Genomic DNA, 144,179 nt, shown 5'->3' on the forward strand with positions numbered 1-144,179 from the left:
TATGCAAATATGTGCAACAACGCACCAATAGGATCACGCTAGATCGTGCTTGGCTTTGGCTACTTCCTTGCTTTTTCTGCCCACTATGCTTCCTTTGTTCCCACGGTAAACGACACAGATGAACTATATTGGGTTAGTTATATATTTCTTTGTACCGTAGACTGTTAAAAAAAAAACATGTTTTCACCAACATCACATGCGCACTAGCACTAACATTTTTAATGGCCGATTTTAAAGGCGAGACTAACTAATCTACAAATCATCTTGCATCATTAATAACTACTCAATATTGTTTGTTGATCAGTCAGCCGGTCACAATTTACCCATGAAACATCACAGTTTTGATGCACGAGAACACAGCCAATATCTTTGCCTGTGAGTGATAACAAAATGGCGTTCGTGACAATTATTTGAATATTTCAAATGAATGTTTTGTGCACAAAGGTGACAACTAAAGCGTTTTACTAGGAATTTTCTTATCTGACTTTCAATGTGGCCGTCTATGGAAATGGTATTTGTGGGTTGGGCATCAGCAAAATTATAGGAGCAGCTGAAACAGTGCCTCGACAGGAACACTGGCCCCTTGGTTATTTTGGATTAATTCAAACCATTGTGTACTTGTTGCTACAGGTGTCTCATGATAGATATTTCTGCTTTTTTCCCTAGTTTTTTCCAAACGTATGTATGCAGACCACAGGCGGCTGGTGGCACACCTAAAGTGTGGAGGATGTGCGTCTAGTAATGTCTGGAATGGTATCAAGCACATCAAATGCATGGTTCAAATGTGTTTGATACCGTTCCATTCCAGTCATCCTCCCCTTACCAGCCTCCTGTGATCCGGACACCTTTACAATTAGCTCCACCGTTCAGCGAAAATAGCATTAATTTAATAACCTTGTAAGATGCCTTTTCCAGGCAAAAGCAGAGCAGGGTACACATCATTCCTATATCGTATTGTTAAACTAAGTGCATGCTCTTCAACCGATCGCTGCCCACACACTCCCGCCCGACCAGCATCACTACTCTGGACGGTTCTGACTTAGAATATGTGGACAACTACAAATACCTAGGTGTCTGGCTAGACTGTAATCTCTCCTTCCAGACTCACATTAAGCATCTCCAATCCACAATTAAATCGAGAATCGGCTTCCTATTTCACAAACAAAGCCTCCTTCACTCATGGCGTCAAACATACCCTTGTAAAACTGACCATCCTACCGATCACTCTACTACACAAATTGAATGTAGTCTGTCACAGCGTAATCCGTTTTGTCACCAAAGCCCCATATACTACCCACCACTGCGACCTGTATGCTCTCGTTGGCTGGCCCTCACTACATATCCGTCGCCAAACCCACTGGCTCCAGGTCATCTATAAGTCTTTGCTAGGTAAAGCTCCACCTTATCTCAACTCACTGGTCACCCACCCATAGCACGAGCTCCAGCAGGTATATTTCACTGGTCACCATAGCAACACCCACCCATAGCACGAGCTCCAGCAGGTATATTTCACTGGTCACCATAGCAACACCCACCCGTAGCACGAGCTCCAGCAGGTATATTTCACTGGTCACCATAGCAACACCCACCCGTAGCACGAGCTCCAGCAGGTATATTTCACTGGTCACCATAGCAACACCCACCCCGTAGCACGAGCTCCAGCAGGTATATTTCACTGGTCACCATAGCAACACCCACCCCGTAGCATGAGCTCCAGCAGGTATATTTCACTGGTCACCATAGCAACACCCACCCCGTAGCATGAGCTCCAGCAGGTATATTTCACTGGTCAACCCCAAAGCCAACACTTCCAGTTCTCTGCTGCCAATGACTGGAACTAATTGCAAAAATCACTGAAGTTGGAGACTCATATCTCCCTCTCTAACTTTAAGCATCAGCTGTCAGAGCAGCTTACTGATCACTGTACCTGTACATAGCCAATCTGTAAATAGCCCACCCAACTACCACATCCCCATATTGTTATTTATCTTCTTGCTCTTTTGCACCCCAGTATCTCTACTTGCACATCGTCATCTGCACATCCATCACTCCAGTGTTAATGCTAAATTGTAATTATTTTCACATCTAGGGCCAATTTATTGCCTTTACCTCCCTACTCTTCTACATTTGCACACACTGTACATATATTTTTACATATTTTATTTTATGTTGACTGTACGTTTGTGTGTAACTTTGTGTTTGTGTCGAACTGCTTTGTTTTATCTTGTCCAGGTCCCAGTTCCAAATGAGAACTTGTTCTCAACTAGCCTACCTGGTTAAATAAAGGTGTTCTCAACTAGCCTACCTGGTTAAATAAAGGGCTAGGGTTATATATATAAATACCTAGTTAAATAAAGGGTTAGGGTTAAATAAAGGGGAAATAAATAAAGAAATGCAACTCAATGCCTTGTCCAAGTCAGAAATCACACCCTATTCCCTATATAGTGCACTACTATAGCACCCTATTCCCTATATACTATAGGAAACGCTGGTCAAAAGTAGTGCGCTCTATAGGGACTATGGTGCCTTCTGGGACTTCCCCATCGTGTTCACGACCATGAAACGTCACCCATAGCCAATGTTAAATTCCTTTTAAAATATACTATTTAACCATGTGATCAATCCTGTGGGACTTTGAGGAAAAAAATAGCCTATATACATGTTAAGTTACAGACCATTCCCAACGTAGTTCAAGACACACATTGAGGCTCTGGACTTGTAACTTTAAATTATATTTTTAATACAAAAAAAATGTTAAAAAAAGTGCAATATGCAGGAATCACTCCGCCAAAATCACTCCGCCATTTCCCAGTTGCTAAAATTCTAATACTTATTTTCAGTTTGTGACAAAATGAGAAATGTGGAGTGGAGAGAATCGTTGTCTGTTCAATCAACTAAAATATTGTATTTTTCAGCTGTTTGAAGCTGCTGTACAAATCCCAAAGTAAAAGACACAAAAACTAAACTTAAAACGAGGAGCAAAGAAATATCACAAAAACTCGGCAAAAAATAAACATCTTCTCACTGTCAACTGTGCTTATTTTCAGCAAACTTAACATGTGTAAATATTTGTATGAACGTAAGACTCAACAACTGAGACATAAACTGAACAAGTTCCACAGACATGTGACTAACAGACTAACTAACAGGGGGGGGGGGGGTCAAAATCAAAAGTAACAGTCGGTATCTGGTGTGGCCACCAGCTGCATTAAGTACTGCAGTGCATCTCCTCATGGACTGCACCAGATTTGCCAGTTCTTGCTGTGAGATGATACTCCACTCTTCCACCAAGGCACCTGCAAGTTCCCGGACATTTCTGTGGGGAATGGCCCTAGCCCTCACCCTCCGATCCAACGGGTCCCAGACGTGCTCAATGGGATTGAGATCCGGGCTCGTCACTGGCCATGGCAGAACACTGACATTCCTGTCTTGCAGGAAATCCATTACAGAATGAACAGTATGACTGGTGGCATTGTCATGCTGGAGGGTCATGTCAGGATGAGCCTGCAGGAAGGGAACCACATGAGGGAGGAGGATGTCTTCCCTGTAACGCACAGCGTTGAGATTGCCTGCAATGACCATCTCAGTCTGATGTGACCCTCCACCTCCAAATCAATCCCGCTCCAGAGTACAGGCCTCGGTGTAACACTCATTCCTTCAACGATTAACACGAATCCGACTATCACCCTTGGTGAGACAAAACCGCGACTCGTCAGTTAAGAGCACTTTTTGCCAGTCCTGTCTGGTCCAGCGATGGTGGGTTTATGCCCCTAGGTAACGTTGTTGCCGGTGATGTCTGGTGAGGACCTGTCTCACAACAGGCCTAAAAGTCCTCAGTCCAGCCTCTCTCAGCCTATTGCGGACAGTCTGAGCACTGATGGAGGGATTGTGTGTTCCTGGTGTAACTCGGGCAGTTGTTGTTGCCATCCTGTACCTGTCCCGCAGGTGTGATGTTCGGATGTACCGACCCTGTGCAGGTGTTGTTACGTGGTCTGCCACTGCGAGGACGATCAGCTGTCCGTCCTGTAGCGCTGTCTTAGGCGTTGCAATTTATTGCCCTGGCCACATCTACAGTCCTCATGCCTCCTTGCAGCATGCCTAAGGCACATTCACACAGATGGGCCGGGACCCTGGGCATCTTTTCAGAGTCAGTAGAAAGGCCTCTTTGGTGTCCTAAGTTTTCATAACTGTGACCTTAATTGCCTACCACCTGTGAGCTGTTAGTGTCTTAACGACCGTTCCACAGGTGCATGTTCATTCATTGTTTATGGTTCATTGAACAAGCATGGGAAACAGTGTTTAAACCCTTTACAATGAAGATCTGTGAAGTTATTTGGATTTTTATGAATTATCTTTGAAAGACAGGGTCCTGAAAAAGGGACGTTTCTTTTGCTGCCGAGTTTAGGACAGATTTACCGCTTCTTAGACTTGCTTTCAATGAGAATGGCAAATCTATAACACACATTTCTATGTGAATTTGGTCAGGGTCGCCCCAAAAAGTTACATATTGCCGCTTTAAGCAAGAACACAGAAACACGCAGATCCCAAATGGCACCTATTCCCTATAGGGCCCCACAGTGGACCAGGGTTCCCTACAGGTCACTATATAGGGAATAGGGTGCCATTTCAGACAAACACACAGTATCTGAACCATTCAATGTTAGCGTAAACAAGCAGATCCCCACACATAATAAAAACACAGCAAACAAACTATTCATGATCACAGATTTATTTGGTTTTTAATAAACAGGAGAAATATATTTTTTTTGTATAAGACGAGTGATGTCTGGCAGGGCTGGGACCTGTTGACATCCTACAGTAAGACCTACACCAGGACCTGTTGACATCCTACAGTAAGGCCTACACCAGGACCTGTTGACATCCTACAGTAAGGCCTAGACCAGGACCTGTTGACACCCTACAGTAAGGCCTAGACCGGGACCTGTTGACAGCCTACAGTAAGGCCTAAACCGGGACCTGTTGACATCCTACAGTAAGGCCTAGACCGGGACCTGTTGACATCCTACAGTAAGGCCTACACCAGGACCTGTTGACATCCTACAGTAAGGCCTAGACCGGGACCTGTTGACATCCTACAGTAAGGCCTAGACCGGGACCTGTTGACATCCTACAGTAAGGCCTACACCAGGACCTGTTGACATCCTACAGTAAGGCCTAGACCAGGACCTGTTGACATCCTACAGTAAGGCCTAGACCAGGACCTGTTGACAGCCTACAGTAAGGCCTACACCAGGACCTGTTGACATCCTACAGTAAGGCCTAGACCAGGACCCGTTGACATCCTACAGTAAGGCCTAGACCAGGACCCGTTGACATCCTACAGTAAGGCCTACACCAGGACCTGGTGACATCCTACAGTAAGGCCTAGACCTACACCAGGACCTGTTGACATCCTACAGTAAGGCCTAGACCTACACCAGGACCTGTTGACATCCTACAGTAAGGCCTAGACCAGGACCTGTTGACATCCTACAGTAAGGCCTACACCAGGACCTGTTGACATCCTACAGTAAGGCCTACACCAGGACCTGTTGACATCCTACAGTAAGGCCTAGACCAGGACCTGTTGACACCCTACAGTAAGGCCTAGACCAGGACCTGTTGACACCCTACAGTAAGGCCTAGACCTTCATGTCTGATAGATATACTCCCTTTGCTCTAATCAAAACGTAGTGCACTAGACAGGGGATCATTCTGGATGGAGTACTTGGTGCCCTCGTCATTCAGGGAATGTAGACATTAATAGGATCGCCTGTTAAAATACGAGACATGGATTGCTGTGTTACAATTGGTGGTTGGTCGGTAAACTGGCGCCGTACCAAAATGGTCAACTATTCTCAACTACACTGTACACTACTTTTGACTAAAATCCCCGATGGGGCCTGGTTAAAAGTAGTGAAGAGGGAGCCATTTGGGACAACACCAGTTTGATTTGTCTTGAGGCTAAAATACTGGACGATGTTGTTCCTTCAACAGCAGTTGTGCAGAGAGAGAGAGGGGAGGTCTGGGGTGTATTGAGAGAGAGAGAGAGAGGGGAGGTCTGGGGTGTATTGAGAGAGAGAGAGAGAGGGGAGGTCTGGGGTGTATTGAGAGAGAGGGGAGGTCTGGGGTGTATTGAGAGAGAGAGAGAGAGGGGAGGTCTGGGGTGTATTGAGAGAGAGAGAGAGAGGGGAGGTCTGGGGTGTATTGAGAGAGAGAGAGAGAGGGGAGGTCTGGGGTGTATTGAGAGAGAGAGAGAGAGAGGGGAGGTCTGGGGTGTATTGAGAGAGAGAGAGAGAGAGAGGGGAGGTCTGGGGTGTATTGAGAGAGAGAGAGAGAGGGGAGGTCTGGGGTGTATTGAGAGAGAGAGAGAGAGGGGAGGTCTGGGGTGTATTGAGAGAGAGAGAGAGAGGGGAGGTCTGGGGTGTATTGAGAGAGAGAGAGAGAGGGGAGGTCTGGGGTGTATTGAGAGAGAGAGAGAGAGGGGAGGTCTGGGGTGTATTGAGAGAGAGAGAGAGAGGGGAGGTCTGGGGTGTATTGAGAGAGAGAGAGAGAGGGGAGGTCTGGGGTGTATTGAGAGAGAGAGAGAGAGGGGAGGTCTGGGGTGTATTGAGAGAGAGAGAGAGAGGGGAGGTCTGGGGTGTATTGAGAGAGAGAGAGAGGGGAGGTCTGGGGTGTATTGAGAGAGAGAGAGAGGGGAGGTCTGGGGTGTATTGAGAGAGAGAGAGAGGGGAGGTCTGGGGTGTATTGAGAGAGAGAGAGAGGGGAGGTCTGGGGTGTATTGAGAGAGAGGGGAGGTCTGGGGTGTATTGAGAGAGAGGGGAGGTCTGGGGTGTATTGAGAGAGAGGGGAGGTCTGGGGTGTATTGAGAGAGAGGGGAGGTCTGGGGTGTATTGAGAGAGAGAGAGGGGGGAGGTCTGGGGTGTATTGAGAGAGAGAGAGGGGGGAGGTCTGGGGTGTATTGAGAGAGAGAGGGGGAGGTCTGGGGTGTATTGAGAGAGAGAGGGGAGGTCTGGGGTGTATTGAGAGAGAGGGGAGGTCTGGGGTGTATTGAGAGAGAGAGGGGGAGGTCTGGGGTGTATTGAGAGAGAGAGGGGGAGGTCTGGGGTGTATTGAGAGAGAGAGGGGGAGGTCTGGGGTGTATTGAGAGAGAGAGAGGGGGAAGGTCTGGGGTGTATTGAGAGAGAGAGAGAGAGGGGGGAGGTCTGGGGTGTATTGAGGCCATGAGAGAGAGAGGGGAGGTCTGGGGTGTATTGAGGCCATGTGAGAGAGAGGGGAGGTCTGGGGTGTATTGAGGCCATGAGAGAGAGAGAGAGAGAGAGGGGAGGTCTGGGGTGTATTGAGAGAGAGAGAGAGAGAGGGGGGAGGTCTGGGGTGTATTGAGAGAGAGGGGAGGTCTGGGGTGTATTGAGGCCATGTGAGAGAGGGGAGGTCTGGGGTGTATTGAGGCCATGTGAGAGAGAGAGAGGGGAGGTCTGGGGTGTATTGAGGCCATGAGAGAGAGAGAGGAGGTCTGGGGTGTATTGAGGCCATGAGAGAGAGAGGTGGTCTGGGTGTATTGAGGCCATGTGAGAGAATAGGAATGGTGACTGCTCTGACACTCATCTGTTCTCCATGATAGATTCTGTAAGTCATGTTACAGCTTACTGAACAGATCCCACTTTGAGTCCACACGATAGAGATGTGTGTACTGGGTAGAAGATGGGTTATTGGGGGGGGTACCCAGTGGGTTCTGAATAGATGGTACTGAGGAAAGGCAGAGGGTACTGGGTAAAAAGGGCCTGAAGTTGGATTCATTAGTTGGCTTCATTCTTTGACGCTTCATCAAAGTTTTCTACAAGATCTGTGGAGAGGGGAGAGGAGAGGAGAGAGAGAGGGAGAGGGAGAGGGAGGGGAGGAGAGGAGAGGAAAGAGAGAGAAGAGAGGAGAGAGAGAAGAGGAGAGGAAAGAGAGAGATAAATGTAAATCTTCAGGAAAGTATCATTAGGTCATTTAGCAGAAACTCTAATTCAAAGCTACTTCCAACAGGAAGACCAACATTCTGCCCCTCTACCAGCATCATAATCACTCCAGAGAGAGCATGATGCCGTCATTTTAACAACAAAGCCGTGTGTCGTGAGAAACAATACCTGGAACATCGTCCTCCTCTTCAATATCTTCTGGTTTGCTGATCGACATCGCTTTGTTGTCAAGTACTGCAATCGGGAAGGAGAAAAATAAGAGAGGGTAAAATTAGACATTTTATTCTCCCGCGCAACTGCCCGGGGGACGGCGTGAGGCCGCGCAACTACCTGGGGGACGGCGTGAGGCCGCGCAACTGCCCGGGGGACGGCGTGAGGCCGCGCAACTGCCCGGGGGACGGCGTGAGGCCGCGCAACTGCCCGGGGGACGGCGTGAGGCCGCGCAACTGCCCGGGGGACGGCGTGAGGCCGCGCAACTGCCCGGAGGACGGCGTGAGGCCGCGTAACTGCCCGGGGGATAGCCTGAGGCCGCTTAACTGCCCGGGGGACGGCGTGAGGCCGCGCAACTGCCCGGAGGACGGCGTGAGGCCGCGTAACTGCCCGGGGGATAGCCTGAGGCCGCTTAACTGCCCGGGGGACGGCGTGAGGCCGCGCAACTGCCCGGAGGACGGCGTGAGGCCGCGCAACTGCCCGGAGGACGGCCTGAGGCCGCTTAACTGCCCGGGGGACGGCGTGAGGCCGCGCAACTGCAGGGCATTCGGGAAGTATTCAGAGCCCTTGACTTTTCTCACATTTGGTTTCGTTACAGCCCAATTCTAAAATTGATTAAATCATTATTTGTACTCCTCAAACTACAAACAATATCCCAAAATGACATCACAATATCCCATAATGACAAAGCGAAAACAGGTTTAGAAATGTTTGCAAAATAATACTGAAATATCAGCCCCTTTCCAATGAGAATGAGGACCATCTCTGCAGCACTCCAGGGAGGTGACCAATAACCTGATGGTCACTGACAGAGCTCCTCTGTAGATGGGAGAATGTTCCAGAAGGACAACCATCTCTGCAGCACCCCCCCAAAATCAGGCCTTTATGATAGAGTGGCCAGACGGAAACCACTCCTCGGTAAAAAGGCACATGACAGCCCGCTTGGACTTTGCCAAAAGGCACCTAAAGGACTCTGCCCACGAGAAACAAGATTCTCTGGTCTGATGAAACCAAGATTGAACTCTTTGGCCTGAATGCCAAGCATCATGAGCATCATGTCTGGAGGAAACCTAGCACCATCCCTACAGTGAAGCATGGCGGTGGCAGCATCATGCAGTGGGGATGTTTCTCTGGGAGACTAGTCAGGATCGAGGGAAAGATGAACTGAGCGAAGTACAGAGAAATCCTTGATGAAAACCTGCATCGCATCAGTTGGGGGGGGGGGGGTTCACCATCCAACAGGACAACAACTCTAAGGACTAAGCCAAGACAACGCAAGAGTAGCTTCGGGACAAGTCTCTGAAAGTCAGTGAGTGGCCCAGCCAGAGCTGGAACCCGATCGAACATCTCTGGAGAGACCTGAAAATAGCTGTGTATTGATGCATCCCATCCAACCTGACAGAGCTTGAGAAGATCTGCAGAGAAGAATGGGAGAAACTCCCCAAATACAGGTGTACCAAGCTTGTAGCGTCATACCCAAGAAGAATCAAGGCTGTAATCGCTGCCAAAGGTGCTTCAACAAAGTACTGAGTAAAGGGTCTGAATACTTACGTAAAATGTTATATTTCTGCTTTTTTATTTTAACAACTTACCTACAATTTCTAAAAATTATTTTGTGTAAATTCATGAGGGGAAAAGGGGAAAAATAAACGGTCTAAACAAAACGTAGAGAAAACCAAGTGGTCTTGAATACATTCCTAATGCAGTGAGCCCACTACACCCACCTTGGCGTGGGAACTGCTCTGCCAGTTTGCGAAGGCTGGTGAAGCTGTCTGCCCCCAGCTGGCTGAGGATGCCCGGGAGCATCTCTGTCAGCTGTTTGTTCTCTGCGTGGCCTGTGATGGCAAACGTGTTGGCGGACAGAGAGGCCTGCACCTTGGGGTTGTTGAAGTGGATCACCGTGCCATCGTACTTTATCATGTTCACCTGGTGGGGGGGGATAGAGACAGGGGTTTAGCAAAGCTGTATATTCAGCACGACAATGTTTCCGGAACGTTCAGATAGAAATACGCCACGAAGAACAAATCGTGCTTTTCTGACATGAAGAAGAACCATCCACGTCAGCTCTATTAGAGGAATTTCTATGGCAACTGAACAGGGCCCAGATTGGATTGAGAAAAGAGGTGTCAGCGATATTTGACCGTAGATTGTCACAGGACAAGCCGTCTACCTATCTAATCATTTCAGAGAACAAGCCTATTGACCCTATGCCAGAGACTTTCAGATCTACATTTGATGCCGAAGGAAGGGGAGAGGCTAAGAGTTGATTTAGTTGACATGCTCAGTGCTTTTAAAAAATAAATAAATATTGTAATGACTTGCCTCCTCAATCCCAGCGATGTTGTTCACTGCCAGTTTCTTCAAGGAGCTCTGGAGTTTTTTGTCGTCGGCTGTTGCGGTTCTGTGAACCACCTTCTTCTTCCTGCGAGCTGTTCCCTGAGGACAACAGCATCAACAACACGTTTTTTATTCCAGTGGGACGAAGTACAAACATTTACCTGGAGCGAACTGCAGATAACTGGGTGATTTGAAATAGTCAATAATATAATATATTTTTTTAGCAACAAACAAAGAAAAATGTATTTACAATCTGTATAAACGAATAGAAGGGATCAGGACTTTAGAAAACGTCAGTTAGAATATTTGGCAAATAGAACAATACATTTTACAATACTCATGTCCGTAAAAAATATATATAGTATGTATATGCTGGAAGTAGAAGCCTAAGTGTTATTGTTCATTAGTTTATTTATTATTAACTTGAAAGTTTCTTCAAGTGCAGTCGCAAAAACCATCATATGATGAAACTGGCTCTCATGAGGACCGCCACAGGAAAGGAAGATCCAGAGTTACCTCTGCTGCAGATGATAAGTTCATTAGAGTTACCAGCCTCAGAAATTGCAGCCCAAATAAATGCTTCAGAGTTCAAGTAACAGACACATCTCAACATCAACTGTTCAGAGGAGACTGTGTGAATCAGGCCTTCATGGTCCAATTGCTGCAAAGAAACCACTACTAAAGGACACCAAGAAGAAGAAGAGACTTGCTTGGGAACCGTAGTGTGAACCATGAATAGGAATGGAGGTGACCGATGAAACGTCATATCGGAACCTCAATGCAACAGATGGAATCTCCTGCACATTGGTTTGGTCTCAGCACCCAGGGTAACATATCAAGTATTTGGTCTTCATCCAAATACTTATTAACCATCTCAAGCCAGTACAATGGATGTACTAGTCCAACTTAAAGTAATCAACATGTTAGTGATATGCTGAGTGCCAACAGTCGGAACAAAAAAAGTACATTGTAGGCCCTACCAGCGACTGTCGGGCAGATTACAACTTTGTCCCCATTCACTCAGATTGTACCAGCCACAATCTTTCACTCAGCTCTTCAGGTGCCCACAGCCAGGCAGTATTTCAGCGTGAGGTGGTATAGGCTATATCCTAGGCCGTCATTGCAATTAAGAATTTGTTCTTAACTGACTTGCCTTGTTAAATACAAGGTTAAATACGGATTTGTAGTTCTTTGACTTTGTGCAATTAATTTACCAGCTATAGAAGGGGGAAAAAATGGCAGTAATACTTTAAAAACAGCTACTGAAGCATTTATGTTACTATAAAATGTGATGATCATACTTCACTACTTGTATTCACAAATACGAGTGAAATACTCACACCGTGGCGCCCTGACCACCCGCCAACGTGGCTGCTGAAACACACCTAACATGCTGACCACACCGCTCACGTTGCGTCCGCGAGTGTTGCGAAACACATTATTCAATCACTGCATCCACACTGCTCACGAGCGTCTGCGTAGCCAGGCACTAAAACAGAACTTGTTTCTATTTGTGACGGTTCGCGTGCTGCAAGTCCCTCCTTTCCCAACTCCTCATTAGTTTTTAGGAGCAAATTACCCACGCGGGTGATTGAAAAACAAACTGAGGTTCACACGCCAGTCCAGTTGGTAGCGATGCACCTTAAAGTTGGTTGTCGACCCCCACATAAAGACTGAAGTAGAAGCCTGGAAGGAGGAGAGATGACTAGAAAAAGATTAGGTTTCCCCTTTAATTTGTGGATTGATTGTCGGAGAAGAGGACCTTGTGCATTTCAGGTAAAATAACAACCCAATGTTTATATCCCAGGACAAATTAGCTAGCAACAGCAAGCTAGTTAAAAAGGACAAATTAGCTAGAAAGTGCAAGCTAGTTAAAAAGGACAAATTTGCTAGCAACAGCAAGCTAGTTAAAAAGGACAAATTAGCTAGCAACAGCAAGCTAGTTAAAAATGACAAATTAGCTAGCAACAGCAAGCTAGTTAAAAAGGACAAATTAGCTAGCAACTGCAAGCTAGTTAAAAAGGACAAATTAGCTAGCAACAGCAAGCTAGTTAAAAAGGACAAATTAGCTAGAAAGTGCAAGCTAACTAGCTAAATCCCATAGATGTTTAATGCTTTTCTACCTGTCCCCAAATTAATATTGCTGGTTAAGAGTTTGTTTTGATATTTCAACATGTGTGTCCTGATCACGTCTGACGTGGGTGGACAAAAACCAACACGTGCACGATTGCGTACATACGTGCCTGGTCTAGTCAGCGCCTTAGCCGCCAATAACAAAAATCAACACACATTTGGCAGGTGTTAAATTTAGGCCACACCAATAGTGCCATCTAGCTGTGGAGAGGAGACACAACGAGGCCCTTACCAAACAGTAAGAGACAAAGCCATGGGCCCCACAGCCAGACCAAAGCATCTGCTCATAATAGGAGTAATGTGCTCAGGGGGAAACACGACTGCCAGTTGCTTTGATAAGTCTAATGCCTTTCAACCAAACAGACAGGCAGTTAAGCTACTCAACTGCTGCCTTCAACCCTGCGCATTCCCAGATATGGAAGGGACTACAATTTAGTCATGCCTGTGTCATAACAAAAATGTAGATTTTAACAGTAGAGATGATAGTAGTTACCTTTCCACCTATCCGGACTTGGGCCTGAAGTTTGGCTAGTTTCTCTTGGTTCATGGCTTTATCTGGAAAAGAGGAACGTGGATGAGTTGTCGTCACACAATATTCTCACGAATTAACAATTGACAAATAAAATAAAAAAAACACAAGCCCACTGGATGAATGTAATCAGCTTCAGGTTTATCCCGAACCACCGTGGAAGCTGTTAATGGACCTAGCTATAAACTAGACACCAGTTGAGTTCTCTAGTTTACTAGACAACACATTTTTCATTGTCTGGAAAACACTGCAATCATCAGGTGTTACATTCCTAAAGACTGACTATTAAAAAATAAATACTGCCCGTCAGCCAAAACACACACAGATGAATAGTTAGCTAGTTAAATAGCTTTGTTAATGACATGGTCTAACGCTAGCCATAAAAATGTAGCTCACGTTAACTATCTAGCTGTCATTTAGTCAGTTAACCATTTCATATTCCTGACGAGGTAGCTAGTTATCTAAATGTTACTGCATAAAGCCATAGCTAAGTAAGACAACGTGGATACTGTTCTCCAGCTAGCATTGTAAACACAGTAGGCTAGGTTGCTCAAAGCAAACCGAAAACACCGGATACTGTTTTAGGGCTGTGGTCTTTTGTTTGTTCTGTTGTTTATACCGTAGTCCATAGCTCTAGTTGTTAAAAACAAAACAAAATAAAGAATTTACCTGTGTAAAGAGAGAGTCAGTAATTTGATTGATCAGTCCTAAAGTCACAACACCTTCTTCCACACGGGTTCACAGCAGAACAGGAAGTGGCTCACAGCAAGAGAGAGCACGCGGTTGGCGCTGATGGCGAATCTCACCACGTGTCTTTTCTCTCGAGTGTTGGGTGAATTTCAGGCAGTGTCGTTTTGGTTGCGTGTGTTATTTTCAGCAGATGAGAGTTTAATTGATTGATTTATTGTATTAGCTGGATCACTTTAAACACATACAGATGTATAGGCACAACATGAACGCCATTTGTACTACAGTTGCCTGCAATGTGTTTCTGAAGATAAATCGACCGTTTGTGCCAATGTTGTATATGGAGAAATTAGTGCTTTCGTCTTGTTGTGGTTCATATCACATGTGTATTTGTGTTGTTGTTGCATGAATAACCAGGTTTCCACCCAATTGGCGACATTCTAAAATCCGCATAAAGTCATGCATTTTCCCACCAGATATTTGTTTTAATTGGTGATCAAATTGACTTGTTGCTCCAGACTATAGTATGTGTGTGATGACAACCTGCACATTAGAAATAGCTTTTGGCGGTTAAATAACCATGAACCGAATAAAAAAAAAACAAGTTAAATGGGTTTCCATCGCATTTAACTCTACTGATGGTTTTCTCACAAAAAAAAACGTTTGCTTTAAATAGCGAGTGCGCTCACGATGATATCACCAGAATAAGACCCTCGATATTTATTGGAAAGCAGCATCTCGCTCATCACCTTTCACTTTCACCATCCTGTAAAGTTATTTTACAGTTTATTTCACCCGTAGCCTAATAAACTGCATGATTTCCGGAGGTATAGTGGGGTGACATGTCATCGGATGATTCCACGTTTACTTTGATATTATGGCTATTATATCAATATTTGCGCATAAAAGCGTTTCCACCGCCATTTCTCGTATTATCATCCCACCTATTAATTCAATTCAATCCCACCTCGTATTTTGTTTTGTCGACATTTGGTAATATTTGTTAAGTTTACCGACAAATGTGCTGCTTCCATCAAGCCTGTCATGACATTTTTTTTATCCGACATGAACTTTACTGGCATAAAAATGTTGGATGGAAACATGGTCATAAAATACACTCAGTGGTTCCCAACCTTTTCCGGTTACTGTACCAGCAACTGAATTCTGCTCTGCCTGGAGTACCCCTGAAGTACCCCCTCTTGTGCATTTTAATGGAAGGTCTATGGTCTCATGAGTCTTCTCAAGTACTCCCTGATAGGCCTTGTACCCCTGGTTGGGAACCATTGAACTACATGACCAAAAGTATGTGGACACCTACTCGTCAAACATCTCATTCCAAAATCATGAGCATTAATATAGAGTTGGTCCCCCCCCCTTTGCTGCTACAACAGCCTCCACTCTTCTGGGAAGGCTTTCCACTAGATGTTGGAACATTTCTGAGGGGACTTGCTTCCATTCAGCCATAAGAGCATTCGTGAGGTCAGGCACTGATGTTGGGCGATTAGGCCTGGCTCACAGTCAGCGTTCCAATTCATCCCAAAGGTGTTCAATGGGGTTGAGGCCAGAGCTTTGTGCAGGCCAGTCAAGTTCTTCCACGCCGATCTCCGACAAACCATTTCTGTATGGACCTCACTTTGTGCACGGGGGTATTGTCATGCTGAAAGAGGAAAGGGCCTTCCCTCAAACTGTTGCCACAAAGTTGGAAGCACAGAATCGTCTATAATGTCATTCATTGTATGCTGTAGCGTTAAGATTTCCCTTCACTGGAACTAAGAGGACTAGCCCGAACCATGATACACAGGCTGTATCACAACCGGCCGTGATTGGGAGTCCCATAGGGCGGTGCACAATTGGCCCAGCGTCATCTGGGTTTGGTTTGCTGAGTTAAATAAAGTTTGTTTTTTTTTACACGAAAAAAACCCGGCCCAGAACATTATTCCTCCTCCACCAAACTTTATAGTTGGCACTATGCATTGGGACAGGTTGCATCCTCCTGTCACCTGCCAAACCCAGATTTGTCCATCGGACTGACAAATGTTGAAGCGCGATTCAGAGAGTCCAATGGCGGTGAGATTTACACCACTCCAGCAGACACTTAGCATTGCGCATGGTGATCTTAGGCTTGTTTGCGGCTGCTCGGCCATGGAAACCCATTACATGAAGCTCTCGACAAACAGTTCTTGTGCTGACGTTGCTTCCAGAAGCAGTTTGGAACTCTGTAGTGAGTGTTGCCACTGAGAACAGACCATTTTTTACGTGCTACGAACTTCAGCACTCGGTCCCGTTCTGTGAGCTTGTGTGGCCTTCCACTTCGTGGCTGAGCCGTTGTTGCTCCTAGAAATGTCCACTTCACAATAACAATAATAATAATAATAATGCAGTCAATCGGGGCAGCTCGAGCAGGGCAGAAATTTGATATACTGACTTGTTGGAAAGGTGGCATCCTATGATGGTGCCACGTTTAAAGTCTCTGAGCTCTTCAGTAAGATACAGTGCCTTTAGAAATTATTCACACCCCTTGGCTTTTTCCATATTTAAGTTGTGTTACAGCCTGAATTTAAAATGGATTTAATTGAGATTATTTTTGTCACTGGCCTAAACACAATACCGCATAATGTAAAAGTGGAATCAGGTTTTTTTTGTTTTTTTTAAATAAATGATAAAAAAATGAAAAGCTGAAATGTCTTGAGTCAATAAGTATGCCAGCTTAAAATGAGTAAAAATGAGTAAAAATGTGCTTAAAAAACACAGATTCAACCACAAAGACCAAGGTTTTACCAATGCCTCGCAAAAAAGGACACCTATTGGTAGATTAAAAAATATATATTTTTAACCTTTATTTAACTAGACAAGTCAGTTAAGAACAAATTCTTATTCCCAATGACGTCCTACCCCGGCCAAACCCGAACCCGGACGACGCTGGGCCAATTGTGCGCCAGCCTACAGGACTCCCAATCACGGCCGGCTGTGATAAAGCCTGGAATCGAACCAGGGTCTGTATTTTTTTTTAAATTGTATATATATATTTTAATTTAATCTTTATTTAACTAGGCAAGTCATTTAAGAACAAATTATTATTTACAATGACGGCCTACCCTGGCCAAACCCGGACAACGCTGGGCCAATTGTGCGACACCCTATGGGACTCCCAATCATGGCCGGTTGTGATTTTATTTTTTATTTATTTTTTATTTCACCTTTATTTAACCAGGTAGGCTAGTTGAGAACAAGTTCTCATTTGCAACTGCGACCTGGCCAAGATAAGGCATAGCAGTGTGAACAGACAACACAGAGTTACACATGGAGTAAACAATTAACAAGTCAATAACACAGTAGAAAAAAGGGGAGTCTATATATACATTGTGTGCAAAAGGCATGAGTAGGTAGGCAAATAATTACAATTATGCAGATTAACACTGGAGTGATAAATGATCAGATGGTTATGTAAAGGTAGAGATATTGGTGTGCAAAAGAGCAGAAAAATAAATAAATAAAAACAGTATGGGGATGAGGTAGGTGAAAATGGGTGGGCTATTTACCAATAGACTATGTACAGCTGCAGCGATCGGTTAGCTGCTCAGATAGCAGATGTTTGAAGTTGGTGAGGGAGATAAAAGTCTCCAACTTCAGTGATTTTTGCAATTCGTTCCAATCACAGGCAGCAGAGAACTGGAACGAAAGGCGGCCAAATGAGGTGTTGGCTTTAGGGATGATCAGTGAGATACACCTGCTGGAGCGCGTGCTACGGATGGGTGTTGCCATCGTAACCAGTGAACTGAGATAAGGCGGAGCTTTACCTAGCATGGACTTGTAGATGAGCTGGAGCCAGTGGGTCTGGCGACGAATATGTAGCGAGGGCCAGCCGATTAGAGCATACAAGTCGCAGTGGTGGGTGGTATAAGGTGCTTTAGTGACAAAACGGATGGCACTGTGATAAACTGCATCCAGTTTGCTGAGTAGAGTGTTGGAAGCAATTTTGTAGATGACATCGCCGAAGTCGAGGATCGGTAGGATAGTCAGTTTTACTAGGGTAAGTTTGGCGGCGTGAGTGAAGGAGGCTTTGTTGCGGAATAGAAAGCCGACTCTTGATTTGATTTTCGATTGGAGATGTTTGATATGGGTCTGGAAGGAGAGTTTAGAGTCTAGCCAGACACCTAGGTACTTATAGATGTCCACATATTCAAGGTCGGAACCATCCAGGGTGGTGATGCTGGTCAGGCGTGCGGGTGCAGGCAGCGAACGGTTGAAAAGCATGCATTTGGTTTTACTAGCGTTTAAGAGCAGTTGGAGGCCACGGAAGGAGTGCTGTATGGCATTGAAGCTCGTTTGGAGGTTAGATAGCACAGTGTCCAAGGACGGGCCGGAAGTATATAGAATGGTGTCGTCTGCGTAGAGGTGGATCAGGGAATCGCCCGCAGCATGAGAAACATCATTGATATATACAGAGAAAAGAGTCGGCCCGAGAATTGAACCCTGTGGCACCCCCATAGAGACTGCCAGAGGACCGGACAGCATGCCCTCCGATTTGACACACTGAACTCTGTCTGCAAAGTAATTGGTGAACCAGGCAAGGCAGTCATCCGAAAAACCGAGGCTACTGAGTCTGCCGATAAGAATACGGTGATTGACAGAGTCGAAAGCCTTGGCAAGGTCTATGAAGACGGCTGCACAGTACTGTCTTTTATCGATGGCGGTTATGATATCGTTTAGTACCTTGAGCGTGGCTGAGGTACACCCGTGACCAGCTCGGAAACCAGATTGCACAGCGGAGAAGGTACGGTGGGATTCAAGATGGTCAGTGATCTGTTTGTTGACTTGGCTTTCGAAGACCTTAGATAGGCAGGGCAGGATGGATATTGGTCTGTAACAGTTTGGGTCCAGGGTGTCGCCCCCTTTGAAGAGGGGGATGACTGCGGCAGCTTTCCAATCCTTGGGGATCTCAGACGATATGAAAGAGAGGTTGAACAGGCTGGTAATAGGGGTTGCGACAATGGCGGCGGATAGTTTCAGGAATAGAGGGTCCAGATTGTCAAGCCCAGCTGATTTGTACGGGTCCAGGTTTTGCAGCTCTTTCAGAACATCTGCTATCTGGATTTGGGTAAAGGAGAACCTGGAGAGGCTTGGGCGAGTAGCTGCGGGGGGGGGGGAGCTGTTGGACGAGGTTGGAGTAGCCAGGCGGAAGGCATGGCCAGCCGTTGAGAAATGCTTGTTGAAGTTTTCGATAATCATGGATTTATCGGTGGTGACCGTGTTACCTAGCCTCAGTGCAGTGGGCAGCTGGGAGGAGGTGCTCTTGTTCTCCATGGACTTCACAGTGTCCCAGAACTTTTTGGAGTTGGAGCTACAGGATGCAAACTTCTGCCTGAAGAAGTTGGCTTTAGCTTTCCTGACTGACTGTGTGTATTGGTTCCTGACTTCCCTGAACAGTTGCATATCGCGGGGACTGTTCGATGTTAGTGCAGTCCGCCACAGGATGTTTTTGTGCTGGTCGAGGGCAGTCAGGTCTGGAGTGAACCAGGGGCTATATCTGTTCTTAGTTCTGCATTTTTTGAACGGAGCATGCTTATCTAAAATGGTGAGGAAGTTACTTTTAAAGAAAGACCAGGCATCCTCAACTGACGGGATGAGGTCAATGTCCTTCCAGGATACCCGGGCCAGGTCGATTAGAAAGGCCTGCTCACAGAAGTGTTTTAGGGAGCGTTTGACAGTGATGAGGGGTGGTCGTTTGACTGCGGCTCCGTAGCGGATACAGGCAATGAGGCAGTGATCGCTGAGATCCTGGTTGAAGACAGCGGAGGTGTATTTGGAGGGCCAGTTGGTCAGGATGACGTCAATGAGGGTGCCCTTGTTTACAGAGTTAGGGTTGTACCTGGTGGGTTCCTTGATGATTTGAGTGAGATTGAGGGCATCTAGCTTAGATTGTAGGACTGCCGGGGTGTTAAGCATATCCCAGTTTAGGTCACCTAACAGAACAAACTCTGAAGCTAGATGGGGGGCGATCAATTCACAAATGGTGTCCAGGGCACAGCTGGGAGCTGAGGGGGGGTCGGTAGCAGGCGGCAACAGTGAGAGACTTATTTCTGGAGAGAGTAATTTTCAAAATTAGTAGTTTGAACTGTTTGGGTATGGACCTGGAAAGTATGACATTACTTTGCAGGCTCTCTCTGCAGTAGACTGCAACTCCTCCTCCTTTGGCAGTTCTATCTTGACGGAAGATGTTATAGTTGGGTATGGAAATCTCAGAATTTTTGGTGGCCTTCCTGAGCCAGGATTCAGACACGGCAAGGACATCAGGGTTAGCAGAGTGTGCTAGAGCAGTGAGTAAGACAAACTTAGGGAGGAGGCTTCTGATGTTGACATGCATGAAACCAAGGCTTTTTCGATCACAGAAGTCAACAAATGAGGGTGCCTGGGGACATGCAGGGCCTGGGTTTACCTCCACATCACCTGCGGAACAGAGAAGGAGTAGTATGAGGGTGCGGCTGAAGGCTATCAAAACTGGTACAGCCTGGAATCGAACCAGGGTGTCTGTAGTGACGCCTCTACCACTAAGATGCAGTACCTTAGACCGCTGCACCACTCGGGGAGCCCACATTTTTTTTAAAGCTGACATTGAATATCCCTTTTGAGCATGGTGAAGTTATTAATTACACTTTGGATGGTGTATCAATACACCCAGTCACTACAAAGGGGTCCTTCCTAACTCAGTTGCTGTAGAAGGATACACCCAGTCACTACAGGCGTCCTTCCTAACTCAGTTGCTGTAGAAGGATACACCCAGTCACTACAGGCGTCCTTCCTAACTCAGTTGTTGTAGAAGGATACACCCAGTCACTACAAGGAGTCCTTCCTAACTCAGTTGTTGTAGAGGAAGGAAACAGCTCAGGGATTTTTTCCATGAGGCCAATGGTGACTTTAAAACAGCTACAGAGTTTAATGGCTGTGAAAGGAGAAAACTGAGGATGCATCAACAACATTGTAGTTACTCCACAATACTAACCTAAATGACAGAGGGAAAAGAAGGAAGCCTGTACAGAATAAAAATATTCCAAAACATGCATCCTGTTTGCAACAAGGCACAAAAGTAATACTGCAAGTAATGTGGCAAAGAAATTAACCTTTTTGTCCTGAATACATAACACATTACAGAGTACAACTCTCCATATTTTCAAGCATAGTGATGGCTACATCATGTTATGGGTATGCTTGTAATCGTTAAGGACTGGGGAGTTTTTCAGGATAAAAATAAATGGAATGGAGCTAAGCACAGGCAAAATCCTATTGAAAGACCTTGCTCAGTCTGCTTTCCACCTGACACTGGTAGATTAATTCACCTTTCAGCAGGACAATAACCTAAAACAAAAGGTCAAATATACACTGGAGTTGCTTACCAAGAAGACAGTGAATGTTCCTGAGTGGCCTAGTTACAGTTTTGACTTAAATCTACTTGAAAATCTATGGCAAGACTTGAAAATGGTTGTCTAGTAATGATCAACAACCAATTTGATAGATCGTGAAGGATTTTGAAAGAAATAATGGGTAAATGTTGCACAATCCAGGTGTGGACAGCTCTTAGAGACTTACCCAGAAATACAAAGGTTCTTCAACAAAGTATTGACTCAGAGGTGTGAATGCCCCTCCCTACCTTCGGGCAATGTTCAAACCCTACCTGAGCACTCTGTTCTGCCACCTCAGGTCTCTTGACTCTCCCACCCCTGCGGGAGGGCAGCTCCCGCTCAGCCCAGTCCAAACTGTTCTCTGTTCTAGCACTTCAATGGTGGAACCAGCTTCCCCCTGAAGCTAGGACAACAGAGTCCCTGCCCATCTTCTGAAAACATCTTAAACCCTACTTCTTCAAACAGTGTCTTAAATAATCCTCTGTCTCACCCTTAACCAGCACTTGCACTTGACCCTCCCCCCTTTCTAACTCTGACTCTACTGATAGCTACTTTATTGAGGAAAAATGTACTTTCTATGCCTGTGATATGTGGTTGTCCCACCTAGCTACAGTTGTCCCACCAAGCTACAGTTGTCCCACCAAGCTACAGTTGTCCCACCAAGCTACAGTTGTCCCACCAAGCTACAGTTGTCCCACCAAGCTACAGTTGTCCCACCTAACTACAGTTGTCCCACCTAACTACAGTTGTCCCACCTAACTACAGTTGTCCCACCTAACTACAGTTGTCCCACCTAGCTACAGTTGTCCCACCAAACTGTTTTTCACAATTCCTGACATTTAATCCTAGTAAGAATTCCCTGTCTTAGGTCAGTTAGGATCACCACTTTATTTTAAGAATGTGAAATGTCAGAATAACAGTAGAGAGAATGATTTATTTCAGCTTTTTCATTGTCAAACGTTTCAGGTAGCCTTCCACAAGCTTCCCGCAATAAGTCAGGTGAATTTTGGCCCATTCCTCCTGACAGAGCTGGTGTAACTTAGTCAAGTTTGTAAGCCTCCTTGCTCGCACACGGCTTTCAGTTCTGCCCACAAATGTTATATAGGATAGAGGTCAGGGCTTTGTGATGGCCACTCCAATACCTTGACTTTGTTGTCCTTAAGCCATTTTGCCACAACTTTGGAAGTATGCTTGAGGTCATTGTCCATTTGGAAGACCCATTTGCGACCAAGCTTTAACTTCCTGCCTGATGTCTTGAGATGTTGCTTCAATATATCCACATCATTTTTGTTCCTCATGATGCCTTCTATTTTGTGAAGTGCACCAGTCCCTCCTGCAGCAAAGCACCCTCACAACATGATGCTGCCTCCCCCGTGCTTCATGGTTGGGATGGTGTTCTTCGGCTTGCAAGCCTCCACCTTTTTCCTCCAAACACAACGATGGTCATTATGGCCAAACAGTTCTATTTTTGTTTCATCAGACCAGAGGACATTTCTTCAAAAAGTACGATATTTGTCCCCATGTGCAGTAGCAAATCGTAGTCTGGCTTTTTTATGGCCGTTTTGGAGCAGTGGCTTCTTCCTTGCTGAGCGGCCTTTCAGATTATGTCGATATAGGACTCATTTTACTGTGGATATAGATATTTTTGTACCTGTTTCCTCCAGCATCTTCACAAGGTCATTTGCTGTTGTTCTGGGATTGATTTGCACTTTTCGCACCAAAGTACGTTCATCTCTAGGAGACAGAATGCGTCTCCTTCCTGAGCGGTATGACGGCTGCGTGGTCCCATGGTGTTTATACTTGCGTACTATTGTTTGTACAGATGAACGTGGTACCTTCAGGCGTTTGGAAATTGCTCCCAAGGATGAACCAGACTTGTGGAGGTATACCATTTTTTTCTGAGGTCTTGGCTGATTTCTTTTGATTTTCCCATGATGTCAAGCAAAGAGGCACTGAGTTTGAAGGTAGGCCTTGAAATACATCCACAGGTACACCTCCAATTGACTCAAATGATGTCAATTAGCCTATCAGAAGCTTCTAAAGCCATGGAATTTCTGGAATTTTCCAAGCTGTTTAAAGGCACAGTCAACTTAGTGTAGTAAACTTCTGACTCACTGGAATTGTGATACAGTGAAATAATCTGTCTGCAAACAATTGTTGGAAAAATTACTTGTGTCATGCACAAGGTAGATGTCCTAACCTGCTTGCCAAAAGTTAACAAAAAAGTTTTTTAACAAGACATTTGTGGAGTGGTTGAAAAATTAGTTTTCATGACTCCAACCTAAGTGTATGTAAACTTCCGACTTCAACTGTATATCATAACATGAATACACTAACTGTAAATCGCTCTGGACTAGAGTGTCTGCCAAGTGACTAAAATGTAAAAATGTGAATAGTTATTTAAATGATATGTTTGTGTTTTATTTTCAATAAATTAGCTAAAATTTCTAAAAACATGTTTTCACTTTACCAATCGAATCAAATTGTATTTGTCACGTGCGCTGAATACAAGTGTAGCCCTAACCGTGAAAAGCTTACTTACAAGCCCTTAACCAGCAATGCAGTTTTTAGACAATAGTTAAGAAAATATTTCCTAAATAAACTAAAGAAGAATAAAAAATAAAAAAAATAGTAACACAATAGAATAACAATAATGAGGCTATAATATACCGGTACCGAGTCAATGTGCGTACCGGTTAGCCGAGGTAATTTGTACATATAGGAAGGGGTAAGGCATAGATAATTAACAGCGAGAAGCAGCAGTGTAAAAACAAAAGGGAGGAGGGGGGGTCAATGTAAATAGTCCGGGTGGCCATTTTATTAATTGTTCAGCAGTTTTATGGCTTGGGGGTAGAAGCTGTTAAGGAGCCTTTTGGACCGAGACTTGGTGCTCCGGTACCGCATGCCGTGCGGTAGCAGAGAGAAAAGTTTATGACTTGGGTGATTGGGGTCTTTTTTTGGCCTGAACATTGTGGGTTATTGTGTGTAGACAGGTGAGAAAAAAATATATTGAATCCGTTTTGAATTTAGACTATAACACAAACATTTTTGGACTAAGACAAGGTGAATGAATACTTTCTGAAGGCACTGCAGACTGTACAAAGAAGAAACGAGGACTTGTATTTTGAAGTTCGAACCGCTCCGCTTCAACTCACTTTTTCCTGTTCGTCACTAGTTAACACAGCCACAAAGTCAAAAACCCGCCTATTTTTTTCAAATATTTTTTTTTACAATTAAAATATTATTTTAAACCTAATCCTAACAACCAAACGGTTGACTTGATGTCCAACCCTAACTTTAAAAGCCAAAATGCTAAACAAAATATATATTTTTATAGCCAATTTAGATTTTGTTGCTATGGTAACTGGTGGAAACCCTTTTTCCTATCCAACCGAACATCACTTCCGGTGTATTCACCGTGCGCGCTCTTAGTTTGTTGGAAGAAAGGCCGACACAGCTACAAATATGCAGTCCCCTCTTGTCAACATCGCTTTGTTGTCCTCTTATGTTTTATTTTCTCTGACTCATATTCAGAAGGTTGCAGCTGAGGCGAATGCGAGAGGTAAGACAGTCAAATGTAGCTTCGGTGGCAGCTCTGAAAACTAACGTTATTGTAACAATCATCAGGTCATGCTAACAAGATTCTTGCTTGCTAGCTGTTTGAGGGTCGTCACTAGTTACCACATCCACAAAGTCATACTTACGTCTAAACTCCGCCTATATTGAACATGTATCTAACTAAAATCTTGTTTTGAACCAAACCTTAACCACACTGCTAACATTATGCCAAATTCTATCTTAAATTAAGACCAACGAATTTTTGTTTACAGGAGTTTTTTGACGATAGAGCCAATTCTGACTTTGTGGCTGTGGTAAATAGTAACAACCCAGTTTGAGTTATCTAACTTTTAAAGCTTTATCAGCTTTGTGTTGTCGACGACACAATGTCTCGCCCGTAGGCTACCTGTATATTGCAAACAAACCTCACCCATGTCTCATTGGGTGTGGTGGTAATCTGATTAATCATGCTGTAATAATAGACCATTTATTTTTAGTATTACATTGTTATTGGGTTTAAAGCTCCAAGAACCGCATTTCACGTGACTTCGAAAATTGAAACAATTAATTGGTATACAGCCTTAATTGGTATACAGGCTAATGCCTGCAAAATCTTGTAAATGTTCCTTACAAGCCAGAATGTTGAATAAAATTACATACACATTTACTCTACCAGTTGTCTGTACTGTTTGTCCTTCAGCTGCTCGAAATTTGACATAAAATATCCACAGGAATGTATTGTTTACCTGACCTTTTAGAGAGCTGGTAGGGAGGTACTGTATATGATTTGGTTAGGCACCTTGGTAAAGTTAGTTTTATACAATATTCTCTCATCAATAGCTATTGAACCAAGCATGCCATGACAATGTTATATTTGGAATCAGGGGAGGATATTAAAAAATAAGTTTTGAGCAGTTGGACACACCGCAAAGACAACCGGTAGAGTATGTTTTTAAAATGTAATTTTATTAAACATGGCTTGTAATGAACATATACACAATTTTACTTTCAGGCTGTATATATCAATGAATTGGTTATTACAGCCTGATTAATCAGACTATGTGGCTAGCCCAATAATGGACTGAAGGATCCTAATGTTACTGCTTATAGTCCAAGGATCTTACCTGTTGTGTTTCGAGGCAAATACAAATTTCTAAACGTGAATCGATTCCTAATTACGGTACGGCTCTAAAAACATAAAGCCCTCTACTTTGTCCATATCACATCAAAATAATTTCACAAATGCTAAATATACACTGTTTTGAAACCCATTTTTAATACAGTATTTTTCAGTGACAACATGTTTGTGGCGTCAGTCTTCCGTTTACACACAGAGACGCACATGGCTTATTAACACTGTCTGTTTTCCATAAACAAGCACCGTGACATGAAGATCATGGCAGTGAGTGGGAACCGTAACCCTATTTAACTCGGCAAGTCAATTAAGAACAAATTCTTATTTACAATGACGGCCTACCCCGGCCAAACCCAGACGACGCTGGGCCAATTGTGCGACGCCCTATGTATGGGACTCCCAATCACGGGTGGTTGTGATACAGCTTGGAATCAAACCAGGGTCTGTAGTGATGCCACTAGCACTGAGATGCAGTGCCTTAGACCGCTGCGCCACTCGGGAGCCCCCCTCCGGTTTGACTTGGCAGTGTGACTCACATTTTTACACTGAAAAATATAAATGCAACAATTTCAAATATTTTTCTGAGTTACAGTTAATGTAAGGAAATCATTCAATTGAAATAAATTAATTAGGTCATAATCTATGGATTTCACATGACTGGAACAAAAACAGAAAACCAGTCAGTATCTGGTGTAACCACCATTTGCCTCATGCAACGCAACATCTCCTTCTCATTGAGTTGATCAGGCTGTTGATTGTGGCCTGTGGAATGTTGTCCCACTCCTCTTCAATGGCTGTGTGAAGTAGCTGGGTATTGGCGGGAACTGGAACACACCGTTGTACACGTCGATCCAGAGCATCCCAAACATGCTCTATGGGTAACATGTCTGGTGAGGATGCAGGCCACGGAAGAACTGGGACATTTTCAGCTTCCAGGAATTGTGTCCAGATCCTTGCGACATGGGGCCATGTATTATCATGCTGAAACATGAGGTGATGGCGGTGGATGAATGGAACGACAATGGGCCTCGGGATCTCATCACGGGATTCAAATTGCCATCAATAAAATGCAGCTGTGTGTGTTGGTACAGTTTGAAACCAGGATTCATCTGTGAAGAGCACACTTCTCCATCGTGCCAGTGGCCATCCAAGGTGTGCATTTGCCAACTGAAATCAGTTAAGACACAAGAACCGCAGTCAGGTCAAGACCTTGGTGACGACAAGCACCCAGATGAGCTAACCCCGAGACGGTTTCTGACATAAATTCTAAGGTCGTGCAAACCCACAGTTTGATCAGTTGTCTGGGTGGCTGGTCTCAGACGATCCCGCAGGTGAACGTGTCTGTTCTGAAAGCATTAGCTACAGACATGTAGAGTTAAGTGTCCTATTCAATCAATCCCAGCTAGCTGTGAGACTTACCAAATGATGCTGCCAATGTCCCAGTGTGAAATCTATAGTCAAATCCTGCACTGTAGCAAGCTGTCCTGCTAATGTCCACTAGTTCCTAAAATATCCATAAATGATAGACAAGCTTGCCATGGTTTTGCACTAGCTAGCTAGCGAAGATGCACAGTACATATGCCATGTTACCTGGCTAGTCTCTTAACAGGATAGCCTTCTAAAAAAAAAAAAAAAAAAAAAGTCACTTTTAATTTTGTTGTCAAAATGAAAACCTTCTCAATGAGGCTACTAGACATGCATTGTACGTGCATCTGGGCTGCCTGTCAGACTAACCATTTAATGTTTATTCATTGGCGACGCGTTACCAAGGCGACGGAACGCAGTAGTCAGATGAGGCGATTTTCAAACGTTAGAATATGCTTCTTTTAAAGCTGAGCATTAAAACAATCAAATAATTATTAAAAGCTGAGCTGTATTGTACATAATATTAAACAGCATATAAAGATGCGAAATAAGGTACATAAATGTATTATTTATTTTTATTTTATTTATTTCAAGGCTATAGCCTTGAAAGAAATACATTGAGAAGCATTTGCGAGTGTGACCCACTAGGCCGTTGGGCACAAAGTGCTCAGCATTTAAACATTTTTAGTTGCATTAAATAATCTATGCATTGCGCATATAGTCTGTGATTTACTTAGAATTAAATACAAATTAAACTCAATATAATTTAGTGGTCATTTTAAATCATTTTTATAAACACGAGTTTGGTCAGTTTGTGCCTTCAGGCTTCGTGGGATGGTAGAGCAGAGAATATCCTCTCCTGACTGTAGACCCACTGGGGATGCTAAACACCCTTTTGGCCACGCTTGGCAGAGATGCAGAGTTATTATTTTTTATTCTTCTGTAGGTAGGCCTAAAGGTTTTTATATATAATAACTAAATCAAAAAAAGAAAAGCTCCTTGAATGTGGGAATATGCCAGGCCCATTGGGCCAAAGTCAATTATACCATATTGTATAGATAATAGAACGGAAAATGAACAAAACTACAATGACACACTTAGTTATATACCCACCTTGTTCTTCTAGCATGTGCATGTAGGAAGTACACCATCATGTGTTCAGGATACGTGTCTTTTCAGATTCCACAATGGTTATTTTAGTTGTGGACACGACATCACCCTCTCTTGCGATGTAGTGTGGACACTAGAGGTCGACCGATTTAGGATTTTTCAACACCGATACCGATTATTGGAGGACCAAAAAAGCCGATACCGATTTAATTGGCCGATATTTTATTTATTTTAACTTAATATAATACATCAATAAAATCAATTTAGCCTCAAATAAATAATGAAACATGTTCAATTTGGTTTAAATAAGACAAAAACAAAGTGCTGGAGAAGAAAGTAAAAGTGCAATATGTGCCATGTAAGAAAGCTAACGTTTAAGTTCCTTGCTCAGAACATGAGAACATATGAAAGCTGGTGGTTCCTTTTAACATGAGTCTTCAATATTCCCAGGGAAGAAGTTTTAGGTTGTAGTTATTATAGGACTATTTCCCTCTATACCATTTGTATTTCATTAACCTTTGACTATTGGATGTTCTTATAGGCACTTTAGTATTGCCAGTGTAAAAGTATAGCTTCCGTCCCTCTCCTCGCTCCTCCCTGGGCTTGAACCAGCAACACAACGACAACAGCCACCATCGAAGCAGCGTTACCCATGCAGAGCAAGGGGAACAACTACTAGAAGGCTCAGAGCGAGTGACGTTTGAAACGCTATTAGCGCTCGCTAACTAGCTAGCCATTTCACTTCGGTTACACCAGCCTCATCTCGGGAGTTGATAGGCTTGAAGTCATAAACAGCGCAATGCTTGACGCACAACGAAGAGCTGCTGGCAAAACGCACGAAAGTACTGTTTGAATTAATGTTTACGCACCTGCTTCTGCCTACCACCGCTCAGTCAGATACTTAGATGCTTGTATGCTCAGTCAGATTATATGCAACGCAGGACACGCTAGATAATATCTAGTAATATCAACCATGTGTAGTTAACTAGTGATTATGATTGATTGTTTTTTTATAAGATAAGTTTAATGCTAGCTAGCAACTTACCTTGGCTTACTGCATTCGCGTAACAGGCGTGCAACGAGAGAGGCAGGTGGTTATTGCGTTGGACTCGTTAACTGTAAGGTTGCAAGATTGGATCCCCCGAGCTGACAAGGTGAAAATCTGTCGTTCTGCCCCTGAACGAGGCAGTTAACCCACCGTCTAGGCCGTCATTGAAAATAAGAATGTGTTCTTAACCGACTTGCCTAGTTAAATAAAGGTATAAAATAAAAATCGGCGCCGAAAAATACAGATTTCCGATTGTTATGAAAACTTGAAATCGGCCCTATTTAATCAGGCATTCAGATTAATCGGTCAACCTCTAATGGACAAGACACCTCTTGCTATTTGTCCTTGTCTTTGTAAGTCACCTTGATTTTAGCACCTGTGTGTTTTTAAAAATCATTTTTTTAATGAAAATATTTAGCGAACTCAAGGGGGCTTATTAGTAGCGCACAAGTAGACTACAAATGTATGCCATGAACTGGTGAAGTGAGCGTTACTGGAGCGAAGTTGGAGCGGGCCAGACGACCGGACGGAATCTTGCTCTACACTCCTATTGTAGAAGTGTATGGTACATCATTCTATTGGTATTACATTGTGTTTAACTGTTTAGAGGTATTCCAGGTCGTTGTGCTGTTTTAGCCCTGTACTGAAGATGACGGTGCTGTGGTTTAGAGGTATTCCAGTTCGTTGTAGCCCTGTACTGAAGATGACGGTGCTGTGGTTTAGAGGTATTCCAGTTCGTTGTAGCCCTGTACTGAAGATGACGGTGCTGTGGTTTAGAGGTATTCCAGTTCGTTATAGCCCTGTATTGAAGATGACGGTGCTGTGGTTTAGAGGTATTCCAGTTCGTTGTAGCCCTGTACTGAAGATGACAGTGCTGTGGTTTAGAGGTATTCCAGGTCGTTGTGCTGTTGTAGCCCTGTACTGAAGATGACGGTGATGTGGTTTAGAGGTATTCCAGTTCGTTGTAGCCCTGTACTGAAGATGACGGTGCTGTGGTTTAGAGGTATTCCAGGTCGTTGTGCTGTTGTAGCCCTGTACTGAAGATGACGGTGATGTGGTTTAGAGGTATTCCAGTTCGCTGTAGCCATGTACTGAAGATGACGTACAGTATAGTACAGTCATGTTGTATTGCGCTGAATGGTCCTGTATGGCATTAAGTCATCAGTCATGTTGTATTGTGCTGAATGCTCCTGTATGGCATTAAGTCAGTCATGTTGTAGTCATGCATGTTGTTTAAGGTGTGAGTTGGAGGTTGTATTCTGTCAGTCGCTAGTGACTATCTTCATTTATCTTCATGCAGTCTATCACAGTGCCGTCCGTTTTGTCACCAAAGCCCCATACACTACCCACCATTGTGACCTGTACGCTCTCGTTGGTTGGCCCTCGCTTCATACTCGTCGCCAAACCCACTGGCTACAGGTTATCTACAAGTCTCTGCTAGGTAAAGCCCCGTCTTATCTCAGCTCACTGGTCACCATAGCAGCACCCACTTGTAGCACGTGCTCCAGCAGGTATATCTCACTGGTCACCCCCAAAGCCAATTCCTACTTTGGTTGTCTTTGCTGCCAATGACTGGAACGAATTGCAACAATTTCTGAAGCTGGAGACTCACATCTCCCTCACTAGCTTTAAGCACCAGCTGTCAGAGCAGCTCACAGATCACTGCACCTGTACACAGCCCATCTGTAGACAGCCCACCTATCTATCTACCTCATTCCCATACTGTATTTATTTATATATTTATCTTGCTCCTTTGCACCCCAGTATCTCTACCTGCACATTCATCTTCTGCCGATCTACCATTCCAGTGTTTAATTGCTATATTGTAATTACTTCACCACCATGGCCTATTTATTTCCTTAGTGGGGGCTGGCTCTAACGTGTGTGTCCTCGGGTCAGGACTGGGGTCTGGCTCTAACGTGTGTCCTCGGGTCAGGACTGGGGGCTGGCTCTAACGTGTGTGTCCTCGGGTCAGGACTGGGGGCTGGCTCTAACGTGTGTGTGTGTGTGTGTGTGTGTGTGTGTGTCCTCGGGTCAGGACTGGGGGCTGGCTCTAACGTGTGTGTGTGTGTGTGTCCTCGGGTCAGGAATGGGGGCTGGCTCTAACGTGTGTGTGTGTGTCCTCGGCTCAGGGTCTTTCTCTCCTGTCATCTGCCTCATGCCTCTCTTCTGTGCCTCATAGTTCCCCTGTGAAACCTGTAAGGGAGTGTGTGTGTGTGTGTGTAAGGGAGACAGGAGAGATTCATGTTTGCGAAAGTTCCAAGGGTCAAGTATTGAAACAAACACCATGCAAGAGGCTGTGTCCTCTACTCACCAAGTTGTTTCTCTTGTGCTTCCAGTAGTCAGGTTGGAGTCTCGTCTGCTTCTCTTTTGTTCATTGGCCTCAAATGGTCTACATCTTTCTCTCGTTGTCTTCAAAATATTCACTACATGACCAAAAGTATGTGGACACCTGCTTGTCCAATGTCTCATTCTAAAATCATGGGCATTAATATGGAGTTGGTCCCCCCCCTTTGCTGCTATAACAGCCTCCACTCTTCTGGGAAGGCTTTCCACTAGATGTTGGAACATTGCTGCTATAACAGCCTCCACTCTTCTGGGAAGGTTTTCCACTAGATGTTGGAACATTGCTGCTATAACAGCCTCCACTCTTCTGGGAAGGCTTTCCACTTGTTGTGGGGACTTGCTTCCATTCAGTCACAAGAGCATTAGTGAGGTCAGGCACTCTCTAATTTCACCATGCAGCTATATCGACAAAGTATAATTTTTAAATGGAATCTTTATCTGAGACCTGGTTAGTTTGGCTACAATGTTCATAGTACACAAACCAACCTGCAGTCATATTATCAGCATAGTAAAATCAAGTTACCGGGAACAAAGCGTGCGAGATTCACTGTGTGCAGTTCCCAGCAATGATCCCCTCGTTTCTTTCAGCGAAGATAAAAGACCCACCCCATGTCCTAGTTAACCAGTTACGTAAACAGCTGACAGCCTGACACAATAACTGGACACTATCGAATGTGATTCTCCTCCCAGGGTTCGGAGACAACATCCACTGGAGGAGTCTGGACGATGGGAAGAAGGAGGCAGAGGCCAGGTGAGGATAAGTAACCCTCTGATATAAACACTTATCTGGAAGAGTTCATGGGGTTGTGTTCACTAGGAACCAAATGGAAGCAAACTCGTTTGAGTCTAAAGTTTACAGAAATGTTTCTGCCCCTTGTCCCGATCTAATGAATATATCCCGCCTCTCTTACAAGATAGATGTCAATTGTATGGAACCATTGGGGGAGTTTTGTGGCCAGTACTTTAAACAGGATGACTTTTATTCTCTTCACAGTGGTCTACCACTGATGGTTATCATTCACAAGACCTGGTGTGGAGCCTGCAAAGGTAAAGACCTTCCTCTTTTTATAATAACCTGATTTACATTTACCTTGCACAATGAAGCCATCATCACGTTCAGTTTTCTGCCTCCAGCTCTGAAGCCCAAGTTCGCCGAGTCCAAGGAGATCTCTGAGCTGGCTCACAACTTTGTCATGGTCAACCTGGAGGTGAGGATAATGGACTGTGTAACAAAATGTTTAAAAATACCCATCAAAATCTGTCAGTTTAAGCTAGAGGTTTTTTGTTGTTGCATCCCAATCCGCTTTCCACACCTGCGTTGAAAGGTGGCAGAGTTAGAGCCGTGGTTTGTCAAACGATGAGACCCCCCCCCTCCCCCCAAAAAATCTGTCTTCTCACCAAAGTATGCAGCATCTAAACGGTATGACCACTCTATGGAAAGGGGAGACTCTCGCAAACACCATGTTGTTCTCTGTTTTGCTCTACGATCCCCACAAGTGTCACGAGACTCCTCTGAAGGTAAACCCTTATAAACCCGTATAAACAAGTGGAAGTATGAAGGTAGTATTGTGCCAACAAAAATGAGGGGTTAAATATGTCCCCAAAAAATATATATATTTCCTGAGCTTTCTTATTTCACCTATATATAGGACAGACACTTCAAAAGCTTATTTCTTATGATACATTTAAAAAAAACTTTTTGTTGTTGTTGCCATTTATGAATGTTATTATTTGTGTTTCTATGGGCTAAAGGCCAAATAAAATATTTTCTACCTAAAGGGGTCCTAAAATTTACGTTGTGTTATAAAGTAACCACATATACAGTGCATTCAGAAAGTATTCAGACCCCTTGACTTTTTTCACATTTTGTTACGTTAATGCCTTATGTATTAAATTATTATTTGTCCTTTTCAATCTGCACACAGTATCCCAATGACAAAGCAAAAACAGGTTTTTAGAAATGTTTTAAAACGCATACAAAATTAACAGATACCTTATTTACGTAAGTATTCAGACCCTTTGCTATGAAACTCGAAATTGACCTCAGGTGCATCCTGTTTCCATTGATCATCCTTGAGATGTTTCTACAACTTGATTGGAGTCCACTTGTGGTAAATTCAATTGATTGGACATGATTTGGAAAGGCACACACCCGTCATATATAAGGTCCCACAGTTGACGGTGCAGGTCAGAGCAAAAAACCAAGCCATGAGGTCGAAGGAATTGTCCGTAGAGCTCCGAGACAGGATTGTGTCAAGGCACAGATCTGGGGAAGGGTACTATAAAACATTTCTGCAGCATTGAAGGCCCTGAAAACACAGTTTGGAACCACCAAAACTCTTCTTAGAGCTGGCCAACCCGCCAAACTGAACAATCGAGGGAGAAGGGCCTTGGTCAGGGAGGTGACCAAGAACCCTACGGTCACTCTGAAAGAGCTCCAGAGTTCCTCTGTAGATGGGAGAACGTTCCAGAAGGACAACCATCTCTGCAGCACTCCACCAATCAGGCCTTTATGGTAGAGTGGCCAGACAGAAGCCATTCCTCAGTAAAAGGCACAGGACAGCCTGCTTCGAGTTCGCCAAAAGGCACCTAAAGACTCTCAGACCATGAGAAAAATATTATCTGGTCTGATGCAACCAAGATTGAACTTTTGGCCTGAATGACGAGCGTCACGTCTGGAGGAAACCTGGCACCATCTCTACGGTGAAGCATGGTGATGGCAGCATCAAGCTGTGGGCATGTTTTTCAGTGGCAGGGACTGGGAGACTAGTAAGGATTGTGGGAAAGGTAAATGGAGAAAAGTATGAGAGCTCCTTGACGAGAACCTGCTCCAGAGCGCCCAGGACCTCGGACTGGGGCGAAGGTTCACCTTCCAACAGGACTACGACCCTAAGCACACAGCCAAGACAACGCAGGAGTGGCTTCGTGGACAAGTCTCTGAATGTCCTTCAGTGTCGCAGCCAGAGCCCGGACTTTAACCAGATCAAACATCTCTGGAGAGACCTGAAAATAGCTGTGCAGTGACGCTCCCCATTCAACCTGACAGAGCTTGAGAGGATCTGCAGAGAAGAATGGGAGAAACTCCCCAAATACAGGTGTCCCAAGCTTGTAGCATCATACCCAAGAAGACTCGAGGCTGTAATCGCTCCCAAAGGTGCTTCAACAAAGTTCTGAGTAAAGGGTCTGAATACTTATGTAAATGTGATATTTCAGGCCTCCCGAGTGGTGCAGCGGTTTAAGGCAGTGCTTGAGGCGTCACTACAGGTCCGGGTTCGATCCCAGGCTGTGTTGCGGCCGGCCCCGACCGGGAGACCCGTGAGGCGCATCATTGGCCCAGCATCGTCCGGTTAGGCCGGCCTGGATGTCCTTGTCCCATCGCGCTCTAGCGACTCCTGTGGCGGGCCGGGCACAAAGCACGCTGACACGGTCGCCAGTTGGACGGTGTTTCCTCCGACACATTGGTGCGGCTGACTTCCGGGTTAAGAGAGCAGCGTGTCAAGAAGCAGTGCGGCTTGGCGGGGTCGTGTTTCGGAGGACGCATGGCTGTTAACCTTCTCCTATCCCGAGTCCGTAGGGGAGTTGCAGCGAAGGGACAAGACTGTACCTACCAATTTGGATATCACGAAAAAGGGGTAGAAAATACTAAGTGGAAAAAATATATTTTCATGGGGTATTGTGTGTAGATTGAGAGGGAAAAAAATACTTAATCTATTTTAGAATAAGGCTGTAACGTAACAAAATGTGGGTATAGTCTGAATACACTGTAGTACAGGTCCCTATGTCACTACTATTATGAATTAATACTAAATGATGTTCTTAGGATGAGGAGGAGCCTAAAGATGAGGCATACAGTCCTGATGGTGGATACATCCCCAGGATAATGTTCCTAGGTAAGAACCCCTACAGTCCTGGTGGTGGAGACTGTTGCTAGGTAAGAGGTAAGAACCCCTACAGTCCTGGTGGTGGAGACATCCCCAGGATACTGTTGCTAGGTAAGAACCCCTATAGTCCTGGTGGTGGAGACATCCCCAGGATACTGTTGCTAGGTAAGAACCCCTATAGTCCTGGTGGTGGAGACATCCCCAGGATACTGTTGCTAGGTAAGAACCCCTATAGTCTTGGTGGTGGAGACATCCCCAGGATACTGCTCCTAGGTCTCTACATAACAAGTTATTCTTTGAGAGCCTACTAAAAAGCCTACTGTCTCTACATTCCTGTTCCTTTCTACCCCATAGACCCCAGTGGTAAAGTCCACCCTGAGATCACCAACAAAAACGGAAACCCGAACTACAAGTACTTTTACAGCAACGCAGACCAAGGTGAGAATCACATATTATAGGTTGATGGTTGAATCATTACAGTTCCTTGCTTAGGTCCATCTTCTGACTGCTCTTTTTCCCCCTGTGTGTGTCTGCAGTTGTGTCTGCTATGAAACAAGCTCAGGAGAAGTTGACAGGAGATGCCTTCAGGACCCACATTGAAGACGAGCTGTAAAGGTGGTAGGATAGGTGGGGAGAGAAGGCTGCAGAGTTCAACCCGAAGTGTCCACTCGTTCACTTCACTATCACATGCTTGCTGCACTCCCAAGGCTTTTTAAACACAAGTGAGCAGGTGTACATTTCAGGGCTCTCTTTCCATCAGTGTGCCATTAGGTTGATGCTTCCACTTTCTCTCCTCACCCTTAACCGGTTGAAAGTCACTGTCCAGAAACCAACTCTTTAAAAAAAAATAAAAGGTTTTACATTTGTTTCAGTACCTCACAATCCGTAAGACCACAACACTCTAGTTGTTTCAACTGTATAGTATTCTATAGAGTGTGTGAATGAATGGGAGTCCCATCTTGGTCAACCAAAGCAAACCGTCCATCTGACACATAGGGGCACAAGTTTAGTTTCTCCATCTAACTTGTTTTTTTAATGGTCAACTTTCTGATTGAATCCATCCACATAGACATTTAATTTGCGGTTGAATACGGGGCCATATAACAACTCTGTTGAAGTTGATCAACAGAACAGCTGGACCCATACACTGTCCTGCATTTTAAAACACACACTTACATTACACACGAGACTTCAGACGGTAAGAGTTCTCTTTCAGCGTTAACGTGCTTCCAACGGTTCATTTTTGAAACACTCGCTCCGTCAATGTATACAAGGGGCCTAGAATTCTCTTTTTTTTTTTCATAGGGGATTTCTTTTAAAATCAGTATATCAATAAAATGTTGAATCCAGCCATTTTTATCTGGGGCAAAATGTTAAATGGCTAAAAATGATTTTGCTTCGTGTGGACCCCCCCCCCCCCCCCCCCAAGCGGCTCATTATTCTGAATGAGGAGACCAAACTGCTTTCTGTGAAGAATAGAAGGAACACTAGATGTACTGATAAGTCTTGTCATGCTGTATTTTATTTTATTTTTTACATGTATGTACACAGCCAAGTGTTAATAAAGTTTGTTGGGTGGAATGTTTTGGAATGTTCTGAGTGGAATGTTCTGGGTGAAGCTAATGTAGTATTTGTCTACACCAATATGACGACTTCAATGCTCGTGCAAGTCGCCCAGGATAAGGACGTGTGTGTGAAATGACAATTTAGCTAATGCTTTTATCCAAAGCGACTTGGGGCTCTATTCAATCTGGATCGTGAACTAGAAATAAAAGGTGGTTTTGCGACATCGCCTTTTCATTTGAATTTCGCCGTAACCTTTAACCTCTGATACGGCCTTAGTCTGGGCATTCACCACGTACAGAAAACAACATGTATCTAACTTCTGCTCAATCTACACAACATCTCTGTAGTTACTAAATAATACAAAACACTCGGCTAGAGTAAAGTACATTTTATTTTTTTTTGTCTAACAGTGATCCCTTAAGTATTTCCATAAAACACTGAAGCTGTGTTCAGTAGTAAACCTCTCTAAAACAACTCAATACACATACTACAGTAAGAATGAATTACTATTCAAATTCAGTGTGTCAATTCAATCTACAGCGGTTTCTTTCGACAGTGTCAGACATTTTGAATTGCAATTGACCACGAAGTGACAACTTTTCAAGATTTCTGTCGAATTCCAATCGTCGGTCTTGAGATTTGTATAAAACATTTTCCAGCTTTAAAATAAATGAACGTTTATTTGACTGAATAAATAAACAAATAAGTATTTATTATAAGATAATTATATACTAAGCAGCCTGTACAAAACAAAATGCCACGAAGTGAAGGAATGTTAGGTGGGTCGGGATCCCACCTCACCCTCCATAGCTAGAATAAAAACAACGGTTTAATTTCTCTGTAGGCTCTAACTAAACAGTCATCTGTGAGGCGTTGGAACATAATGAAGACCATACAGCATCTGTTTCTGCTGGGGGATCTGCTGGTGCTTGAAACTCCACAGCAACATTAGAAGACAAATATAAAACGCCACGATGAACAGCAAGTATGTGATCATTAGTACATTACAATTCACACCAGTTATTAGAAGGACTGATTCAGACATCAGAGGTGTGAGCCCTTTGTATCCCGTGGGAAAAGGACAAGTAGTGCACTGTGTAGGGAATAGGGTGCCAAGTAGTGCACTATGTAGGGAATAGGGTGCCAAGTAGTGCACTGTGTAGGGAATAGGGTGCCAAGTAGTGCACTATGAAAGGAAATAGGGTGCCAAGTAGTGCACTATGTAGGGAATAGGGTGCCAAGTAGTGCACTATGAAAGGAAATAGGGTGCCAAGTAGTGCACTATGTAGGGAATAGGGTGCCAAGTAGTGCACTGTGTAGGGAATAGGGTGCCAAGTAGTGCACTATGTAAGGAATAGGGTGCCAAGTAGTGCACTATGAAAGGAAATAGGGTGCCAAGTAGTGCACTATGTAGGGAATAGGGTGCCAAGTAGTGCACTGTGTAGGGAATAGGGTGCCAAGTAGTGCACTATGTAGGGAATAGGGTGCCCATTTGGGATGCATCCCAGAGAACTGAGTGGGACATGACTGATCAATAAGTGATTCTGTCTTCGAGGGTGTATATAATAATAACAATAGGGGAATAGAATCGATAGTTACATATCACAATATTATTTTGGACCGTATTATGTAGATACTTTGACTCTAAGTATCGATTTTTCCTTTTCAAAGGTAGTGTTAGCTAGCGTTAGTCGGATGTACCTGCGCCAAAATTCTGGTATTTTCCATCCTATAGTTTCTTCTCCATCTTTTAACATAGTGACCACTTATTTCCATGACTGATTTAAAACTAATTTCCTCATTCTCTAGCACTTGTCCTTCTGCAGCAGACATTTAGTGAGCAATATGTTCGGGAACATCAAATTGGAATAAAATCACATTATGGAATCGCAATGCGTGAGGTCCCTGGTAATTCCCACCCCTCATTCTCTACTGGCTGATATTTGTCCACTGGAACAGGGGTTGGTAGCCTGGTCCCAGATGTGTTTGTGCTGTCTTGGACCGGGCTAGGTGACCTGGGTAATCAGTTAAAACATTAAAGACGTCCCTGTTTGGCATCTCCAATGGCGCCCCAGACGTCGAACACAAACTCGTCAGGGAAGGCAAAGTCTCCGAGAGCTTCGTCCAGAGCCATGGCAAACTCATCAGGGTTCTTCTTGTCCCGACCCACCTCCACCATGGTCGCCGCTAGAGAGCGGAGAGAGGAGTAGAGAGGCTTTATCACAGATTAGAACAACTGCCTTCATGACCAATGTAACAGTGTAGCTTCCGTCACCGATTTGAAACGCTATTACCCAATCTGGATTTAAAAGGGTTATCAACTCACCCAGTTCTGTATCTCTGATACCCATGTAGCTCTCCAGTAAGTCATCCACCTTCTTCACTGCTTTCTCCTCAAACTCTGTCGGCTGGAAAGGAGAAACAGTGTGAGTACCAGAGAGAGAGAGAGAGAGAGAGTGAGAGAGTGAGAGTGAGAGAGAACCCCCCCCCCCTGACCATCTCTTAGCGACAGCGTCCAAACGACTTAAGTAGACACTCACCACTTCCTCTACGGTAGCAGGTCCTTTGGCGCGCAGTCTCAGAGTCCCTCTCCCTGTCCCCAACTTATTCTCACTGGCCGGCTTGGCTCCCTTCGACCTCGGCTCCAGCATCTCTGTTCAGCACCAAAATAAAACGCTTCAGATCAACTCATCTAAACATCTCGTTGGGCTAGAATAAAAGTTGAAGACCCTTCTACCTGAGGTCCATGCCCTCACCAACGACCAACCACTACAGTTCATCATTTGTATTTTATCTTTGTTTAACTAGGAAAGTCAGTTAAGAACACATTCTTATTTACAATGACGGCCAATCAGGGAACAGTGGGTTAAACTGCCTTGTTCAGGGGCAGAACGACAGATTTTTACCTTGTCAGGTCAGGGATTCGATCTAGCAACCTTTCAGTTACTAGTCCAACGCTCTAACCACTAGGCTACTTGCCGCCAATGTAGCTTACATCTCTAGAAATGTTACTGAACATCCCCTGTCCACTTACCGAAGGCCTTCATAGGCTCCACCAGTTTGAGGGTGAACTTCTGCTCCTTAGGCAGCTCCTTCAGCATGCGAGCCACCTCGTAGTGCCGTGTTCCCACAATGTTCTTCCCGTTGATGCACTCTATGTGGTCTCCAACAGAGATCACCTTCACATTGTCCACCACACTGCCCTCCTTGATTCGCTGTTGGGGAGACCGGGAGAGAGGGGTGAGAGAGAGAGAGGTCACCTGCCTTTGGCCTAAAGAGCAGGAACCTGGACTTCACAAAATAAATCAGAAATACAGACATTGTTATTCTACAAGAAACCTGGTATAGAGGAGACGGACCCACTGGTTGCCCTCTAGGTTACAGAGAGCTAGTAGTAGTCCCATCCACCAAACTATCAGATGTGAAACAAGGAAGAGACTATAAAGCAGACACAACCCACTATTCAATTAATCAAAACAGGAGCATTTGGTTAGAAATAAATAAGTTAATTATCTCAACAGAGAAAAATATCCTCATGTGTGCTACCTATATCCCCCCACTAGAATCCCCATATTTTAATGAAGACAGCTTCTCCATCCTGGAGGGGGAAATCGATCATTTCCAGGCCCAGGGACATGTACTAGTCTGTGGCGACCTAAATGCCAGAACTGGACAAGAACCTGACACCCTCAGCACACAGGGGGACAAACATCTACCTGGAGGTGACAGCATTCCCTCCCAAATATCCCCCCTACACACAACAACCAACAAAAACAGGTCACTACTACTTTTATATATTTAACCAGGCAAGTCAGTTAAGAACAAATTCTTATTTACAATGATTACCTTAACCCCTGCCAAACCCGGATGACACTGAGCCAATTGTGCACCGCCCTATGGAAGTCCACAGCCTGGATTTGAACCAGGGACTGTGATGACGTTACTTGCACTGAGATGCAGTGCCTTAGCCCGCTGCGCCAGCTCTGTCGGACACTGGGTCAGTACATAGTCAACGGTAGGCTTCGAGGTGACTCCCACGGTAGGTACACCTACAGCTCATCTCTTGGCAGTTGTACTGTAGACTACTTTATCACAGAGTCTCTCAGAGCGTTCACAGTCAGCCTACTGACACCCATATCAGATCATAGCAACATCACAGTTTACTTGTAATAGAGCAATACACAACCACAAGGCATCAACCAGGGTTATTGAAGCCAGAAAAAAACGACATGCTATTCAAAAAATTAGGGGAAAAAACAATTGGACAACAACAAATCCAATCCCTCCTAGACAACTTCCTGGACAAAATGTTTCCCTGCAGTAGTGAAGGTGTAAACTTAGCAGTAGGAATCCTGAACAAAATGTTTGACCTAACATTGCTAACATATTATAGCAGAAAACTTAAGAAAATGAACAACAATGAGAAATGGTTTGATGAAGAATGCTAAAATCTAAGAAAGAAATAGAGAAACCTGTCCAACCAAAACATAGAGACCCAGAAAACCTTCTCTATGGTGAATCACTAAAACAATACAGAAATACACTACGGAAAAAGAAGGAACAGCACGTCAGAAATCAGCTCAATGTAATTAAAGAATCCATAGACTCTAACCACTTCTGGGAAAATTGGAAAACACTAAAACAACAACACAAAGAGTTACCTATCCAAAATGGAGATGTATGGATAAACCACTTCTCCAATCTTTTTGGCTCTATAACAAAGAACAAACAGCAAAAACATATACATGATCAACTACAAATCTTACAATCAACTACTAAAGACTACCAGAACCCACTGGAATCTCCAATTACCTTGAATGAGCTACAGGACAAAATACAAACCCTCCAACCCAAAAAGGCCTGTGGTGTTGATGGTATCCTCAACCAGGCTGTAACATCACAAAATGTGGAAAAAGTCAAGGGGTCTGAATACTTTCCGAATGCACTGTGTGAATACTTTCCGAATGCACGCACACACACACACACACACACACACACATTAATTGGCAAAGGCACTACAACAATCTACAGCACCCGGCCTCACCCTGAAATCAAATGTCTACCGTTCGCATATGATCTGGTACTTGTGTCCCCAACCGAAGAGGGCCTACAGCAGCACCTAGATCTTCTGCACAGATTCTGCCAGACATGGGCCCTGACAGACCTGGGCCCTGACAGACCAGGGCCCCGACAGACCTGGGCCCCGACAGACCTGGGCCCCGACAGACCTGGGCCCCGACAGACCTGGGCCCCGACAGACCTGGGCCCCGACAGACCTGGGCCCCGACAGACCTGGCCCCCGACAGACCTGGGTCCTGACTGACATGGGCCCTGACATACCTGGGCCCTGACTGACATGGGCCCTGACATACCTGGGCCCTGACAGTAAAATCTCAGTAAGACCAAAATAATGGTGTTCCAAAAAAAGGTCCAGTTGCCAGGACAACAAATACAATTTCCATCTAGACACTGTTGCCCTAGAGCACATTAATAATTATACCTACCTCGGCATCAATACCACAGGTAACTTCCACAAAGCTGATCTGAGACAAAATGCAAGAAGGGCTTTCTATTTCAAATAGGTTCTAGAATCCATTCCCCTCTATGGTTGTGAGGTCTGGAGTCCGCTCACCAACCAAGAATTCACTCAAATGGGACAAACACCCAATTGAGACTCTGCATGCAGAATTCTGCCAAAATATCCTTCATGTACAACGTAAAACCCCAAACAATGCAGAGCAGAATTAGGACTACCGCCACTAATTATCAAAACGCCAGAAAAGAGCTGTTAAATTCAATAACCACCTAAATGGAAGCGATGTCCACGCATTCCACCACAAAGCCCTCAACTACAGAGAGATGAACCTGAACCTGTACAGATTAAATGAGCATAGCCTTGCTATTGAGAGAGGCCAACATCGGCGGACCTGGCTCTTGAGAAAAAAAAAGGCTGCCACACAAAATGAGCTGGAAACTGAGCTGCACGTCCTAACCTCCTGCCAAAGGTACGACCATATTAGAGACACGTATTTCCCACAGATCTTAAATGTAATCTTAAAAACATTTTTAAACAAGGCTAACGTTGATAAACTCCAATATATGTTAGGTGAAATACCACAATGTGCGTCACAGCAGCACGATTTGAAAACAGGGCAACTAGTGGAGCACAAACACTGTAAATACCACCAATACTTCTCTGTTTATTTATCTTCCACTACTAGTCCTACTACAACTATTTCCATATTGCCAAAACACAACAGATATCATGACATTTGAAACATCTTAATCCTTTATGAGTGTAATTATCACTGTTAATGTGTTCATGTTTAGTTGTTTATTTCAGTGGCTTCGGCAATATAAAACATACAGCATGTTTCCCAGGCCAATAAGGCCCAATTAAATAGAGCGTATGTTGACATTATCACAAGTCTTTGATGTCAGTTGTCAAACCATAATCAGTGAACCATAATCAGTGAATCAATTGTCAAACCATAATCAGTGAATCAATTGTCAAACCATAATCAGTGAATCAATTGTCTAACCATAATCAGTGAACCATAATCAGTGAATCAATTGTCAAACCATAATCAGTGAATCAATTGTCTAACCATAATCAGTGAATCAATTGTCCAAGCATAATCAGTGAATCAATTGTCCAAGCATAATCAGTGAATCAATTGTCCAAGCATAATCAGTGAATCAATTGTCTAACCATAAACAGTGAATCAATTGTCTAACCGTAATCAGTTCCAACAAATGAATTATTTTAAGAACTTGGTATAATTGATATTTTATTCCTACAGGTGATTAAAGATCTATAGGACAGGTCTAAAAATATCAAGATCTATAGTTTCTATAGAGGACTAGTTAAATATCAAGATCTATAGTTTCTATAGAGGACTAGTTAAATATCAAGATCTATAGTTTCTATAGAGGACTAGTTAAATATCAAGATCTATAGTTTCTATAGAGGACTAGTTAAATATCAAGATCTATAGTTTCTATAGAGGACTAGTTAAATATCAAGATGTATAGTTTCTATAGAGGACTAGTTAAATATCAAGATGTATAGTTTCTATAGAGGACTAGTTAAATATCAAGATCTATAGTTTCTATAGAGGACTAGTTAAATATCAAGATGTATAGTATCTATAGAGGACTAGTTAAATATCAAGATCTATAGTTTCTATAGAGGACTAGTTAAATATCAAGATCTATAGTTTCTATAGAGGACTAGTTAAATATCAAGATGTATAGTATCTATAGAGGACTAGTTAAATATCAAGATCTATAGTTTCTATAGAGGACGAGTTAAATATCAAGATCTATAGTTTCTACAGAGGACTAGTTAAATATCAAGATCTATAGTTTCTATAGAGGACTAGTTAAACATCAAGATCCATAGTTTCTATAGAGGACTAGTTAAATATCAAGATCCATAGTTTCTATAGAGGACTAGTTGAAAGGCTTCTCTGATAATGAGAGGCTTCAAAGAGTTGAAATAAAGAAAATATATATGTGCAATGCAGATTTATCTCCTAATTTAGGATAATCTGCACGGTCCTGGACGGGTTTTGGTTCTGTGTGAATATGAATGATCCACTTAATACAGGCTGAGTCTGTTAAGGAATGAGAGGGAGGTTCACTGAACCAGTACGGTCCCTCCCAAATGTTTATGACCGACCAGGTCCCTTCAGAACCACAGTCAGCTTTATGACCGACCAGGTTCCTTCAGAACCACAACCCGCTTTATGACCGACCAGGTCCCTTCAGAACCACAGTCAGCTTTATGACCGACCAGGTCCCTTCAGAACCACAACCAGCTTTATGACCGACCAGGTTCCTTCAGAACCACAACCAGCTTTCTGACCGACCAGGTCCCTTCAGAACCACAGTCAGCTTTATGACCGACCAGGTCCCTTCAGAACCAGCTTTATGACCGACCAGGTTCCTTCAGAACCACAACCAGCTTTATAACCGACCAGGTTCCTTCAGAACCACAAATAGAACCAGCTTTATGACCGACCAGGTTCTTTCAGAACCACAGTCAGCTTTATGACCGACCAGGTTCCTTCAGAACCACAAATAGAACCAGCTTTATGACCGACCAGGTTCTTTCAGAACCACAACCAGCTTTATGACCGACCAGGTCCCTTCAGAACCACAACCAGCTTTATAACCGACCAGGTTCCTTCAGAACCACAAATAGAACCAGCTTTATGACCGACCAGGTTCTTTCAGAACCACAACCAGCTTTATGACCGACCAGGTCCCTTCAGAACCACAACCAGCTTTATGACCGACCAGGTTCCTTCAGAACCACAAATAGAACCAGCTTTATGACCGACCAGGTTCTTTCAGAACCACAACCAGCTTTATGACCGACCAGGTCCCTTCAGAATCACAGTCAGCTTTATGACCGACCAGGTTCCTTCAGAACCACAAATAGAACAAGCTTTATGACCGACCAGGTCCCTACAGAACCACAGTCGGCTTTATGACCGACCAGGCCCCTACAGAACCACAGTCAGCTTTATGACCGACCAAGTTCCTTCAGAACCACAAATAGAACCAGCTTTATGACCGACCAGATTCCTTCAGAACCACAAATAGAACCAGCTTTATGACCGACCAGGTTCCTTCAGAACCACAAATAGAACCAGCTTTATGACCGACCAGGTCCCTACAGAACCACAGTCGGCTTTATGACCGACCAGGCCCCTACAGAACCACAGTCAGCTTTATGACCGACCAGGTTCCTTCAGAACCACAAATAGAACCAGCTTTATGACCGACCAGGTTCCTTCAGAACCACAAATAGAACCAGCTTTATGACCGACCAGGTTCCTTCAGAACCACAATTAGAACCAGCTTTATGACCGACCAGGTTCCTTCAGAACCACAAATCAGAGGCACTTTTATTCACCAAGGAATATGACCAGGGCCCGGTTTCCCAAAAAGTAGGAGCATCGTTAAGTCTACGAGCTGTTTCCCAAAACCATCGTTACTAAAGTTGCTCTTGAAAACACTCGTAAATCCAACCTCTTCCTCAGACCACTCTAGAACAACGGAGAGCGTCGTAAGATGCTTTTTTTGCCCTCCAGCGTCACTTTATACACACAAGTTCTCCGCTAAACATAGAATCAAGATGTTTATCTGTCTCTCTGTGACCGTTGGTAACATCAGAACAAAGTTGCCAATGTCTTTGTAAATGTTACAAACAAATCGAAGGATAAAAAGAAGCTTCAAATGATAACCGAGATGACTGTGTAACGCTAAATAGCGTCATCATGTGTAACGGATGTGAAACGGCTAGCTTAGTTAGCGGTGGTGCGCGCTAAATAGCGTCATCATGTGTAACAGATGTGAAACGGCTAGCTTAGTTAGCGGTGGTGCGCGCTAAATAGCGCCATCATGTGTAACGGATGTGAAACGGCTAGCTTAGTTAGCGGTGGTGCGCGCTAAATAGCGTCATCATGTGTAACGGATGTGAAACGGCTAGCTTAGTTAGCGGTGGTGCGCGCTAAATAGCGTCATCATGTGTAACGGATGTGAAACGGCTAGCTTAGTTAGCGGTGGTGCGCGCTAAATAGCGTCATCATGTGTGACGGATGTGTAATGTCTAGCTTAGTTAGCGGTGCGGCGCTAAGTAGCGTTTCAATCGGTGACGTCACTCGCTCTGAGACCTTGAAGTAGTGGTTCCCCTTGCTCAGCAAGGGCCGCGGCTTTTGTGGAGAGATGGGTAACGATGCTTCGAGGGTGACTGTTGTTGATGTGTGCAGAGGGTCCCTGGTTCACGCCCGGGTATGGGCGAGGGGACGGTCTAAAGTTATACTGTTACAACTGCATTAAAAAAATGAATAGCCTACAGTATACGCTACATATGTCATGTACTGTCATGTTGTCTTGTCTCTGTCCTTTCCCTTCACCCTGTCTCCCTCTGCTGGTCGTGTTAGGTTACCTTTTCTCCCCCGCTTTCCCCCAGCTGTCCCTTGTCTCCTCTAACTACCCATTCACCCCGTTCCCCACCTGTTCCCTTTTTTCCCTCTGATTAGGTCCCAATATCTCTCTCTGTTTCTGCTCCTGTCCTTGTCGGATTCTTGTTTGTTTGTGTCATTCATGCCTGAACCAGACTGTCGTCATGTTTGCTGTAACCTTGTCCTGTCCTGTCGGAATCTGCCGGTCCATCTGAGCCTACCTATGTTTGGTAATTAAAGAAGCTCTGTTTAAGTTGATTCGCTTTTGGGTCCTCATTCACTCACCATAACAGAAGAATCCGACCAAGAATGGACCCAGCGACTTCGGATCCTCTCCACTCAGCCGTCGAGATCCAGGGAGCGATGCTAGGCAGACACAAGCAGGAATTGTCTGCTGCTCGACATGCCGTTGAGACCCTGGCCACCCAAGTCTCCAACCTCACAGAACAGGTTCACCATCTCCGCCTCGATCCACCGGCCACTTCCAGGGCTTTCGAATCTCCGGAGCCCAGAATCAATAACCCGCCGTGTTACTCTGGGGAGCCCACTGAATGCCGCTCGTTCCTCACCCAGTGTGATATTGTGTTTTCTCTCCAGCCCAACACTTACTCCAGGAGCACTGCTCGTGTCGCCTACGTCATATCTCTCCTTATTGGACGGGCTCGTGAGTGGGGCACGGCAATCTGGGAGGCAAGGGCTGAGTGTACTAACCAGTATCAAGACTTTAAGGAGGAGATGATACGGGTTTTTGATCGATCTGTTTTTGGGGAGGAGGCTTCCAGGGCCCTGTCTTCCCTATGTCAAGGCAATCGATCCATAACAGACTACTCTATTGAGTTTCGCACTCTTGCTGTCTCCAGTGGCTGGAACGAGCCGGCCTTGCTCGCTCGTCTTCTGGAGGGTTTCCGCGCAGAGGTAAAGGATGAGATTCTCTCCCGGGAGGTTCCTTCCAGCGTGGATTCCTTGATTGAACTCGCTATTCGCATTGAGCGACGGGTTGATCTTCGTCACCGAGCTCGTGGAAAGGAGCTCGCGCTCTCCGTCGCCTCCCTCTCCGCATCACTACCATCTTCCTCTGCCGGCTCGGGTGCTGAGCCCATGCAGCTGGGAGGTATCCGCATCTCGACTGAGGAGAGGGAACGGAGAATCACCAACCGCCTCTGTCTCTATTGCGGTTCCGCTGGTCATTTTGTCACTTCATGTCCAGTAAAAGGCCAGAGCTCGTCAGTAAGCGGAGGGCTACTGGTGAGCGCTACTACTCCTGTCTCTCCTTCAAGATCCTGCACTACCTTGTCGGTCCATCTACGCTGGACCGGTTCGTCAGCTTCCTGCAGTGCCTTAATAGACTCTGGGGCGGAGGGCTGTTTTATGGACGAGACCTGGGCTCGGGAACATGACATTCCTCTCAGACAGTTAAAGGAGCCCACGGCCTTGTTCGCCCTGGATGGTAGTCCTCTCCCCAGGATTCAGCGTGAGACGCTACCTTTAACCCTCACTGTTTCTGGTAATCATAGTGAAACCATTTCTTTTTTAATTTTTCGTTCACCTTTTACACCTGTTGTTTTGGGCCATCCCTGGCTAGTTTGTCATAATCCTTCCATTAATTGGTCTAGTAATTCTATCCTCTCCTGGAACGTCTCTTGTCATGTGAAATGTTTAATGTCTGCTATCCCTCCTGTTTCCTCTGTCTCTTCTTCACAGGAGGAGCCTGGTGATTTGACAGGGGTGCCGGAGGAATATCACGATCTGCGCACGGTGTTCAGTCGGTCCAGGGCCACCTCTCTTCCTCCACACCGGTCGTATGATTGTAGTATTGATCTCCTTCCGGGAACCACCCCCCCCCCGGGGTAGACTATACTCTCTGTCGGCTCCCGAACGTAAGGCTCTCGAAGATTATTTGTCTGTAGCTCTTGACGCCGGTACCATAGTCCCCTCCTCCTCTCCCGCCGGAGCGGGGTTTTTTTTTGTCAAGAAGAAGGACGGGTCTCTGCGCCCCTGCATAGATTATCGAGGGCTGAATGACATAACAGTGAAGAATCGTTATCCGCTTCCTCTTATGTCTTCAGCCTTCGAGATCCTGCAGGGAGCCAGGTTTTTCACTAAGTTGGACCTTCGTAACGCTTACCATCTCGTGCGCATCAGGGAGGGGGACGAGTGGAAGACGGCGTTTAACACTCCGTTAGGGCACTTTGAATACCGGGTTCTTCCTTTCGGCCTCGCTAACGCTCCAGCTGTCTTTCAGGCATTAGTCAATGATGTCCTGAGAGACATGCTGAACATCTTTGTTTTCGTTTACCTTGACGATATCCTGATTTTTTCACCGTCACTCCAGATTCATGTTCAGCACGTTCGACGTGTCCTCCAGCGCCTTTTAGAGAATTGTCTTTTTGTGAAGGCTGAGAAGTGCACTTTTCATGCCTCCTCCGTCACATTTCTCGGTTCTGTTATTTCCGCTGAAGGCATTAAGATGGATCCCGCTAAGGTCCAAGCTGTCATTGATTGGCCCGTCCCTAAGTCACGCGTCGAGCTGCAGCGCTTTCTCGGCTTCGCGAACTTCTATCGTCGTTTCATCCGTAATTTCGGTCAGGTGGCAGCTCCTCTCACAGCCCTTACTTCTGTCAAGACGTGCTTTAAGTGGTCCGTTTCCGCCCAGGGAGCTTTTGATCTCCTCAAGAATCGTTTTACATCCGCTCCTATCCTTGTTACACCTGACGTCTCTAGACAGTTCGTTGTCGAGGTTGACGCGTCAGAGGTGGGAGTGGGAGCCATCCTTTCTCAGCGCTCCCTCTCTGACGACAAGGTCCACCCATGCGCGTATTTTTCTCATCGCCTGTCGCCGTCGGAACGTAACTATGATGTGGGTAACCGCGAACTGCTCGCCATCCGGTTAGCCCTAGGCGAATGGCGACAGTGGTTGGAGGGGGCGACCGTTCCTTTTGTCGTTTGGACTGACCATAGGAACCTTGAGTACATCCGTTCTGCCAAACGACTTAATGCGCGTCAGGCGCGTTGGGCGCTGTTTTTCGCTCGTTTCGAGTTCGTGATTTCTTATCGTCCGGGCTCTAAGAACACCAAGCCTGATGCTTTGTCTCGTCTCTTCAGTTCTTCAGTAGCCTCCACTGACCCCGAGGGGATTCTCCCTGAGGGGCGTGTTGTCGGGTTGACTGTCTGGGGAATTGAGAGGCAGGTAAAGCAAGCACTCACTCAAACTCCGTCGCCGCGCGCTTGTCCTAGGAACCTTCTTTTCGTTCCCGTTCCTACTCGTCTGGCCGTTCTTCAGTGGGCTCACTCTGCCAAGTTAGCCGGCCACCCTGGCGTTCGGGGTACGCTTGCTTCCATTCGCCAGCGTTTCTGGTGGCCCACCCGGGAGCATGACACGCGTCGTTTCGTGGCTGCTTGTTCGGTCTGCGCGCAGACTAAGTCCGGTAACTCTCCTCCTGCCGGCCGTCTCAGGCCGCTTCCTATTCCCTCTCGACCGTGGTCTCACATCGCCTTAGATTTTGTCACCGGACTGCCTTCGTCAGCGGGGAAGACTGTTATTCTTACGGTTGTCGATAGGTTCTCTAATGCGGCTCATTTCATTCCCCTTGCTAAGCTTCCTTCTGCTAAAGAGACGGCACAAATCATCATCGAGAATGTTTTCAGAATTCATGGCCTTCCGTCAGACGTCGTTTCGGACAGAGGTCCGCAATTCACGTCTCAATTTTGGAGGGAGTTTTGCCGTTTGATTGGGGCTTCCGTCAGTCTCTCTTCCGGCTTTCACCCCCAGTCTAACGGTCAAGCAGAACGGGCCAATCAGACTATTGGTCGCATCTTACGCAGTCTTTCTTTTCGCAACCCTGCGTCTTGGTCAGAACAGCTCCCCTGGGCAGAATACGCCCACAACTCGCTTCCTTCGTCTGCGACCGGGCTATCTCCTTTTCAGAGTAGCCTCGGGTACCAGCCTCCGTTGTTCTCATCTCAGTTCGCCGAGTCCAGCGTCCCCTCCGCTCAGGCTTTTGTCCAACGTTGCGAGCGCACCTGGAAGAGGGTCAGGTCTGCACTTTGCCGTTATAGGGCGCAGACTGTGAGAGCTGCTAATAAGCGTAGAACTAAGAGCCCTAGATATTGTCGCGGTCAGAGAGTTTGGCTCTCCACTCAGAACCTTCCCCTTAAGACGGCTTCTCGCAAGTTGACCCCGCGGTTCATTGGTCCATTCCGTATCTCTCAGGTCATTAATCCTGTCGCAGTGCGACTTCTTCTTCCGCGATATCTTCGTCGCGTCCACCCGGTCTTCCATGTCTCCTGTGTTAAGCCCGTTCTTCGCGCCCCCGCTCGTCTTCCCCCCCCCCCCCCATCCTTGTCGAGGGCGCACCTATCTACAGGGTCCGTAAAATCTTGGACATGCGTCCTCGGGGCCGTGGTCATCAGTACCTAGTTGACTGGGAGGGGTACGGTCCTGAGGAGAGGAGTTGGGTTCCCTCTCGGGACGTGCTGGACCGTGCGCTGATTGATGATTTCCTCCGTTGCCGCCAGGTTTCCTCCTCGAGTGCGCCAGGAGGCGCTCGGTGAGTGGGGGGGTACTGTCATGTACTGTCATGTTGTCTTGTCTCTGTCCTTTCCCTTCACCCTGTCTCCCTCTGCTGGTCGTGTTAGGTTACCTTTTCTCCCCCGCTTTCCCCCAGCTGTCCCTTGTCTCCTCTAACTACCCATTCACCCCGTTCCCCACCTGTTCCCTTTTTTCCCTCTGATTAGGTCCCAATATCTCTCTCTGTTTCTGCTCCTGTCCTTGTCGGATTCTTGTTTGTTTGTGTCATTCATGCCTGAACCAGACTGTCGTCATGTTTGCTGTAACCTTGTCCTGTCCTGTCGGAATCTGCCGGTCCATCTGAGCCTACCTATGTTTGGTAATTAAAGAAGCTCTGTTTAAGTTGATTCGCTTTTGGGTCCTCATTCACTCACCATAACAACATAGGCCTACTGTATATAATTCAATCATATCAAAATACATTTAATGTTCCTTCAATAGAGTTCTATTTTGTTACTTGTAGGCTACTGTCTGTAATTAGTCTCAATATATCTCATGATGTGTAGCCTAACGTGCGATGATGTGCCAGATCTGGGATTTAGAGCATTTTAATTGGATACGCATTAGAATAAGCCGCCTCAATAATGTCTCTCTCTAGGAGCGGATTGGTCGTCAGTATTGTCAATCAATTCTAAATGTTGCATCATCATCACGATGACGCGACCCGTGACACTTTGCTTCTTGAAAGTCCAATATCTTGATAACTGACATGCAAAACATGTTGGAACTGAATCAACCGTGAACTGATGCAAAACGGCGCTAGAGATAGTTTGAGTGGATTTGACCATTAAGGTAAAATTTGAATGGAGAAAGCTGATCCATTGTCAGTTTGGTGAAATAATTCTAATGTTAAAGGTCAGATTTGAATGGAGAAAGCTGATCTGAGAGCTCCCTTTCTTTCCATCCTATCAGTATCAACGCTACGCCTCAACAACACACTTAGTGAACGTTCTCTCAGTGTGGTGTTCTGGGAAAACACACGATACATCTTCGGCCGTTGTCGGAAAGAGGCATCGTTAGAAAATAAAAACATTCGTAAGTCTAATTTTCATCGCTAATGGGAAACCGGGCCCTGGTGAACTAGTGCTGGCAACAATAAACAGATTATATAGGTACAATAATTGACCCAAACTGCATTCAGTAGATACAAAGATACTATAGTCCATCTTTTCCCTGAAACTGATTCGTGTACCCGGGGTCAGTCTGTTCTGTAAAACGCTGACTAATCAAAACAGTAAGAAAAGCTCTGGTGTAAATGCTCCGAAGATACCGTGACGCTTCACCAACACAAGGGGGTGTCTTGGAGCAATGTTTTACACACTAGCCTATAGAGCCCATCAGCTTGTCGTCATAAAACCCTGACATTAATACCGCTGTTTCCTTCAGCCATTCCTTTTGGGGGGGGGGGGGGTGTGGTTCTACCATAGACTTTGGCCAGCGAGTCAAGGTGGCGTTAGCCTCTGTTAGTGCCTAGAAAAAGACGCCATTATTGTTGCTGTCTGTACAAGATGTTGGTGGAAAACTTTGATCATAAAACCAGCCTTAAGTTAGTACTAAACTAGCCTCTCTAAGACCAGGTAGTACTAAATTAGCCTCTCTAAGACCAGGTAGTACTAAACTAGCCTCTCTAAGACCAGCCTTAAGGTAGTACTAAACTAGCCTCTCTAAGACCAGGTAGTACTAAACTAGCCTCTCTAAGACCAGGTAGTACTAAACTAGCCTCTCTAAGACCAGCCTTAAGGTAGTACTAAACTAGCCTCTCTAAGACCAGCCTTACGATAGTACTAAACTAGCCTCTCTAAAACCAGCCTTAAGGTAGTACTAAACTAGCCTCTCTAAGACCAGGTAGTACTAAACTAGCCTCTCTAAGACCAGCCTTAGTTAGTACTAAACTAGCCTCTCTAAGACCAGGTAGTACTAAACTAGCCTCTCTAAGACCAGGTAGTACTAAACTAGCCTCTCTAAGACCAGGTAGTACTAAACTAGCCTCTCTAAGACCAGCCTTAAGGTAGTACTAAACTAGCCTCTCTAAGACCAGCCTTAAGGTAGTACTAAACTATATCCCAACAATTTTTTTTACTTCACTACATAATTGACACCCAAGTCCTGATCATATATCTATCGTCTATAATAACTGCCTAATAGAAGTGACAGCCCTGTGATTGTAATGATTTAACCTTCTATAATAAATAGATTAGTTGCAATTCAATTGATATATTTTATTGGTTGATTGACTAGATTTTATGGATTGATTGATTGTATCCTACCTTGATGTGGCCTGAGTAGTCAAGCAGTTAGTACTCGGGACCCTGGCACATGTAAAGGACTGGGAGACTAGTCAGGATCGGTTATGCTCCGAACCACAGCCATTCTGACTCGCAAACTCTCCTATCTTTCATATCTCAATAAAATCTCTCTCTATTTAAAAAAAAAATCCTACCTTGATGAAGGCGTATCCCGCCCCGTTGTCTGTGATGGTGAGGCCCAGGGCCTCCTCTGATTTAAACACCTCCACCTCCTTCTTAATCCCTTTAATGTGGGCAAATATAAAGTCCTCCAGGCCGATCTGACCACCAAGCAGCTTCTCCATGTCGATCTTATGGGTGTTCAATGTACAGAACAGGATCTGGAGAGAGACAGAGACAGACAGACATATTAATGAACAGGATCTGGAGAGAGACAGACAGACAGACATATTAATGAACAGGATCTGGAGAGAGACAGAGACAGACAGACATATTAATGAACAGGATCTGGAGAGAGACAGACAGACATATTAATGAACAGGATCTGGAGAGAGACAGACAGACAGACAGACAGACATATTAATGAACAGGATCTGGAGAGAGACAGACAGACAGACATATTAATGAACAGGATCTGGAGAGAGACAGAGACAGACAGACATATTAATGAACAGGATCTGGAGAGAGACAGACAGACATATTAATGAACAGGATCTGGAGAGAGACAGACAGACAGACAGACATATTAATGAACATGATCTGGAGAGAGACAGACAGACAGACATATTAATGAACAGGATCTGGAGAGAGACAGACAGACAGACATATTAATGAGCAGGATCTGGAGAGAGACAGACAGACATATTAATGAGCAGGATCTGGAGAGAGACAGACAGACAGACAGACAGACATATTAATGAACAGGATCTGGAGACACACGAAGAGACAGAGAGACAGTTGATAAAACCATGTGCCACGGAATTGGAACATCAAAAAATCTCTTCCTAACTAATTTTGCAACCTGTATGGAGCCTCGGTCAACATTTTGGTCCTCAAGTTAAACTCTTTCTGACATTTTTTTGTTGTTGCCAATTTTGGTTTATAACTCAGGGAGGACAGACAAGTTCCCTACCTTCTCCCCCTTCCACCTTCCTCCTCCATTTTTTGCAGTAACGCTGCAGTCAGTTGGTTGTACATTTGGATTGAGCAGATATTCCCATATATGATTGTTAACTGCACATGCGACATAACTCAGCCTTTCCTATTCATAATATCATTAACTATGATATTGTCTCGGGGGGGGGGGGGGGGGGGGGTGAATACTTTCTGATCGAGACACTCTGAGTGGACAAAACATTAGGAACACCTGCTCTTTCCATGACATAGACTGACCAGGTGAATCCAGGTGAAAGCTATGATCCCTTATTGGATGTCACTTGTTAAATCCACTTCAAATCAGTGTAGATGAACGGAAGGAGACGGGTTAAATAAGGATTTTTAAGTGTTGAGACAATTGAGACATGGATTGTGTACAGTATGTATGTGTGCCATTCAGAGGGTGAATGGGCAAGACCTTGAACGGGGTATGGTAATGCTGCTAGTTCTTTCACACTCAACAGTTTCCCGTCTGTATCAAGAATGGTCCACCACCAAAAATAAATCCGGCCATCTTGACACAACTGTGGAACACTTTCAGCACCTCGTAGAGTCCATGCACCGACGAATTGTGGCTGTTCTGAGGGCAAAAGGTAGGTTCCAATTCAATATTAGGAAGGTGTTCTCAATGTTTTCTATACACAGTGTATATTAGTGTTTTATTTTAATTCATTTTTTAAAATACATTTCTTGACGGTACTGGGAGAGGACCCAGGTGGCACGGTGCAGCGATAGTCCTGGGAGAGGACCCAGGTGGCACGGTGCAGCGATGGTACTGGGAGAGGACCCAGGTGGCACGGTGCAGCGATAGTCCTGGGAGAGGACCCAGGTGGCACGGTGCAGCGATAGTCCTGGGAGAGGACCCAGGTGGCACGGTGCAGCGATGGTACTGGGAGAGGACCCAGGTGGCACGGTGCAGCGATAGTCCTGGGAGAGGACCCAGGTGGCACGGTGCAGCGATAGTCCTGGGAGAGGACCCAGGTGGCACGGTGCAGCGATGGTACTGGGAGAGGACCCAGGTGGCACGGTGCAGCGATGGTACTGGGAGAGGACCCAGGTGGCACGGTGCAGCGATAGTCCTGGGAGAGGACCCAGGTGGCACGGTGCAGCGATAGTCCTGGGAGAGGACCCAGGTGGCACGGTGCAGCGATGGTACTGGGAGAGGACCCAGGTGGCACGGTGCAGCGATAGTCCTGGGAGAGGACCCAGGTGGCACGGTGCAGCGATAGTCCTGGGAGAGGACCCAGGTGGCACGGTGCAGCGATAGTACTGGGAGAGGACCCAGGTGGCACGGTGCAGCGATAGTACTGGGAGAGGACCCAGGTGGCACGGTGCAGCGATAGTACTGGGAGAGGACCCAGGTGGCACGGTGCAGCGATAGTACTGGGAGAGGACCCAGGTGGCACGGTGCAGCGATAGTACTGGGAGAGGACCCAGGTGGCACGGTGCAGCGATAGTCCTGGGAGAGGACCCAGGTGGCACGGTGCAGCGATAGTCCTGGGAGAGGACCCAGGTGGCACGGTGCAGCGATAGTCCTGGGAGAGGACCCAGGTGGTACGGTGCAGCGATAGTACTGGGAGAGGACCCAGGTGGCACGGTGCAGCGATAGTACTGGGAGAGGACCCAGGTGGCACGGTGCAGCGATAGTACTGGGAGAGGACCCAGGTGGCACGGTGCAGCGATAGTACTGGGAGAGGACCCAGGTGGCACGGTGCAGCGATAGTCCTGGGAGAGGACCCAGGTGGCACGGTGCAGCGATAGTACTGGGAGAGGACCCAGGTGGCACGGTGCAGCGATAGTACTGGGAGAGGACCCAGGTGGCACGGTGCAGCGATAGTCCTGGGAGAGGACCCAGGTGGCACGGTGCAGCGATAGTCCTGGGAGAGGACCCAGGTGGCACGGTGCAGCGATAGTCCTGGGAGAGGACCCAGGTGGCACGGTGCAGCGATGGTACTGGGAGAGGACCCAGGTGGCACGGTGCAGCGATAGTACTGGGAGAGGACCCAGGTGGCACGGTGCAGCGATAGTCCTGGGAGAGGACCCAGGTGGCACGGTGCAGCGATAGTCCTGGGAGAGGACCCAGGTGGCACGGTGCAGCGATAGTACTGGGAAAGGACCCAGGTGGCACGGTGCAGCGATAAGACAGCATTCCCTGATGTCCGTCAGCGATTCAAGCCTTGAGTTCAAAGTTTATTTTCAGTGTGAGCGTCAGCGTGTTAACAGAGAAATCATTAATGAGTGAGTCATGTGTTTATTCTTTGGTCATGTCCTATTCCCACTGGTAGAGCAGATGAGGAAGGTGACCTTTCTACCAGCGCCAGTGATGCAGCAGAGATCTGGCTTCACACCTTCAGTAGGAACCTCGTGGCAGACCCAGGGGGTGTTGGTAATGGGATCTGTTTGAGGCCTGATTTAAAAGGCCTTTAAACTGACCATGGCTCAGTCCACTGGGAGGGCTGGTGAAAGGCTCTGCGTCCAAAATGGAAGACTATTCCTTGTATAGAGAACTACTGTTAACCAGGGCCCAAAGGGAACAGACTCTACCGCTGGTCACCCAAAGCTACCGGGAGGACTCTACCGCTGGTCACCCAAAGCTACCGGGAGGACTCTACCGCTGGTCACCCAAAGCTACCGGGGAGGACTCTACCGCTGGTCACCCAAAGCTACCGGGAGGACTCTACCGCTGGTCACCCAAAGCTACCGGGAGGACTCTACCACTGGTCACCCAAAGCTACTGGGAGGACTCTACCGCTGGTCACCCAAAGCTACCGGGAGGACTCTACCGCTGGTCACCCAAAGCTACCGGGAGGACTCTACCGCTGGTCACCCAAAGCTACCGGGAGGACTCTACCGCTGGTCACCCAAAGCTACCGGGAGGACTCTACCGCTGGTCACCCAAAGCTACTGGGAGGACTCTACCGCTGGTCAATCATTTATTCCACTGCTACTTACATCACAGATGGGCTGTGTGTGTTTCACAGGGTGTGTCTGTGTGTGTGTTACTGACTTGCCTAGTTAAATAAAAATAACAAATAAACACAGGGCTAATAATGACAGTACAAAAGGGCTCCAATAAAACACTATCAAACCCATAGACAGTACAAAAGGGCTCCAATAAAACACTATCAAACCCATAGATAAATGGTATCATGTCAGAAACCCATAGATAAATGGTACCATGTCAGAAACCCATAGATAAATGGTATCATGTCAGAAACCCATAGATAAATGGTATCATGTCAGAAACCCATAGATAAATGGCACCATGTCAGAAACCCATAGATAAATGGCACCATGTCAGAAACCCATAGATAAATGGCACCATGTCAGAAACCCATAGATAAATGGCACCATGTCAGAAACCCATAGATAAATGGCACCATGTCAGAAACCCATAGATAAAGAGTATCATGTCAGAAACCCATAGATAAATGGTATCATGTCAGAAACCCATAGATAAATGGTATCATGTCAGAAACCCATAGATAAATGGCACCATGTCAGAAACCCATAGATAAATGGCACCATGTCAGAAACCCATAGATAAATGGCACCATGTCAGAAACCCATAGATAAATGGCACCATGTCAGAAACCCATAGATAAATGGCACCATGTCAGAAACCCATAGATAAATGGCACCATGTCAGAAACCCATAGATAAAGAGTATCATGTCAGAAACCCATAGATAAATGGCACCATGTCAGAAACCCATAGATAAATGGCACCATGTCAGAAACCCATAGATAAAGAGTATCATGTCAGAAACCCATAGATAAATGGCACCATGTCAGAAACCCATAGATAAATGGTATCATGTCAGAAACCCATAGATAAATGGTATCATGTCAGAAACCCATAGATAAATGGCACCATGTCAGAAACCCATAGATAAATGGCACCATGTCAGAAACCCATAGATAAATGGCACCATGTCAGAAACCCATAGATAAATGGCACCATGTCAGAAACCCATAGATAAATGGTATCATGTCAGAAACCCATAGATAAATGGCACCATGTCAGAAACCCATAGATAAATGGCACCATGTCAGAAACCCATAGATAAATGGCACCATGTCAGAAACCCATAGATAAATGGCACCATGTCAGAAACCCATAGATAAATGGCACCATGTCAGAAACCCATAGATAAATGGCACCATGTCAGAAACCCATAGATAAATGGCACCATGTCAGAAACCCATAGATAAAGAGTATCATGTCAGAAACCCATAGATAAATGGCACCATGTCAGAAACCCATAGATAAATGGCACCATGTCAGAAACCCATAGATAAAGAGTATCATGTCAGAAACCCATAGATAAATGGCACCATGTCAGAAACCCATAGATAAATGGCACCATGTCAGAAACCCATAGATAAATGGTATCATGTCAGAAACCCATAGATAAATGGTATCATGTCAGAAACCCATAGATAAATGGCACCATGTCAGAAACCCATAGATAAATGGTATCATGTCAGAAACCCATAGATAAATGGCACCATGTCAGAAACCCATAGATAAAGAGTATCATGTCAGAAACCCATAGATAAATGGCACCATGTCAGAAATCAAGCAGACAATTTATTTCAATGCTAAGTGTTGAGGCAGTCTGATGCACCAGTTTCCTGAACCGCCTTACTTCTGGGTTTCTGATATGATACCAATATCTATGTGGTTTCTGATATGATACCAATATCTATGTGGTTTCTGATATGATACCAATATCTATGGGGTTTCTGATATGATACCAATATCTATGTGGTTTCTGATATGATACCAATATCTATGTGGTTTCTGATATGATACCAATATCTATGTGGTTTCTGATATGATACCAATATCTATGGGGTTTCTGATATGATACCAATATCTATGTGTTTTCTGATATGATACCAATATCTATGTGGTTTCTGATATGATACCAATATCTATGGGGTTTCTGATATGATACCAATATCTATGTGGTTTCTGATATGATACCAATATCTATGGGGTTTCTGATATGATACCAATATCTATGGGGTTTCTGATATGATACCAATATCTATGGGGTTTCTGATATGATGTACTAGTGTCCTGACATGCTGTATTAGTATGGGGTCATCAGAATGACCTCTGAGTGTTACAGGGCTCTTATCTAGGCTGCGTACCAAAAAGGTACCCGATTCCCTTTATAGTGCACTAGGGCCCATTGGACTCTGGTCAAAAGTAGTGCACTATATATGGAATAGGGTGCCATTTGGGACACGGACTAGCGTGAGTGGCAGAGAAAAGACGTTCCTTGTTAGTACACAATACAAGCAAAGAGGCCTAACAGACACAGAGCTCTGCTCCACTCTGCACTGCATGCGCATCAGCTGACAATCACTGACACAAGCAAGGGTTGCCCCTGGTTACTGGAGTATAAATAATTGGATTAGGATGGATGGGGGGGGGGGGGGGGGGGGGGGGCGATCGAGGAGAAGGAATGAGAGAGACCAAGAGAGGGGGAGAGAGAGAGAGAGAGAGGGTCAGGAAGAGAGTGATTGTGAGAATGAGAGAGTGTGAGAGAGAGACCAAGAGAGAGAGCGAGTGAGGGTCAGAGAGAGTGGAGACGGACCCACTGGTTGCCCTCCAAGTTAAAAGAGAGCTGGTAGTCCCATCAGCCAAACTACCAGGTGTTACACAGGGAAGAGATTCAGGAGTTATGCTAATTTGGTATAGAGCAGACCACTATTCAATTCATCAAAACTGGAACATTTTACATTTGGTTACAAATAAATAAGTTAATAATCTCAGAGTAAAATATCCTCCCACTAGGATCCCCATACTTTAATGAAGACAGCTTCTCCATCCTAGATTTATAATTTCCAGGCCCAGGGACATGTACTAGTCTGTGGTGACCTAAATGCCAGAACTGGACAAGAACCTGACACCCTCAGCACACAGGGGGACAAACACCTACCTGAAGGTGACAGCATTCCCTCCCAAATATGCCCCCCCCCCCAGGCACAACTATGACAAAACAACCAACAAAAACAGGTCCCAACTCCTACAGTTCTGTCGCACGCTGGGTCAGTACATAATCAACGGTAGGCTTTGAGGAGACTCCTATGGTAGGTACACCTACAGCTCATCTCTTGGCAATAGTACTGTAGACTACTTTATCACAGACCTCAACCCAGAGTCTCTCAGAGCGTTCACAGTCAGCCCACAAACAAACACTCCGAAGCACCGCCACATTTTAGTGATAATGCCCTTGAAGCCGGTGTTTGGAGAATATATTGGCCCGGGTGTTGTTAGGCCTGAGATGAAGGTCGAGGGAAACCATACCAATATATCCTCTAAACACAGACACAAATCTAGGGTTGCCAGCTGGTCGTTCTAACCCAAGCCAGCTGGTCGTTCTATCGGTTCCGTTGCCAGAGGTGCAACCCAGTCTTTCAGTTTTTTTGTTCTGCAAGATAATATCTAGATGATCTCCATTATATAAAAAAAATTAAGTTTATAAATTGCCTGGCTGGGCTGATGAGACAGTGGATTGAGTTGAGTTGAGTTTGAGTTTATTTTTACAGGGACAGTGCACATTAATCAACGTTTCAGTAAAAGTGCCAGTTTTAGCCAGCCGGCTAATTTTCAACCGCAGTCCCTGGGCAGGTTATTAAAAACAATTACAATATAGACAATAGCAGCATAGAACAAGCAAGACATAGCAACATAGGACAAGCAAGACATAGCATACAGACAAAGCAACATAGGACAAGCAAGACGTAGCATACAGACAGAGCAATATAGGACAAGCAAGACGTAGCATACAGACAGAGCAACACAGAACAAAAAGCAGCAAGACACAATTCATAAAAGCAACAAAGTGTTTCCACACCTCACAAGCTACAGACAACAGACAACATGGAAAGTGACAACACACAGCTAGGGATGTTCACAAATCTGATTGACCTTTAGCCATGTCTTCAAGCATTTTGTGAAAGTGTGATATGTGGTGCAGTTATGTGTGTCTGATGGCAGTGTATTCCAGACATGGGAAGCTCTCACAGAGAATGCAGATTTACTAAAGGTGCTTTTCCTTAGGGGAACTATACAGTCACCTCTCATGGCAGACCTTGTGGATCTGCTGCCATATGTCTGGGTTTTCTGTTTAACAAAAATATTGAGTGGAGGGGGAGCCAGGCCATTAAGGATCTTGAATACAAGACATGCACAGTCAGATGGAACAGAGTAAATAGGCATTTTAACATCATGGATTTAGCCGGTGGTAACTTGTGGAATAGACACCGGCTGGAATGCGGTTTTAACCAATCAGCATTCAGGATTAGACCCACCCGTTGTATAATGCTTAATATTTTACCGCGAACACAGAAAAAAACGCCTTCCTCCGCTACTCTTTCATCTGCGTGAGGCTACAATAAGTAGCACGTTTCCCCTGCCTTTCATTAAATCATGTTTGGCTACAAATATATACATATAGAACCAGTTAAAAGTTCTAGAACACTCATTCAAGGGTTTTTCTTCATTTTTTTACTATTTTCTACATTGTAGAATAATAGTGAAGACATCACAACTATGAAATAACACATTATGGGAATCATGTAGTAACCAAAAAAAAGTGTTAAACAAATCTAAACATATTTTATATTTGAGATTCTTCAAAGTAGCCACACTTTGCCTTGATGACAGCTTTGCACACTTTTGGCATTCTATCAACCAGCTAGGTTGACTCATGACTTGCAATTGGATTGCTGGACATCCATCAACCCCATTCATTCAGATCTGATCAACGAGGACAGGTAATGGATTGGGCCTAGTTATTGTTTATTAGCAGCATACGTTTGTGTTCATTCTCTTAAAATAGCCTATATACACTCTTCTTGTACAATGTATAACCTACTGTACGGTTTGTCTGGACTGTCTGCCTGTCTTGGTGAGAATCTTAAGTTAATAAAATACTAAAATACTATTCTTCAGTTTGTATGCCTATTATTATTATTATAATTATTCAGGTGGGTTCTGCCCTTCACAACATTCTAAAGTTCTGTCTGGTGAATCTCTCAGGCATATTTTTCCGATTGAAAATGGGAACAAATGGGAGAGATGGACAAATGTATTTGGTTGTGCAAACCCACAGTTTCATCAGCTGTCTGGGAGGCTGGTCTCAGACGATCCTGCAGGTGAAGAAGCCAAATGTGGAGGTCCTGGGCTGTTGTGGTTACACATGGTCTGTGGTTGTAAGGCCGGTTGGACATACTGCCAAATTTGTAAAAAACTATGTTGGAGGCGGCTTTTGGTAGAGAAATGAACATTACATTTTTTGGCAAAAGCTCTGGTGGACATTTCTGCAGTCAATATGCCAATTGCACGCTTCCTCAACTTGAGCCTGCGGCATTGCGTTGCGAGTTGCCTTTTATTGTCCCCTGCACAAGGTGCACCTGTGTAATGATCATTCTGTTTAATCAGCTTCTAGATATGCCACACCTATCAGGTGGAAAATTAAGGAATGTCAAGGATTTAGGGCTCCCGAGTGGCGCAGCAGTCTAAAGCACTGCATCCCAGTGCTACAGGCGTCACTACAGACCCTGGTTCAATTCCAGGCTCTATCACAACCGGCCGTGATTGGGAGTCCCATAGGGGAGGCTCACAATTGGCCCAGCGTCGTCCGGGTAAGGGTTTGGCAGGGTTCGGCCGTCATTGTAAATAATCATTTGTTCTTAACTGATTGCCAAGTTAAACAAGGTTAAATAAAATACAAATTGTGTACAGACTCAGTGAGCAGAGATTCCACCATAGCCTGTCTTCTCTAGAGAGCCAGGTCTGAAACTGAGCTGCACTTCCTGGCCACATTAGAAATACATATTTCCCACAGAGAATTAGAAAACAAAACCAAAACATTGATAAACTCCCATATCTGTTAGGTGAAGTGACGTCACAGCAGCGAGATGTGTGACCTGTTGCCATGAGAAAAGGGCAGCCAGTGAAGAACAAACATTGTAAATACCACCAATATGTATTTGTTTATTCATCTTCATCTATTTGCACATTGCTAAAACACTGTACATAGTAGATAATATAAGACTTGAAATGTCTCTTTTAAAAAAAAACATTTTTGAGTGCAATGTTTACTGTTCAATTGTAATAGTTTTTAGTTTGTTGTTTTGTCTTCGCTTTTGTTTGTTTTTTCACTTGCTTTGGCAATAAAGCCCCTTTGAATTGAGGCGAGGGGGCGGAGGAGGAGGAGGAGGAGGCGGAGGCAAAGGGGGCTGGGTGGGAGGTGAAGTGGACTCTCTACTTGGCTAAACTCCCAGCTTTCACCAACACCACACAGCCAAAACAGAATGGAGCAGAGTAGGACAGGACAAAGAACAGGACAGAGTAGGGCAGAGTAGAACAGAGCAGAACAGTCACAGGACAGGACAGGACTGAACAGAAGGTCTCTGGGAACACAGCCAGGGCAGTGGGAGGAGGAGAGGCCAGGAGGAGGAGGAGAGACCAGGGCAGTGGGAGGAGTGGCCAGGAGGAGGAGGAGGAGAGGCCAGGGCAGTGGGAGGAGGAGTGGCCAGGAGGAGGAGGGGGAGAGGCCAGGGCAGTGGGAGGAGGAGTGGCCAGGAGGAGGAGGGGGAGAGGCCAGGGCAGTGGGAGGAGGAGTGGCCAGGAGGAGGATGGGGAGAGGCCAGGGCAGTGGGAGGAGGGGGAGAGGCCAGGGCAGTGGGAGGAGGAGAGGCCAGGAGGAGGAGGGGGAGAGGCCAGGGCAGTGGGAGGAGGAGAGGCCAGGAGGACGAGGAGGCCAGGCCAGGGCAGTGGGAGGAGGAGGCCAGGAGGAGGAGGAGGAGAGGCCAGGGCAGTGGGAGGAGGAGGAGAGGCCAGGGCAGGGCAGTGGGGGGTGGAGGAGAGGCCAGGGCAGTGGGAGGAGGAGGAGAGGCCAGGAGGACGAGGAGGCCAGGCCAGGGCAGTGGGAGGAGAGGCCAGGGCAGTGGGAGGAGGTGGAGAGGCCAGGAGGAGGAGGAGGAGAGGCCAGGGCAGTGGGAGGAGGAGGAGAGGCCAGGAGGAGGAGGAGGAGGTGGTGGAGGAGAGGCCAGGCCAGGGGGAGGAGGAGGAGAGGACAGGGCAGTGGGAGGAGGAGGAGAGGCCAGGGCAGTATGCAGAAGGAGGGAGGGGAAGTCAGGCCAGGCCAGGAAGAGGACGGGAAGCCAGGAGGAGGAGATGCCAGGAGGAGGAGGGGAGGCCAGGAGGAGGAGGAGAGGCCAGGGCAGTGGGAGGAGGAGAGGCCAGGGCAGTGGGAGGAGGAGAGGCCAGGGAGGGGAGGCCAGGCCAGGGAGGGAGACCAGGCTAGGGAGGGAGACCAGGCCAGGGAGGGAGACCAGGCCAGGGCAGGGCAGTATGGGGAAGCCAGGCCAGGAAGAGGAGGGTAAAGCCAGGAGGAGGAGATGCCAGGAGGAGGAGGGGAGGCCAGGAGGAGGAGGAGGGGATGCCAGGGCAGGGCAGGTCTTGAGAAAGAAGGGTCAACACTGCAAATATTGACTCTTTGCATCAACTTCATGTAATTGTCAATAAAAGCCTTTGACACTTATGAAATGCTTGTAATTATACTTCAGTATCCATAGTAACATCTGACAAAAATATCTAAAGACACTGAAGCAGCAAACTTTGTGAAAATTCATATTTGTGTCATTCTCAAAACTATTGTCCACGACTGTACAACTATAGTTGGCCACGACTGTACAACTATAGTTGTCCACGACTGTACAACTATAGTTGGCCACGACTGAACAGCTATAGTTGGCCACGACTGTACAACTATAGTTGTCCACGACTGTACAGCTATAGTTGTCCACGACTGTACAGCTATAGTTGTCCACGACTGTACAGCTATAGTTGTCCACGACTGTACAGCTATAGTTGTCCACGACTGTACAGCTATAGTTGTCCACGACTGTACAGCTATAGTTGGCCACGACTGTACAACTATAGTTGGCCACGACTGTACAGCTATAGTTGGCCACGACTGTACAGCTATAGTTGGCCACGACTGTACAGCTATAGTTGGCCACGACTGTACAACTATAGTTGGCCACGACTGTACAACTATAGTTGGCCACGACTGTACAGCTATAGTTGTCCACAGAAAACACATTAGTGCAACACATTCAACATAAAAAAAGCTTCCTGTTCATCAGATAACAGAAGTGCGACGCTATTTGGCTGGCAGCCACACAAGTAAATGAGCTACAATGAAAAAGCTAAAACGATGCATGGCCGTCATATTTCTAATGGTTTAGGCCCGTCATAGAAAGAATGTAGCCAGCTACATTTCCTAATGTTAAGCTTAAAGTTCATCTGCCATTTTACCTGAGAAAAGTAGGCTGGCTACGCCCAGAACAGTAGAGAGAAAAGCAGGCTGGCTACGCCCAGAACAGTAGAGAGAAAAGCAGGCTGGCTACGCCCAGAACAGTAGAGAGAAAAGCAGGCTTGCTACGCCCAGAACAGTAGAGAGAAAAGCAGGCTGGCTACGCCCAGAACAGTAGAGAGAAAAGCAGGCTTGCTACGCCCAGAACAGTAGAGAGAAAAGCAGGCTGGCTACGCCCAGAACAGTAGAGAGAAAAGTAGGCTGGCTACGCCCAGAACAGTAGAGAGAAAAGCAGGCTTGCTACGCCCAGAACAGTAGAGAGAAAAGCAGGCTGGCTACGCCCAGAACAGTAGAGAGAAAAGCAGGCTGGCTACACCCAGAACAGTAGAGAGAAAAGCAGGCTGGCTACACCCAGAACAGTAGAGAGAAAAGTAGGCTGGCTACACCCAGAAAAGTAGAGAGAAAAGTAGGCTGGCTACACCCAGAAAAGTAGAGAGAAAAGTAGGCTGGCTACGCCCAGAACAGTAGAGAGAAAAGTAGGCTGGCTACACCCAGAAAAGTAGAGAGAAAAGCAGGCTGGCTACACCCAGAAAAGTAGAGAGAAAAGTAGGCTGGCTACGCCCAGAACAGTAGAGAGAAAAGTAGGCTGGCTACACCCAGAAAAGTAGAGAGAAAAGTAGGCTGGCTACACCCAGAACAGTAGAGAGAAAAGCAGGCTGGCTACACCCAGAACAGTAGAGAGAAAAGCAGGCTGGCTACACCCAGAACAGTAGAGAGAAAAGCAGGCTGGCTACACCCAGAACAGTAGAGAGAAAAGCAGGCTGGCTACACCCAGAACAGTAGAGAGAAAAGCAGGCTGGCTACGCCCAGAACAGTAGAGAGAAAAGCAGGCTGGCTACGCCCAGAACAGTAGAGAGAAAAGCAGACTGGCTACGCCCAGAACAGTAGAGAGAAAAGCAGGCTGGCTACACCCAGAACAGTAGAGAGAAAAGCAGGCTGGCTACACCCAGAAAAGTAGAGAGAAAAGCAGGCTGGCTACGCCCAGAACAGTAGAGAGAAAAGCAGACTGGCTACGCCCAGAACAGTAGAGAGAAAAGCAGGCTGGCTACACCCAGAACAGTAGAGAGAAAAGCAGGCTGGCTACACCCAGAACAGTAGAGAGAAAAGCAGGCTGGCTACACCCAGAACAGTAGAGAGAAAAGCAGGCTGGCTACACCCAGAACAGTAGAGAGAAAAGCAGGCTGGCTACACCCAGAACAGTAGAGAGAAAAGCAGGCTGGCTACACCCAGAACAGTAGAGAGAAAAGCAGGCTGGCTACACCCAGAACAGTAGAGAGAAAAGCAGGCTAGCTTCACCCAGAACAGTAGAGAGAAAAGCAGGCTGGCTACACCTAGAACAGTAGAGAGAAAAGCAGGCTAGCTTCACCCAGAACAGTAGAGAGAAAAGCAGGCTAGCTTCACCCAGAACAGTAGAGAGAAAAGCAGGCTGGCTACACCCAGAACAGTAGAGAGAAAAGCAGGCTAGCTTCACCCAGAACAGTAGAGAGAAAAGCAGGCTGGCTACGCCCAGAACAGTAGAGAGAAAAGCAGGCTAGCTTCACCCAGAACAGTAGAGAGAAAAGCAGGCTGGCTACGCCCAGAACAGTAGAGAGAAAAGTAGGCTGGCTACGCCCAGAACAGTAGAGAGAAAAGCAGGCTGGCTACACCTAGAACAGTAGAGAGAAAAGCAGGCTTGCTACGCCCAGAAAAGTAGAGAGAAAAGCAGGCTGGCTACACCCAGAACAGTAGAGAGAAAAGCAGGCTGGCTACACCCAGAACAGTAGAGAGAAAGGCAGGCTGGCTACACCCAGAACAGTAGAGAGAAAAGTAGGCTGTCTACACCCAGAACAGTAGAGAGAAAAGTAGGCTGTCTACACCCAGAACAGTAGAGAGAAAAGTAGGCTGGCTACGCCCAGAAAAGTAGAGAGAAAAGCAGGCTGGCTACACCTAGAAGAGTAGAGAGAAAAGCAGGCTTGCTACGCCCAGAAAAGTAGAGAGAAAAGCAGGCTGGCTACACCCAGAACAGTAGAGAGAAAAGTAGGCTGTCTACACCCAGAAAAGTAGAGAGAAAAGCAGGCTGGCTACACCCAGAACAGTAGAGAGAAAAGCAGGCTGGCTACACCCAGAACAGTAGAGAGAAAAGCAGGCTGGCTACACCCAGAACAGTAGAGAGAAAAGCAGGCTGTCTACGCTCAGAAAAGTAGAGAGAAAACAGGCTGGCTACACCTAGAAGAGTAGAGAGAAAAGTAGGCTGGCTACGCCCAGAAAAGTTGAGAGAAAAGCAGGCTGGCTACACCCAGAACAGTAGAGAGAAAAGTAGGCTGGCTACGCCCAGAACAGTAGAGAGAAAAGCAGGCTGGCTACACCCAGAAAAGTAGAGAGAAAAGCAGGCTGGCTACGCCCAGAACAGTAGAGAGAAAAGCAGACTGGCTACGCCCAGAACAGTAGAGAGAAAAGCAGGCTGGCTACACCCAGAACAGTAGAGAGAAAAGCAGGCTGGCTACACCCAGAACAGTAGAGAGAAAAGCAGGCTGGCTACACCCAGAACAGTAGAGAGAAAAGCAGGCTGGCTACACCCAGAACAGTAGAGAGAAAAGCAGGCTGGCTACACCCAGAACAGTAGAGAGAAAAGCAGGCTGGCTACACCCAGAACAGTAGAGAGAAAAGCAGGCTGGCTACACCCAGAACAGTAGAGAGAAAAGCAGGCTAGCTTCACCCAGAACAGTAGAGAGAAAAGCAGGCTGGCTACACCTAGAACAGTAGAGAGAAAAGCAGGCTAGCTTCACCCAGAACAGTAGAGAGAAAAGCAGGCTAGCTTCACCCAGAACAGTAGAGAGAAAAGCAGGCTGGCTACACCCAGAACAGTAGAGAGAAAAGCAGGCTAGCTTCACCCAGAACAGTAGAGAGAAAAGCAGGCTGGCTACGCCCAGAACAGTAGAGAGAAAAGCAGGCTAGCTTCACCCAGAACAGTAGAGAGAAAAGCAGGCTGGCTACGCCCAGAACAGTAGAGAGAAAAGTAGGCTGGCTACGCCCAGAACAGTAGAGAGAAAAGCAGGCTGGCTACACCTAGAACAGTAGAGAGAAAAGCAGGCTTGCTACGCCCAGAAAAGTAGAGAGAAAAGCAGGCTGGCTACACCCAGAACAGTAGAGAGAAAAGCAGGCTGGCTACACCCAGAACAGTAGAGAGAAAGGCAGGCTGGCTACACCCAGAACAGTAGAGAGAAAAGTAGGCTGTCTACACCCAGAACAGTAGAGAGAAAAGTAGGCTGTCTACACCCAGAACAGTAGAGAGAAAAGTAGGCTGGCTACGCCCAGAAAAGTAGAGAGAAAAGCAGGCTGGCTACACCTAGAAGAGTAGAGAGAAAAGCAGGCTTGCTACGCCCAGAAAAGTAGAGAGAAAAGCAGGCTGGCTACACCCAGAACAGTAGAGAGAAAAGTAGGCTGTCTACACCCAGAAAAGTAGAGAGAAAAGCAGGCTGGCTACACCCAGAACAGTAGAGAGAAAAGCAGGCTGGCTACACCCAGAACAGTAGAGAGAAAAGCAGGCTGGCTACACCCAGAACAGTAGAGAGAAAAGCAGGCTGTCTACGCTCAGAAAAGTAGAGAGAAAACAGGCTGGCTACACCTAGAAGAGTAGAGAGAAAAGTAGGCTGGCTACGCCCAGAAAAGTTGAGAGAAAAGCAGGCTGGCTACACCCAGAACAGTAGAGAGAAAAGTAGGCTGGCTACGCCCAGAACAGTAGAGAGAAAAGCAGGCTGGCTACGCCCAGAAAAGTAGAGAGAAAAGCAGGCTGGCTACGCCCAGAAAAGTTGAGAGAAAAGCAGGCTGGCTACACCCAGAAAAGTAGAGAGAAAAGCAGGCTGGCTACGCCCAGAAAAGTTGAGAGAAAAGCAGGCTGGCTACGCCCAGAAAAGTAGAGAGAAAAGCAGGCTGGCTACGCCCAGAAAAGTAGAGAGAAAAGTAGGCTGGCTACACCCAGAAAAGTTGAGAGAAAAGCAGGCTGGCTACACCCAGAACAGTAGAGAGAAAAGTAGGCTGGCTACGCCCAGAAAAGTTGAGAGAAAAGCAGGCTGGCTACACCCAATGGGCTTTTTGGGTTTTTTGCACCCCCTTGTGTACTAAACTGGTAATACCATATATACACCAGTGTGAGAAAAGGATGGTATTTATTTTTACCTTTATTTAACTAGGCAAGTCAGTTAAGAACAAATTCCTACTTTCAATGACGGAACAGTGGGTTAACTGCCTTGTTGAGGGGCAGAACTACAGATTTGTACCTTGTCAGCTCGGGGATTTGATCTTGCAACCTTTCAGTTACTAGTCTAACGCTCTAACCACTAGGCTACCCTGCCGTATGATAATACTAGATAACACCCAATTAACACTTTCCATACATATTTGCCCATGGCAGAAGCATCAGAAAATTACTTTTTGGATCTGAATGCTAAAACATTTAGGAGATGTTGACCCATTTTTGCATAGCCCACCCTACCACGAGACATCCATGTCTTCATCACTGGGTTGAGTTGGATATCATTTAAAACGCTTAGAAAAACAGGGTTGTCAAACAATTGTATTCTTGAAAAAAATATATAAATAAATTGGGGGTATATTTTTTTATTCACCTTTAATGTCAATTATCTAAAAACTCAAATGTTAATTTTCACATTGAAGCTTAGACCTTATTTTACATCCTCGTCAACAGAGGAGTTTGTGTTGTGATGAGACAGCATTCTCTTGAATACAGGGTGGGTGTCATGTTTTGGCTGATAAATGCACTACACAAAGGTAGACACCCCTTCAAAATGAGTGGATTTGACTACGGCCCGTACCGAAGAGCTCAGTGACTTTCACCGTGCCACCTGTCCAACAAGTCAGTTCATAATACATTTCTACCCTGCCAGAGCTGCCCCGGGCAACTGTCAGTGCTGATATTGTACAATAAGAACGTTTAGGAGCAACAACGGCTCAGCCGTGAAGTGGTAGGCCACAAAAGCCAATCGCTGAAGTGTGTATATACACGCTGCTGTCTGCCATCTGTCATTTACCTGTTTAACTAACTGAATGTACCTAAGGATTTTTTTTTTAGGAAGCTGTGTTGCTTCCTACATTGAGAAAGCCATGGAATTTTAATAATGGCTAACCTAGAGATGTTCAATGAAAATGCTGACCTCACAACATGCAGTGTTCAATTGTCCCAGCCTAGCATTAGATGAGAGGAAGTTCAGGGGAAACTGATTATTCATTGACTAACTGACTGACTGACTGACTAGGGGGCATGTAGGTCTGGTTGTTGCCAGGGGATACAGCCGGTCAGCATCATGTCTTTAGGGTCATTGACTGACTGACTGACTGACTAGGGGGCATGTAGATCTGGTTGTTGCCAGGGGATACAGCCGGTCAGCATCATGTCTTTAGGGTCATTGACTGACTGACTGACTAGGGGGCATGTAGGTCTGGTTGTTGCCAGGGGATACAGCCGGTCAGCATCATGTCTTTAGGGTCATTGACTGACTGACTGACTGACTGACTAGGGGGCATGTAGGTCTGGTTGTTGCCAGGGGATACAGCCGGTCAGCATCATGTCTTTAGGGTCATTGTAGAGTGTCAGAGGATACAGCTTCAGAACAAGTCATGAAGAAATAAAATCACTGGATGGGTAAACACCTTTATGAAGGGGACCGGAGTGTTTCGTTCGAACTGTAGAAATTAGGACCCCAATTAGCCACCTAGTCGATTGCTTGGTCTCGTTAGGCCGTTGGTCAACAGAGATTATTTTAGTCGAGCAGTAACAAACAAACAAACAAATACACTGCTCAAAAAAATAACGGGAACACTTAAAACAACACAATGTAACTCCAAGTCAATCACACTTCTGTGAAATCAAACTGTCCACTTAGGAAGCAACACTGATTGACAATACATTTCACATGCTGTTGTGCAAATGGAATAGACAACAGGTGGAAATTATAGGCAATTAGCAAGACACCCCCAATACAAATAGTCCTACCTGATTACTTCTTATCAGTGCTCTGATCCATACAAATAGTCCTACCGGATTACCTCTTATCAGTGCTCTGATCCATACAAATAGTCCTACCTGATTACCTCTTATCAGTGCTCTGATCCATACAAATAGTCCTACCTGATTACCTCTTATCAGTGCTCTGATCCATACAAATAGTCCTACCTGATTACCTCTTATCAGTGCTCTGATCCATACAAATAGTCCTACCTGATTACCTCTTATCAGTGCTCTGATCCATACAAATAGTCCTACCTGATTACCTCTTATCAGTGCTCTGATCCATACAAATAGTCCTACCTGATTACCTCTTATCAGTGCTCTGATCCATACAAATAGTCCTACCTGATTACCTCTTATCAGTGCTCTGATCCATACAAATAGTCCTACCTGATTACCTCTTATCAGTGCTCTGATCCATACAAATAGTCCTACCTGATTACCTCTTATCAGTGCTCTGATCCATACAAATAGTCCTACCTGATTACCTCTTATCAGTGCTCTGATCCATACAAATAGTCCTACCTGATTACTTCTTATCAGTGCTCTGATCCATACAAATAGTCCTACCTGATTACCTCTTATCAGTGCTCTGATCCATACAAATAGTCCTACCTGATTACCTCTTATCAGTGCTCTGATCCATACAAATAGTCCTACCTGATTACCTCTTATCAGTGCTCTGATCCATACAAATAGTCCTACCTGATTACCTCTTATCAGTGCTCTGATCCATACAAATAGTCCTACCTGATTACCTCTTATCAGTGCTCTGATCCATACAAATAGTCCTACCTGATTACCTCTTATCAGTGCTCTGATCCATACAAATAGTCCTACCTGATTACCTCTTATCAGTGCTCTGATCCAGTGGAAACATGAAATAGGTTTATGTTCCAGTTGTTGTGGGTTTGTTTGTATTTCAGGAAATGGCTTCCTGAAGTCCAAAGCAGCTGATTGGTCGGCACCATTGCTAATTGGAACTGACCCCGCCCTCTCACTGGGGGATACAGCTGTCTTCAATTACAGACTCCTTCTCCAGCTGGATAAAAGAGAGCTTCTAGGCATGTCATGTGTTTTGTTGTTGGTCTGGAATAGTGTTGTGGAAAGGATTTTGTAACTTACGTTTGTGTATGCCATAGGACTGTGTTTTTGATTTGTGAAATTGTTAACTTTAGGTGTGTTTTCTGTTGTTCCCAGGGGGGAAGGCACCTTAGGAGTGCTGAGGCAAGAGGCCTGAGCGTATACATATACCTGCAGTATGTACTCTGTCTAGGCACACTAGGTAAGACCTGGGGGACCCTCCCCTGTATTTTTGGTTAGTGCACCAGGCGGTGCTAAGTTAGGTAAGTAGTGGGTAGGAGAGGGGGCTCCTTAATGTTTACTTTCTTTGGTTCCGTCCAGCCCCTTTTCCCCAAATTACTGTGTGAAGGAAATAAATTCCCTGTTAACGTTAAAATTCTCTGCCTCTGTCATCCTTAGTTCTTGACTTGGGCTGAAATGGGTTCTGTTTTATATTTAGGTGGTCCACAATACTGTTGAGTTGGTATTCTTTAAAAGGAACAGGAGCTCAAGCAGTAGAGCACTTTGAACTCAGCTCCTGTCCAAGTCAACCACTGCTTCTTATCCCTTGATCAAATAGCCTACAGCTGTGTCTGTCCTGAGCTCACTGGAGTGGGAAATTGAGGGCCCAGAATATTTTATACAATGTTGCTAGCGCAAGCCTCTGGCCGGACCAAAGTTGTTTGAAGTTCGTTGCATTTATTTGGATAGAATTTTGATTATCCACATGACAATGATATGAAGATATATTTATTTTTTACATTGGGAACGTCAGCAAAAAAATTGCATATGCAAACCATAACGGCATCTTCAGGAGAGTAATGGCAGAATCTGTGAAAACCAGCAGGAGTCGGAGAAGTTGGGTCAGGTAAATATCTCTCTTCTGGTTGCCCTTCAGGCACCAAACCTTCAGGCACTACCAGACGATATAGTGGATTTAATTAAAACACATTGTGTATCTGTTTTACACACACATATACACGATTTAAAATTTGAGCAATTTGATTGGTCTAAAGAATAGACGCCTGTCGGTCTACCAATAGCTTTATTTTGTCGGCCCAAATAGAAATAAAACATCACTAGATAAAGACATTGAAGTGGACAGGGGTTTCTCCAACTACAAGCGTCCACTTTCTCCAGTCGTGTGTCAGAGATTGTAATCCCAAGGTAGAAAATACGTGTGTTTTTCAAAAGTATCATTCAATCACATCGTAATTGTAAATGGTTGAGCAATGACTGGAGGTCACCACCTGCTCTCTCTCTGTCTCTCTCACACACACACGCCTCTCAGCAGCCAATGAAAACTGTCTTACCCTCTGTCTCAACAATGCCGTGACCGTGGCAACCCTTCTATCCCCTTTGGCGGGTAGTAAACAGCCACTTAATCAACTGAAGCCCTTTCACTGTAATCACGTCTCAGTTCACACCTGAGCTTTCTGTCCAGGAGAAACAGGTTATGGAGGAGCCCCATGTCTGTCCAGGAGAAACAGGTTATGGAGGATCCCCATGTCTGTCCAGGAGAAACAGGTTATTGAGCTCCATGTCTGTCCAGGAGAAACAGGTTATGGAGGAGCCCCATGTCTGTCCAGGAGAAACAGGTTATGGAGGAGCCCCATGTCTGTCCAGGAGAAACAGGTTATGGAGGAGCCCCATGTCTGTCCAGGAGAAACAGGTTATGGAGGAGCTCCATGTCTGTCCAGGAGAAACAGGTTATGGAGGAGCCCCATGTCTGTCCAGGAGAAACAGGTTATGGAGGAGCTCCATGTCTGTCCAGGAGAAACAGGTTATGGAGGATCCCCATGTCTGTCCAGGAGAAACAGGTTATGGAGGAGCTCCATGTCTGTCCAGGAGAAACAGGTTATGGAGGAGCCCCATGTCTGTCCAGGAGAAACAGGTTATGGAGGAGCCCCATGTCTGTCCAGGAGAAACAGGTTATGGAGGAGCCCCATGTCTGTCCAGGAGAAACAGGTTATGGAGGAGCCCCATGTCTGTCCAGGAGAAACAGGTTATGGAGGAGCCCCATGTCTGTCCAGGAGAAACAGGTTATGGAGACCATGTCTGCCCAGGAGAAACAGGTTATGGAGCCCATGTCTGTCCAGGAGAAACAGGTTATGGAGACCATGTCTGCCCAGGAGAAACAGGTTATAGAGCCCATGTCTGCCCAGGCGAAACAGGTTATGGAGGAGCCCCATGTCTGTCCAGGAGAAACAGGTTATGGAGGAGCCCCATGTCTGTCCAGGAGAAACAGGTTATGGAGGAGCCCCATGTCTGTCCAGGAGAAACAGGTTATGGAGGAGCCCCATGTCTGTCCAGGAGAAACAGGTTATGGAGGAGCCCCATGTCTGTCCAGGAGAAACAGGTTATGGAGGAGCCCCATGTCTGTCCAGGAGAAACAGGTTATGGAGGATCCCCATGTCTGTCCAGGAGAAACAGGTTATGGAGCCCATGTCTGTCCAGGAGAAACAGGTTATGGAGGAGCCCCATGTCTGTCCAGGAGAAACAGGTTATGGAGGAGCCCCATGTCTGTCCAGGAGAAACAGGTTATGGAGGAGCCCCATGTCTGTCCAGGAGAAACAGGTTATGGAGGAGCCCCATGTCTGTCCAGGAGAAACAGGTTATGGAGGAGCCCCATGTCTGTCCAGGAGAAACAGGTTATGGAGGAGCCCATGTCTGTCCGGCTGTCTCAGCTGAGGTCTCTTGGTCTCTGTCTGATCCAAACTGAACACATTCTATGTTGCTGTTCAAACACGTTGCATATTGTAGACATGTGAACTTGAACACTGTGGTATCTGAGCCAAAGGTTGGCTGGACTTTGCTATTGACCTGTAGATCCCTACTTCATAAACGTCCAATTATCTAACTTTGCTGTTGAAGTATAGACATCTGAGTTGCCAAACTGTTTTTCAGGATGATATGTGATGTTTTATTTGTGTGCTCTTTCTCTCGTCAAAACTAAGGAATAATGTAGTAACCAAAAACTTTCAACAAATCAAAATATATTTCAGATTCTTCAAAGTAGCCACCCCTTTTGCCTTGACAGCGTTGCACACTCTTGGCATTCTCTCAACCAGCTTCATGAGGAAGTCACCTGGAATGTATTTAAATTAAACAGGTGTGCCTTGTTAAAAGTTAATTTGTGGAATTTCTTTCCTTAATTAGTTTGAGCCAATCAGGTGTGTTGTGACAAGGTAGGGGTGGTATACAGAAGATAGCCCTATCTGGTAAAAGACCAAGTCCATATTATGGCAAGAACATCTCAAATAAGCAAAGAGAAACGAGTCCATAATTACTTTAAGCCATGACAGTCAGTCAATCCGGAACATTTCAAGAACTTTGAAAGTTCCTTCAAGTGCGGTCACAAAAACCATCAAGCACTATGATGAAACTGGCTCTCATGAGGACCACCACAGGAAAGGAAGACCCAGAGTTACCTCTGCTGCAGAGGATAAGTTCATTAGAGTTACCAGCCTCAGAAATTGCAGCCCAAATAAATGCTTCAGAGTTCAAGTAACAGACACATCTCAACATCAACTGTTCAGAGGAGACTGTGTGAATCAGGCCTTCATGGTCCAATTGGTGCAAAGAAACCACTTCTAAAGGACACCAATAATAAAAAGAGACTTGCTTGGGCCAAGAAACACGAGCAATGAACATTAGACCGGTGGAAATCTGTCCTTTTGGTCTGATGAGTCCAAATTTAAAATTTTTGGTTTCAATGGATTATCTCTGCATGTGTGGTACCCACCATGAAGCATGGAGGAGGAGGTGGTGTGGGGATGCTTTGCTGGTGACACTGATTTATTTAGAATTCATCAATCTACACACAGGGCCTCCCGAGTGGTGTAAGGAACTGCATCGCAGTGCTAGCTGTGCCACTAGAGTTTCTGGGTTCGAGTCCAGGCTCTGTCGCAGGCAGAGGTCCATGGGTGGCGCATCGTCCGGGATAGGGGAGGGTTCGGCCCAGCGTCGTCCGGGTTAGGGGAGGGTTTGGCCAGCAGGGATATCCTTGTCCCATTGCGCACTAGCGTCTCCTGTGGCGGGCCGGGCGCAGCGCACGCTGACACGGTCGCCAGGTGTACGGTGTTTCCTCTGACACAATGGTGCGGCTGGCTTCCGGGTTAAGTGGGCATTGTATTGTGTCAAGAAGCAGTGCGGCTTGGTTGGGTTGTGTTTCGGAGGATGCAAGGCCTTCACCTCTCCTGAGTCCGTACGGGAGTTGCAGCGATGAGACAAGACTAACTACCAATTGGATACCACAAAATTGGGGAGAAAAAAGGGGTAAAAAAATAAATAAATAAATGAGTAGGTGAACAGATCTTTCCCCCCGTGAAGCATGGAGGAGGTGCAATGGTGCTTTGCTGGTGACACTGTCAGTGATTTATTTAGAATTCAAGGCACACTTAACCAGCATGGCTACCACAGCATTCTGCAGCGATACTCCATCCCATCTGGTTTGGGCTTAGTGGGACTATCATTTGTTTTTCAAGAGGACAATGACCCAACACACCTCCAGGCTGTGTAAGGGCTATTTGACCAAGAAGGAGAGTGATGGAGTGCTGCGTCAGATGACCTGGCCTCCATAATCACCTGACCTCAACCCAATTGAGATGGTTTGGGATGAGTTGGACTGCAGAGTGAAGGAAAAGCAACCCACAAGTGCTCAGCATATGTGGGAACTCCTTCAAGACCTTTGGAAAAGCATTCCTCATGAATCTGGTTGAGAGAATGCCAAGAGAGTACATAGCTGTCAAGGTAAAGGGTGGCGACATTGAAGGATCTAAAATATACAACACTTTGTTGGTTACTACACGATTCCATATGTGTTATTTAATAGTTTTGTTGTCTTCACTATTATTCTACAATGTAGAAAATAGAGTACAAATAAAGAAAAACCCTGGAAGGAGTCGGTGTGTCCAAACGTTTGACTGGTACTGTATATATTTATAGGGTTTGTGTATTTTATATTGTATTCTACAGGACACATCTGGAAAAGGTTACTTGGTCTTAATGTCTTCCCTGTTTTTCTTGACTAAAATGCATTATTTACCCAGAGAAGTGACGACATTTTAAATAATTTAATCAACAGGGAAAGCCTTAACATTTCAAATTGATTAAGAATGTAAAGGTGAAATCAACGAGATAACACAGTAGTAAATAATAAATTCAGTAAAATATCAAGGAATAGGATTGAGGGCATAAAGAAAATCAAATGAGCTCTGCTCCTCAATAACAACAATGAGCTCTGCTCGTCAATAACAACAACGAGCTCTGCTCCTCAATAACAACAATGAGCTCTGCTCCTCAATAACAACAATGAGCTCTGCTCGTCAATAACAACAACGAGCTCTGCTCGTCAATAACAACAATGAGCTCTGCTCCTCAATAACAACAATGAGCTCTGCTCCTCAATAACAACAATGAGCTCTGCTCCTCAATAACAACAACGAGCTCTGCTCCTCAACAACAACGAGCTCTGCTCCTCAACAACAACAATGAGCTCTGCTCCTCAACAACAACAATGAGCTCTGCTCCTCAATAACAACAATGAGCTCTGCTCCTCAATAACAACAATGAGCTCTGCTCCTCAATAACAACAACGAGCTCTGCTCCTCAATAACAACAACGAGCTCTGCTCCTCAATAACAACAACGAGCTCTGCTCCTCAATAACAACAATGAGCTCTGCTCCTCAATAACAACAATGAGCTCTGCTCCTCAATAACAACAATGAGCTCTGCTCCTCAATAACAACAATGAGCTCTGCTCCTCAATAACAACAATGAGCTCTGCTCCTCAATAACAACAATGAGCTCTGCTCCTCAATAACAACAATGAGCTCTGCTCCTCAATAACAACAATGAGCTCTGCTCCTCAATAACAACAATGAGCTCTGCTCCTCAATAACAACAATGCGCTGACCCCTTCCTTTTAAAACCACAACGTTATTACAGTAAGCTCCAGTAATCCCTGATTTGGAATGGAAATGTTTTCAGGTGAAGAAAATCCATTGTAAACGAACACTAACAAAACAAATAAGCCAAAATAAATCAATGTAGTCCCCCCCCCCCCCCACACACACACACAAAATCACAAAAATGTGACTCCAAACCCAGTGTTATTGTTTGGTGATGACGTGAGCATGTATTAGATAATTAATTATTAATGTCTTACTCCCAGTGGAGTAAGCCTTGGATTAGACCAGTTATCTTGAGATGTCTCCATGTCAAGAAAGCCACACACACACACAGCTTCCATCAGATGGGATTGGTTGTAACATTTTAATCCCTTTGAGCAATTAGGAAATGTCAGGCTTGCTGTAAACTTAAAATAACACGAGACTACCATTGGTCTACTCTAGCGCAGTCTACTTCAGTTTGTACACTGACAGCAAAGCAAAGCTTGAAATTAGCCAAACAAAGACTACTCAGACCTTGTTTACATGGACTAGCATAGGGTCGATCTGCACTCGCTCAGCGGCAGACAACACACTGCAGTTAGTACCAATAAAGAAAGAGACAACAAGCTACACCTGGTCGAAGGAAGCTGAAGTATTCAAACTGTAACCAAATGACGTGGTGAGCCCAAGCAGTGCAGATCGGTACACAGAGAGCACAGCCCTACCTGAGCTAATAGCACCGATAGGTACAGGGCATTTAGAAAGTATTCAGACCCTTTGACTTTTTCCACTTCGTTATGTTACAGCCTTATTCAAAAATCCCTTAATCTACACAAAACACACCATAAATGACAAAGCAAAAACAGTTAGACATTTTCCAAATGTATTAAACATACAAAACTGAAATATTACATTTACAGAAGTATTCAGACCCTTTTACTCAGTACTTTGTTGAAGCACCTTTGGCAGTGATTACAGCCTCAAGTCTTCTTGGGTATGACACTACAAGCTTGGCACAACATTGGATCATTCAGAGATCCTCACTGAACTTCTGGAGAGAGTTTGCTGCACTAAAAGTAAAGGGGCTGAATAATTTTGCACGCCCAATTGTTCAGTTTTTGATTTGTTAAAGTTTGAAATATCCAATAAATGTCGTTCCACTTCATGATTGTGTCCCACTTGTTGTTGATTCTTCACAAAAAAATACAGTTTTATATCTTTATGTTTGAAGCCTGAAATGTGGCAAAAGGTCGCAAAGTTCAAGGGGGCCGAATACTTTCGCAAGGCACTGTACATAGAGACGGCAGGTGGACAGACAGGTTGCTGGTCACGCTGCCAGAGAGCTACTCGAAGCGCACGTGCTGAATAAGTCAGTCATTATTAGTGAACGTGCGTTATGGTCATGTTAAATTTGTAACACAAAAAAAAAAAAGCCATTTTCACAGACTTGAAAGACAGATCAGTGATTACTGCACAAAAGCAGATTAAACTATTTTGATAAAATAATGTAATTATTAGTGGGTCTTATGGTTGTGGAAGGTTTCTATTCAGCCTATTTGTAACTTCGCAAGCTCTGATTTCATTAGACCATAGCTGACTGTTTGTATTTGATCTTTAAAATGTACAACAAAATTGATTTAGATTTTTTTTTAATTAGATATCATGGAAGCACCCATAAAAGTTTGAAAGAAAATGTAGATCTGATTTTTTTTTTTTAGGCCATATTGCCCAGGCCCACAAAAACCAAGGCCTAACCCTAGCCAATAGTACAGGTAGATGGGTACACAGAGACCACACACGGTCTAACCCTAGTAGCTAGCCAATAGTACAGGTAGATGCATAGAGACGGCAGGTGGACAGAGACAGGCTGCAGGTCACGCTGCCTGCCAGAGAGCCACACCTGTGGTCCTGGTAACTCACCTGTAGTAAAAAGCTCTACTGCAGCAGACTTTGACCTGTAGTCACAGGTACAGATCACCTGTGACTGGAGTAAGCCTAGCTTCTACGCTGCAAAACGTCCTCATGACAGAGCTCAGTGAGAGATGAGGACTGCTTTCTCCACGTCTCCTTCAGAATCCTGAGGCGACGACGTGTGTGGTAATACACAGAATCCTGAGGTGACGACGTGTGTGGTAATACACAGAATCCTGAGGTGACGACGTGTGTGGTAATACACAGAATCCTGAGGTGACGACGTGTGTGGTAATACACAGAATCCTGAGGTGACGACGTGTGTGGTAATACACAGAATCCTGAGGTGACGACGTGTGTGGTAATACACAGAATCCTGAGGTGACGACGTGTGTGGTAATACACAGAATCCTGAGGTGACGACGTGTGTGGTAATACACAGAATCCTGAGGTGACGACGTGTGTGGTAATACACAGAATCCTGAGGTGACGACGTGTGTGGTAATACACAGAATCCTGAGGTGACGACGTGTGTGGTAATACACAGAATCCTGAGGTGACGACGTGTGTGGTAATACACAGAATCCTGAGGTGACGACGTGTGTGGTAATACACAGAATCCTGAGGCGACGACGTGTGTGGTAATACACAGAATCCTGAGGCGACGACGTGTGTGGTAATACACAGAATCCTGAGGTGAAGACGTGTGTGGTAATACACAGAATCCTGAGGTGATGACGTGTGTGGTAATACACAGAATCCTGAGGTGACGACGTGTGTGGTAATACACAGAATCCTGAGGTGACGACGTGTGTGGTAATACACAGAATCCTGAGGCGATGACGTGTGTGGTAATACACAGAATCCTGAGGTGATGACGTCTGTGGTAATACACAGAATCCTGAGGTGACGGCGTGTGTGGTAATACACAGAATCCTGAGGTGAAGACGTGTGTGGTAATACACAGAATCCTGAGGTGATGACGTGTGTGGTAATACACAGAATCCTGAGGTGACGACGTGTGTGGTAATACACAGAATCCTGAGGTGAAGACGTGTGTGGTAATACACAGAATCCTGAGGTGACGGCGTGTGTGGTAATACACAGAATCCTGAGGTGAAGACGTGTGTGGTAATACACAGAATCCTGAGGTGACGACGTGTGTGGTAATACACAGAATCCTGAGGTGACGACGTGTGTGGTAATACACAGAATCCTGAGGTGACGACGTGTGTGGTAATACACAGAATCCCAGACATCACGGCGGTGATGAATTGGACTGAAGGTTTGTGTTTTAGGTAAGCCATGGTAATGGAGACCATGTTCACAACAAGTCTGACTTGCACAATGAGTGTTCAAGTGATTTCCTATTAGAGGTCGACCGATTAATCGGAACGGCCGATTTAATTAGGGCCGATTTCAAGTTTTCATAACAATCGGAAATCGGTATTTTTGGGCGCCGATTAAAAATAAAAAAAAAATAGTACTTTTTAAAATATGTATATACCTTTTATTTAACTAGGCAAGTCATTTAAGAACACATTCTTATTTTCAATGACGGCCTAGGAACGGTGGGTTAACTGCCTCGTTCAGGGGCAGAACGACAGATTTTCACCTTGTCAGCTCGGGGGATCCAATCTTGCAACCGTACAGTTAACTCGTCCAAGGCAATTACGACCTGCCTCTCTCTCGTTGCACTCCACAAGGAGCCTGCCTGTTACGCGAATGCAGTAAGCCAAGGTAAGTTGCTAGCTAGCATTAAACTTATCTTATAAAAAACAATCAATCATAATCACTAGTTAACTACACATGGTTGATATTACTAGATATTATCTAGCGTGTCCTGCGTTGCATATAATCTGACTGAGCATACAAGCATACAAGTACCTAAGTATCTGACTGAGAGGTGGTAGGCAGAAGCAGGTGCGTAAACATTCATTCAAACAGCACTTTCGTGCGTTTTGCCAGCAGCTCTTCGTTGTGCGTCAAGCATTGCGCTGTTTATGACTTCAAGCCTATCAACTCCCGAGATGAGGCTGGTGTAACCGATGTGAAATGGCTAGCTAGTTAGCGTGCGCTAATAGCGTTTCAAACGTCACTCTCTCTGAGCCTTCTAGTAGTTGTTCCCCTTGCTCTGCATGGGTGACGCTGCTTCTAGGGTGGCTGTTGTCGTTGTGTTCCTGTTTCGAGCCCAGGGAGGAGCGAGGAGAGGGACGGAAGCTACACTGTTACACTGGCAATACTAAAGTGCCTATAAGAACATCAATAGTCAAAGGTTAATGAAATACAAATGGTATAGAGGGAAATAGTCCTATAAATACTATAACCTCTTACCTTGGAATATTGAAGACTCATGTTAAAAGGAACCACCAGCTTTCATATGTTCTCATGTTCTGAGCAAGGAACTGAAACGTTAGCTTTCTTACATGGCACATATTGCACTTTTACTTTCTTCTCCAACACTTTGTTTTTGCAAATTGAACATGTTTCATTATTTATTTGAGGCTAAATGTATTTTATTGATGTATTATATTAAGTGTTCATTCAGTATTGTTGTAATTGTCATTATTACCGATTTTTAAATCGGCTGATTTATTTATTTGTATCGGCTTTTTTGGTCCTCCAATAATCGGTATCAGCGTTGAAAAATCATAATCGGTCGACCTCTATTTCCTATACAAAGCCCTAGCTGACGTTAAGGTATACCAAACAATAAATCACAGCTGTCTTTTTTTTGTCTGGCAACTTACCTTACCGGTCTCACCAAAATAATATTTGGGTCAATACTATATTACACTTCTGCCAAGTAGTTGACAAAGTAGAAAGTTGTAGGGGTGTGGTTAGCTCTAACTCGTCTCCCTGAAGACCCATGGTCCAGGACAGAGAGGCTTTATCAGGATGGTCTTTAGGCTGTGCCCACCGGCAGGAAGTAGGGGACTTCCTTTGGGAGATTTGGGAGATTCCAACCACCACAACACCTCCCTGCCTCTCTTTGGGAGATACAACAGATCTAGTTTCTCCCCTATTCCCAGATCATGAGGTCTGTTTAAAAATTAAACATACAACACAGTCCAAAATGGGTATCAAACAGCCCCTATCCTGTAGTGAAGATATGTTTTCAACAACATGCTCACAAACCAAGAAAGAGGAGTCATGTTCAAACACGTTGGGAGACGGGACTTGTCTGGTTACTCCTTGTTCCGGCCAAACGCGAGGCCACGCCCACAGACATTAGTTTCTTCTCTACAATGAGTCTGGATCGGAGTACCTCCCCGGGGGATTCTAGAATGGAAATCCATTCTAGACCTTCTGATTGGTCGCAGAAACCGATTGAGTTGTGCCAGAGCCAGGTGTGTAAAGCTGCGTTTTGAAAATGTGTAATTGGCTTTGATACTCTAATTGGTTAGGAGATGATCCAATCGCTGATGACTTTGTTTTGTACCAAAAGCCCTCATTTTGGATGTCACCACAAACGACTTCCTAGTATGCTGCGGAAGAACTCACTTTGAGTTGTCGGGCGAAGTCGGGGCACGTTTGGAAAGAAATTATTAGACATAATAGCAATGTCTGGTAGTAGTGATGCAACAGATGCATTGGGAAACGGTTGAGTTTCTGTTAAGGTCAGATAAAAAGACATTATGTTTGTTTAACTTTGTTTTTTAAAATGTTTTTAACTTTATGTTTTTTTTGTTTCCCCAGTTTGTCCATCGGTCTGGTTTGTCTGGTTCCTGAGAATCAATCTCTCTCTCTCTCTCTCTCTCTCATATATCTCTCTCTCATATATCTGTCACTGTGGGATCATCTACGTTGGTGGTGTGTGTGTAAAACGATGGCTCCAGCTCAAATGTGTCCCTGTGTGATAGCAGAGGCGGGCTGGTCGGCCAACCTATCAGGTCCAGCTCAGAAAGACAAAAGACAGACATGTCACTCACAGACTCATTTAACAAAGACCGACAGCACAATGACTGAGGCCTAAATGGCACCCTATCCTCTTTTAGTGCACTACCTTTGGCCAGGGCCTATAGGGAATAGGGTGCGATTTGGGATGTATGGCCTTGGTAGCCGAGCCTGGCAGGCTCAGGGATGAGGGCTGACAGAATGGGATGTGAACAGGCTCAGGGATGAGGGCTGACAGAATGGGATGTGAACAGGCTCAGGGATGAGGGCTGACAGAATGGGATGTGAACAGGCTCAGGGATGAGGGCTGACAGAATGGGATGTGAACAGGCTCAGGGATGTTGGCTGACAGAATGGGATGTGAACAGGCTCAGGGATGAGGGCTGACAGAATGGGATGTGAACAGGCTCAGGGATGAGGGCTGACAGAATGGGATGTGAACAGGCTCAGGGATGAGGGCTGACAGAATGGGATGTGAACAGGCTCAGGGATGAGGGCTGACAGAATGGGATGTGAACAGGCTCAGGGATGAGGGCTGACAGAATGGGATGTGAACAGGCTCAGGGATGAGGGCTGACAGAATGGGATGTGAACAGGCTCAGGGATGTTGGCTGACAGAATGGGATGTGAACAGGCTCAGGGATGAGGGCTGACAGAATGGGATGTGAACAGGCTCAGGGATGAGGGCTGACAGAATGGGATGTGAACAGGCTCAGGGATGAGGGCTGACAGAATGGGATGTGAACAGGCTCAGGGATGAGGGCTGACAGAATGGGATGTGAACAGGCTCAGGGATGAGGGCTGACAGAATGGGATGTGAACAGGCTCAGGGATGAGGGCTGACAGAATGGGATGTGAACAGGCTCAGGGATGAGGGCTGACAGAATGGGATGTGAACAGGCTCAGGGATGAGGGCTGACAGAATGGGATGTGAACAGGCTCAGGGATGAGGGCTGACAGAATGGGATGTGAACAGGCTCAGGGATGAGGGCTGACAGAATGGGATGTGAACAGGCTCAGGGATGAGGGCTGACAGAATGGGATGTGAACAGGCTCAGGGATGTTGGCTGACAGAATGGGATGTGAACATGCACTTGTTGTTTACGGAGACATGGTTGTTTTTTTTTTCTCTCCCTCACCGTAGAGAAATACCTTTTCCTAATGTCTGTCTGTCTGTGAGTCGAGGCCTTCATTCTCTTCAAAGAGGATGGTATTTAACCACGTAAACAGAGTCCAACTATCTCAAAGAGAATCAAGAAGGATTTTCTATGAACCAAAAACCTGTACAGTTGTTAAACTTCTCAATGTGATTCAATGACCAGGTAAATATAGCCCCATTTATTAATGTGATTCAATGACCAGGTAAATATAGCCCCATTTATTAATGTGATTCAATGATCATGTAAATATAGCCCCATTTATTAATGTGATTCAATGACCATGTAAATATAGCCCCATTTATTAATGTGACTCAATGATCATGTAAACACAGATGCCCATACAGCCCAATCTATTAAAATAATAAGTTATTATATTTATTTTGATGTCATTATTATTCCCTAAACTGAACAGGGACAATAGTCTCACCAAATTGCCCCAGAAACTACAGTTAAATGGAATACCTGTCAAACCATGTGAGGTCTCATGTAGCCTAGGATAAATAAGGCTTGGTTCTGACTCACTTCTACCAGGTACTGCTTATCCTCAGTCTAGCGAACGTCAAACTCAGCCTCTTTGTGCGTAGGTAAGCGGCACGGTCAGGGCGCACCTTGCGCAAAAACTTTGCCCCGTTTTGGCATTCAGAAAACCTCGTTTTATCGGTCTACAACTACAAAAGTTGTTAAAAAAAAACATACCTCTGGTGGACTTAAATTGAACGTATCAGCTATTTTCCCGTAGAGTTCTTTGACGTTACTAAATCCCTCGATCCTTCCCGTGGGGCTGCCGTGGGCGAGCTGAGTGTGGAACACTAGTTTGGGCCGCAGGTTGGCAGGTGGCGGTGGGAGCCCCGCTCCGTTTACGGTCGACTTCACGGAGCTCCCAGTTGCGTGTCCACCGACCTCCTCATTCTCCACCAGGTTCGAGCTCTCTCTCGACTTGTTCTTCTTTCTCCTCAGTCCTAAAGGCATTGTGGTTTTTTGGCGTCAATAAATCGGTTTGATCGGTTGATAAATCCTTTGGTCTGTCGGTCCGGTTAGAACATTGGAGTGGCTACCAGTTGCACAAATCCTCTTTCCTTCCGCATTTACCTCGACAAAACCTCGACTGACTCTCCTTTTTCCAGGTTCGACTTTGTTCTTCGACAGTGAGTGACTCGTCAACCCAACCCCAAACTTGCAAATTAAACGGCGGTGATATTCAACAGGTAGGTGGCGAACGTGCGACGCGATGTTTTCCTCGTTGTGTCTATCGTACTGTATCTATCTTACTGTATCTCTCAACTCTGTCAGACAACTGCGCCTCTGTTTCAATATGCTGGGAACGCAGGCGCAGTGGGGGCATGGAGATATGCGCCGAACAGGCAGGCCTGTTATACCTGTCGTCCTGCTGACTCAGGTGACCAATCTGAGTCTTCAATCAAAACAACATGTGTTTCAAGAACATACATGGACACATTTTGTTATAAAGTAGAGTACTTAAAGTTGTTACCCTTAGTTGTTTCCCCCCCCCTTCATATGGAGTTGATTTATTTAGGCCTATAAAGGGGCTATTGACTTGGACCATTGACTTGGACCAGATATCGGCTTTGGCATTTGAAACACATTGGACCGCCCCCCCCTATAGGCCCACCATTTACTAGCCAGATAATAACTATTTAGCATAATAGTTTTTTATTTATGTTTATTTTCTGCTGCAGCCATTCCTCCCAGCCGTCTATAATGTAAAGCTCCCCTCCCCCGCTAAGTATCCTATTGTTTTCCCTCCACTGACTTTTTATTTGAAAACTATATGAATAAGACTGTACCTGCCTCTGTAAGTACCACGTAAACACAGAGGAATTTACACAAACCTATGAGCCAAGTAGGCAAATGGTCTGATTCAAATGTAGGCCTTCATTTAGGCCTTTATCCCCACCTGCATCAGTTTGGCATTAATGATTTTATTCAGGTCCCCATTAGTTGTTGGGGTCCACACAAACCACATGACTAAAGAACACTAAACACATGACTAAAGAACACTAAACCACATGACTAAAGAACACAAACCACATGACTAAAGAACACTAAACCACATGACTAAAGAACACTACGAATAAAGAACACAAACCACATGACTAAAGAACACAAACCACATGACTAAAGAACACTAAACACATGACTAAAGAACACTAAACCACATGACTAAAGAACACTACGAATAAAGAACACAAACCACATGACTAAAGAACACAAACCACATGACTAAAGAACACTAAACCACATGACTAAAGAACACTAAACCACATGATTAAAGAACACTAAACCACATGACTAAAGAACACTAAACCACATGACTAAAGAACACAAACCACATGACTAAAGAACACAAACCACATGACTAAAGAACACAAACCACATGACTAAAGAACACTAAACCACATGACTAAAGAACACTAAACCACATGACTAAAGAACACTAAACCACATGACTAAAGAACACTAAACCACATGACTAAAGAACACTAAACCACATGACTAAAGAACACTAAACCACATGACTAAAGAACACTAAACACATGACTAAAGAACACTAAACACATGACTAAAGAACACAAACCACATGACTAAAGAACACTAAGCACATGACTAAAGAACACTAAACCACATGACTAAAGAACACTAAACACTACGAATAAAGAACACAAACCACATGACTAAAGAACACTAAACACATGACTAAAGAACACTAAACCACATGACTAAAGAACACTAAACCACATGACTAAAGAACACTACGAATAAAGAACACAAACCACATGACTAAAGAACACAAACCACATGACTAAAGAACACAAACCACATGACTAAAGAACACTAAACCACATGACTAAAGAACACAAACCACATGACTAAAGAACACAAACCACATGACTAAAGAACACTAAACCACATGACTAAAGAACACTAAACCACATGACTAAAGAACACTAAACCACATGACTAAAGAACACAAACCACATGCCTAAAGAACACAAACCACATGACTAAAGAACACTAAACCACATGACTAAAGAACACTAAACCACATGACTAAAGAACACTAAACCACATGACTAAAGAACACTAAACCACATGACTAAAGAACACTAAACCACATGACTAAAGAACACTAAACCAGATGACTAAAGAACACTAAACCACATGACTAAAGAACACTAAACACATGACTAAAGAACACTAAACACATGACTAAAGAACACAAACCACATGACTAAAGAACACAAACCACATGACTAAAGAACACAAACCACATGACTAAAGAACACAAACCACATGACTAAAGAACACAAACCACATGACTAAAGAACACAAACCACATGACTAAAGAACACAAACCACATGACTAAAGAACACAAACCACATGACTAAAGAACACAAACCACATGACTAAAGAACACAAACCACATGACTAAAGAACACTAAACCACATGACTAAAGAACACAAACCACATGACTAAAGAACACAAACCACATGACTAAAGAACACAAACCACATGACTAAAGAACACTAAACCACATGACTAAAGAACACTAAACCACATGACTAAAGAACACTACGAATAAAGAACACAAACCACATGACTAAAGAACACTAAACACATTACTAAAGAACACAAAACACATGACTAAAGAACACTAAACCACATGACTAAAGAACACTACGAATAAAGAACACAAACCACATGACTAAAGAACACAAACCACATGACTAAAGAACACAAACCACATGACTAAAGAACACTAAACACATGACTAAAGAACACTAAACCACATGACTAAAGAACACTAAACCACATGACTAAAGAACACAAACCACATGACTAAAGAACACTAAACCACATGACTGAAGAACACTAAACCACATGACTAAAGAACACTAAACCACATGACTAAAGAACACTAAACACATGACTAAAGAACACAAACCACATGACTAAAGAACACTAAACCACATGACTAAAGAACACTAAACCACATGACTAAAGAACACTAAACCACATGACTAAAGAACACTACGAATAAAGAACACAAACCACATGACTAAAGAACACAAACCACATGACTAAAGAACACAAACCACATGACTAAAGAACACTAAACACATGACTAAAGAACACTAAACCACATGACTAAAGAACACTAAACCACATGACTAAAGAACACAAACCACATGACTAAAGAACACTAAACCACATGACTAAAGAACACTAAACCACATGACTAAAGAACACTAAACCACATGACTAAAGAACACTAAACACATGACTAAAGAACACAAACCACATGACTAAAGAACACTAAACCACATGACTAAAGAACACTAAACCACATGACTAAAGAACACAAACCACATGACTAAAGAACACTAAACCACATGACTAAAGAACACAAACCACATGACTAAAGAACACAAACCACATGACTAAAGAACACAAACCACATGACTAAAGAACACAAACCACATGACTAAAGAACACAAACCACATGACTAAAGAACACAAACCACATGACTAAAGAACACAAACCACATGACTAAAGAACACTAAACCACATGACTAAAGAACACTAAACCACATGACTAAAGAACACAAACCACATGACTAAAGAACACTAAACCACATGACTAAAGAACACTAAACCACATGACTAAAGAACACTAAACCACATGACTAAAGGACACTAAACCACATGACTAAAGAACACAAACCACATGACTAAAGAACACTAAACCACATGACTAAAGAACACTAAACCACATGACTAAAGAACACAAACCACATGACTAAAGAACACAAACCACATGACTAAAGAACACAAACCACATGACTAAAGAACACAAACCACATGACTAAAGAACACAAACCACATGACTAAAGAACACAAACCACATGACTAAAGAACACAAACCACATGACTAAAGAACACTAAACCACATGACTAAAGAACACTAAACCACATGACTAAAGAACACTAAACCACATGACTAAAGAACACTAAACACATGACTAAAGAACACTAAACACATGACTAAAGAACACTAAACACATGACTAAAGAACACTAAACCACATGACTAAAGAACACTAAACCACATGACAAAAAAACACTACGAATAAAGAACACTAAACACATGACTAAAGAACACAAACCACATGACTAAAGAACACTAAACACATGACTAAAGAACACAAACCACATGACTAAAGAACACTAAACACATGACTAAAGAACACTAACCACATGACTAAAGAACACTAAACACATGACTAAAGAACACTAAACCACATGACTAAAGAACACAAACCACATGACTAAAGAACACTAAACCACATGACTAAAGAACACTAAACCACATGACTAAAGAACACTAAACCACATGACTAAAGAACACTAAACCACATGACTAAAGAACACTAAACACATGACTAAAGAACACAAACCACATGACTAAAGAACACTAAACCACATGACTAAAGAACACTAAACCACATGACTAAAGAACACTAAACCACATGACTAAAGAACACTACGAATAAAGAACACAAACCACATGACTAAAGAACACAAACCACATGACTAAAGAACACAAACCACATGACTAAAGAACACTAAACACATGACTAAAGAACACTAAACCACATGACTAAAGAACACTAAACCACATGACTAAAGAACACAAACCACATGACTAAAGAACACTAAACCACATGACTAAAGAACACTAAACCACATGACTAAAGAACACTAAACCACATGACTAAAGAACACTAAACACATGACTAAAGAACACAAACCACATGACTAAAGAACACTAAACCACATGACTAAAGAACACAAACCACATGACTAAAGAACACAAACCACATGACTAAAGAACACTAAACCACATGACTAAAGAACACAAACCACATGACTAAAGAACACAAACCACATGACTAAAGAACACAAACCACATGACTAAAGAACACTAAACCACATGACAAAAAAACACTACGAATAAAGAACACTAAACACATGACTAAAGAACACAAACCACATGACTAAAGAACACTAAACACATGACTAAAGAACACAAACCACATGACTAAAGAACACTAAACACATGACTAAAGAACACAAACCACATGACTAAAGAACACTAAACACATGACTAAAAAACACTAAACACATGACTAAAGAACACTACGAATAAAGAACACAAACCACATGACTAAAGAACACAAACCACATGACTAAAGAACACAAACCACATGACTAAAGAACACTAAACACATGACTAAAGAACACAAACCACATGCCTAAAGAACACAAACCACATGACTAAAGAACACTAAACACATGACTAAAGAACACTAAACACATGACTAAAGAACACTAAACCACATGACTAAAGAACACTAAACCACATGACAAAAAAACACTACGAATAAAGAACACTAAACACATGACTAAAGAACACAAACCACATGACTAAAGAACACTAAACACATGACTAAAGAACACAAACCACATGACTAAAGAACACTAAACCAAATGACTAAAGAACACAAACCACATGACTAAAGAACACTAAACCACATGACTAAAGAACACTAAACGCATGACTAAAGAACACTAAACACATGACTAAAGAACACTAAACCACATGACTAAAGAACACTAAACCACATGACTAAAGAACACTAAACACATGACTAAAGAACACAAACCACATGACTAAAGAACACTAAACCACATGACAAAAAAACACTACGAATAAAGAACACTAAACACATGACTAAAGAACACAAACCACATGACTAAAGAACACTAAACACATGACTAAAGAACACAAACCACATGACTAAAGAACACTAAACACATGACTAAAGAACACAAACCACATGACTAAAGAACACTAAACACATGACTAAAAAACACTAAACACATGACTAAAGAACACTACGAATAAAGAACACAAACCACATGACTAAAGAACACAAACCACATGACTAAAGAACACAAACCACATGACTAAAGAACACAAACCACATGACTAAAGAACACAAACCACATGACTAAAGAACACTAAACACATGACTAAAGAACACTAAACCACATGACTAAAGAACACTAAACCACATGACAAAAAAACACTACGAATAAAGAACACTAAACACATGACTAAAGAACACAAACCACATGACTAAAGAACACTAAACACATGACTAAAGAACACAAACCACATGACTAAAAAACACTAAACCAAATGACTAAAGAACACAAACCACATGACTAAAGAACACTAAACCACATGACTAAAGAACACTAAACACATGACTAAAGAACACTAAACACATGACTAAAGAACACTAAACACATGACTAAAGAACACTAAACCACATGACTAAAGAACACTAAACCACATGACTAAAGAACACTAAACACATGACTAAAGAACACAAACCACATGACTAAAGAACACTAAACCACATGACAAAAAAACACTACGAATAAAGAACACTAAACACATGACTAAAGAACACAAACCACATGACTAAAGAACACAAACCACATGACTAAAGAACACTAAACACATGACTAAAGAACACAAACCACTTGACTAAAGAACACTAAACACATGACTAAAGAACACAAACCACATGACTAAAGAACACTAAACACATGACTAAAAAACACTAAACACATGACTAAAGAACACTACGAATAAAGAACACAAACCACATGACTAAAGAACACAAACCACATGACTAAAGAACACAAACCACATGACTAAAGAACACTAAACACATGACTAAAGAACACTAAACACATGACTAAAGAACACTAAACCACATGACTAAAGAACACTAAACCACATGACAAAAAAACACTACGAATAAAGAACACTAAACACATGACTAAAGAACACAAACCACATGACTAAAGAACACTAAACACATGACTAAAGAACACAAACCACATGACTAAAGAACACTAAACCAAATGACTAAAGAACACAAACCACATGACTAAAGAACACTAAACCACATGACTAAAGAACACTAAACGCATGACTAAAGAACACTAAACACATGACTAAAGAACACTAAACCACATGACTAAAGAACACTAAACCACATGACTAAAGAACACTAAACACATGACTAAAGAACACAAACCACATGACTAAAGAACACTAAACCACATGACAAAAAAACACTACGAATAAAGAACACTAAACACATGACTAAAGAACACAAACCACATGACTAAAGAACACTAAACACATGACTAAAGAACACAAACCACATGACTAAAGAACACTAAACACATGACTAAAGAACACAAACCACATGACTAAAGAACACTAAACACATGACTAAAAAACACTAAACACATGACTAAAGAACACTATGAATAAAGAACACAAACCACATGACTAAAGAACACAAACCACATGACTAAAGAACACAAACCACATGACTAAAGAACACAAACCACATGACTAAAGAACACAAACCACATGACTAAAGAACACTAAACACATGACTAAAGAACACTAAACCACATGACTAAAGAACACTAAACCACATGACAAAAAAACACTACGAATAAAGAACACTAAACACATGACTAAAGAACACAAACCACATGACTAAAGAACACTAAACACATGACTAAAGAACACAAACCACATGACTAAAGAACACTAAACACATGACTAAAGAACACAAACCACATGACTAAAGAACACTAAACACATGACTAAAAAACACTAAACACATGACTAAAGAACACTACGAATAAAGAACACAAACCACATGACTAAAGAACACAAACCACATGACTAAAGAACACAAACCACATGACTAAAGAACACTAAACACATGACTAAAGAACACTAAACACATGACTAAAGAACACTAAACCACATGACTAAAGAACACTAAACCACATGACAAAAAAACACTACGAATAAAGAACACTAAACATAGAACATTACAAAATACAGAACACCAATAGACAAGAACAGCAACACATTTAAACTACAGTGTCAAGAAAAAGTAGGTGAACCTTTTGGAATTACTTGGATTTCTACATTAATTAGTCATAAAAATGGATCTGATCTTCATCTTAGTCACAGCAACAGACAAACACAGTCAAAGCCATTTGGAGTGGTCCAGTCAGAGTCCTGACCTCAACCTGATTTAAAATCCTGTGGCATGACCTCGAGAGCTGTTCACATCAGACATCCTAAGAATATTGCTGAACTGAAACAGTTTTGTAAAGAGGAATGGTCCAAAATTCCTCCTGACCGTTGTGCCGATCTGATCCACAACTACAGAAAACGTTTGGTTGAGGTTATTGCTGCCAAAGGAGGGTCAACCAGTTATTAAATCCAAGGGTTCACATACTTTTCCCACCCTGCACTGTGAATGTTTACGTGCTGTGTTCAATAAAGACATGAAAACGTATCATTGTTTGTGTGTTAGTTAGTTTAAAGCAGACTGTGTTTGTCTCTTGTTAAATCCACTTTAATCCGTGTAGACGAGGGGGAGGAGACAGGTTAAAGAATGATTTTTAAGCTTTGAAATGATTGAGAGATGGATTGTCTACAGTTGAAGTCGGAAGTTTACACGCACCTTAGCCAAAATACATTTCAACTCCGTTTTTCACATTTCCTGACATTTAATCCTTGTAAAAATTCCCTGTTTTAGGTCAGTTAGGATCACCACTTTATTTTAAGAACGTGAAATGTCAGAATAATAGTAGAGAGAACGTTTTATTTCAACTTTTATTTCTTTCATCACAATCCCAGAGGGTCAGAAATTTACATACACTCAATTTATATTTTGTAGCATTGCCTTTAAATTGTTTAACTTGGGTCAAACACTTCGGGTAATCTTCCACAAGCTTCCCACAATTTGGGTGAATATTGGCCCATTCCTCCTGACAGAGCTGGTGTAACGGAGTCAGGTTTGTAGGCCTCCTTGCTCGCACACGCTTTTTCAGTTCTGCCCACACATTTCCAATAGGATTGAGGTCAGGGCTTTGTGATGGCCACTCCAATACCTTGACTTTGTTGTCCTTAAGCCATTTTGCCACAACTTTGGAAGAATGCTTGGGGTCATTGTCCATTTGGAAGACTCATTTGCGACCAAGTTTTAACTTCCTGCCTGATGTCTTGAGATGTTGCTTCAATATATCCACATCATTTTTGTTCCTCATGATGCCATCTATTTTGTGAAGTGCTGCAGCAAAGCACCCCACAGCATGATGCTGCCACCCCCGTGCTTCACGGTTGGGATGGAGTTCTTCGGCTTACAAGCCTCCCCATTTTTCCTCCAAACATAACGGTGGTCATTATTACCAAACAATTGTATTTTTCTTTCATCAGACCAGAGGACATTTCTCCAAAAAGTACAATATTTGTCCCCATGTGCAGTTGCAAATCGTAGTCTGTCTTTTTGCTCTTTCGACACCTTTTAGAGTCCATGCACCAACAAATTGAGGCTGTTCTGAGGGTAAAAAGGGGGTGCAACTTATTATTAGGTAGGTGTTCTTAATGTTTTGTACACTCACTGTATGTCCATTGTTTTTGACAAAATTGCTCAAGTTCAGTAAATTTAGTTGGGAACCATTATTAATTAACAGCAATCGTCAAACCTTGTCTCTGATTTTCAAGCAAATTTAAGTCAGGACTGAGACTAGACCACTCAGGAAAAGCTTTTGGAAAGCGACTCTGGTGTGTCTTTGGCATAAACATTTGTCCCGCTGAAAAATTTAACTATCCCAGGGTTAGGTTTGAAGAAGACTGAGGCTGGTTTTCCTCTAACTTTTTACCTGGGCTTTGCTCCTTTTCATATTTATTTTCATCCTGACAAACTCCCCAGTCCCTGCCGATGACAAGCATACCCATAACATGATGCTGCCACCAGAATACTAAAAAATACTGAGGGTTTGTGTTGTGTTTGGTTTTACAAAACCTTTAGTATTTAATTCAGGACATAAAAGTTCAAATCTTTGCCATGTTGTCTTGCAGTATTACTTAATGGCCTTGATGCAAAGGGAATGGATGATTTGGAGATTATATTTTTAAATCCTTTTCACTTTGTCCTACATGCCAGTAATGTGGAGTGAATGCAATGTTGTGGATCCCTTTGTGTTTTTCAAGTATTGTGGTGGCAGCATCATGTTATGGGTATGGATGTCACACCCATTCACACCCCTGATTTATACATGTGTTTTAGGTTATTGTCCTGCTGAAAGGTCCATTTGTCTCCTGTGTCTGGTGGAAAGCAGACTGAACCAGGTTTTCCTCGAGGATTCTGCCTGTGCTTAGCTCTATTCTGTATTGCAGTGCTAGAGGAGTCACTCCAGACCCGAGTTCAATCCTGGGCTGTGTCACAGCCGGCTGCAACTGGGAGACCCATGAGGCGGCGCACAATTGGCCCAGCATCGTCCGAGTTAGGGGAGGGTTTGGCCGGGTGGGCTGTTCTTGTCCCATCTAGTGACTCCTTGTGCCGGGCCGGGCGCATAAACGCAAACTTCGGTCGCCAGCTGTACGGTGTTTCCTCTGACACATTGTTGCGGCTGGCTTCCGGGTTAAGCGAGCAGTGTCGCTTGGCAGGGTCGTGTTTCGGAAAATGCATGGCTCTCAACCTTCACCTCTCCCGAGTCCGTACGGGAGTTGCAGTGATGGAACAAGACTGTAACTACCAATTGGGTATCACAAAATATACAGTACCAGTCTGGACACACCTACTCATTCAAGGGACTTTCTTTATTTGTACTATTTTCTACATTGTCGAACAATAGTGAAGACATCAACACTATGAAATAACACATATGGATGTAGTAACCAAAAAAGTGTTATACAAATCAAAATATATTTTATATTTGAGATTCTTCAAAGTAGCCACCCTTTGCCTTGATGACAGCTTTGCATACTCTTGGCATTCTCTCAACCAGCTTCATTAGGTAGTCACCTGGAATACATTTCAATTAATAGGTGTGCCTTTTTAAATGTGATTTTATGGAATTTCTTTCCTTTTTAATGTGTTTGAGCCAATCAGTTGTGTTGTGACAAGGTAGTGGTGATATACAGAATATAGCCCTATTTGGTAAAAGAACAAGTTCATATTATGGCAAGAACAGCTCAAATAAACAAAGAGAAACGACAGTCCATAATTACTTTAAGACATGAAGGTCAGTCAATCCGGAAAATGTCAATAACTTTGAAAGTTTCAAGTGCAGTCGCAAAAACCATCAAGTGCTAGGATGAAACTGGAAAGGAAGCCCCAGAGTTACCTCTGCTGCAGAGGATAAGTTCATTAGAGTTACCAGCCTCAGAAATTGCAGCCCAGACACATCTCAACATCAACTGTTCAGAGGAGACTGTGTGATTCAGGCCTTCATGGTCAAATTACTGCAAAGAAACCACTTCTAAAGGACACCAATAATAAGAAGAGACTTGCCTGGACCAAGAAACACGAGCAATGGACATTAGACCGATGGAAATCTGTCCTTTGGTCTGATGAGTCCAAATTTGACATTTTTGGTTCTAACCTCCAATTTTCCTAAGAGCTTTTTTGTGGCACCTGACCACACAACTGAACTGTAGTCCAGGTGCGACAAAACTAGGGCCTGTAGGACCTGCCTTGTTGATAGTGTTGTTAAGAAGGTAGAAACTAGGGCCTGTAGGACCTGCCTTGTTGATAGTGTTGTTAAGAAGGTAGAAACTAGGGCCTGTAGGACCTGCCTTGTTGATAGTGCTGTTAAGAAGGTAGAAACTAGGGCCTGTAGGACCTGCCTTGTTGATAGTGTTGTTAAGAAGGTAGAAACTAGGGCCTGTAGGACCTGCCTTGTTGATAGTGTTGTTAGGAAGGTAGAAACTAGGGCCTGTAGGACCTGCCTTGTTGATAGTGCTGTTAAGAAGGTAGAAACTAGGGCCTGTAGGACCTGCCTTGTTGATAGTGTTGTTAAGAAGGTAGAAACTAGGGCCTGTAGGACCTGCCTTGTTGATAGTGCTGTTAAGAAGGTAGAAACTAGGGCCTGTAGGACCTGCCTTGTTGATAGTGCTGTTAAGAAGGTAGAAACTAGGGCCTGTAGGACCTGCCTTGTTGATAGTGCTGTTAAGAAGGTAGAAACTAGGGCCTGTAGGACCTGCCTTGTTGATAGTGTTGTTAAGAAGGTAGAAACTAGGGCCTGTAGGACCTGCCTTGTTGATAGTGTTGTTAAGAAGGCAGAGCAGCACTTTATTATGGACAGACCTCTCCCCATCTTAGCTACAGTTGTATCAATATGTTTTGACCATGACAGTTTCCAGTCATGGGTTACTCCAAACAGTTTAGTCACCTCAACTTGCTCAATTTTCACATTATTTATTACAATATTTAGTTGAGGTTTAGGTTTTAGTGAATGATTTGTCCTAAATACAATGTGTTTAGTTTTAGAAATATTTAGGATTTAGTTTATTCTATGCCACCCACTCTGAAACTAACTGCAGCACTTTGCAAGACTTAACAGTCATTTCAGTCACTGTTGTAGCTGACATGTATAGTGTTGAGTCATCTGCATACATAGACACATTGGCTTTTCTCAAAGCCAGTGTCATGTCATTTGTAAAGATTGAAAAAGGTAAGGGGCCTAGACAACTGCCCTGGGGAATTCCTGATTCTACCTGGATTATGTTGGAGAGGCTTCCATTAAAGAACACCCTCTGTGTTCTGTTAGACAGGTAACTCTTTATCCACAATATAGCAGGGGGTGTAAAGCCATTACACATATGTTTTGCCAGCAGCAGACTATGATTGATAATGTCAAAGACCGCACTGAAGTCTAACAAGACAGCCCCCACAATATTGTTATCATCAATTTCTCTCAGCCAATCATCAGTCATTTGTGTAAGTGCAGTGCTTGTTGAGTGTCCTTCCCTGGAAGCATACTGAAAGTCTGTGGTCAATTTCTTTACTATAAAATAGCATTGTATCTGGTCAAACACCAAGTTTACTAAGCGTTGGTGACAGGCTGATTGGTCAGCTATTTGAGCCAGTAAAGGGGGCTTTACTATTCTTGGGAAGCGGAATGACTTTATCTCCCCTCCAGGCCTGAGGCTTAAACTACTGTAGTAGGCTTAAAATGTAAGATATGGTAAATAGGAGTGGCAATATCGTCCGCTATTATCCTCAGTAATTTTCCATCCAAGTTGTGAGACCCCGGTGGCTCATCATTGTTGATAAACTACTATAATTATTTTCACCTCTTCCACACTAACTTTACAGAATTTTAAATGACAGTGCTTGTCTTTCATAATTTGGTCAGATATACTTGGATGTGTAGTGTAAGAATTTGTTGCTGGCATGTCATGCCTAAGTTTGTTAATCTTGCCAATGAAAAAATCATTAAAGTAGCAATATCAGTTGGTTTTGTGATGAAGGAGCTATCTGTTTCAATGAATGATGGAGCTGAGTTTGTCTTTTTTCCCAGGATTTCATTTCTGGGGCGGCAGGGTAGCCTAGTGGTTAGATTGTTAGACTAGTAACCGAAAGTTCATATCCCCGAGCTGACAAGGTACAAATCTGTCGTTCTGCCCCTGAACAGGCAGTTAACCCACTGTTCCTAGGCCGTCATTGAAAATAAGAAATTGTTCAAAACTGACTTGCCTAGTTAAATAAAGGTCAAATAAGGTGCTCCAAAGTGTTTTACTATCATTCTTTATTTTATGTATCTTTATTTCATAGTGTAGTTTCTTCTTCTTTTTATTCAGTTTAGTCACATGATTTCTCAGCCAATCGGTTGTGATTTCTCAGCCAATCGGTTGTGATTTCTCAGCCAATCGGTTGTGATTTCTCAGCCAATCGGTTGTGATTTCTCAGCCAATCGGTTGTGATTTCTCAGCCAATCGGTTGTGATTTCTCAGCCAATCGGTTGTGCATGCTTATTTCCTTTTGCCTCGTCCCTCTCAACCATTTTTCAGTTCCTCATCAATTCCAGTTTTTACCATCATTTTCTTAATGGGCGGGTGCTTATTAGCAACTGGAATAAGCAGTTTCATAAATGTGTCAAGTGGAGCGTCTGGTTGCTCCTCATTACACACCACAGACCAGCAGTGTCTGGTTGCTCCTCATTACACACCACAGACCAGCAGCGTCTGGTTGCTCCTCATTACACACCACAGACCAGCAGTGTCTGTTTGCTCCTCATTACACACCACAGACCAGCAGTGTCTGGTTGCTCCTCATTACTCACCACAGACCAACAGCGTCTGGTTGCTCCTCATTACACACCACAGACCCAGCAGCGTCTGGTTGCTCCTCATTACTCACCACAGACCAGCAGCGTCTGGTTGCTCCTCATTACACACCACAGACCAGCAGCGTCTGGTTGCTCCTCATTACACACCACACACCAGCAGTGTCTGTTTGCTCCTCATTACACACCACAGACCAGCAGTGTCTGGTTGCTCCTCATTACTCACCACAGACCAACAGCGTCTGGTTGCTCCTCATTACACACCACAGACCCAGCAGCGTCTGGTTGCTCCTCATTACACACCACAGACCAGCAGCGTCTGGTTGGTCCGCATTACACACCACAGACCAGCAGTGTCTGGTTGCTCCTCATTACTCACCACAGACCAACAGCGTCTGGTTGCTCCTCATTACACACCACAGACCCAGCAGCGTCTGGTTGCTCCTCATTACACACCACAGACCAGCAGCGTCTGGTTGGTCCTCATTACACACCACAGATCAACAGTGTCTGGTTGCTCCTCATTACACACCACAGACCAGCAGTGTCTGGTTGCTCCTCATTTTTATTTTTTATTTTACCTTTATTTAACCAGGCAAGTCAGTTAAGAACAAATTCTTATTTTCAATGACGGCCTGGGAACAGTGGGTTAACTGCCTGTTCAGGGGCAGAACGACAGATTTGTACCTTGTCAGCTCGGGGGTTTGAACTCACAACCTTCCGGATACTAGTCCAACGCTCTAACCACTAGGCTACCCTGCCGCCCCAAGGTTGCTCCTCATTACTCACCACAGACCAACAGCGTCTGGTTGCTCCTCATTACTCACCACAGACCAACAGCGTCTGGTTGCTCCTCATTACTCACCACAGACCAGCAGTGTCTGGTTGCTCCTCATTACACACCACAGACCAGCAGTGTCTGGTTGCTCCTCATTACACACCACAGACCAGCAGCGTCTGGTTGCTCCTCATTACACACCACAGACCAGCAGTGTCTGGTTGCTCCTCATTACACACCACAGACCAGCAGCGTCTGGTTGCTCCTCATTACACACCACGGACCAGCAGTGTCTGGTTGCTCCTCATTACTCACCACAGACCAACAAATATTCTTTACATCAACAACATAGGAATCACTACAAAACATATTGTATGTCCTCTTATACACTATATTAGGCCCAGCCTTTGGAACTGTGGTTTCCCTAGATATGGCTACTATATTGTGATCACTACATCTGATGGATTTGGATACTGCTTTAAAGCTAATCTCTGCAGCATTAGTAAAGATGTGATCAATACATGTTGATGATGTCATTCCTGTGCTGTTTGTAACTACCCTGGTAGGTTGACCAATAACCTGAACCAGGTTGCAGGCACTGGTTACTGTTTGAAACTTTATCTTGAGTGGGCAACTTAATTGAAAGCCAGTCAATGTTTAGGTCACCATGAAAATATACTTCACTGTTGATATCACATACAATATCAAGCATTTCACACGTTATCCAGATACTGACTGTTACTGATTGTTAGCACTTGGTGGTCTATAGCAGCTTCCCACCAGAATGGTCTTTAGGTGAGGCAGATGAACCTGTAGCCATATTACTTCCACAGTATTTAACATTATCCAGATACTGACTGTCTATAGCAGCTTCCCACCAGAATGGGCTTTAAGTGAGGCAGATGAACCTGTAGCCATATTACTTACACAGTATTTAACATTATCCAGATACTGACTGTCTATAGCAGCTTCCCACCAGAATGGGCTTTAAGTGAGGCAGATGAACCTGTAGCCATATTACTTACACAGTATTTAACATTATCCAGATACTGACTGTCTATAGCAGCTTCCCACCAGAATGGGCTTTAAGTGAGGCAGATGAACCTGTAGCCATATTACTTCAACAGTATTTAACATGAGATCCTCTCTAAGCTTTACAGGAATGTGGTTCTGAATATAAACAGCAACACCTCCACCATTGGCATTTCTTTATTTTTTGTAGATGTTATAACCGTGTATTTATACCGCTGTATCATCAAAGGTATAATCTGAGTGAGTTTCAGAGATAGTCAGAATATGAATATCATCTGTTACTAGTAAATAATTGATTTCATGAGCCTTGTTTCTTAAGCTACATAAATAAACGTGGGCTATTTTAAGCACTTTTCTTCTGGGATGATTACTTGTTTTCATTGCTTTAATGGGAAGCTTAGCAGAAGTAGACATGCTCATGTTATTTATGTTAGTGCAGGGTGAGCTGCTCACAGTGGCAGTCCTCATAGGGCACACCGCCTCAGTGCTAACAGTATTTATCTGGTTCAGAGTCACGTGATTACTGTATACAATAGCTGTAGGATCAGCAGAGGCATTCAGGGACTTAACCAGCCTGCCTACCACAGCATTCTGCAGCGATATGCCATCCCATCTGCTTTGCGCTTAGTGGGACTATCATTTGTTTTTCAACAGGACAATGACCCAACAGAACTCCAGGCTGTGTAAGGGCTGTTTGACCAAGAAGGAGAGTGATGGAGTGCTGCATCAGATGACCTGACCTCAACCCAAATGAGATGGTTTGGGATGAGTTGGAGAGCAGAGTGAAGGAAAAGCAGCCAACAATTGCTCAGAATATGTGGGAACTCCTTCAAGACTGTTGGAATAGCATTCCAGGTGAATCTGGTTGAGAGAATGCCAAGGGTGTGCAAAGTTGTGATCCAGGCAAAGGGTTGCTAGTTTGAAGAATATAAAATATATTTTGATTTGTTTAACACTTTTTTTGGTTACTAAATGATTCCATATGTGTATTTTATAGTTTTGATGTCTTCACTATTATTCTACAGTGTAGAAAATAAAGAAAAACCCTGGAACGAGTAGTTGTGTCCAAACTTTTGACTAGTACTGTGTATAATTTAACAGACACTCTTATCTGCAGCGACTTCCCGTAAGTAGTGAGTGCTTACATTTTCCTACATTTCCCTTGTGAGAATTGAACGCACAACCCCAGCGTTGCCATGGCCATGCCCTTACCAACTGAGCCGCACGGGAGTCCCCGTTTTAACAGTCACACTCACACTGAGTATACAAATCATTAAAGAACACCTAGACTTTCCATGACATCGACTGACCAGGTGAATCCATGTCAAAGCCGTGATCTCTTACTGATGTCACTTGTTAAATCCACTTCAATCAGTGTAGATCAGGCCTGGGCAACTCCAGTCCTCGGAGGCCTGATTGGTGTCACTGTTTTGACCCAGCCCCAGCTAACACACCTGACTCCAAAAATCAACTAATCATGATCTTCAGTTAAACATGCAATTAGTTTAAATCAGGTGTGTTTGCTAAGGATGGGGGAGAAGTGTGACTCCAATCAGGCCCTAGGGATGGGGGTAAACGTGTGACTCCAATCAGGCCCTAGGGATGGGGGTAAAAGTGTTACTCCAATCAGGCCCTAGGGATGGGGGTAAACGTGTGACTCCAATCAGGCCCTAGGGATGGGGGTAAACGTGTGACTCCAATCAGGCCCTAGGGATGGGGGTAAACGTGTGACTCCAATCAGGCCCTAGGGATGGGGGTAAACGTGTGACTCCAATCAGGCCCTAGGGATGGGGGTAAACGTGTGACTCCAATCAGGCCCTAGGGATGGGGGTAAAAGTGTTACTCCAATCAGGCCCTAGGGATGGGGGTAAACGTGTGACTCCAATCAGGCCCTAGGGATGGGGGTAAACGTGTGACTCCAATCAGGCCCTAGGGATGGGGGTAAAAGTGTGACTCCAATCAGGCCCTAGGGATGGGGGTAAACGTGTGACTCCAATCAGGCCCTAGGGATGGGGGTAAACGTGTGACTCCAATCAGGCCCTAGGGATGGGGGTAAAAGTGTTACTCCAATCAGGCCCTAGGGATGGGGGTAAACGTGTGACTCCAATCAGGCCCTAGGGATGGGGGTAAAAGTGTGACTCCAATCAGGCCCTAGGGATGGGGGTAAACGTGTGACTCCAATCAGGCCCTAGGGATGGGGGTAAAAGTGTGACTCCAATCAGGCCCTAGGGATGGGGGGAAAAGTGTTACTCCAATCAGGCCCTAGGTATGGGGGGGAAAAGTGTTACTCCAATCAGGCCCCCGAGGACTGGAATAGCCCAGGCCTGATGTAGATGAAGGGGAGGAGACAGGTAAAAATATATATTTTCAAGCGTTGAGATAATTGAGACATGGATTGTGTCTGTGTGCCATTCAGAGGCTGAATGGACAAGACAAAAGAGTGCCTTTGGGATATGGTAGTTGGTGACAGGCTCACTGGTTTAAGTGTGTCAAGAACTGCAACGCTGCTGGGTTTTTCACGCTCAACAGGGAATAGGGTGCACTATTTGTCCTTGGACACTGTGCTATCTAACCTCCAAACGAGCTTCAATGCCATACAGCACTCCTTCTGTGGCCTCCAACTGCTCTTAAACGCTAGTAAAACCAAATGCATGCTTTTCAACCGTTCGCTGCCTGCACCCGCACGCCTGACCAGCATCACCACCCTGGATGGTTCCGACCTTGAATATGTGGACATCTATAAGTACCTAGGTGTCTGGCTAGACTCTAAACTCTCCTTCCAGACCCATATCAAACATCTCCAATCGAAAATCAAATCAAGAGTCGGCTTTCTATTCCGCAACAAAGCCTCCTTCACTCACGCCGCCAAACTTACCCTAGTAAAACTGACTATCCTACCGATCCTCGACTTCGGCGACGTCATCTACAAAATTGCTTCCAACACTCTACTCAGCAAACTGGATGCAGTTTATCACAGTGCCATCCGTTTTGTCACTAAAGCACCTTATACCACCCACCACTGCGACTTGTATGCTCTAGTCGGCTGGCCCTCGCTACATATTCGTCGCCAGACCCACTGGCTCCAGGTCATCTACAAGTCCATGCTAGGTAAAGCTCCGCCTTATCTCAGTTCACTGGTTACGATGGCAACACCCATCCGTAGCACGCGCTCCAGCAGGTGTATCTCACTGATCATCCCTAAAGCCAACACCTCATTTGGCCGCCTTTCGTTCCAGTTCTCTGCTGCCTGTGACTGGAACGAATTGCAAAAATCGCTGAAGTTGGAGACTTTTATCTCCCTCACCAACTTCAAACATCTGCTATCTGAGCAGCTAACCGATCGCTGCAGCTGTACATAGTCTATTGGTAAATAGCCCACCCATTTTCACCTACCTCATCCCCATACTGTTTTTATTTATTTATTTTTATTTTTCTGCTCTTTTGCACACCAATATCTCTACCTGTACATAACCATCTGATCATTTATCACTCCAGTGTTAATCTGCATAATTGTAATTATTTGCCTACCTCATGCCTTTTGCACACAATGTATATATAGACTCCCCTTTTTTTCTACTGTGTTATTGACTTGTTAATTGTTTACTCCATGTGTAACTCTGTGTTGTCTGTTCACACTGCTATGCCTTATCTTGGCCAGGTCGCAGTTGCAAATGAGAACTTGTTCTCAACTAGCCTACCTGGTTAAATAAAGGTGAAATAAAAAAAAATAAAAAAATAAAAAAAAAATTTAGGGAATAGGGTGCACTATTTAGGGAATAGCGTGCACCATCTAGGGAATAGGGTGCACTATTTAGGGAATAGGGTGCACTATATATAGGGAATAGGGTGCCATTTGGGAAACTTCTCAGTCAAAAGCCCACATGGCTCAGCTCCTATAGATACCGATGTTGTGGCGCCCCCTGGTGGAACAGTCGAAGGTCATCTGTGTTTTAGTTACACTGTTATGTGTTAGTAACAGACAGTAGTAGTTGGTTACAGCAGTTGTAGACACACACACACACACACACACACACACAGTGGGGTAAAGTAACCAAGTACTTTTAAGTATTTTTTGGGGGGTATCTGTACTTTACATTATTATTTATGTTTACTCCGCTACATTCCTAAAGAAAATATGTGCGTTTTATTCCTTACATTTTCACTGACACCCAAAAGTACCTGTTACATTTCGAAAGCCTAGCAGGAAAATGGTCTAATTCATGCACCACTTATCAAGAGAACACGTAGTCATACCTACTGCCTCTAATCTGGAGGAATCACTAAACACAAATGCTTAGTTTGTGAATGAGGTCTGAGTGTCGGAGCGTGCCCCTAGCCAGGGCCGTAACCAGGGAGTTTTAGGTCAGGGAGGACAGTTTGTGAATGATGTCTGAGTGTCGGAGCGTGCCCCTAGCCAGGGCCGTAACCAGGGAGTTTTAGGTCAGGGAGGACAGTTTGTGAATGATGTCTGAGTGTCGGAGCGTGGCCCTAGCCAGGGCCGTAACCAGGGAGTTTTAGGTCAGGGAGGACAGTTTGTGAATGATGTCTGAGTGTCGGAGCGTGGCCCTAGCCAGGGCCGTAACCAGGGAGATTTAGGTCAGGGAGGACAGTTTGTGAATGATGTCTGAGTGTCGGAGCGTGGCCCTAGCCAGGGCCGTAACCAGGGAGATTTAGGTCAGGGAGGACATTTTTTGAAAGTGGAACTCATTTACTGCATTTATATACAATTAACAAATGTTAAAACACTGTTTGGAGAACAGCTACAACAAGTGAAAATGCCCCCAGCCATTATCACCTCGGCTGCTGTAGATTAATTCACCTCAGGAGATCTACAAACACGTTTGTATTTCATTTTTAGAACTGTATTGTTTGCTTTCTGATTATATTTTAATAGGATCTGTGGAGGTGTTCATATTGAAACATACAGTGGTTGTATTTTAATGTCGGCCTGTGGGGAAGATAGGTCCTGTGGAGATGGCCACATTGAAACATACAGTGGTTGTATTTTAATGTCGGCCTGTGGGGAAGATAGGTCCTGTGGAGATGGCCACATTGAAACATACAGTGGTTGTATTTTAATGTCGGCCTGTGGGGAAGATAGGTCCTGTGGAGATGGCCACATTGAAACATACAGTGGTTGTATTTTAATGTCGGCCTGTGGGGAAGATAGGTCCTGTGGAGATGACCACATTGAAACATACAGTGGTTCTATTTTAATGTCGGCCTGTGGGGAAGATAGGTCCTGTGGAGATGGCCACATTGAAACATACAGTGGTTGTATTTTAATGTCGGCCTGTGGGGAAGATAGGTCCTGTGGAGATGACCACATTGAAACATACAGTGGTTGTATTTTAATGTCGGCCTGTGGGGAAGATAGGTCCTGTGGAGATGTTCATATTGAAAGTGGTTGTATTTTAATGTCGGCCTATAGGGAAGATACAGTATATCACAAAAGTGAGTACACCCCTCACATTTTTGTAAATATTTGAGTATATCTTTTCATGTGACAACACTGAAGAAATGACACTTTGCTACAATGTAAAGTAGTGAGTGTTCAGCTTGTATAACAGTGTAAATTTGCTGTCCCCTTAAAATAACTCAACACACAGCCATTAATGTCTAAACCGCTGGCAACAACAGTGAGTACACCGCTAAGTGAAAGTGTCCAAATTGGGCCCTAAGTGTCAATATTTTGTGGCCACCATCATTTTCCAGCACTGCCTTAACCCTCTTGGGCATGGAGTTCACCAGAGCTTCACAGGTTGACCCCTGGAGTCCTCCTCCATGACGACATCACGGAGCTGGTGGATGTCAGAGACCTTGCACTCCTCCACCTTCCGTTTGAGGATGCCCCACAGATGCTCAATAGGGTTTAGGTCTGGAGACATGCTTGGCCAGTCCATCACCTTTACCCTCAGCTTCTTTAGCAAGGCAGTGGTCGTCTTGGAGGTGTGTTTGTGGTATTATCATGTTGAAATACTGCCCTGTGGCCCAGTCTCCGAAGGGAGGGGATCATGCTCTGCTTCAGTATGTCATTTTCTATTAAGGTATCTTTACTTTTTTTTTAAAACAATTGGGTACTTTTTCCACCACTCTGCACACACACACACACTCATCACCCCTCTACACTGGGCCATTTTGTGCTGAAACTGTTGGGCCTTTTTCCATGGCGTAAACAACATATCCAACTCGTTTTCCCCCCGTTGTCTAGTACGTCGGGTCACAAACATTTATTATGAAAATATGTACAGTACTTTGTTTCCACGATGTAGCTAGCTGATTTAATGGGTCAGGAAATGTAATGTGAATGTTACCCAGAACAATGAGGCCATTATAAATGATATACATTATATACATTATATACATTAAAAGGACAGAAATGTGCAGGTTTGAAAAGGGGCAAAACAAATCCCTCCACTCCCACATCTCCACATGTTGTGTTACATTATATAGTATAGAGGTCAACCTCTAATACACTATATAATGTGACTTTCCAAATGGCCCCCTATTCCGCCCTATAGGCCCTGGTCATAAGTAGCACACTTAGGGAATAGAGTGCTATTTGGGACTAAATAGGGAATAGGGTGCTATTTGGGACTAAATAGGGAATAGGGTGCTATTTGGGACTAAATAGGGAATAGGGTGCTATTTGGGACTAAATAGGGAATAGGGTGCTATTTGGGACAAAATAGGGAATAGGGTGGTATTTGAGACTAAATAGGGAATAGGGTGCTATTTGGGACTAAATAGGGAATAGGGTGCTATTTGGGACTATAGGTTTTCACCATATCATAGAAAACATAAGAGAGGTGAATGTGGAAAGGATCCACACAGTTAAGTCATGTTCAGATATCAACACACTCATTCGGACTGCATGCATGGCATATAGAAAAAAACATCAACATATATCAATTATATTAACATTAATTTAGAAAGGGGTTTCATCTGTGAACATTCATCATTGTCCTTATGTGTGAGGAGAGAGGAGGATGAGAGAGAGAGGAGGATGAGAGAGAGGAGAGAGGAGGATGAGAGAGAGAGAGAGGAGAGAGGAGGATGAGAGAGAGAGAGAGAGGAGAGAGAGAGAGAGAGAGAGAGGAGGATGAGAGAGAGGAGGATGAGAGAGAGAGAGAGGAAGATGAGAAAGAGAGAGAGGAAGATGAGAAAGAGAGAGGAGAGAGGAAGATGAGAAAGCGAGAGGAGAGAGGAAGATGAGAAAGCGAGAGGAGAGAGGAGAGGAGGATGAGAGAGAGAGAGAGGAGAGAGGAGGATGAAAGAGAGAGAGAGAGAGGAGAGAGGAGGATGAAAGAGAGAGAGAGAGAGGAGAGAGGAGGATGAAAGAGAGAGAGAGAGGGGAGAGAGGAGGATGAAAGAGAGAGAGAGAGAGGAGAGAGGAGGATGAAAGAGAGAGAGAGGAGAGAGGAGGATGAGAGAGAGAGAGAGAGGAGAGAGGAGGATGAGAGAGAGAGAGAGAGAGGAGAGAGGAGGATGAGAGAGAGAGAGAGGAGAGAGGAGGATGAGAGAGAGAGAGAGAGGAGGATGAGAGAGAGAGAGAGGAGGATGAGAGAGAGAGAGGAGGATGAGAGAGAGAGAGAGGAGGATGAGAGAGAGAGAGAGGAGGATGAGAGAGAGAGAGAGGAGGATGAGAGAGAGAGAGGGGAAGATGAGAGAGAGAGAGAGAGGAAGATGAGAGAGAGACAGGAAGATGAGAGAGAGAGAGAGAGAGGAAGATGAGAAAGAGAGAGGAGAGAGGAGAGGAGGATGAGAGAGGGAGAGAGAGAGAGAGGAGGATGAAAGAGAGAGAGAGAGGAGAGAGGAGGATGAAAGAGAGAGAGAGGAGAGAGGAGGATGAAAGAGAGAGAGAGGAGAGAGGAGGATGAAAGAGAGAGAGAGGAGAGAGGAGGATGAGAGAGAGAGAGAGGAAGATGAGAAAGAGAGAGAGGAAGATGAGAAAGAGAGGAGAGGAGGATGAGAGAGAGGGAGAGAGAGGAGAGAGGAGGATGAGAGAGAGAGAGGAGGATGAGAGAGAGAGAGAGGAAGATGAGAGAGAGAGAGAGGAAGATGAGAAAGAGAGAGAGGAAGATGAGAAAGAGAGAGGAGAGAGGAAGATGAGAAAGAGAGAGGGAGAGGAGAGAGGAGGATGAGAGAGAGAGAGAGGAGAGAGGAGGATGAGAGAGAGGAGAGAGGAGGATGAGAGAGAGAGAGGAGAGAGGAGGATGAAAGAGAGAGAGAGAGCAGAGAGGAGGATGAAAGAGAGAGAGAGAGGAGAGAGGAGGATGAAAGAGAGAGAGAGAGGAGAGAGGAGGATGAGAGAGAGAGAGGGGAGGATGAGAGAGAGAGAGAGGAAGATGAGAAAGAGAGAGAGGAAGATGAGAAAGAGAGGAGAGGAGGATGAGAGAGGGAGAGAGGAGAGAGGAGAGAGGAGGATGAGAGAGAGAGGAGGATGAGAGAGAGAGAGAGGAGAGAGGAGGATGAGAGAGAGAGGAGAGAGGAAGATGAGAAAGAGAGAGGAGAGAGGAAGATGAGAAAGAGAGGGAGAGAGAGGAGAGAGAGAGAGGAGGATGAGAGAGAGAGAGAGAGAGAAGGATGAGAGAGAGAGAGAGAGAAGGATGAGAGAGAGAGAGAGAAGGATGAGAGAGAGAGAGAGAGAGAGAGAGAGAAGGATGAGAGAGAGAGAGAGAGAGAGAGAGAGAGAGAGAGAGAGAGAGAGAGAGAGAGAGAGAGAGAGAGAGAGAAGAGGAGGAGGAGAGTGTGAGAGCTGGCATGCTGATGTCACCCCTTTCTTTCTGTTGTCCAGGTGTGTCCGTGTGTCTGTGTCTGTATCCATGTCTGTTCTTCTAGGATACAGGTAAATGCCTCTTCAGGACATCCTTGGCGTTGCTGGGGAGGTTCTCTGGAAAGTTGACGTCAAACTCCACCACCAGGTCACCTCTCTGCTCGGGGTTCTTGGGTAAGGGGAGGCCCTGTCCTGCTACAGTCTGTTTCATGCCTGGCTTTATCACATCCGTGATCTTCATGTTACACGTCTTCCCGTCTATCGTAGACACCGTCACAGAGCAACCGCACAACGACTGGAAGAGGAGAGAGGAGAGTAGAAAGAAGAGAGAGAAGAGAGAGAGAGGAGAGTAGAGAGATGAGAGAGTAGAGAGAGAGGAGAGATAGGATAGAGAGGAGAGAGAGGGAGAGAGTAGAGAGAGAGGAGAGATAGGATAGAGTAGAGAGAGAAGAGAGTAGAGAGAGAGGGAGGAGAGAGAGGGAGGAGAGAGTCACACAGAGTGTAAAACACAGGGCACACATCCATCACACAGTAACCTGCTAGTCATTAACAGAATGGGCATTAGGTTTGTGGTTAGGTTTCTTTAACAGATGGAACTTGTGTTCTTCTGGTTTGGTGGTTTGCTAAAACAGGACGTTGCTTCTAAGCAGAAAATATGCTTCACTACTGATAAGCAAGGCTCAGGCAGTGATTTAAAGTAAAGCTGTTTTCATTGTATGAATTCCGACAACATTTCCAGAACATTCACACGAGGGCGTCCCAAATGGCACCCTACTCCGTATTGGGCCCTGGTCAAAAGTAGTGCACCAAATAGGGAATAGGGTGTACTTTGGGATGCAAACACCATGACATTATACAGCATTACAGGCACTTTGTTGTTTTAATTAAAACACGACTGAGTTCAAGTCACGATACGAGAGAAGAGGAGGAGAGGGCAAGAGGAGAGAGAGAGAGGAGAGAGAGGGCAAGAGGAGAAAGAGAGAAGAAGAAGAAGAGGAGAGAGAGAGAGAGAGAGAGAGACGAGAGAGACAGAGACAGAGACAGAGACAGAGACAGAGAGAGAGAGAGAGAGAGAGAGAGAGAGAGAGAGAGAGAGAGAGACCATATTAGTAGTCCTAACTCAGTCAGTATGCGTGGGCTACCAGCCTGCTGTCTCTTCACACTCCTGAAGTGTTACTGCCTCCTCTCCTGTTTCTCTCCTTTACAGTGGGAATTACATAACATACTCCTTATATCATAATGTTCTCTATCTGCACTGGTCTAAACCTTGTTCTCCCTCCAGTCTGCTGAACAATGACCAGGCTTGTGTTCAGTAGACCCGAAACAGGAGATTGTGAAATAAAGTGAAACAGGGAGGTATCACTTGAACTTGACCAACAAGATCACAGATTTACATTTTCTGTTGCAAAATGTTTTGCTACGATGTGCCAACTGAACACGATCCATTCTGAATGCCTATTGCTGTTGCATCTTCACTAGCCAGACCAAGCTAGATTATTCCACACTGAACCACCTTCTACGGGAAGTGTTTCCCCTTACTCTCACTTTGAGGCGGGCCACCAAGACCCGCACCAAGCAAAACACATCTCACCTGTCGTAGACTAACTTTCACCGGGTACACGATGTCCGACCCCTCCCTTCTAAAGTGCATGTGGGGCTTGTCCTTGATGACGAACACAATATCAGCAGGGATGGTATTGGGCGACTCGTCTCCTTCTCTGGGGAACGTGATCTTGGTCCCCTCCTTCCACCCTCTCTTAATCTCTATGGTGAGAATCTTATCCTCCGTCCTCATGGTCCGTCCGTCAGGGTTCATCCTCTTCCTGCTGATCTTCATCCTCTTGGTGCAACCATGAAACACTTCCTCCAGCGATACCCGCAGCTCGTGATGGACGGCCGGGTCCTGCTTCCTCCTCTGCTGCCCGCCCAGCCCCACGTGGCGGTCCCGAGGGAACCCGTTGAGGTTAAACGAGGTGAACGAGCCGAACGGGTCGTTGCCGTCCACCTCCATGTCCTCGTCGTCCCCGCCGCCTGGACCGCGTCCGTTGGCCTTACGGCCGAAGAACATCTCGAACGGGTTGGCGCCGCCGAAGAAGGTGGCGAAGGTAGCATGGGGGTCGCCGTGGAACGTGTAAGAGGTGAAGTTGCTGCCCTGTCCGTCTGGACCGTTGCCGGGGCCGCCACCTCCTTTGAGACCTGAGGGACAAAAGGGGGAACAAGGACACTGACATCATCAACAGTTCAGATAATGATAATAACCTTTGTTTTGATAAAAAGGGGAAGTTCACTGAAGTCATCAACAGTTCAGGTAATATAGATGACAACCTACTATATACTGCACCAGACATGGGTCAAATATCCTTGAAATCCTTAAGCTGTACTTGAGTCTGCCCGGTATAATAAAATCAATTGAATACTCCCAAAAGCACAACCTCCTAAATCAAGTGCTCTGTACAGTCACAGAATAACCATGTAGACTCTGTACCATACAGGGAAAGGGTTGCTCACAGAATAACCATGTAGACTCTGTACCATACAGGGAAAGGGTTGTTCACAGAATAACCATGTAGACTCTGTACCATACAGGGAAAGGGTTGCTCACAGAATAACCATGTAGACTCTGTACCATACAGGGAAAGGGTTGTTCACAGAATAACCATGTAGACTCTGTACCATACAGGTAAAGGGTTGTTCACAGAATAACCATGTAGACTCTGTACCATACAGGGAAAGGGTTGTTCACAGAATAACCATGCAGACTCTGTACCATACAGGGAAAGGGTTGTTCACAGAATAACCATGTAGACTCTGTACCATACAGGGAAAGGGTTGTTCACAGAATAACCATGTAGACTCTGTACCATACAGGGAAAGGGTTGCTCACAGAATAACCATGTAGACTCTGTACCATACAGGGAAAGGGTTGCTCACAGAATAACCATGTAGACTCTGTCCCATACAGGGAAAGGGTTGTTCACAGAATAACCATGTAGACTCTGTACCATACAGGTAAAGGGTTGTTCACAGAATAACCATGTAGACTCTGTACCATACAGGGAAAGGGTTGCTCACAGAATAACCATGTAGACTCTGTACCATACAGGGAAAGGGTTGCTCACAGAATAACCATGTAGACTCTGTACCATACAGGGAAAGGGTTGCTCACAGAATAACCATGTAGACTCTGTACCATACAGGGAAAGGGTTGTTCACAGAATAACCATGTAGACTCTGTACCATACAGGGAAAGGGTTGCTCACAGAATAACCATGTAGACTCTGTACCATACAGGGAAAGGGTTGTTCACAGAATAACCATGCAGACTCTGTCCCATACAGGGAAAGGGTTGTTCACAGAATAACCATGTAGACTCTGTACCATACAGGGAAAGGGTTGTTCACAGAATAACCATGCAGACTCTGTACCATACAGGTAAAGGGTTGCTCACAGAATAACCATGCAGACTCTGTACCATACAGGTAAAGGGTTGCTCACAGAATAACCATGCAGACTCTGTCCCATACAGGGAAAGGGTTGTTCACAGAATGACCATGTAGACTCTGTCCCATACAGGGAAAGGGTTGTTCACAGAATGACCATGTAGACTCTGTCCCATACAGGGAAAGGGTTGTTCACAGAATGACCATGTAGACTCTGTACCATACAGGGAAAGGGTTGCACTCCTACATCGATGCTGCTCTAATATAAACAGTAAGTTCATGAGTCCAATAGCCCCCAATGTCAAGACATCTGTCATATGGGGCAGGTCAGTGGATTCCTCCCAACCATGGCACATCTGCTCTTTCCCCATCTGTTATTTGAGAGGGTTATGATGCCTTCAGCTAGTAACATTATCCATATTGACATGTTCAATATCAATTCATGTAATTGACAGTAGCCTAAACATAATACAATCTGATATGTCCTGTATTTCTGACCAATCAACAGCCATGTCTACATATTATGCGCAGACCGATATGCCACCCCGACCAAACAGGGACATGTCTGCTTATTGGCTTTCTTATTATCATAAATGGTATGAATAAATAATAAGGTCTCTTCTAACCAGTGTGGTTAAAATATCGGTCTGTTATGACTTGTATAATGGCCAATTCTATTACAACATGTTCTGTTGTTTACTAAATGATGGACTGGATGAAATGACAAGAAACCCAGGAATGAATAAACATCCGAATGTGTCCTATTTTCTTACCTTCTTCTCCGTACTGATCATAGATCTCCCTTTTCTTCGGATCACTGAGGACTTCATATGCCTCTGCGATCTCCTTAAATTTCTCCTCGGCGTTGGCCGCTTTGTTTTTGTCCGGGTGCCATTTCAGAGCCTGTTTTCTGTACGCCTTTTTAATGTCCTCGTCAGCCGCTCCTTTCACTATCCCCAGGATTTTATAATAGTCTTTCCCCATAGTTCCCCCGAAGCGGCCCCTCGCAGTAGTCAAAGAGAAGCTGCCGCTGTTCTACGGAAGCTGCCTGTTAGTTTGATGGGGAAATATATCCAGGAGAGGAGAGACAAGACAAACCCCTCTGAGGAAGTTGATACGGCGACAAGCGAAAGAAAACCCCTGAACCGCTTCTCTCTGCCTCTCTAAACAACAATAACTAGTAGATAGACACGGAGACAGAGGAGGTTGAATCGTGAGAAACTAGAGAACGGGATGTGATGTAGCGATGTTTAGAGTGGTTACTCAGCGCTGTGGATCCTGGGTTATTTATCCATCACCCTCCCCCGTTAGACTCCCTTTAAATAGCTGTGGCTCCCTCTCCTGCGTCCGACCCACCTGCGGCGTTGCTCGCTGTTATCCAGGGGCTCTTCACAGATGCTAAATGCTGCTGAAGCACGTCATTTCCCATATTCGGCAAAGATTCCGGTTTTTATTTTATTATTTCTGTTTAAACACCCATCCACATGGAATTGACATCTCAACTTCAGTGAAAAGAACACGGTAGCCTACATAAAACAATAATTACACTGTAACAGCCTTGACAGGTTAGTATAGGTCCTGTGATAAAGGGCTGTGGTTTGGTTAGAGGAGGACGATTTGAATTGAGAAATAGCCTACATTTGGTGCCTTCCTGTTCAAATGATCAGCTACGGCGAGGAGGGGGTCCATAACCAGAGGACAGGCCTCCTGTCAAGGCTTATAGACCTCTGACCTGTACCTACTGAGACAGAAACTAACCTCTGACCTATACCTACTGAGACAGACACTAACCTCTGACCTGTACCTACTGAGACTGAGACAGAAACTAACCTCTGGCCCATAGGCCCACTAACCCTAAATCCTAACCCACACTGTCCTTAAAATGATAAACTTGGATTAGCTAACACAACGTGCCATTGGAACACAGGAGTGATGGTTGCTGATAATGGGCCTCTGTACGCCTATGTAGATATTCCATACAAAATCAGTAATTCCCAGCTACAATAGTAATTTACAACATTAACAATGTCTCCACTGTATTTCTGATCAATTTGATTTTATTTTAATGGACTAAAAATTTGGTGTGTGCCAGGTGCAGAGAGAGGCTCAGAGAGGTTCACAGATATGAAATCAGTCATGATGTATCATATGCAGAGGCGGTAAGACCGGTTGTTGGCGCTACAGTGTAGGAATGATGGGAGCTTTACATGGATGTTCCTGTACTAAGTGGACCTACTGTCGGGCTGGTGTTTTTTCTGGCCCTGGTATGGTTTTCGAGGCCTGTTCAGAAATCTTCAAGCTCAAGAACGTGAAGTGCAAAGGAAACTTTGATAATGAAGTTGATAAATTGACTTCATAGCGTTTATTGGCAAGGTTATCAATATGACTTTGGGTTGTGGAAAGCAGAAATGTCAGGTTGAAGGTTATTGTGGAGACAACAAAATATATTGGGGGTAGCGTTTTGGGGGGAGAGGGTGTGGTAGAAGTTAGTAGGGATTTATTTTATTCATATTGTTGTTTCGAATCATGATTTAATCGTACATTCCAAAACAGTAGGTGGCGGCATGCACTTTTAACGTTTGTTTGCGGACCGCCATGATATCGTCAAAGATGTTCTACTGTGATATCATAGTAGCAGCAAGCAGAATAATTCCGCCTTCTTCTTTGATGGACGCATGACAGAGCCATTTCGCGAGATTTGTGTGGCCTTTTCTGCTGTGTCGCAGCACGCACAGCGACAGCAAATATTACTCAACCAAGACCACAGCCACAGTCGTTTCCAACCAGGAACAAATAAGTCAGAATGGGCAGAACAAGCAAGTGGGTGGGCAGAGCCAAGCATATGTTAGCGAGATCCTATTGGCGCGTTCTAGCATTGATCTGCATATTTCCGTTAGGTAACACCTCCTCTGTGCAGTGCGCATGTGCATTAACTCAATTCGCCTTTGCACTCCTTCTGAACAACGAGATTTTTTAAAAACTTTGCAAAGGGTAAAGTCTACAAAATGTAATACATTCTGTTCATAACATATTGTAGTTTTGAGAACAGAGTGCTGTATTGAAATCAAATGTTTAATCGATGAGAAAATGTGCAGAATATCGGACAAAATCAATCTCGTTCTATCTTCTGCCACAGCCGGGCAGTGGGCTTCCTCTCACTACCATATTTGGCTGTGGAAACGCCATAGCGGATGCTTCACTTTTATACATCCGGTGAAAAACCTGTATCCTTGTTCTATCTGTGTCGTCAGGATCATTTCCGATGAGAACGGCCATTTTCTCTCTCTCTCCGGATTTGTCCATTTGCAACAGATATGGCCGACTATTCAAACGTGGCTCCGCCGTCGGGAAATGGCGCAGGAATGAACGACGCTTTTAAAGACGCACTTCAGCGAGCTAGACAGGTAAAGATAAATCATTTAATATGGTTTTGTTGAAGCGCGTTGAAATTGAAAACTCGTCAAAAGCAAATCAACTTTAGGCCTTAAACCTCCAACTTGCCAACGAGACGATTTTGCGGCCTTCGGGAAGATGCCTGTTGAATAAAGCTAAATAAATGTAGTTAAGTCTAGCTAATTAACCAGGTATTGCTACGCTAATTTAGCTATCTGTTTCAATGTGATGACGTTCGTCTGTGAATTGATCCACTAACTTACCTACTGTACAATGTTGATATCATTTTCTCTAAGGCGGCTGTAAATCTAACAAAACTCTAAACTAAGTTAGCTATCTACGATAACCATATGCCCTTATCAAAGTTCCCTAATTGTATTGTTATTGACAATGCTGTGTAATTCTGTGGAGTGTGATTGTATCATGAATCAGAAAACGCACCCCCCCACCCCACATGCCCTCTTAACTCTGCCGAGTTAGTTTATGCAGTATATGTCAGTTTTAGCTAACCAAATTGAAAACGCATTGAGAAAATAGTTAACGAAAGAAGTTGTGGTGTTTGTCGAGGAGCCTAGTTCAACGTTATGATTCCGCTGGAACTGAGTGTTTTGTGTGTTACAGATTGCGGCAAAGATTGGGGGGGACGGCGTACCCCCCGCGGCGCCCTCAGGCAGTGAGTTTGGCTATGGAGGCCAGAAGCGACCCCTTGAAGATGCCGGTGAGTACGGTAGGCTACCCCCCCCATTTCATACCTCCATTTCTGTATTGATCCATTATTTTGCCTGTCTGATTGTGCTTTTGTCTACTCTATTATCAAGACCGTACTTGTGTTAAAATAAACCCAACACATGGTTCAGTACGTATTGCTGTTTTGGGGTATTTTGCTACAGAGGGAATATTTTGTTTAAGAAAACATGTTAGTTATGCCTTTTTCCATATGTGTGATGAGAACACTATTCCTGAAAGACATACACAATGTATGCATGTCTTCACACACGCACAAGGGTCTCTGCGAACATGACAGGATCATGAAATGTGACAAGTAACCAAACCACTAATATACTGATAGACATGGATTGTCTCAGAAATATGCATAGTTCATATTTTAAAGGAGAAATCAAATCATTCTATTGGTCACATTCCCATATTTAGCAGTTATTGTGGGCGAAGCGAAATGCTTGTGTTCCTAGCTCAAACGGTGCAGTAATATCTAACAAATCACACCAATACACAAATCCATGTCTGTGTATAGTGGGCAGCAGCCTATACGGTGCAGAGTTGAGTAACCGGGTGATGGCCACTTAACAGTCTGATGGCCTTGAGATAGAAAGTGTTTTTCACTCTCTCCCAGCTTTGATGCACCTGTACTGACCTCAACTTCTGGATGGTAGCGGGGTGAACAGGCAGTGGCTCGGGTGGTTGTTGTCCTTGATGATCTTTTTGGCCTTCATGTGAGATCGGGTGCTGCAGGTGTCTGGGAGGGCAGGTAGTTTGCCCCCCCCCCCCCCCGGTGAAGTGTTGGCCAGACCGCATCAACCTCGTGGTTCTGTATTTATATAGAATAGGCGTTGTGTATAGTAGGACGTGGAATATATACTGATACACAGGGTGATATAGTCCACTTAGTGACGATCAACAGGGTGATATAGTCTGGTTAGGGGCGATCAACAGGGTGGTATAGTCTGGTTAGGGACGATCAACAGGGTGATATAGTCTGGTTAGTGACGATCAACAGGGTGATATAGTCCACTTTGTGACGATCAACAGGGTGATATAGTCTGGTTAGTGACGATCAACAGGGTGATATAGTCTGGTTAGTGACGATCAACAGGGTGATATAGTCCACTTTGTGACGATCAACAGGGTGATATAGTCTGGTTAGTGATGATCAACAGGGTGATATAGTCTGGTTAGTGACGATCAACAGGGTGATATAGTCCACTTTGTGACGATCAACAGGGTGATATAGTCTGGTTAGTGACGATCAACAGGGTGATATAGTCTGGTTAGTGACGATCAACAGGGTGATATAGTCTGGTTAGTGACGATCAACAGGGTGATATAGTCTGGTTAGTGACGATCAACAGGGTGATATAGTCTGGTTAGTGATGATCAACAGGGTGATATAGTCTGGTTAGTGACGATCAACAGGGTGATATAGTCTGGTTAGGGGCGATCAACAGGGTGATATAGTCTGGTTAGGGACGATCAACAGGGTGATATAGTCTGGTTAGTGACGATCAACAGGGTGATATAGTCCACTTTGTGACGATCAACAGGGTGATATAGTCTGGTTAGTGACGATCAACAGGGTGATATAGTCCACTTTGTGACGATCAACAGGGTGATATAGTCTGGTTAGTGACGATCAACAGGGTGATATAGTCTGGTTAGTGACGATCAACAGGGTGATATGTAGTCTGGTTAGTGACGATCAACAGGGTGATATAGTCTGGTTAGTGATGATCAACAGGGTGATATAGTCTGGTTAGTGACGATCAACAGGGTGATATAGTCCACTTTGTGACGATCAACAGGGTGATATAGTCTGGTTAGTGACGATCAACAGGGTGATATAGTCCACTTTGTGACGATCAACAGGGTGATATAGTCTGGTTAGTGACGATCAACAGGGTGATATAGTCTGGTTAGTGACGATCAACGGGGTGATATGTAGTCTGGTTAGTGACGATCAACGGGGTGATATGTAGTCTGGTTAGTGACGATCAACGGGGTGATTTGGTCCGGTTAAGAAAGATTTCCGGACTTTGATTTCATTTAATTTAACAAAAAAACGTTGTTATTCAGTGCTGTTAACAGACTTGCCACAAAATGCCTGACTTGTTTTAGTTCTATATTCCTTTACAGGATAAAATCCCTGGTCGTGTATTCAGAGATGCCTCCGTGTGTTTCTACAGAAATGATCTGTTTTAATTCTATGGCTTGAAAGCTTTGCATTTCGCAGGGGGATTGTCTCCTAGGTCATAAACCGGGAACCCATATGTCCTTAAAAAAAAAATATATTTATTCATTCAGTAGTTACGAAGTTGTGCTTTTAGAAAATACTATGTCTGTACCATGTCGCACAGGAAGTGATGTCAAAGGGCCATTTTTCTTTCCAGAAGTATGAGCCCTCCCCAACTCTGCACACCGTTGACAGGGCTTTAACTCTGTCTTCATCTCAATAACGACGGTCTCCTCTTCTCCTTACAGACCAACCAGAGACCAAGAAGGTGGCACCCAATGACTGTGAGTATCTGCTAGGCCAGGGACCTCGCAGTACAATGTTATCACCGTACTTAGGTGCGCGATATGACATTTTATTCCCGATTCTCACAATTCTATATGTATTGCGATTCGATGTTCCAGACGTCTTCACCATGTGTCTGCTGCAGGGGGACACGGGAGAAAACGAGCTTTGACCTTGGAACTAAAATGGCTGAAAACATTGGCTTCCTATTTTATATAAATCAAGGAAAAATACCAAAATTTCTGGTGCAGCAAACTAGCGACAAAATGCTAGAATATATCGTCAATAATAATATCCTGTTAAGTGACTATCGATTGTTGTCCCTCATCTCTAGCTCGCTGTTGAAGGACAGGTGTAGGTTGTCCTGTCTAGACTAACCATTTAAGTGTTTTTAGTGATGCATCCTGTGGTAGCAGGATTACAAGGTTGTGTTATATGTATGCACCAAATGGTTGTTTTTAGTTAATAGAGTGAGGTTCTTAGGACCTCCCTCTCTTTCTGAGTTAGCTGAGGGGTCCTTTTTTTTAATGGAGCTTGGGCTAGCAACTGATTTTTAAGGGATGATTAGTGAGTAAAAACCTACAGCTGGCATAGATCAGATGTGGTGGGTGTCACTGAGAGAGAGAGAGCCTGGAGCAACAGAACAAAGACCCCAGTATTCCTGATTATCCTAGCATCTAGGAGACAACACCAGAGGACCCGAGGATGAACCCGACGTGGCTTATGGTGCCCCTTAATGTATTTGGGGTGGGGGTTGAATCAGCTGAGACATTTTGGTATCGGGTATATATGGAACAGCATGGTCTGTGAAGGGTAGGCTCTCGTGCCGACTTGTTTCGTTATTGCAATAATGAATGCATATTGAATAAGGATGATTGATTGACGTAATGGCCGTCTCTCTAATTTGAATAGAATATTCCACCACTAGTCTCCTATTCTTCTCAATGTGTTGCATGGCAGCAGTCAACGTTGGGTGGGCCTTGGGTCTTTCAGAGAGTACCGTGTCAACGTTGGGTGGGCCTTGGGTCTTTCAGAGAGTACCGTGTCAATGTTGGGTGGGCCTTGGGTCTTTCAGAGAGTACCTTGTCAACGTTGGGTGGGCCTTGGGTCTTTCAGAGAGTACCGTGTCAACGTTGGGTGGGCCTTGGGTCTTTCAGAGAGTACCGTGTCAACGTTGGGTGGGCCTTGGGTCTTTCAGAGAGTACCGTGTCAACGTTGGGTGGGCCTTGGGTCTTTCAGAGAGTACCTTGTCAACGTTGGGTGGGCCTTGGGTCTTTCAGAGAGTACCGTGTCAACGTTGGGTGGGCCTTGGGTCTTTCAGAGAGTACCGTGTCAACGTTGGGTGGGCCTTGGGTCTTTCAGAGAGTACCTTGTAACTTGTCAACGTTGGGTGGGCCTTGGGTCTTTCAGAGAGTACCTTGTAACTTGTCAACGTTGGGTGGGCCTTGGGTCTTTCAGAGAGTACCGTGTCAACGTTGGGTGGGCCTTGGGTCTTTCAGAGAGTACCTTGTAACTTGTCAACGTTGGGCCGTAAGGTGAATGGCTTTAGTCTAAAGTAGTGCACTGTATGTATAGTCGTGATGTGGGGGGAAATATTTGATATTTAAATATCACAATATTATTTTGTGAGAATACTACATTGGTTCTTTGACTCGAAGTATCAATTTAGGAGGGAAAAAAATGGTAGGTAGCGTCAGCTAGTGCTAGTCTGTACCTGCGCCAAAAGGCCTGCATTTTTCATGAGTCTTCTTGGGTATGACGCTACAAGCTTGGCACCCCTGTATTTGGGGAGTTTTTTCTCCCATTCTTCTCTGCAGATCCTCTCATGCGCTGTCAGGTTGGATGGGGAATGACTATGCAATATGTTCGGTATGGAATATCTCAGTATGGAATTTTATTACATAACGCATCGGCACCTAAGCATCACGCTAATATCTTGTTGTGAGGTACCTGGTCATTCCCAGCCCTACTATATAGCGTCCAGGGTTCCTATTGGTACACCTCTGGACAGGGTCCGATTTTCAGCTCAGCTTCCTGTTCTACTTCCCGTCACTTCTGGTTATTTTAACAACAACCAGGGTGTTTCTTCATCGGTGGTCCTCCTCCTGATATTTGTCTGTTTTCCTCGTTGCAGCGTTCTCAACAGCGATGGGAATGGGAGGAATGGGAGGTGGAGGAATGGGAGGTGGTGGACCACGATCGTCGTCAGAGGAGTTCAAGGTTCCTGACGGAATGGTTGGATTCAGTAAGTACCAACTCTTGCATGAGTTTTTATGCCCTACCCCTACCCATGCTCGATATGTTTTGGCCCCATACCTTGGCCCGATTTGCTTCTGCCAAATGTTAGGCCCGAAACCTGAAATACTGGAATTTCCTTCTATTAGCTGCTCTTCTCTGTCATTTGCTCCCTGCTCGGGTCTGAGTATCCATAGCAACGGTTCCGGTTGGGCCTGCTCTGCTCAATGACACGACTCGAGAGCGGTTGGCTCTTAGCTACTTTTCCTCAGTTTCCTCAGAACTCACGACAACTCGAGGGACACTTTTTTTTGTTGTTTTCTGTGAAATAATCTTGGTTTTATGTTTTGACCTACCTCTGCCCCCTAATGTAATTTAATATCAGGGGCCTGCTGGCTAGCGGAACTTTACCCCACACACACACACACACACACACACACTGTGCAGATGGACATTGGGGGGTTGATTGACAAATCTTCTCTGTCCCCAGTTATTGGAAGAGGAGGAGAACAGATATCCCGCATGCAACAGGAAGCGGGCTGTAAAATCCAGATCGCCCCCGGTAAGGTTTCCTCCAGACATACACTATTATAGGACATAAGATGATTATCCCGATTAGTGGGCACTTTTCTCCATATAACCTTGTCTTGTTTGTTGCAGAGTGTTTCCGGGTCATGAGACTCGTGACCCCTTTGTCATAATGGGTTAATTTAACTGTCCTCTTGATCTCTCTGTGTTGTAGACAGTGGAGGTATGCCTGATAGGTCGGTGACACTGACTGGATCCCCAGACTCCATATTGTACGTATAGTTCTCCCCGCCCCCTGTTCCCTCGCACCCTGTTCCCCCGCACCCCTGTTCCTCCCGCCCCCTTGTTCCCCCGCCTCCTGTTCTCTGTGGTGACATTACATTAGTTGATATTTCCACTGCCATAGTTGTGTCCCTCGTCAGACACCGTAGCTGACTGTCTTTGCCCCTGATGTTACCCGGCTGTGTCTTTTGTAGTCGGGCCCATAGTCCCACTGTCCATGCAGATGTCTTTGTCCCCAACCAGAGCTGCCAAGAGGCTGCTGACGGAGATCGTTGATAAGGGTCGTCCTTCTCCAGCTTTCCACCACAACGACGCCGGTGGCCCCGGTATGTCTGTCCAGGAGATGCTGGTCCCTGCCTCCAAGGCTGGCCTGGTCATCGGGAAGGGAGGAGAGACCATCAAACAGCTGCAGGAGAGGGCCGGGGTCAAGATGGTGATGATCCAGGAAGGGCCTCAGAACACAGGAGCGGACAAACCTCTACGCATCTCTGGGGAACCTTTTAAAGTCCAGGTTAGTGGTGCAGAGGGGGCTGGTGCAGAGGGGGCTGGTGCAAGTGGTGCAGAGGGGACTGGTGCTAGTGGTGCAGAGGGGACTGGTGCAGAGGGGACTGGTGCTAGTGGTGCAGAGGGGGCTGGTGCAAGTGGTGCAGTGGGGACTGGTGCAAGTGGTGCAGTGGGGACTGGTGCAAGTGGTGCAGTGGGGACTGGTGCAAGTGGTGCAGTGGGGACTGGTGCAAGTGGTGCAGAGGGGACTGGTGCAAGTGGTGCAGAGGGGACTGGTGCAAGTGGTGCAGAGGGGACTGGTGCAAGTGGTGCAGAGGGGACTGGTGCTAGTGGTGCAGAGGGGACTGGTGCTAGTGGTGCAGAGGGGACTGGTGCTAGTGGTGCAGAGGGGACTGGTGCTAGTGGTGCAGAGGGGGCTGGTGCTAGTGGTGCAGAGGGGGCTGGTGCAGAGGGGACTGGTGCTAGTGGTGCAGAGGGGACTGGTGCTAGTGGTGCAGAGGGGACTGGTGCTAGTGGTGCAGAGGGGGCTGGTGCAGAGGGGACTGGTGCTAGTGGTGCAGAGGGGACTGGTGCTAGTGGTGCAGAGGGGACTGGTGCTAGTGGTGCAGAGGGGACTGGTGCTAGTGGTGCAGAGGGGACTGGTGCTAGTGGTGCAGAGGGGACTGGTGCTAGTGGTGCAGAGGGGACTGGTGCTAGTGGTGCAGAGGGGACTGGTGCAGAGGGGACTGGTGCAGAGGGGACTGGTGCAGAGGGGACTGGTGCAGAGGGGACTGGTGCAAGTGGTGCAGAGGGGGCTGGTGCTAGTGGTGCAGAGGGGGCTGGTGCTAGTGGTGCAGAGGGGGCTGGTGCAGAGGGGACTGGTGCAAGTGGTGCAGAGGGGGCTGGTGCAGAGGGGGCTGGTGCTAGTGGTGCAGAGGGGGCTGGTGCTAGTGGTGCAGAGGGGACTGGTGCAAGTGGTGCAGAGGGGACTGGTGCAAGTGGTGCAGAGGGGACTGGTGCAAGTGGTGCAGAGGGGGCTGGTGCTGGTGGTGCAGAGGGGACTGGTGCTAGTGGTGCAGAGGGGGCTGGTGCAGAGGGGGCTGGTGCAGAGGGGGCTGGTGCTAGTGGTGCAGAGGGGACTGGTGCTAGTGGTGCAGAGGGGGCTGGTGCTAGTGGTGCAGAGGGGACTGGTGCAAGTGGTGCAGAGGGGGCTGGTGCTGGTGGTGCAGAGGGGACTGGTGCTAGTGGTGCAGAGGGGACTGGTGCAGAGGGGACTGGTGCAGAGGGGACTGGTGCAGAGGGGACTGGTGCAGAGGGGACTGGTGCAGAGGGGACTGGTGCAAGTGGTGCAGAGGGGGCTGGTGCTAGTGGTGCAGAGGGGGCTGGTGCTAGTGGTGCAGAGGGGGCTGGTGCAGAGGGGACTGGTGCAAGTGGTGCAGAGGGGGCTGGTGCAGAGGGGGCTGGTGCTAGTGGTGCAGAGGGGGCTGGTGCTAGTGGTGCAGAGGGGACTGGTGCAAGTGGTGCAGAGGGGACTGGTGCAAGTGGTGCAGAGGGGACTGGTGCAAGTGGTGCAGAGGGGGCTGGTGCTGGTGGTGCAGAGGGGACTGGTGCTAGTGGTGCAGAGGGGGCTGGTGCAGAGGGGGCTGGTGCAGAGGGGGCTGGTGCTAGTGGTGCAGAGGGGACTGGTGCTAGTGGTGCAGAGGGGGCTGGTGCTAGTGGTGCAGAGGGGGCTGGTGCAGAGGGGACTGGTGCTAGTGGTGCAGAGGGGACTGGTGCAGAGGGGACTGGTGCTAGTGGTGCAGAGGGGACTGGTGCAAGTGGTGCAGAGGGGACTGGTGCAAGTGGTGCAGAGGGGACTGGTGCAAGTGGTGCAGAGGGGGCTGGTGCAAGTGGTGCAGAGGGGACTGGTGCTAGTGGTGCAGAGGGGACTGGTGCTAGTAGTGCAGAGGGGACTGGTGCAAGTGGTGCAGAGGGGACTGGTGCAAGTGGTGCAGAGGGGACTGGTGCAAGTGGTGCAGAGGGGACTGGTGCAAGTGGTGCAGAGGGGACTGGTGCAAGTGGTGCAGAGGGGACTGGTGCAAGTGGTGCAGAGGGGACTGGTGCAAGTGGTGCAGAGGGGGCTGGTGCTAGTGGTGCAGAGGGGACTGGTGCAGAGGGGACTGGTGCTAGTGGTGCAGAGGGGACTGGTGCTAGTGGTGCAGAGGGGACTGGTGCAAGTGGTGCAGAGGGGACTGGTGCAAGTGGTGCAGAGGGGACTGGTGCAAGTGGTGCAGAGGGGACTGGTGCAAGTGGTGCAGAGGGGACTGGTGCTAGTGGTGCAGAGGGGACTGGTGCTAGTGGTGCAGAGGGGACTGGTGCTAGTGGTGCAGAGGGGACTGGTGCAAGTGGTGCAGAAGGGACTGGTGCAAGTGGTGCAGAGGGGGCTGGTGCTAGTGGTGCAGAGGGGACTGGTTTTTACACCAGCAGCTCAATTCTAATCTTTTCCCACTAATTAGGAGAAGGTGTGTTGGGCTGCCAGTGCTGTCCCCTGAACAAGGTACCCGTGTACTGTCATGCTGTGACTGGTCTCGTCTCTGGTCCTCAGCAAGCCAAGGACATGGTGATGGAGCTGATCAGAGAGCAGGGCTTCAGGGAGCAGAGAGGAGAGTATGGCTCCAGGATGGGAGGAGGAGGAGGAGGCGGCGGTGGAGGAGGAGGAGGAGGAGGAGAGGGCCTAGATGTAAGTGTACAGTAACTCCCACACTACACTTGTCTTCACTACCACATAATGGATTCAGTTGACTCTGCGACTCAACCAGCAGCACTGCAGATATTGAGCTTTGACTCTGCGACTCAACCAGCAGCACTGCAGATATTGAGCTTTGACTCTGCGACTCAACCAGCAGCACTGCAGATACTGAGCTTTGACTCTGCGACTCAACCTGATTGGACCTGCCGTCTGGGATGGGAGGAGACTATGTAACGGCTTTATTTTTAACGTTTATCTGAAGGCATTGGAGTTGACTTCTACCCAGGGCCCGGTTTCCCGACAGCGATGACAATGTTTTTATTTTCTAACGATGCCTCTTTCCGACAACGGCCGAAGATGTATCGTGTGTTTTCCCAGAACACCACACTGAGAGAAGGTTCACTAAGTGTGTCGTTGAGGCGTAGCGTTGATACTGATAGGATGGAAACAAAGGGAGCTCTCAGATCAGCTTTCTCCATTCAAATCTGACCTTTAACATTAGAATTATTTCACCAAACTGACAATGGATCAGCTCTTAAAGAGAGATTACCAGCTATGGCTGCAGGTAATGAGGCGGCTTTTTCTAATGCTGAGCCAATAAAAATGCACTAAATCCCTGATTTGGCACATCATTGTGTTCATGTTAGGATACACGTCATGAGACTAATTACAGACGGTAGCCGACAAGTAGCAAAATAGAACTCAACTGAATGGACATGAAATGCATTTCAATATGATTTGAAATAGGTATATACTTACTATACGTTAATATAGCTTACTGTGTATTTTATTGTAGTCCTCTCGTTGCGAAGACATTGGCTCCTTTGTTCTGCTGTTGCCACTGGTCACAGACAGGATCCCACGGTCCAGCTGTGTTTATCGGCCATCTGTTATGTAGAGAAGTGACAGGAGCTGCTGAAAGCATCTAACGAGGCACTTGGTGGTTCTACAGTGGTCTGATGCAGGAGTTGGATGACGAGTGTTTTTTTTAAGGGCGGCGTTAACTGCGGTTTTAAGGGCGGGGTTGACCGTGGTTTTAAGGGCGGGGTTGACCGTGGTTTTAAGGGCGGCGTTGACCGCGGTTTTAAGGGCGGCGTTGACCGCGGTTTTAAGGGCGGCGTTGACCGCGGTTTTAAGGGCGGTGTTAACCGCGGTTTTAAGGGTGGCGTTAACCGCGGTTTTAAGGGCGGCGTTAACCGCGGTTTTAAGGGCGGAGTTAACCGCGGTTTTAAGGGCGGAGTTAACCGCGGTTTTAAGGGCGGCGTTAACCGCGGTTTTAAGGGCGGCGTTAACCGCGGTTTTAAGGGCGGCGTTAACCGCGGTTTTAAGGGCGGCGTTGACCGCGGTTTTAAGGGCGGCGTTGACCGCGGTTTTAAGGGCGGCGTTGACCGCGGTTTTAAGGGCGGCGTTGACCGCGGTTTTAAGGGCGGCGTTGACCGCGGTTTTAAGGGCGGCGTTGACCGCGGTTTTAAGGGCGGAGTTGACCGCGGTTTTAAGGGTGGCGTTGACCGCGGTTTTAAGGGCGGCGTTGACCGCGGTTTTAAGGGCGGCGTTGACCGCGGTTTTAAGGGCGGCGTTAATCGCGGTTTTAAGGGCGGCGTTGACCGCGGTTTTAAGGGCGGCGTTGACCGCGGTTTTAAGGGCGGCGTTGACCGCGGTTTTAAGGGCGGCGTTGACCGCGTTTTTAAGGGCGGCGTTGACCGCGGTTTTAAGGGCGGCGTTGACCGCGGTTTTAAGGGCGGCGTTGACCGCGGTTTTAAGGGCGGCGTTGACCGCGGTTTTAAGGGCGGCGTTGACCGCGGTTTTAAGGGCGGCGTTGACCGCGGTTTTAAGGGCGGCGTTAACCGCGGTTTTAAGGGCGGCGTTAACCGCGGTTTTAAGGGCGGCGTTAACCGCGGTTTTAAGGGCGGCGTTAACCGCGGTTTTAAGGGCGGCGTTGACCGCGGTTTTAAGGGCGGCGTTGACCGCGGTTTTAAGGGCGGCGTTAACCGTGGTTTTAAGGGCGGCGTTAACCGCGGTTTTAAGGGCGGAGTTAACCGCGGTTTTAAGGGCGGCGTTAACCGCGGTTTTAAGGGCGGCGTTAACCGCGGTTTTAAGGGCGGCGTTAACCGTGGTTTTAAGGGCGGCGTTAACCGCGGTTTTAAGGGCGGAGTTAACCGCGGTTTTAAGGGCGGAGTTAACCGCGGTTTTAAGGGCGGCGTTAACCGCGGTTTTAAGGGCGGCGTTAATCGCGGTTTTAAGGGCGGCGTTAATCGCGGTTTTAAGGGCGGCGTTGACCGCGGTTTTAAGGGCGGCGTTGACCGCGGTTTTAAGGGCGGCGTTGACCGCGGTTTTAAGGGCGGCGTTGACCGCGGTTTTAAGGGCGGCGTTGACCGCGGTTTTAAGGGCGGCGTTAATCGCGGTTTTAAGGGCGGCGTTAACCGCGGTTTTAAGGGCGGCGTTAACCGCGGTTTTAAGGGCGGAGTTAACCGCGGTTTTAAGGGCGGCGTTAACCGCGGCTTTAAGGGCGGAGTTAACCGCGGTTTTAAGGGCGGCGTTAACCGCGGTTTTAAGGGCGGCGTTAACCGCGGTTTTAAGGGCGGCGTTAACCGCGGTTTTAAGGGCGGCGTTGACCGCGGTTTTAAGGGCGGCGTTGACCGCGGTTTTAAGGGCGGCGTTGACCGCGGTTTTAAGGGCGGCGTTGACCGCGGTTTTAAGGGCGGCGTTGACCGCGGTTTTAAGGGCGGCGTTGACCGCGGTTTTAAGGGCGGAGTTGACCGCGGTTTTAAGGGTGGCGTTGACCGCGGTTTTAAGGGCGGCGTTGACCGCGGTTTTAAGGGCGGCGTTGACCGCGGTTTTAAGGGCGGCGTTAATCGCGGTTTTAAGGGCGGCGTTGACCGCGGTTTTAAGGGCGGCGTTGACCGCGGTTTTAAGGGCGGCGTTGACCGCGGTTTTAAGGGCGGCGTTGACCGCGTTTTTAAGGGCGGCGTTGACCGCGGTTTTAAGGGTGGCGTTGACCGCGGTTTTAAGGGCGGCGTTGACCGCGGTTTTAAGGGCGGCGTTGACCGCGGTTTTAAGGGCGGCGTTGACCGCGGTTTTAAGGGCGGCGTTGACCGCGGTTTTAAGGGCGGCGTTAACCGCGGTTTTAAGGGCGGCGTTAACCGCGGTTTTAAGGGCGGCGTTAACCGCGGTTTTAAGGGCGGCGTTAACCGCGGTTTTAAGGGCGGCGTTGACCGCGGTTTTAAGGGCGGCGTTGACCGCGGTTTTAAGGGCGGCGTTAACCGTGGTTTTAAGGGCGGCGTTAACCGCGGTTTTAAGGGCGGCGTTAACCGCGGTTTTAAGGGCGGCGTTAATCGCGGTTTTAAGGGCGGCGTTAATCGCGGTTTTAAGGGCGGCGTTGACCGCGGTTTTAAGGGCGGCGTTGACCGCGGTTTTAAGGGCGGCGTTGACCGCGGTTTTAAGGGCGGCGTTGACCGCGGTTTTAAGGGCGGCGTTGACCGCGGTTTTAAGGGCGGCGTTAATCGCGGTTTTAAGGGCGGCGTTAACCGCGGTTTTAACCATGGTTTTGGTAAACTGCTTTAATGATGCTCCTACAAAGTTTGAACCAATTAACTTAGCCTTTAGATGCTTTTCGGGAAACTGGGCCTGCCTGTCCTCCCTCCTCAGGATTGAGTTGACCTCTAACCGAGCCGTGTCCTCCCTCCCTTAGGTTCCTGTCCCCAGGTTTGAGTTGACCTCTGACCTGGCCTGTGTCCTCCCTCCTCAGGTTTGAGTTGACCTCTAACCTGACCTGTGTCCTCCCTCCTCAGGTTCCTGTCCCCAGGTTTGCGGTAGGAATCGTGATCGGGAGAAACGGAGAGATGATCAAGAAGATCCAGAGCGACACAGGAGTCAGGATCCAGTTCAAACCAGGTGAGACCTCACTGACTGACAGTCTGTGCTTGTAAAGTTGGTTCAGTCGCGGGTCTCCAACCCTGTTCCTGGAGATCTACTGTCCTGTAGGTTCAGTCCAACCCTGTTCCTGGAGATCTACCGTCCTGTAGGTTTTACAGTCCAACCCTGTTCCTGGAGATCTACTGTCCTGTAGGTTCAGTCCAACCCTGTTCCTGGAGATCTACTGTCCTGTAGGTTTTCAGTCCAACCCTGTTCCTGGAGATCTACTGTCCTGTAGGTTTTACAGTCCAACCCTGTTCCTGGAGATCTACCGTCCTGTAGGTTCAGTCCAACCCTGTTCCTGGAGATCTACTGTCCTGTAGGTTTTCAGTCCAACCCTGTTCCTGGAGATCTACTGTCCTGTAGGTTCAGTCCAACCCTGTTCCTGGAGATCTACTGTCCTGTAGGTTCAGTCCAACCCTGTTCCTGGAGATCTACCGTCCTGTAGGTTTTACAGTCCAACCCTGTTCCTGGAGATCTACTGTCCTGTAGGTTCAGTCCAACCCTGTTCCTGGAGATCTACTGTCCTGTAGGTTTTCAGTCCAACCCTGTTCCTGGAGATCTACTGTCCTGTAGGTTTTACAGTCCAACCCTGTTCCTGGAGATCTACCGTCCTGTAGGTTCAGTCCAACCCTGTTCCTGGAGATCTACTGTCCTGTAGGTTTTCAGTCCAACCCTGTTCCTGGAGATCTACCGTCCTGTCCTGTAGGTTCAGTCCAACCCTGTTCCTGGAGATCTACCGTCCTGTAGGTTCAGTCCAACCCTGTTCCTGGAGATCTACTGTCCTGTAGGTTTTCAGTCCAACCCTGTTCCTGGAGATCTACTGTCCTGTAGGTTTTACAGTCCAACCCTGTTCCTGGAGATCTACTGTCCTGTAGGTTTTACAGTCCAACCCTGTTCCTGGAGATCTACCGTCCTGTAGATTTTACAGTCCAACCCTCTTCCTGGAGATCTACCGTCCTGTAGATTTTACAGTCCAACCCTCTTCCTGGAGATCTACTGTCCTGTAGGTTTTACAGTCCAACGCAGCCTACTCAGCTGCACTGTGGGATCAGAATGCTACTTGGTATTGTTAGCTTGGCTTGGTATTTTGTCGTTAGTATTGACAACCACACTGTGAAAATAAGCACATTTCTGTGCAGTTTACAAGATTGTCAGTGTGTTGCCGTGCGACAACTCAATCTTTTTTTTGACCCTCACCAGTTTGCGTCCGTGTCCTTTGGCCTGACCTCTACCATGGTCAAACCACCTGGGTGTTATATTGCACTGGCAACCCATCACAAGTTCTGCTGCTTTCATGAAGACAAACCGGTGATTTAGTCGGACCCAGTTTCAATGTACAGTGAAGTGTCTCACTAGAGGGAGACTTTACTGACAGTGCAGCTCACCAGGAGAGAGAGCCTGTCCTTAGTCTGACAATGGAAAGCACCAGAAACTAAACTCTTTACGGCTGAGGGGGGGGGGCTGGTGCTGCTGAGGGAAATCATGACATCTCTTAATCTCCCTTTTCTCTCTTCTCTCCCTTCCTCCACTTCTCCAGATGACGGCACTACCCCGGAGAGGATAGCCCAGATCATAGGTCCTCCAGACCAGTCCCAGCATGCAGCAGAGATCATCACTGACCTTCTGAGGAGTGTCCAGCAGGGGGGGCCGGGCGGTCCTAACGGAGGGGGCAGGGGGAGAGGCAGGGGGGGTAACGGGGGGGGGAACTGGAACATGGGTCCTCCAGGAGGATTGCAGGAGTTCACCTTCACCGTCCCTACCATGAAGACTGGACTCATCATTGGCAAAGGTAGATGAACTTAGCTTGAGCTAGAGACACCTATGGGCTTTATACCTTCTTCATGTTATACCTTCTTCATGTTATACCTTCTTCCTGGTATACCTTCTTCCTGTTATACCTTCTTCCTGTTATACCTTCTTCCTGTTATACCTTCTTCCTGTTATACCTTCTTCCTGTTATACCTTCTTCCTGTTATACCTTCTTCCTGTTATACCTTCTTCCTGTTATACCTTCTTCCTGTTATACCTTCTTCCTGTTATACCTTCTTCCTGTTATACCTTCTTTCTGTTTTACCTTCTTCCTGTTTTACCTTCTTCCTGTTATACCTTCTTCCTGTTATACCTTCTTCCTGTTATACCTTCTTCCTGTTTTACCTTCTTCCTGTTTTACCTTCTTCCTGTTTTACCTTCTTCCTGTTATACCTTCTTCCTGTTTTACCTTCCTGTTTTTAAAGGTTGGAAGACTTAACAAAACATATGATACTTTCATACACACACACACACACACACAGCTAAAACACTGTACTACACAGGCCTCGTACCAGGGTTGTAGTCACTGAACTTAGTCCTTAACTGAAGTAGTACAACGCAGCCAAAAGCTGATGCAGCCGAGTCCGTTAGATGCTTGTGAGGACCGGCGATACACGTTTCATACTGAAAAGCTGATGCAGCTGAGTCCGTTAGATGCTTGTGAGGACCGGCGATACACGTTTCATACTGAATTTGACCAACTTAGAGGAAAGATGGTTTGCTAGTTTAATTTCTTTTTCCACACGCCTGCTTCAGTGAGAATATTGTGACTAATATAGTTAATTGTGGGCAGCTGTGCCCCCTCCCAGCTCTCTCTGTAGTAGAGGGTCTGCCTCCACAGCTGCCCCAGAGCAAAGCAGAGGGTTTCTGTCCCGCCACCCAAAGAACCAGTGGAGGGTTCGTTCCCCTTCTCACACCCATCCCATGTCTAGGTCTCCATCTCCTTCTGGAATGGGATTTTTTCCAGATAAAAAAAATAAATAATCCTCCGTTCTTAAATAATAGGAACTGAAACTACGTCCCCCTAGAAAACATTCAGGTTTTTATTACGTTTCCATGTTGTCCTGATAATTTGTCTGTCGTAGGACCGTGTTTTATAGTAGAGTCCGAACCTCTTCTGTCCTCTGTCCCGCACCAGGAGGAGAGACCATCAAGGGCATCAGTCAGCAGTCTGGGGCGCGTATTGAGCTCCAGAGAAATCCTCCCCCCAACTCCGACCCCAACATTAAGATGTTCACCGTCCGAGGATCTCATCAACAGATAGACTACGCACGGCAGCTGGTCGAGGAGAAGATCGGGGTGAGTGGTTTTCAGTGTCCGTGTGTCTGTAGTAGATATCCTACATATCAATGTGAAGCTCAGTCACCGGACGCTGGTGTAGAAGCCTAGTTTAACTAGTAGAAGTGGCTGGTCAGTAAGCACTAAGCCTAGTTTAACTAGTAGAAGTGGCTGGGCAGTGAGCACTAAGCCTAGTTTAACTAGTAGAAGTGGCTGGGCAGTGAGCACTAAGCCTAATTTAACTAGTAGAAGTGGCTGGGCAGTGAGCACTAATCCTAGTTTAACTGGTAGAAGTGGCTGGGCAGTGAGCACTAAGCCTAGTTTAATTAGTAGAAGTGGCTGGGCAGTGAGCATTGAGCACTGAGCCTAGTTTAACTAGTAGAAGTGGCTGGGCAGTGAGCACTAAGCCTAATTTAACTAGTAGAAGTGGCTGGGCAGTGAGCACTAAGCCTAGTTTAATTAGTAGAAGTGGCTGGGCAGTGAGCATTGAGCACTGAGCCTAGTTTAACTAGTAGAAGTGGCTGGTCAGTAAGCACTAAGCCTAGTTTAACTAGTAGAAGTGGCTGGGCAGTGAGCACTAAGCCTAGTTTAACTAGTAGAAGTGGCTGGTTTGTAAGCAGTGAGCACTAAGCCTCTAACTGTCTAGTTCTCGGGGGTTCTAACTGGTATCTGTCTAGTTCGTTGACACGCCTGTCCTGTCCGCCTCTCCAGGGTCCAGTCAGTCCAATGGGTGGTCCTCACGGCCCACCAGGCCCCCACGGAGGTCCCTCTCCCCACGGGCCCCCCGGCCCACCTGGACCCCCTGCTCAAATGGGCCCCTACAACCCCGGCCCCTACAACCAGGGACCCCCTGGACCACAGTAAGAGCACTTCTGCCAGTGGCTTGCCTTTCTCCCTCTACATATCTCGGTTGATCTGACGTTCCTTTGAGATAATTTGCACATGATTCATTAACGATAAAATCAGAGGGAAAGCAATATTTAAAAAATAAAAAAATAATAATCTAAACGAGTCTGACACAGGCTTGTATGGTGTTGTAATGGTTCTCGTCTTCTTCTCTTAGTGGTCCTCCGGCTCCCTACCAGCCTCAGGGTTGGGGCAACGGCTTCCCCCATTGGCAGCAAGGACAACCAGACCCTGGTGAGATTGTTATGTTATCTGTTATGATGGTGCCGGTTTTGAGCAGTTCTGCTGTGCGAATACATGTACTGGTCAAAATAGATGTTAAACAAATGGTCCTTTTTGCCTAGTTGCTAGTTGCTAGTGTGTGTTAGCCCTAAGCTCCTGTTGATTTGCCCCCTTTTCTGTGTTGCAAGACCATAAGATAAAGCAGGTTTAACCCGGTTGTAGGTAAAGCAACCCGGGATGTATCTGTTTGTAGGTAAAGCAACCCGGGATGTATCTCATGTTTGTCTTGTTTGTAGGTAAAGCAACCCGGGATGTATCTCATGTTTGTCTTGTTTGTAGGTAAAGCAACCCGGGATGTATCTCATGTTTGTCTTGTTTGTAGGTAAAGCAACCCGGGATGTATCTCATGTTTGTCTTGTTTGTAGGTAAAGCAACCCGGGATGTATCTCATGTTTGTCTTGTTTGTAGGTAAAGCAACCCGGGATGTATCTCATGTTTGTCTTGTTTGTAGGTAAAGCAACCCGGGATGTATCTCATGTTTGTCTTGTTTGTAGGTAAAGCAACCCGGGATGTATCTCATGTTTGTCTTGTTTGTAGGTAAAGCAACCCGGGATGTATCTCATGTTTGTCTTGTTTGTAGGTAAAGCAACCCGGGATGTATCTCATGTTTGTCTTGTTTGTAGGTAAAGCAACCCGGGATGTATCTCATGTTTGTCTTGTTTGTAGGTAAAGCAACCCGGGATGTATCTCATGTTTGTCTTGTTTGTAGGTAAAGCAACCCGGGATGTATCTCATGTTTGTTTTGTTTGTAGGTAAAGCTGCAGCTGATGCCAACGCGGCGGCCTGGGCAGCGTATTACTCCCAGTACCAGCAGCAACCCCAGGCCCCCATGACGCCCACCGGCGGAGCCCCCGGCAACCCACAGGCCAATGGGCAAGGTAAGCTACCACCTCCTCCAATCTCAACCTCAGCCTGTGGTTTTCTGCTGGACTGTGTTCACTAGGAACCAAATGGGGAGGGACCAACCTCCATTTTGTCTCCTTTTGAACCTCGAGGAGTGTCCGTGTCTCTCATCTGTCTGGCCTACGACTTACTAAAACGATATACTGTGTACGAATCATACTGTAATATTGAGTTGAAAGGTATGCTGTTAGCAACATATATCAACATACCACTCGTTAAATTAATTTGGACCTTTATTTGTCAGTCAGTTAAGAACAAATTCTTATTTTCAATTACGGCCTAGGAACAGTGGGGTTCTAACTGGTATCTCGGGGTTCTAACTGGGGCAGGGGCATTTGAACTTGGAAACCTTTCGGTTACTAGTCCAACGCTCTAACCACTAGGCTACCCTGCCGCCCCATACCATACGTTCATACTGAGAAGGCGTCATCGAACACGCAATCGCACTTGTTCCCAGACATTCATTCCTTTTTTTTTTTTTTCAAATGTGGTCGCACACACGTGGGTGTTGGAAGTTAGTTGTCATCTGACTACGTAGCACCCATCTTGACAGCATCAAACCGAGAGAGCTAGCCAGCGAGGCTAATCGAGACTACAGTTAATAATTACCTGTTGCCTCTTGGTGGTGTCGCCTGTCCTTCTCGTTTAACTTTTAGTTCTGTCATTTTAATGCCGTCTTCCATTGACTAGATATCTCCTAATAACTTGCCACACGTAGACTCTGTAACTGTAGCCTCGTGCCGGTTTGACGAGGCCCGAGAACAAGGCTCCCACGTACCACGCAAGACCAGCAGCAGCGTACATGATAACATTTCTCTCTCTCTCGTCAAGGAAGTCCATCTGAAGTCCATCCGCATTGTGGAGTTGTATGTTTTATTTTTTTCCCTTGTCGCTTTAAAGAAAAACCCGGTGAATTAAAACGATAAGTATTTAGCCAGTTGTCACCCGTAGCATTAACATAAATCAATGTTTTGCAGCTTGAGTTTGATCTTTCTAGCAGGACTAACCAGGGATCCGTGTCTACAGCCGCTGTGCTTTGAAAGTCGTCAGTCCGTTTTCCACCTGAATGTGGCGTGATGAGAGCCGTGACGATCAGCTATGGTTGTGGTCCACTCACTGTTATGTTTATAGCTGTTTAGACTGCTGTTTCGTCTACCCATCAGTCTTGCTTTCCACAGACAGGTCCGGGGTTATACTGGGAATGCAGAAGAGTTTTATTTCAAGAGGAGACAACCAGCCGTATGGATTCGTTAGGGCCCATACCGATTTCTGTGGGTCAATGAACCAGTGTTTTTGTTGTAATTTCAGGTCAGCAACCACAGGACTACACCAAGGCCTGGGAAGAGTACTATAAGAAACAAGGTGAGAAACGACAAAATATCAGTTGAAACTTATGTTTATAATCGTTTAGTAAGGCCAGCTGTCATTGGTCATGTTGTGGGCAGCTGTGCCCCCTCCCAGCTCTCTCTGTAGTAGAGGGTCTGCCTCCACAGCTGCCCCAGAGCAAATTCAGAGGGTTTCTGTCCCGCCACCCAAAGAACCAGTGGAGGGTTCGTTCCCCTTCTCACACTCGCAAGAAAATATAAACGTAACAATTAAAAAAATGATAGAGTTACAGTTCACGTAGGGAAAGCGTTAAATTAAAATCAATAAATGATTCACTAATCTATGGATTTCACATGACGGAGTTCAGATATGCCTCCGTTGGTCACAGATGCCTTAAAAAAATATATTTAAAATAAGGTAGGGACTCGTATCAGAAAATCAGTCAGTATCTGGTGTGACCACCTCATGCAGCGCGACACATCTCCTAGAGTTGATCAGGCCTGTGGAAATGTTGTCCCACTCCTCTTGTGGGAGTGTTGATTCTCTGGCAACCTGGACAGTCAGCATGCCAATTGCACTAAGAGCCATTGTGTTTGAAAACTGCACATTTTAGTGACCTTTTATTGTCCCCAGCACAAGGTGCACCTGTGTAATGATTGTGCTGTTTATATTTATTTATTTTACCCCTTTTTCTCCCCAATTTCGTGGTATCCAATTGTTGTCTCATTGCTACAACTTCCGTACGGGCTCGGGAGAGACGAAGGTTGAAAGTCATGCGTCCTCCGATACACAACCCAACCAAGCCGTACTGCTTCTTAACACAGCGCGCATCCAACCCGGAAGCCAGCCGTACCAATGTGTCGGAGGAAACCCTGTGCACCTGGCTACCTTGCGTGCACTGCGCCCGGCCCGCCACAGGAGTCGCTGGTGCTCAATGAGACAAGAATATCCGGCCAAACCCTCCCTAACCCGGACGACGGGCTAGGCGCGGCGCCCCACGGACCTCCCGGCTACGACAGAGCCTGGGCGCGAACCCAGAGTCTCTGGTGGCACTGCGATGCCCTAGACCACTGCGCCACCCGGGAGGCACCCTGATCATGCTGTTTAAGTCAGTTTGTGGATATGCCACATCTGTCAGGTGGATGGATTATCTGGGCAAAGGAGAAAAGTTAACTAACAGGGATATAAACAAATTTGAGAGAGATTCACTTTTTCTGCTTATGGATAATGTAGTTTTATTTATTAAACATGGGACCATTAAACATGGGACCAACACTTTACATGTTGCACGTTTTACACGTTTTTATATATTTTATTGTTCAGTGTTTCACACACCTCTCCTCCAGTAGCGTGGTCCTCCAGTAGCGTGGTCCCCCAGTAGCGTGGTCCCACCAGTAGCGTGGTCCCCCAGTAGCGTGGTCCCACCAGTAGCGTGGTCCACCAGTAGCGTGGTCCCACCAGTAGCGTGGTCCTCCAGTAGCGTGGTCCTCCAGTAGCGTGGTCCTCCAGTAGCGTGGTCCTCCAGTAGCGTGGTCCCACCAGTAGCGTGGTCCTCCAGTAGCGTGGTCCTCCAGTAGCGTGGTCCTCCAGTAGCGTGGTCCACCAGTAGCGTGGTCCTCCAGTAGCGTGGTCCACCAGTAGCGTGGTCCTCCAGTAGCGTGGTCCTCCAGTAGCGTGGTCCCACCAGTAGCGTGGTCCACCAGTAGCGTGGTCCACCAGTAGCTTGGTCCCACCAGTAGCGTGGTCCTCCAGTGGCGTGGTCCTCCAGTGGCGTGGTCCACCAGTGGCGTGGTCCTCCAGTAGCGTGGTCCTCCAGTAGCGTGGTCCACCAGTAGCGTGGTCCCACCGGTAGCGGTGTCCACCGGTAGCGTGGTCCTCCGGTAGCGGTGTCCCACCGGTAGCGTGGTCCCACCGGTAGCGTGGTCCCACCGGTAGCGTGGTCCCACCGGTAGCGTGGTCCCACCGGTAGCGTGGTCCCACCGGTAGCGTGGTCCCACCGGTAGCGGTGTCCACCGGTAGCGGTGTCCACCGGTAGCGTGGTCCTCCGGTAGCGTGGTCCACCGGTAGCGTGGTCCACCGGTAGCGGTGTCCCTGCAGTAGCCTTGGTTGCCTTGGGTACAGATTATAATCCCAAAGTTTTGACATTTGACTATTAGTCACTTCTTGTTGTTGCTGTTTTTAATCCTTATTGACGATGACCTTGTTGCTTAGGCAACATTAACCTTGTCATTTGTCCCCTTAAATCATATTGAAATTAGTGTTAATGCTGTTACCACCTCACCCAGGTCAAGCTGCCCCCCAGGCATCAGCAGCAGGCGGTCAGCCAGGCGGTCAGCCAGCAGGTCAGCCAGGCGGTCAGCCGGACTACAGTGCTGCCTGGGCAGAGTACTACCGTCAGCAGGCTGCTTACTACGGACAGGGAAGCCCACAGGCCATGGGAGCCCAGCCGCAAGCACCTCAGGTACACCACCAATAAGACCAATACCGTCCACCTGTACCCCCCCCTTGCCCTGGTTCCCTCCCCTCTCACCCCCCTCGTTCGACGTCTCAACTATCGGTTTCTGTTTTACTGTATTGTCCATTTTGTCCGAGCTATTTTTTATGCTTGTGCTGTGACTATGAACGCTGATTTCTCCTACTGTGTTTTATAAAGCGTCCATCTCTGTCTGTGACCCGCTTCCTTCTTCCTAGGTGTTCTAGGAAACAGGAGTCGTCGGTGTAGCCCAGAAGAAACTAATGCTACTCTTACCTCCTTTAAACAGGGTTAATATTATATATACATATACATATACACAGTCCAGTCAAATGTTTTGATGCACCTACTCATTCACACAGGGTTGTTTTAATTTAAAAAAACCATTTTAAACCATTTTCTACATTGTAGAATAATAGTGAAGACTTCAACTATGAAATAACACATTATGTAATCATTGTAGTAACCATAAAATATATTTGAGATTCTTTAAATTAGTCACCCATTGCCTTTTATGACAGCTTTGCACATTCTTGGCATTCTCTCAATCAGCTTCACCCGGAATGCTTTTCCAACAGTCTTGAAGAAGTTCCCACATATGCTGAGCATTTTTTGGGCTGCTTTTCCTTCACTCTGCGCTCCAGCTCATCCCAAACCATCTCAATTTGGGTTGAGGTCAGGTGATTATGGAGGCCTGGTCATCTGATGCAGCACTCCATCACTCTCCTCCTTGGTCAAATAGCCCTTACACAGCCTGGAGGTGTGTTGGGTCATTGTCCTGTTGAAAAACAAATGATAGTCCCACTAAGCGCAAACCAGATGGGATGGTGTATCACTGCAGAATGATGTGGTAGCCATGCTGGTTAAGTGTGCCTTGAATTCTAAATAAATTACAGACCGTGTCACCAGCAAAGCACCATCACACCACCTCCTCCTCCATGCTTCACGGTGGGAACCACACATGCGGAGAATCTGTAAACGGCGGTTGGAACCAAAAATGTGGACTCATCAGATCAAAAGGACAGATTTCCACTGGCCTAATGTCCATTGCTCATGTTTCTTGGCCCAAGCAAGTTCGGTCTTCATATTGGTGTCCTTTAGTAGTGGTTTCTTTGCAGCAATTCCACCATGAAGGCCTGGTTCACGCAGTCTCCTCTGAACAGTTGATGTTGAGATGTGTCTGTTACTTGAACTCTGTGAAGCATTTATTTGGGCTGCAATTCCTGAGGTTGGTAACTCTTATGAACTTATCCTCTGCAGCAGAGGTAACTCTGGGTCTTCCTTTCCTGTGGCAGGTCCTCATGAGAGCCTGTTTCATCATAGCACTTGATGGTTTTTGCGACTACACTTGAAATTGACTTTGTTTTCTTATTTGAGCTGTTTTTGCCATAATATGGACTTAGCCCTATTTGGTAAAAGACCATCTTCTGTATACCACCCCTAATTTGTCACAACACAACAAACGCATAAAGAAATTCCACAAATTAACTTTGAACAAGGCACACCTGTTAATTGAAATGCATTCCAGGTGACTACCTTATGAAGCTGGTTGAGAGAATGCCAGGAGTGTGCAACACTGTAAAGGCAAAGGGTGGCTACTTTGAAGAATCTGAAATATAAACTATATTTTGATTTTAACACTTAAAAAAAAAAAACATTTTTACTACATGATTCCATGTGTTGTTTCATAGTTTTTATGTCTTCACTATTATTCTACAATGTAGAAAATAATAAAAAAAATAATGAGTAGGTGCGTCCTAACTTGTGACTGATACTGTCTATACAAATATGTGTGTGTATACATAGGTATCTGGAGAGAGAAGCTCTGTGTTCTGCTGTTAACATGGCCTGTATGTTCTATGTATTCTGCACAGGGCCAGTAATGTGAAGTGGACAAAAAGTTCATGCTACCTTGTCGAAAAAAAAACAAACAAAAAAAGCCCTTTTTTTGTTAAATGTGTTGGATGGTGCAGATGACGTCTTGATGAAGATCTTAATATCCCCCCCTCTTGGTTGGTTGGTTGGTTTAAAAAAAAAAAAAATGTTTCACAATAGATGTGATGACCACGAAGTCACTCCGGAGACACGACACAAACCACCGTCCTATTTATCTCTTTTTTGTTTGTTGATTTTCTTGTAAATTAACGGTTTTGTTTTTAAGTGAGGTAATATGGTGATTTCTATTCTTCTGTCATGCTATGTGGTTAGCGCTCCTGTTATTATCTCTAGTCGTCTACCATGTGATATCAGCTCCATTTTTAAATAATATGCCTGTGTTTTGCAATAAACTAAAGTGAAACCTACTGTGTTGGTAAGTTGGGTCGGTAATAGATGTGACTAAATATGAACTCAACTTTAAAAAAATCATGTACCTATATTCTTTGTTTTGACCGTTATGGCACAATGGAAACTTGGGGGAAAAAAAAACTTTTTTAAAAACTAAATGCAGGGCCCTCACTTCTCTCTCTACTCTCGCTCTCCTTTGACTGTCAAAATGATTTTTTCTGACTGCCTGAATGTTGTTGTCCTGTCTCTCTCTCCAA

At 45.4% G+C, this 144,179-nt stretch overlaps 6 protein-coding genes across 11 annotated transcripts; 2 read left to right on the top strand and 4 right to left on the bottom strand.

Annotated features, from left to right (window-relative positions):
- Positions 1–4,713: 4,713 nt before the first annotated feature.
- LOC118944846 (uncharacterized) lies at positions 4,714–7,568 on the bottom strand. Its single transcript, XM_090226029.1, has 2 exons — positions 6,096–7,568; positions 4,714–6,023 (listed from the first exon to the last, which is right to left on the bottom strand). The coding sequence occupies exons 1-2, from the start codon at positions 7,566–7,568 to the stop codon at positions 5,991–5,993; spliced, it is 1,506 nt and encodes a 501-aa protein (XP_090082155.1). The 3' UTR covers positions 4,714–5,990.
- Positions 4,714–14,837, bottom strand: LOC110509159 (transcription factor BTF3 homolog 4). Its single transcript, XM_036966533.2, has 6 exons — positions 13,840–14,837; positions 13,135–13,196; positions 10,494–10,607; positions 9,896–10,097; positions 8,130–8,195; positions 4,714–7,843 (listed from the first exon to the last, which is right to left on the bottom strand). Exons 2-6 carry the CDS (start codon positions 13,186–13,188, stop codon positions 7,797–7,799), a joined length of 483 nt encoding a protein of 160 aa, XP_036822428.1. The 5' UTR covers positions 13,189–13,196; positions 13,840–14,837; the 3' UTR covers positions 4,714–7,796.
- A 9,841-nt stretch (positions 14,838–24,678) lies between these two features.
- txndc12 (thioredoxin domain containing 12 (endoplasmic reticulum)) lies at positions 24,679–37,282 on the top strand. Its single transcript, XM_036966531.2, has 7 exons — positions 24,679–24,816; positions 32,507–32,567; positions 32,811–32,863; positions 32,951–33,024; positions 35,637–35,706; positions 36,052–36,135; positions 36,234–37,282. Exons 1-7 carry the CDS (start codon positions 24,720–24,722, stop codon positions 36,308–36,310), a joined length of 516 nt encoding a protein of 171 aa, XP_036822426.1. The 5' UTR covers positions 24,679–24,719; the 3' UTR covers positions 36,311–37,282.
- A 354-nt stretch (positions 37,283–37,636) lies between these two features.
- Positions 37,637–87,891, bottom strand: LOC110508261 (PDZ domain-containing protein GIPC1). Its single transcript, XM_036966534.2, has 6 exons — positions 87,241–87,891; positions 54,248–54,433; positions 40,298–40,478; positions 39,804–39,916; positions 39,590–39,671; positions 37,637–39,450 (listed from the first exon to the last, which is right to left on the bottom strand). Exons 1-6 carry the CDS (start codon positions 87,511–87,513, stop codon positions 39,299–39,301), a joined length of 987 nt encoding a protein of 328 aa, XP_036822429.1. The 5' UTR covers positions 87,514–87,891; the 3' UTR covers positions 37,637–39,298.
- A 21,944-nt stretch (positions 87,892–109,835) lies between these two features.
- LOC110509157 (dnaJ homolog subfamily B member 4-like) lies at positions 109,836–117,242 on the bottom strand. Its single transcript, XM_021590126.3, has 3 exons — positions 116,619–117,242; positions 113,997–114,601; positions 109,836–112,700 (listed from the first exon to the last, which is right to left on the bottom strand). The coding sequence occupies exons 1-3, from the start codon at positions 116,827–116,829 to the stop codon at positions 112,467–112,469; spliced, it is 1,050 nt and encodes a 349-aa protein (XP_021445801.1). The 5' UTR covers positions 116,830–117,242; the 3' UTR covers positions 109,836–112,466.
- Positions 117,243–119,071: 1,829 nt separating this feature from the next.
- On the top strand, positions 119,072–143,939 carry LOC110509156 (far upstream element-binding protein 1). Of its 6 annotated transcripts, none has more exons than XM_090226034.1 (17): positions 119,072–119,249; positions 119,860–119,956; positions 122,452–122,487; positions 124,623–124,733; positions 125,214–125,285; positions 125,466–125,523; positions 125,777–126,044; positions 128,601–128,735; positions 132,533–132,635; positions 134,197–134,448; positions 135,607–135,767; positions 136,458–136,606; positions 136,810–136,886; positions 137,687–137,812; positions 139,146–139,199; positions 141,449–141,624; positions 143,511–143,939. In XM_090226034.1, the coding sequence occupies exons 1-17, from the start codon at positions 119,160–119,162 to the stop codon at positions 143,517–143,519; spliced, it is 1,974 nt and encodes a 657-aa protein (XP_090082160.1). In that variant the 5' UTR covers positions 119,072–119,159; the 3' UTR covers positions 143,520–143,939. The 6 variants fall into 6 exon arrangements, with proteins under 6 accessions (XP_090082160.1, XP_090082158.1, XP_090082157.1 ...); XM_090226032.1 differs by having other exon boundaries at positions 119,088–119,249; positions 119,860–119,965; positions 141,855–143,939; XM_090226031.1 differs by having other exon boundaries at positions 119,088–119,249; positions 119,860–119,965.
- The last annotated feature ends 240 nt before the right edge of the window (positions 143,940–144,179 follow it).

Source organism: Oncorhynchus mykiss, chromosome 28, assembly GCF_057628025.1.
Source record: "Oncorhynchus mykiss isolate SJ-2025 chromosome 28, ASM5762802v1, whole genome shotgun sequence".
Taxonomy (NCBI): domain Eukaryota; kingdom Metazoa; phylum Chordata; class Actinopteri; order Salmoniformes; family Salmonidae; genus Oncorhynchus; species Oncorhynchus mykiss.

Bases quoted from the DNA above. Each gene is read 5' to 3' on its own strand.
- txndc12 (XM_036966531.2), top strand. From the start codon at position 24,720: ATGCAGTCCCCTCTTGTCAACATCGCTTTGTTGTCCTCTTATGTTTTA. The intron at 32,864-32,950 runs GTAAAGACCTTC...TTCTGCCTCCAG, and splicing joins CTGGTGTGGAGCCTGCAAAG to CTCTGAAGCCCAAGTTCGCC. The intron at 35,707-36,051 runs GTAAGAACCCCT...TCTACCCCATAG, and splicing joins CCCCAGGATAATGTTCCTAG to ACCCCAGTGGTAAAGTCCAC.
- LOC110508261 (XM_036966534.2), bottom strand. From the start codon at position 87,513: ATGCCTTTAGGACTGAGGAGAAAGAAGAACAAGTCGAGAGAGAGCTCG. The intron at 54,434-87,240 runs GTATGTTTTTTT...GTCTCTCTCCAG, and splicing joins TCAATTTAAGTCCACCAGAG to ATCCTGTTCTGTACATTGAA. The intron at 40,479-54,247 runs GTAGGATTTTTT...TCTCCCCAACAG, and splicing joins CGGGATACGCCTTCATCAAG to CGAATCAAGGAGGGCAGTGT.
- LOC110509157 (XM_021590126.3), bottom strand. From the start codon at position 116,829: ATGGGGAAAGACTATTATAAAATCCTGGGGATAGTGAAAGGAGCGGCT. The intron at 114,602-116,618 runs GTAAGAAAATAG...TTTGTCCCTCAG, and splicing joins TGATCAGTACGGAGAAGAAG to GTCTCAAAGGAGGTGGCGGC. The intron at 112,701-113,996 runs GTGAGATGTGTT...CTCCTCTTCCAG, and splicing joins TGAAAGTTAGTCTACGACAG to TCGTTGTGCGGTTGCTCTGT.
- LOC118944846 (XM_090226029.1), bottom strand. From the start codon at position 7,568: ATGGCCTCAATACACCCAGACCACCTCTCTCTCTCATGGCCTCAATAC. The intron at 6,024-6,095 runs CTCCCCTCTCTC...TACACCCCAGAC, and splicing joins TCTCTCAATACACCCCAGAC to CTCCCCTCTCTCTCTCTGCA.
- LOC110509159 (XM_036966533.2), bottom strand. From the start codon at position 13,188: ATGAACCAAGAGAAACTAGCCAAACTTCAGGCCCAAGTCCGGATAGGT. The intron at 10,098-10,493 runs GCAAGTCATTAC...CCCCCCCACCAG, and splicing joins ACATCGCTGGGATTGAGGAG to GTGAACATGATAAAGTACGA. The intron at 7,844-8,129 runs GTATTGTTTCTC...CCCTCTCCACAG, and splicing joins AGAGGAGGACGATGTTCCAG to ATCTTGTAGAAAACTTTGAT.
- LOC110509156 (XM_090226030.1), top strand. From the start codon at position 119,160: ATGGCCGACTATTCAAACGTGGCTCCGCCGTCGGGAAATGGCGCAGGA. The intron at 136,607-136,809 runs GTAAGAGCACTT...TTCTTCTCTTAG, and splicing joins CAGGGACCCCCTGGACCACA to TGGTCCTCCGGCTCCCTACC. The intron at 139,200-141,448 runs GTGAGAAACGAC...CACCTCACCCAG, and splicing joins AGAGTACTATAAGAAACAAG to GTCAAGCTGCCCCCCAGGCA.